Genomic DNA, 141,786 nt, shown 5'->3' with positions numbered 1-141,786 from the left:
AGTAGCTGGGACTACAGGCGTGTGCCACCACGCCCGGCTAATTTTTTGTATTTTTAGTAGAGATGGGGTTTCACCATGTTAGCCAGGCTGGTCTCGATCTCCTGACCTCGTGATCCACCCGCCTTGGCCTCCCAAAGTGCTGGGATTGCAGGTGTGAGCCACCACACTGGCCAGAGTTTTTAGAAATGATTCAAGGCTGGGCTTGGTGGCTCATGCCTGTAATCCCAGCACTTTGGGAGGCCAAGGTGGGAGGATCACTTGAGCTCAGGAGTTGAAGACTAGCCTGGGTAAGACAGTGAGATTGTTGTTTTAGGTAGCTAGTCAGGCATAAGCAGGGCAGGAGAGGGCTCCCTGCTATACCCCTGCCATACATATACCACGAATGTCAGATGACCATCAGGTGATGGTCAGGCAGTTGTTAACTGGCTCTTTAAACAATAATTGGTCACAGCCAGCGCACCAGGAAAAGGCAGAATACCCAAAACCGGTCATTAACAGCTTGTTGATGGTAAGATCCCAGGAGTTGGGCAAGTTGGCTCAAGCACGCGCATTAAGAGGCAAAATGGTGGAGTTTAACTGGTATATGACCTTCCTCTAGGAATGCTAGACTGGCAAGGGAAGAACACCTCAAGTGAGCATGTGTACAACTCCAGTAAACACACTGCGCATGCTCTTCTTCCAAGTGCTAGTAGACCACTGCACATGCGGACAGCTTACCCCAAGGAAAGAATCAGGGGAGAGGTAAACTGCAAGACCCCAGAAATATGCAATGTATAAAACCCCAAGGTGGCCAGGCGCTGTGGCTCATGCATGTAATCCCAGCACTTTGGGAGGCTGAGGTGGGTGGATCACCTGAGGTGAGGAGTTCGAGACCAGCCTGGCTAACATATGAAACCCCATCTCTACTAAAAACACAAAACTTAGTCGGGCGTGGTGGCGGGTGCCTGTAATCCCAGCTACTCAGGAGGCTGAGGCAGGAGAATTGCTTGAACCTGGGAAGCGGAGGTCGCAGTGAGCCGACATTGTGCCATTGCACTCCAGCCTGGGTGACAGAGCAAGACTCCATCTCAAAACAAAACAAAACAAAACCCCAAGTCAAAAGATCAAATGGTGCGCTTGATCTCTTGTCCCCTGCCTGGCCCTCTTCCACGTGTAGTTTACTTCCTTTCATTCCTGCTCTAAAGCTTTTTAATAAACTTTCACTCCTGCTGTGAAACTTGCCTCAGTCTATCCTTCTGCCTTATGCCCCTCAGTAGAATTCTTTCTTTGGAGGAGGCAAGAATTGAGGTTGCTGCTGGTAACAAGACCCCATCTCGATTTAAAAAAAAAAAAAAGCAGAAAAAAAACCAAGCTGGTTCAAGCTGGGCATGGTGGCTCATGACTGTAATCCCAGAACCTTGAGTGGCTGAGGTGGGAGGATTGCTAGAGGCCAGGCGTTTGACACCAGCCAGGACCACATGGCAAGACTCTGTCTCTAAAAAAAGAAAAAAGAATTGACTGGTTATGGAAATCCCAAAAGGTGGTTATGACTGCTTTTGTTGTTTTTTTTTTTTTTTAGACGGAATCTTGCTCTGTCTCCCAGACTGGAGTACAGTGGTGCAGTCTCAGCTCACTGCAACCTCCGCCTCCCGGGTTCAAGTGATTCTCCTGCCTCAGCCTCCTGAGTAGAAGGCGGGTGCCTGCCACCACTCCTGGCTAATTTTTGTATTTTTATTAGAGACGGGGTTTCACCATGTTGGCCAGGCTGGTCTCAAACTCCTGACTTCAGGTGATCCACCCACCTCAGCCTCCCAAAGTGCTGGGATTACAGGTGCAAACCACTGCCCCTGGCCTATGACTGCTTTCAATGCAGTCTCACTTCCACAGTGTGAGCGTTTGCTAGGCTGGCTCTCTTGCAGCAGGTGGAGGTCACTTAAAACATTTCCCGGTACAGCGGAAATTTAGGTGCTTGTTGCAGGGGCTGTGTGTGTGTGTGTGTGTGTAGTAATAAGCAGAATGGTCGATTTTTCACTTCTAGAGGGATGGGGAACCACTCTGCATCCTCATCTTGAGGTTGGGAGCCATCAGGGCTTGGGACAGGGAAAGGAATATGGTCACAATTCCAGCTTTTTTGTTTACAGTTTAAACTCTATTGTAATACATGAGTGATATACACTCCCAAAGCCCCGTCTTCTCTGAATGGGAGGCAGGAAGCCAAGGAAAGGGTTGGGAGAGGGCCAAGGTAACACAAATAACTCTCCTGACCACTGCACAGGGTGCCTCAGCTTCATTGCCCTTTGCTCCGCTTCTGGTCCGTTGGAAGGAATCTCCCTGAAGGCCTGGCAAGCTCTCGCTGTCCCTGCCCATTTTTCTGGTCTTGCGAGATTGTAGGAGAGAGAGGCAGGGTGGAGGAGGGAAGCTGAGGCCGTGGTCATTGTGTCAGCCTCTCCTGCCAGCTGGTGAGCTCCATGAGGACAGGGAAGGTCTTTGTTCATGTCTGTGTCCCAGATATACCCTGGCCTGTTGTAAGTGGGTGATAAATACCAGTTACATTAATTATATATATATATATATTTTTTTTTTTTTGAGACAGAGTTTTGCTCTTGTTGCCCAGGCTGAAGTGCAACGGCGCAATCTCAGCTCACTGAAACCTCCGCCTCCTGGGTTCAAGCGATTCTCCTGCCTCAACTTCCTGAGTAGCTGGGATTACAGGTATGCACCACCATGTCCGGCTAATTTGTATTTTTAGTAGAGATGGGGTTTCGCCATGTTGATCAGGCTGGCCTCCAACTCCTGACCTCGGGTGATCTGCCTGCCTTAGCCGCCCAAAGTGCTGGGATTACAGGCATGAGCCTCTGTGCCTGACCTAGTAATATGAATTAATTATTATATATGAGTGAGGCTAACTAGAGGAAAGGTCTGGGCAGGGGAGATGAGTGTCTGGGAAGATGGAGTCTCTGAGAGAAAGAGATAGGGAGGTCTGCTTTGCTCTATTATCCCAAGACTGGTCCTCAGGCATTGACGTTGAGGAGAGAATTATTAATTCAGGGTCCTGGGGCTTGGTGGGTGGGATCTTCTAGGTTTTTGTTTTTTTTTCTTTCCCTTAAAGGCCATTCTCCTGCCCAATCCCCAGACACTTCTTTCTTATTTCTACTTCCTCCTACTAACTTCCCAACATGGAGGAAAAAGCAGCTCAAAGGTGCACCCTCGAGAGCTTCGGGTCTGGATGGGGTGGGGGTAGAAGGGACTGGAGTCAGTGAGAGGGCTGTACTCAGAGGCCACAACACAAGGACTTAAAAACACTTGGACTTCACAGAGTTTGCAACTCGGAAACTTGGGTGTTGGTGGTCATCTAATCCCACACACCTCACTGAGAGGGATTCATCCTGGGGCATCCCTGGTATTGAACCCTGTTAGAAGACTCTTGGTTTGGCGGCTTTATAGTTTGAGAAATCCACTTATGTCTCAAGGCCTGATGATGCTCCCATCAATATGTCAGAAGCATTTGAATCAGAGTGACTCTGTCTTGAATAGAGGCTGGGTAAAATAAAGCTGAGATCTACTGGGCTGCATTCCCAGGAGGTTAGACATTCTTAGTCACAGGATGAGATAGGAGGTTGGCATGACTGGTATCACAAGATACAGGTCACAAAAACACTGCTTATAAAAGAGGATGCAGTAAAGACGCCAGCCAAGGCCGGGTGCGATGGCTCATGCCTGTGATCCCAGTACTTTGGGAGGCCGAGGTGAGCAGATCACTTGAGGTCAGGAGTTCAAGATGAGCCTGGCCAACGTGGTGAAGCCCTGTCTCTACTAAAAATACAAAAATTAGCCGGGTGTGGTGGCAGGCACCTGTAATCCCAGCTACTTGAGAGGCTGAGGTGGGGAAATCACTTGAACCCAGGAGGTGGAGGTTGCAGTGAGTCGAGATCACACCACTACACTCTAGCCTGGGCAACAGAGTGAGACTGTCTCAAAAAATATATATAAATAAAAATAAGGAAACAAGAAAAGAAGAAGCCAGCCAAAACCCACTAAGACCAAAGATGGTGATGAAAGTGGCCTCTGGTTGTCCTCACTGCTCATTATAGACCATTTATAATATATTAGCATGCTAAAAGACACTCCCATCAGTGCCATGACAATTTACAAATGCTATGGTAATGTCAGGAAATTACCCTATATGGTCTAAAAGAAATTGCCTGCCCCTTTCCCAGAAAACTTATGAATAATCCACCCCTTGTTTAGCATATAATCAATAAATAACCATGAGTATACTCAGCTGAGCAGCTCATGCTGCTGCTCTGCCTATGGAATAGCCATTCTTTTATTTTTTTAACTTTCCTAATAAACTTGCTTTCACTTTACTCTATGGACTCGCCTGAAATTCTTTCTTGCATGAGGTCTAAGAACCCTCTCTTGGGGTCTGGATCGGGACCGCTTTCTGGTAACATCTTCCTGGCAAACCACGAAGGGACTATACTGAAGAGACCCTTGACACAAAGGAAAACTGTCTGCACAGCACCGATTGTCCGACTTTGGGTGAGTGGTGGGGTTCATTTTACCTGGGTAAAAAATGGGATTGGGTTCGAGGCCCAACTTACGAAGGTTAGAGTTTTTCCTAAGATTTAAGGGGTTAGAGGCCCCCCTCGGTAAAGTCCCTCTCGGTTAAAAATGAATTTGGCACTATGGGATGTTAACCGCTATTCTCATTGAACTAATCTGCCTTGTACTCTTTGCTGACTACTGTGGGTGTCAGAATTCGGCATGTATGGGATCACCGGACATGGGGAGCTTTTTTCTCCCCAAAGAGGGACAGTTGACAACTGAAACGACTGCTGGTAAAGGTCCCTTCATGATGTGTCGCTGCAATGGGTGAGTCTTTCTCTGCTCTCCCTGATGTTCTTGCCTTCCCCACCCCACCACAGGCAATGCTTTTCTGTCTCTCTCTCCTTTCTCTTTCTTCCCACCTTTTCTGTCACCCAGGGCAACTGTCCACTCTTCCATCTTGCGCAGAGACCACATGTTGAAATTCCTCGTTGGAGGTCATTCCACCCCACTTTGAGTGGATCAAATATGACAGGGCCCAACCTGGGGCAAGTTTGAGCCTTGCCAGTTTGATATTGGGCACTAAGCAGAGTGGCTAATGTCTAGGTTTTATCACACGTATTTTTCTTTTTCTTTCTTTTTTTTTGAGATGGAGTTTCACTCTTGTCACTCAGGCTGGAGTGCAATGGCACGATCTTGGCTCACCGCAACCTCTGCCTCCTGGGTTCAGGTGATTCTCCTGCCTCAGCCCCCATGATCCACCTACTTTGGCCTCCCAAAGTGCTGGGATTACAGACATGAGCCACTGTGCCGGGCCTGTCACATGTATTTTTCTCTGGCTGGAATAGAAAATGTAAATTGGTTACCCCATGCAACCCCTTGAGCAGCGTCTTACAAAATCAAGAGGCTTTTTGCCTGTGATTCCATAAAATGGTAAAAGATGATTCTCCTTTGTAAGGTGGCTTGGCCCCCATAGCTATGGCGCAGCAAGCTGGGCCATCAACGTCACTTACAGAAAAAGGGAACCCAGAAACCTGGCATCCTGGCAAAAGGGTAAGAATTTCTTACCAGTCAGACTTCTAGCCTCTCTGTGCAAACCTACTGAATAAATGATAAAATCACTGTTTGTCTCTCTTGCAAGGGAATTGATTAATAAGAAAATGGATATCTGAGGCTAGTCTTAAGCTGTAGTGAATCTGGTGTACTTTGTGCTATGAATTTGTCTTTGCCATCCTGTCATGAAAAGGTGTGCCATAGAATAGGATGTGGGCTTAAGACCGCTATAAACCTGCTACCCTAGCTGGCCCAACAAACTAGTCAGATAGAAGCTTTGCTGCAAGTCCTTGAAACAAACAAACAAAAAAGTGGGATAAGGTTTCCTTGTTATCTTGTTTTATGTCCTTGGGAGCTTGACCTTGTAACCATGTGGTAATACTTTATCTTGTTCTCTGCCATCAAGGAGATAGGAATTTTGGAGTTCATATCATAGTTTGCTCTAAAAATTATCTCAAGCACTTAAAAGCCTTCGCAAGCTCAAGACTGACTGCTCTAGGTTCCTTCTGGGAAAAGCAATGGAAACAGCTCAATGCTGTATTTAGTAGCTAAGGCTTTGTCTTTTCACAATGGCAGCCTGGGTTCAATTCCTGGCTGAGAGAATGAATCCTTTCTGGTTTGATATCTGTGTGACCTTTGCCACTTATTGATTCTCACGAACAACTTCTGACTTCCCTTATTGAATCTTCCTTTCTCTGAGTTACCTTTGGAGATTCTACATTTTGTAAAAACTACTAACCACCTCTTTGAAAATAGCTTCTACACTCGTGGTTAAGTTGTAACCTTAGTTAAGGCTTATGGGAGGTTACCTTTGGTAAAATTCAAAAGCCAGAAATATTGGCTGTTTGTCCTGGCTAGAGTCTGCTAATAAGAGATTTGGTTAAGTCAGTTTAATTAAAAGCAGATATCCAAGCTATACATATATTTAAAAGGCCTTTGTGTTTTTCTTCTCTTCTTGGATCTTATCTTCCCGAAGAAAAGAAAATTTTTTTCTTCTCAGTCAACTGAACTGTTTTTCTCCCTTTTGTCTTCTTGCCATTCTTGATGCACACCTGAGAGGAGCTAAGATGGTTTCTAACAGCCTGGGACTCCTTTGGAAAAACAGAGGCCCACATTCCCATGCCTTCTTATAAGCATGTTTTGGGAAAAACCTCTGTTTTCCACATGAAACCCCAGGAACTGAGAATGGAAAAAATCCCTCTCAAAATCCAGGGCTTTGTTCTGTGTTGCATTGTGTAATCTGATGATTTTGATGTTTGGGGGTATCCGAAATTACTTCGCATTATAAGAGAGTTTGGTGTGTAATAACTAGGCGAGAAATATACTTTTAGGGATGGCTCATGGCAGTTATGGGGGAATACTTAGCTATTTGCATGTTTGGATGAGAGAAGCGTGCTCGTGGCTACCAGGAAGGTATGGAAACGTCCCCACTCCTGGACTGAGAAATAAGACTCTCATGGGGGATGGGCTGATTACAGAATGGGCTGATTGGCTTTGGGTTGCCTTGAAATAAAATGCACTGTAAAATCATTGCATTGGCTTATTTTGTAGTGTTTCTTTCTTTTGGAGATCCAGGATCCACTACAGATCCTTGATTTTTGGGATCTGTTTTACCTTCCAGCTGTGTTTGCTTATTACGCCCTAGAAACTGCATGTTTTCCGGGCCCTGTTCCTCCACGGGGTTCACCCTGAAGCCAGCAATCTAATTAAGAAACAAAAACTGACAAATGAAAAACTCTTACAACTACTGAATCTTCTGTCTATGTATTATATACATTGTGTGTGTGATGTTTATATAAAAGAGCTCTGATTTGGCTTAAAAATAGCATTTAAATCAAATATTCTGTCAGAAAAGTAAAAACTGTAATGTCTTAGTTTATGTGGCTTTAGTAATCTTTGGGAAATAAAGACAATTGTAAAGATTATTGGTTAAAAATGTCTTCATAATTCAGACATTTGGTCTAAATTAGGCAGACCAGATATTAGGTTTGCTAAATTCTTTAAGGTTATAAGCTGCTTCTTTGCCATTTGAAAATTGTTCAACTTACCTGCTTTGGAGCCATTAGATTCTAGATAAGGCCTGGGGATATGTGGAGTTAGCCTCGTCCCCTAGCATATGCCGGAAAGAGTCAGACCTTATCTGCATCTCTGTCTAGTGTTCTAGGCTCCACACCTGGTACATAATTAAAATCACCAGTGTTTTCACCAAACATAAAAGTTGCTAAGAGTTCACAGTGTAACATGTACTTGAAACTACTGGAAAAACAGTTTTACATGCAAGGTGTGTATGGAAAGTAGAATGTGCTTTTGGTAAAATATTATAAGAAGGCATGGGAATGTGGATTTTTTTTTTTTTTTTTTTTTGCCTAGTTTAGAGAGTTAAAGGATTGTTTTAAGTTAGATAGGATAAAGCTGAATGTTTAAGCAAATTGTGGAAGGTTTGTGAAAGATTAACCTTGTAAAAAGCTCTGTATGTGAACATATTGGCTAAAGTTAAAGGAGTATTATTCAATTTTTACATAAATCGAACATTGGACTAAAAGCACAACAGGGCTGCACGTGGTGATTCACACCTGTAATCCCAGCACTTTGGGAGGTCGAGGCAGGCAGATCACCTGAGGTCAGGAGTTCGAGACCAGCCTGACCAATATGATGAAACTCCATCTTTACTAAAAATACAAAAATTAGCTGGGCGTGGTGGCATGTGCCTGTAATCTCAGCTACTTGGGAGGCTGAGGCAGGAGAATCGCTTGAACCCAGGAGGCGGAGGTTGCAGTGAGCCGAGATCACACCATTCCACTCCAGCCTGGGCAACAAGAGTTAAACTCCGTCTCAAAAGAAAGAAAAAAAAAGCACAACAGGGTTTTCTTAGAGCAATGATCTACTCTTTAATAGAAAATTAAGAGTTATCAAAAAGATTTATGAGAATCTTACCTTATGGTCAAACTGATTAAGATTGGATATTATTTGTCTACAAGGTTTTATTGAGAACTGGGCTTGGGCCTGGCATAGTGGCTCATGCCTATAATCCCAGCACTTTGGGAGGCTGAGGTGGGTGGATCTCCTGAAGTCAGGAGTTCGAGACCAGCCTGGCCAACATGGTGAAACCCCCGTCTCTACTAAAATACAAAAATTAGCCGAGTGTGGTGGCACACGCCTATAATTCCAGCTGCTCGGGAGGCCGAGGTACGAGAATTGCTTGAACCCAGGAGACGGAGTTTTCAGTGAGCCAAGATTGCGCCACTGTACTCCAGCCTGAGTGACAGAGCGAGACTCTGTCTCAATTAAAAAAAAAAAAAAAAAGGATCCAGGCGTGGTGGCTCACATCTGTAATCTCAGCACTTTGGGAGGTGGAGGCGGGTGAATCATGAGGTCAGGAGTTTGAGACCATCCTGGCCAACATGACGAAACCCCTTCTCTACTAAAGATACAAAAAATTAGCTGGGTGTGGTGGTGCCTGCCTGTAATCCCAGCTACTCAGGAGGCTGAGGCAGGAGAATTGCTTGAACCTGGGAGTTGGAGGTTGCAGTGAGCTGAGATCATGCCATTGCACTCCAGCCTGGGTGACAGGGTGAGACTGTGTCAAAAAAAAAAAAAAAAAAAAAAAAGAAAGAAAAAAAAGAATTGGGTTTGACATTGATGGTATGCTAATGCAAAGGTGAGATTTGGCTATCTCTTGAACAAGATTTTCATCTAACAGTAAAAGATAATGAAATATTTTTATTTGCTTTTTGAATAAACTACAGGAAAAATAAGGGAAAGAAAAGAAACAGATTGTCTGGAAATCTACGTCTTCCCTCTATCAATGAGTAAAGCTTTTTGCCTTTTTGAGTTACCGTTTTGGCTAAATAAATGACTTAATGGAGACCTAGGATTTGATTTTATAGCATCAGGTGTTTCAAACCTTTGATATTTGACTTTCAAACCTTTGATATTTGACAAAGTTTCCAAAATCAAATGATAAATTATGTCTTTTTCTGACCTAATTAATCCTTCAGATATTAGGTCCCCTAAAGTCCAAAAATGACATATTTGGCTTATTTGGCATATTAAAATCATACAGGAAGCACTGTCAAATATGAAATCGTGTTTTGCTTTCTTTAGACTGCATTTGTATAAATGTTATTGGTATGCATTCCAAAATTACAATAAACTCTTATAATTCTGATACGACTTAGTGTGTGTTATCAGCAACAATTATGATTGTTATGTTAAATTATGGTGTGCCACAAAGATAAGCAAATTTCCTTGTCAGTTGTGTCTTTGACTGTGGCTCGCCTAAGACTTTTTGTTGTCCACAGATAATTGTTGTCTTGTTTTGATTCTCTTTAAAAGGTGGCTTATTTATTATTATTGTCATTTTTTTTTTGAGACAGGGTCTCACTCTGTTACCCAGGCTGGAGTGCAGTGGTGTGATCTCAGCTTACTGCAACCTCTGCCTCCTGGGTTCAAGCGATTCTCCTGCCTCAGCCTCCTGAGTAGCTGGAACTATAGGCACATGCCACCATACCCAGCTAATTTTTGGATTTTTAGTAGAGACGGGGTTGCATCATGTTAGCCAGGGTGGTCTTGAACCCCTGACCTCAAGTGATCCACCTGCCTTGGCCTCCCAAAGTGCTGGCATTACAGGTGTAAGCCACCACACCCGGCCTAAAAGGCGTTATATAATCAGCTATAGGACTATGACAGATGCTCTTGAATGCAGGTCTCTGATAACTGTGGAAAATGGACCATTAAAATAGAGAGGAAGAAACTTCCAAGACTCTCTTGAAAAACTAATGTTAGGGCCGGGCGCAGTGGCTCATGCTTGTAATCCCAGCACTTTGGGAGGCCGAGGCAGACAGATCACGAGGTCAGGAGATCGAGACCACGGTGAAACCCCGTCTCTACTAAAAATACAAAAAAATTAGCTGGGCGTGGTGGCAGGTACCTGTAGTCCCAGCTACTCGGAGATGCTGAGGCAGGAGAATGGCGTGAACCCGGGAGGCGGAGCTTGCAGTGAGCCGAGATTGTGCCACTGCACTCCAGCCTGGGCGACAGAGAGAGACTCTGTCTCAAAAAAAAAAAAAAAAGAAAAACTAATGTGTACATAAATATTGAGCAAAGCAGGGGTTAGTTGCATAGACTGAACTAATACAAGAACAAAAGAATCTTTTTATGACTTTTTTGCTTAACATTTCTGATCCTTTCTGTTTTGTTTTTCAGAGTCAAGAAAACTTTTATTTTGAGCTATTTGTAGCTTTTAACAAAAATATACTCTTGTGAGGAAAATTTGGAGCATACCTCTTTCTCTCTACTTGATTGCTCCAGAATTTGAAAACTATTTGTGATAATTCTTAACTTATGGCAATATAGTTACTTGCGTAAGTGCAATAGGAATCTGCTTTCTTTTATAACAGGACACAGTTGGAGACACTGGTTATTTTACCAAGGCTTTGACTGGAATGGCATACTTTCTGATACAAGCAGACTCCTTTCAGGAATCAAACTTGACTTACAGAGCCAATAAAAGCCCCTTGGGAAAACTGGCCTCATACCTTGTATACACAGTCCCTGTACAGGCTTCCTGACTTGTGGCAAGTAAAGAATGTCACTTTCTGACTGGCCAAGTAGCTCCAAGTTGTCTTGGGACCTCAAGAGGTATGAAATTTATCCAACTCATGGAGCTATTTCATGGTACAAACCCATGGCTGGGCTCAAGGCTTTAAAAACTGAGATTCCTTATGGAACAAAGTTCCATCAAAGCCAATTTAAAAAAAAAAGGCTATGTGGGCCAGGCGCGGTGGCTCACGCCTGTAATCCCAGCACTTTGGGAGGCCGAGATGGGTGGATCACGAGGTCAGGAGATCGAGACCATCCTGGCTAACATGGTGAAACCCCGTCTCTACTAAAAATACCAAAAAACTAGCCGGGCGTGGTGGCGGGTGCCTGTAGTCCCAGCTACTTGGGAAGCTGAGGCAGGAGAATGGCATGAACCTGGGAGGCGGAGCTTGCAGTGAGCCGAGATCCCGCCACTGCACTCCAGCCTGAGGGACGGAGCGAGACTCTGCCTCAAAAAAAAAAAAAAAAAAAAAAAAGAGCCTATGTGGTAAATAATTACTCTTGCTGTGCTTTATGCAAATAATCAGGCCAAGTATAATCAAGGAAATTGGTCCCATTATGATTTGTTTTTAATAAAAATGGGAGACTAGAGAGAGAAAAAATATGTTTCCACAACTACGGTACACCTGTTATTTTTATTTATTTATTTTTGAGATGGAGTCTTGCTCTGTCGCCAGGCTGGAGTAAAGTGGTGCAGTCTCAGCTCACTGCAACCTCCGCCTCCTGAGTTCAAGCAATTCTCCTGCCTCAGCCTCCCGAGTAGCTGGGACTACAGGTGCGTGCCACCACACCCGGCTAATTTTTGTACTTTTAGTAGAGATGGGGTTTCACCATGTTGACCAGGATGGTATCTATCTCTTGACCTTGTGATCCACCTGCCTCAGCCTCCCAAAGTTCTGGGATTACAGGCATGAGCCACTACACCTGGCCAGTACACCTGTTATTAAATTCTCATCTCATCAGTTGTTTTTGAGTGTTTTCTGCAATTTAGACTGACCCTGCTTATTCCTGTGAACAAACCAGTGATCTCTGACTGCAGCTCAGAAGAAACAAGAGGGGTCTGGGTACAGTGGCTCACGCCTGTAATCCCAGCACTTTGGGAGGCCGAGGCAGGCAGACCATGAGGTTAGGAGTTTGAGACCAGCCTGGCCAACATAGTGAAACCCCGTCTCTACGAAAAATACAAAAATTAGCCAGGTGTGGTGGCCCGCACCTGTAGTCCCAGCTACTCAGGAGGCTGAGGCAGGAGAATCACTTGAACCTGGGAGGCGGAGGTTGCAGTGAGCCGAGATTGTGCCACTGTACTCCAGCCTGGGTGACAGAGTGAGAGTCCATCTCAAAAAAAAAAAAAAAAAAAGAAACAAGAGGGATGGGTAATGTCAATCTCTGGATCTAATTCTGGCACGAATCTAATTCTGACTAGAATTAGCTAGCAACTCCATATCAGCTTGGTTCCAACAGTTGCCCAGTTCATGGAAAGCCTTCTTATTTAGTTTACTTGGGATAGTTTTACTTATTTTGCTTTACTATTGTGGAATATATAAGCTTAGTCAACATTTTCTTAAATTGAGTACTTATTAATCTTTCAGATTTCACCTTTTGTCAGAACTCAGAGTTATGAATGGCCCTCAGCATACCAATGCTTTCTGACTGAGCTCCTCTCTACCCTGGATACAAAAGATCCTAATAGTAATGCAGGAATATCGTCACCCTTATTCAGCCTGAAGAAGTTGCAAAAGATGGATCTTTGTCCCTCTACAACCCTTAGAATTAAGGGTCCCCTTGTAAAGGGGAGGGGAGAAATATGTCAGGTATTAGAACGAGAGTGACTCAGGCCAAGCACAGTGGCTCACACTTGTAATCACAGCACTTTGGGAGGCCGAGGCAGGTGGATCACTTGAGGTCAGGAGTTTGAAACCAGCCTGGCCAGCATGGTGAAACCCCATCTCTACTACAAATATAAAAATTAGCTGGGCGTTGTGGTAGGTGCTTGTAATCCCAGCTACTCAGGAGGCTGAGGCAGGAGAATCACTTGAGCCCAGGAGGCGGAGGTTGTAGTGAGCCAAGATTGTGCCATTGCACTCCAGCCTGGGTGACAAGAGCCTCAAAAAAAACAAAAACAAAAACAAAAAAAAACACCACCAGAGCGACTCCATCTTGATTAGGGACAGGGTAAAATAAGGCTGAGACCTACTGGGCTGCATTCCCAGGAGGTCAGACATTCTTAGTCACAGGATGGGATAGGATGTTGACAGGACTGGTATCACAAGATACAGGTCACAAAGACGCTGCTGATAAAACACGATGCAGTAAAGAAGAAAGCCAAAACCCACTGAAACCAAGAGGGCGACAAAAGTGATCTCTGGTTGTCCTCAATGCTCATTATATGCTAATTATAATACATTAGCATGCTAAAAGACATTCCTACCAGGGCCATGACAGTTTACAAATAAATGCCATAGCAATGTCAGGAAGTTACTATATATGGTCTAAAAGGGGGAGGAACCCTTAGTTCTGGGAAGTGCGTGCCACTTTCCCAAAAACCCATGAATAATTCCTCCCTTGTTTAATATGTAATCAATAAATAACTATGAGTATACTCAGTTGAGCGGCCCTTGTCACTGCTCTGCCTATGGGGTAGCCATTCTTTTATTCCTTTACTTTCTTTCTTTTTCTTTTTTTTTTTTTTTGAGACGGAGTCTCGCTCTGTCACCCAAGCTGGAGTGCAGTGGCGGGATCTCTGCTCATTGCAACCTCTGCCTCCCGGGTTCAAGCGATTCTCCTGCCTCAGCCTCCCGAGTAGCTGGGACTACAGGCATGTGCCATCGCGGCCGGCTAATTTTTGTATGTTTAGAAGAGACAGGGTTTCACCGTGTTAGCCAGAATGGTCTCGATCTCCTGACCTCGTGATCCTCCTGCCTTGGCCTCCCAAAGTGCTAGGATTACAGGCGTGAGCCACCATGCCTGGCTTTTTTTTTTTTTGAGATGAAGTCTCACTTTGTTGCCCTGGCTGGAGTGCAGTGGTCTGATCTTAGCTCACTGCAATCTCTGCCTCCAAGGTTCAAGTGATTCTCCTGCCTCAACCTCCCAAGTAGCTGGGACTATAGGCATGCACCACCAAGCCCGGCTAATTTTTTGTATTTTTAGTAGAGACGTGGTTTCACCATGTTGGCCAGGCTAGTCTCCAACTCCCAACCTCAAGGGATCTGCCCGCCTTGGCCTCCCAAAGTGCTGGGATTACAGGCATGTAATCCTATGCTTGGTCTATTCCTTTACTTTTACTTTCTTAATAAACTTGCTTTCACTTTGTTCTATGGACTCGCCCAGAATTCTTTCTTTCATGAGGTCCATGAACCCTTTTTGGGGGTCTGGATCAAGATCCTTTTCCAGTAACAAATAGGCAAAGGAAAGGAAAGAAGAGTAAGTATCTTGTGGGTAAGGGGCTATGCTGGATATGGTACATGCATCAGCAAACTTCCTTTCACACCACCCCTGCCAGGTTTGCTATTTTATAGAAAAGGAAATTGAAACTCAGAGGGTTAAACAATTTGCCAAAGCCACATGGTAGATGAAGAGCCTTAAACCCATGTTTGCCTGGCCCCAAGCCCAGAGGCTAACCGGATAGGCCGGAATGTCCTTAGGGACACTGCCCCACACATTATCTCAGGACAGCATCAATATTTAACCCTCACCAAGGGTCTGGAAGAGAAGTTCTGCTAAAATCTTTGTCCTTTTCTTAAGTGCCTCCAGGAGCAGACTCTGTGTCACTGACCACGTCGGCCACTCCAGGGTTCGCCTCCCCGACCCAAGTGGGCTCCAGCATGACAGAGGCCTTCTAGAATGGATTCTAGGCTGCTGATAACTGTAAGCAGAAAGGGCAGGAGGGACCTGGAGGAATGCCTGGTCTGGGATTGGGTACATGGAGCCTCCCACAGACCCTGGGCCATGGGGCGCACAGTCAGTAATGGTGATGGGTCATGGTCATTTATCTTCAAAGCTTCTGGCCCACCACAATGGGGAAGCAGAACCAGCACCTGCGATCTGTTCCAGAGGGAGGGAACGAAACCACAAAACCCACAGATCATCTGTGAACATACACTTCTCTGGGTGTGTCTGTTTCTTTCCCCGTGAGTATACTTGGGACTAGGTATATCTGGGTGTGCCAGATACGTTCTCAGCATATCTATTTATCTGTGTGTTTGTCTTCTTCCTTCTTTTCCTTTTTTCCACCATTCTCTTAAATGTTTGTCCCCAGAGTGCTTGTTCTAGTCCTCTTCTCTGCTCCCTCAAGGCTCCTCTCTGGTTCATCACATCCACAGACTTTCAGTATGGTTGAGACTTCCAAATCTTCCCTGTGAGCCTGAGCCCTAGTTTTGTATCCAGTTCCACTCAAACATTCTCCACTTGGCTGACACACATTCAGCTCACTCCTTACAGCTCAACAACTGACGCCCTCACACTGTTATCAGAACATCTGACCTTGTCACACCCTCCTTAACATCTCTGATTTCTTCACCATATCTGCAGGTGGGGTGGGGGTAGAATCGGGTATGGGTGGTGACCCTGAGAGTTGGTTAAAAGTGCTCCGGAGGCCGGGTGCAGTGGCTCACGCCTGTAATCCCAGCACTTTGGGAGGCCGAGGCAGGCAGATCACGAGGCCAGGAGATCGAGACCATCCTGGCTAACATGGTGAAACCCCGTCTCTACTAAGAACACAAAAAGTTAGCCAGGTGTGGTGGCAGGCGCCTGTAGTCCCAGCTACTCGGGAGGCTGAGGCAGGAGAATGGTGTGAACCGGGGAGGCAGGGCTTTCAGTGAGCCGAGATTGCGCCACTACACTCTAGCTTGGGCGACAGAGTGAGATTCTGTTTCAAAAAAAAAAAAAAAGTGCTCTGGAGGCCTGGAACAGAAAAGAAATTAGTTGAGATCCAGCATCAGGTCGGGAATAAGATAACCAGTTTAGGGCTGGATTATTATTTCAAGCAGGACAAACTAAGTGAGGAAAAATATCCTGTGGCAAAACAACAGGGGTCAGAGATGAAGGAGGCCACTGGGTGAGAAGAAGCCCCATGGGGGAAGCGAGGCAAGCTTAGAATGATGATAGGTCATCATTTCTGTGCATTGCCCATGTGGCTGGTGGGTGACAGTGGGCACAATTAGAGATGCTAAGGAACAGAGGACAATTGGTTTAGTGTCATCTATTATGTCAAGTCAAAACTTCGTAGTAGAACCTTCATTTTTATTTTTATTTATTTATTTATTTTGAGACAGAGTTTTGCTCTTGTTGCCCAGGCTGGAGTGCAGTGGCACAATCTCGGCTCACCGCAACCTCTGCCTCCTGGGTTCAAGCGATTCTCCAAGTAGCTGGGATTAAAGGTGCCCACCACCACACCCAGCTAATTTTTTTTTTATTTTTAGTAGAGACGGGGTTTCATCATGTTGGCCAGACTGGTCTCGAACTCCTGACCTCAGGTGATCTGCCCACCTTGGCCTCCGAAAGTGCTGGGATTACAGGCATGAGCCACCGCGCCTGGCTGAGTAGAACCTTCAAGATCTGAGTTGGCTCATGCTTCTTCAGTTTCACCTTCTCACTCCCCAGCTCGAATCAGTACTACAGATATTTCCCTGAATTCAGTGTGTCTCTTGTGCTCTTATGTACACATGCAATTCTCTCTGCCTAGAATGGCATATCCATTGGTGTCTGTTCAATAAAGACTAACTCGTTCTTCTAGATTTAACTCTAGCTTCTCCAATTGCTCCAGGTGCAATGTATAATTCTGATGTCTTTTTTAATGCCACCTGTGACAGCTTCATACTTCATTAGGTCAGCTGCCACATTGCATAATTGTTTACTTACCTGTCTGAAATGAACTGTGAGCTCCATAAGGATAGAGAATATATTTTACTCAATATTTTACACCCCAGCACCTAATACAGTGGCTAGCACATATTAGGTGCACTGTAAACACTTGTTGGATGAATGAGTGAGTGAATGGGCTCACAAGCACAGGGAAAATTACAAAGCTGTGTGAAAAGCGCCATGATAATAGGTTGGAAAGGAAGAAATGCCAGGTCCTACCAAAAGGAAGAAATGCCCATTTTCAGGAATCCTTATCCCACTTTCTGCCTCCTGCAATATGCAATTCAAAATAAAAACACTAGTAAATAGTAAACACTAGTAAATAGTAAATGAAAATTTATTTTTGAAACAACAAATCTCAACCATGTGAATGAAGTCAGAATAAGCTCTTTCTCTTTGAGAAGAAGGTGGTGCCCCTGCTTTGTGGGTGCCTATATCAGCCAGGGTGCTGGCACATTCAATAATTTAACTGAAGAGAATTTAATGACTATTTGCAGAGATGAAACTAGCCATGGGTGAGGCGGCACCTAAAGACTAGCAACAGCACTGGGCACAGTAGCTCATGCCTGTAATCCCAGCACTTTGGGAGGCTGAGGCGGGTGGATCACCTGAGGTCAGGAGTTCGAGACCAGCCTGACCAACATGGTGAAACCCCATCTCTACTAAAAATACAAAATTAGCCAGGCATGGTGGCACATGCCTGTAATCCCAGCTACCAGGGAAGCTGAGGCAGGAGAATCGCTTGAACCCAGGAGGCAGAGGTTGCAGTGAGCATAGATCACACCACTGCATGGCAGCCTGGGCGACAGAGCGAGACCCTGTCTCAAAAAAAAAAAAAGACTAGCAACAGCAGGAAACTGTTGCCAACCCTGGCCTGAAGGTATAGGGAGGGAGCCTGGGGCTGTAGTCATGGAGAAGCAGGCCACAGCCAGAATCTCAGCCTGGGCCATCAGGCCTCGTCCATCCTCTCCTCTCCTGCCTCTGAATTTCACTGGCTGAACTCAACCAGAAGCCACAGCCCTGGTGATCCCTGCAGATACAGTCCATAGAGCTCAGGCTCCCAGGACAGGGTAGAGAAGAGCCAAGAATGGATCTAGGTGGTGGGAGGGCAAATGGAGAAAAACCGGCATTAGGGGGGATGCCTCCGCTTTGTAGGCGACCTGTGTATATGATTAGTTTGCCTACTGGGTAATTAAGCACTGAGTGGAACCCTGTAGATGGGAGTTCTAAGTCTCATGTTTTGTATTGTTAGGTATTTGTATGTTCAAACTTCTTAAAACTGGTGCCACTAATTAGTAGGCCTTGGGTGGGGCAAGGGCATCTACGTTTTTAAAAGCTTTCCAAGTAATTTTGATAGGTACTACTTGTTGAGAACCACGGATATAGTCCACCTTCTCATTTTTATAGAGAGGCAAACTAAGGTCTAGAGAAATGAAAAATGCCCTGACTTGGCAAATTTCTGTTTGAGAACTATCCCTCAGGTGATGTTAGAGGGTTTGGCTGGAAAACTGGAATATTTGCACCTTCTACTAGCCCATTTCCTCCATTTTATTCATGAGAAAACTGAAGCTCCAAAGATGGAATGATGTGCTCAATTATACAACCACAGTAGTGAGTCATGGAGAAGGAAGCACTAGGACTAAGAATGGCGTTTCTAACTCTCAAGCCAGTGTTCTCTCTAGGCAGCACACTTTGTAGAAGTGTGTTTGTGTGTGTGTGTGTGTGTGTGTGAGTGACAAAGCCCTGGGGCAGCAGTTCTAGTCCTTCATTCTGGTAAGGTGCTCTCCCCGAAGCCCCTAACTGGAAAGAAAGCGGAGTAGGCAGAGGTCATTGACCCTTAGAACTCTATGCTGGAGGGGACTGGAGGGGATTGGGGGAAGATCTGGGTGACCCCTGTCCCAAGCCTTGACTCTCACTCTTGTACTGGTCTCTGAATCTCTCGTTGCCAATTCTGTCACCAGAAGAGGACTATCACCCCTCTGAATGGGTGTTGGGACTTTAGGCAAAACTGGGTAGGATCCAGAAGAAAAAGGAAGAGACCCATTGTGGGAGGGGCTTACAGGAGACTTCAGCCTGTGGGTCTCTGCCCAAACAGCACAAGGCTCAGGACCAGCACAAGGGCCTGTGTCACCATGCCAGGATGTTTGAAACTCCTTTATGGCTGCTAATTAGGGTTGGTCACCCCTTTCCCATCAATTCCCAAAGCCTGACACACAGCTACTGCCCTTCTACAGCAGATTACAGACTACTTGCCCATCCTTTGAGATACAGCTGAAATCTCCATCTCCAGGACTGCTCAACTTAAATTTCCTAAAACCAGCAGCCCTTCCTCTTCCCCATCCTATACATGTCAGAATTGGGTGGAACCTTAGAACTCACCCGCTCATCTTCTAAGTGAGGAAATCAAGACCAGAGAGGGGAAGTGATTCACCCAATCTAACAGCATGGAAGTGGCAAAACTGGGACTAGATTTCAGTCCATCTGGCCACCTACCTCTCCATCCATGTAATTCCAATGATTCTGAACATGCACGGCTCTGAATGAGCTTGTGTTCCTTTAGTCTACGTAAAATCAACATTAAATCCACTTGGGACATATTTTTGGCAAATTTAGCTCACGCTTCTTTGGGTCCTTAAGTATACTCAGGTCTGCCTCTCTGTCATTCTTGGGGTGCTCTTGTATGTGTGGCAGTGGTCTCTGAGTTGTAAGAGGTGTGTGCCTACGGCCAATTATCTGTGTTTGTTTCTATATTAGGGCCATGGGTCTAGGAGCTGCTGTGGAGTCCCTGTATATGTCTCTTTTCTTACGTGGAGAATATATGTCAATTTGTGGTTGTTGGTTTTGGATCTGTGTACTTGTTGAGTGCTTAAGGGTAACTGTGATTCCGTATGTGGGATGTATATGCTACGATTATGGGTCCATGGCTGCTGCATACCTATATACCTGCCGCTTTTCAAGTCGAAGGTTGTGTGTTTGCTGATGATTTGGATGTGTGTTTGTACACAGTGAAGGTTGTGGGTCCAATTGCAATTGTATCGGTGTGGACTGCATGTTTAAAGGCTTCAGGGAATCTGTCTTTGCCTTTTGCTCCTGGGTTATGAGAAAATGTATGTGGTTGTGCGTCCAGGACAGCAATGTGTTTGTCTCTGAGCCAAGCTCAGTCCTCACCCAGCCACCGGGGTCACGGTCACGTTCACGTTCCGTGGACGCCTTGGCACGGCCTCCCAAGGGGGCGGGGCCTGGGGGGTCCCCGCCTTCTGACCCCTGGGAGATGCCTCCTTTCTCCGAGCAGCAGCCGGGGGCCTGGCCGGCGCCGCCAGCCGGGCCCCGCCCCCCCGGCTCCCGCCCGCTCATTGGCCCTGGCCGCGGTGACGTCACGGGGCTAGCTGACAGAACCCGGGCGCCGGGCGCTGGGGAGGTATTGTCCGTCCCTCCCGACTTTGTAGAATCGTCGCCGGCTCACCTGGCCGTGGGCGCGTCCTGGCCGCTGCAGCCCGGAGCGGGGTACCAGCCGCCGCCGCCGCCGCCATGGTGTCCCCGGTCACTGTGGTGAGTGAGCGAGCGAGCGAGTCAGTGCCCGGCGCGGCTGGAGCCCACCGGCCTGGCCACCGGACTTCGGCGAGCTGCTAGCGGCCGAGGCGGGGCGGGGGGTCCCGCGGCGGCCGGATTCCCCCGGCGGGAGGTGGGCGCTGTCACGGCCCCTGGCTCCTCAGACTCGCGGCGCCCCTCCTCGCGCGCCCCCAGCCCGCCCGCGGAGGGAGGAAAACACTGGCCACGTGACTCGGAAGCGTGACTTTGTTGATCTCCATGTATTTGGCGCGGGTCGGCGGGGTCGGGGCCCGGGAGAGGGAGTGGACCGCTGCCGGCCGCCGAGTTCCGCGTAGGCGGACCACAGGGAGGCGTGGGGGCGGGGGGTGCTGGGAGGATGACAGGGACCTCCTGGGAAAGCCGTCCCAAGTTTGTTTCCTAACCTTCCTCATTTTGTAAACAAGTTGGCGGATGCCCCTGAGTCTAAGGAGCGCTGATAACGCGCTGGGGGAAAAGGGGGCATTCTCTATGACATCCCCTGCTTTTCAGCCTTTCTCAACTCGAACCTTTTGTTTCGTCTCCCCATCCTCCTTATTCTACTACTGGGTTCCCTATAACTGTCAGGGTCTCTCTAGCTACTGCTGGTATCTCCTTCTAGAAAATATGAGGCTGGGAGAGGCCATGGAGCGGAGGTCAATGCTCCCAGGGGCTGGCAGGTGGTTACTGGGCATTGTGGGCCTGGGCATCCCCTCCAGCCTCCTCCTCTGACCATGCCCCTACCCTGACCAGCCTTAATTTCCATGGAAAGTGGAAGTCATTTCTTCTCACTGCTCTTACCTCTGGCAGAACAAGGAAAGGCTTGGACCCTGGAACCACCCATCTGCCTCTTCCCAATCCTCTTCATCACAGTGTCTGATCAGTCCTTAGGTACCTGGTCGTCTGGGAGTGAGTGTTTCCCAAGTCCTGTGCTGGACAGCTCACCTAGCTAGAGACAAATCACTTTGGGCAGAGTGTGGGTGTACAGGGAACCCCAGCTGCTCCATATCACCCTCAAGGGATCTGTTAGCAGCCCAAGGAAAGGAGTTTCAAGGATCACAGATTCAGAACATCGCTGCAGCCCCCTCCCCCAGCTTGGACTCTGCCTGCAGTGGCCTTGGGTACAACCTTTCTTTAGCTGCCCTCTGCTAATCCGGCTGAGACCAAGTCAGCTGCTCTAACTTCCCCCTCTTAGTTCCCCATCTCCCAGCCTGTCTGCTGGCTCCAGATCAGAAGCTGGGAGAACCCCTCCCCCCCTTCCTGCCTCTCTCTGGTGTGGCTTGAGTTGCTCTTGTTCTCTGGGAAATGAGGCTGACTGACACACACCCTCCCTTCCCCCCATTCTTGAAATCTTTGGTGTTTGAAGGACAGTTTTCTTGCTCCCAACTCACGGGTCCATTTGTCTAGCCAGCATCCCTAGCATAGCTCTCCTTGCCCTTGATGCCACCTTCAGGCTGGGGCAGGTGGAGTGGAGGCTGAGGAACAGACTGGTTGAGGAGGAGAGAGGCTGTGGTGGCTGAGGTGGTTGGCATTGCCTGCCTTCCCACATTCCTGGCACACACCTGGTGTTGCCAGGGCCCTAAGGCTGCGCCCTGGCCCCATGCTGAGGATCACGAGTTGGCCAGTCAGGGCGTCTCTGTGGTTTCCCACTGACTTCACTCCATTCCAGACAGCTGGGGGCTGTTGCTGGCAGAGAGGGGGGCTAAAGGGGCCCTGAGGAGGGAGAAGGAGGGGGCAGGAAGGGAGAAGCACACTAGGCTGCAGAAGGGACCTTATTCCAAAGTCTGTTTGCTGCCCAGTGAGTGACGATTCCGGCCCAGCCCCAGGGCCAAGAGTGGAGGCAGATAGCAAGGACAGTGGAGCCCTTCCCCCTCCTAATGTATTGAGCCTCAGGGCAGTAATGGGTTTGGCCACAACCTGCTGGCTGGTAGAGGCAGGCCAGGCTGGGTTTCTCTGTGTCAGTCTTCTCAGGTTGCGGGTGGAAGTGAGGTGGGGGTATGGGTGGGAGTGTCTCTGGGGTGGATGCCTAGGCTGAGGGTGCTGACTTTAAGCCCCCAAGTTCTGAGTGCTGCCCTTGTCCTGTGTCCTCCAGGTGAAGAGTGAAGGACCCAAACTGGTGCCATTCTTCAAGGCCACCTGCGTGTATTTTGTGCTCTGGCTGCCTTCATCTAGCCCATCGTGGGTCAGCACCCTCATCAAGTGCCTGCCCATCTTCTGCCTCTGGCTCTTCCTTCTGGCCCATGGCCTGGGATTCCTGCTGGCCCACCCTAGTGCCACCCGCATCTTTGTGGGGCTTGTCTTCTCTGCTGTAGGTGACGCCTTCCTCATCTGGCAGGATCAAGGATACTTCGTGCATGGTCAGTGGCCATAGTAGTTGCCTGGGAGGAGTCCTGAGGCTAGGGGATAGAGGGTCCTGGGCTGTAGGCAAAGATTTGGAAGAGGGAGTTCTTGAACCAGAGTATGGGGAGCCTGAGGGTTTCTGAGGCCAGGGACTGTGAGGGTACTTGTTAGGGGATGACCTCGCAGGGGAACTAGTGATCAGTTCCAGAGTCCTTCAGGGGACTGGGGTGGTGGTCTTTAACTTTAGATCTTCCTACCCCTGTTATCCCAAAGCAAAGCTGCTGGGTTATCCCAAACACTCCACTCCATCCCCACCTCCATCCCTACCCCCATCCTGTTACTCATTCTTCATCAAGCTTGCCCTCAGCTGCCTTTGCCCCTCTTACCCCCAGGTCTGCTGATGTTTGCTGTGACCCACATGTTCTACGCCTCAGCCTTTGGCATGCGGCCACTGGCTCTTCGGACAGGTCTGGTGATGGCAGTGCTGTCGGGCCTGTGCTATGCCCTCCTCTACCCATGCCTCTCAGGTGCCTTCATCTACCTGGTGGGGGTCTATGTGGCCCTTATCGGCTTCATGGGCTGGCGAGCTATGGCAGGGCTGCGGCTGGCCAGGGCAGACTGGCGCTGGACAGAGCTGGCAGCTGGCAGTGGTGCGCTCTTCTTTATCATCTCAGACCTGACCATTGCCCTCAACAAATTCTGTTTTCCTGTGCCCTACTCTCGGGCGCTTATCATGTCCACCTACTATGCGGCCCAGATGCTCGTCGCCCTGTCAGCTGTCGAAAGCCGGGAGCCTGTGGAACACTACAGACTGACCAAGGCCAACTGAGGTGCCAGGGTCTGGTCACCCCTCTCTCCTCCTGGGGCTGGGGCCCAGATCCTGGGAACCTGCAGGAGCTGGATCAGGATGGCTGCAGTGCCAGCCTGGGGCAGCAGGCACTGCCTGAGGAATTTGCAAGTTCGAGTAGGGAGGCTGGAAAAGGATCTCCCTAGCAGAACTCGTGGTCCAGGACAATGCTGAGAGCTAAAAGAGCCAGCCTAATACCTGACTGGAGCCAGAAGTAGCCATCTCCCCACCTCTACCCTATCAGGACTTTCAAAACCCCCCTGGAAGGTGATGGTGCTCAGCTTCTTGACGTCCCCCCTCCCCCTACCAGGTGGAAGAGTCTGACTCCATGTGTTATGCCTAGGACCAATGGCAGTGCTGAGTTTACCCACTCCTCCCCTTTTTCATCTGCACAAAGTTGAGGGAAACGGGAGAATCTGTGCTGAGAAGACTCAGACCCAGGAGTCCCTTTCGCAGGCCCCTAGTTGGGAAGACTGGATGAGAGTGGAGCCTCCCTTTCTTTTCCCTCTTCTATCCTTGTTACTTGAACAATCTCAGTCTCTAAGTGGTGGGTGGGGATGTGAAGAGGTGTGGGTCCAGGTTAGGCAGGAGAGAGAACTTCTTTGGTCTCGGAGCTTGGGGTCTCAAGAATTCAAGTGGCCCCATCTCTCTCTCAGGCAAGCCCAAAGCTCAGGTCCCATACACCACCTTTAGATCCTATCCCCAGGGCTAGGGTGAACCATGCCAAAGGAAGGGGCCAGCTTGTGTGTGTGTGTGTGTGTGTGTGTGTGTGTGTAGCCTGTCTCCTAGTCTGCCTATGTCTTTCTCTGCTATATGTTTCTGTCCTGCTGTCTGTCAAAGGTCTCAGAGAGGGCCCCAGGGAGCTGCTGAGGGGTGCTGAGCCTGGCTCAGGGAGCTGGGACCCCTCCCCTCCAACACACATACTCACAGTGCTTTCCTCCTTGCCCCTCCTACACTAGGAGCAAGAGGAGGGGGCTCCAATGACACTCTGGGGTTTTAAGACCTAAGGCACATTCAATGCAAGGAGAGCAAGGATGGGACAACTCCATCTTCTGCTGCCCATGTGAAAAAAAATAAAAATCAAGAGCCACTGGCTGCCCTGCTTGTGGGCCTGTGTGGCACATGCCTATCTTGGAGAGGGTGTGAGGGCATGGTGCCAGAGGCTCTGGCTGTCCTCACAGCCTAGTCACAGTCCTGGGCAATGCATCTTGGTGCTAAGCTGGCTACCTGGCTCTGGTGACACTGTGCTGGTTGGAGTGTGTCTCACTTCCCTGGTGTGGGTGAGGATGTGGTTTAGGAGGATGGGGGATGAGTGGTATTTGCCACTGTCCAAATTTGTCCTTGATGTACTCCCCTGTGCACAGGTGCCCAGCACCCTTGGTGACCTTTAGTTACCCAGTGTCATCTATTGCTGCCCACCTCCTCCCCTCCCCACTTGAGACCTGCTTCTTCCTTCGAAATGATCTAGATTCCCTTCAAGCATCTCCCTCATCTTGGACTCTGGGCTTAGTTGAACAGCTGGGAGCAATGGGATTAGATTGGCTGATTCATTCATTAGTTGTAAAGCCCTGGCAGAATAATGCATCACTCTGCTCCAGGAGCATTTGTAACTTAACAGACAATGCCCTAACCCACAAGTAGAAAGGGAAGCCTTGGGTGGTGGTGGATATGCCATCAGTAGAGGTGTTGCACATTTGTGGGGATGTGATTTAGGAGACTCAAGTCTCATGGGTGGTTGGATGAATCAGTGATTTCCAAATTAGTTTTTACAGAGATTCCTGGTAAGGGGCTAGTGAAGGAATAATGAGAGAAGGTAGGCTCAAAGACCTCCTCTCCTTATTTCAAGTCCAGTGGCTTCTTAGGTTGTGTTTTTTTGTTTTGTTTTGTTTTGTTTTGGAAGGATTCCACTGAAAACTGTAAGTTTGAAACTTAGTGAGCTGGCTGATCAATCCCTTCTAGCTCTGAACCCTGGACACTAAAGAGGGAAGATCTTGATCCTTTCAAACTTCAGAACTCTGAACACAGACCTACCTAGTGTGGAGAAATGGGAGGAAGCAGGATGGGGAGAAGGATGAAGTCAGCAGGACTTGCCCCCAAGCTCTGAGGGGAGGGGGAAGGTGCCATGTGGATGTAGAGGAGTGGAAGGGAAGACCAGGCCCAGTCACAAGGAGGCTGGTCACTGCCTTGTGGGTGGGTTTGGACTAGGCTTTCAGGGGTCCAGGTCTGGGATTCCCTATCATGCAGTCACATGCATCCCCTTGGTCCCTGCTGTATACCACCCTCAGGAACAGGAAAGGATGAGTTTAGTTTATTGCCCCATCCCTTCACTGAATGTTTACACTGACAAACACCAGAGAGCAAACTGGGCTTCCTACACCGGGCCATGCAGGCCAAGAAACTCCACATCATAACAGTCGCCTCATGCCTGGGCTTGGCTGGAGCTCACATAAGGTGCTTTGATTTCTTCTGCAGACTCTCGGTGATGGATGCTACAATTGACTTATCATCTTTGTCTGAAAGAGCAAAGGAAGTATTCGTTATATTAATGATGCTGGGGACCAGGGAAATTCCAAACTGCTAGACTTCCTATGCAGGAAACCAGGAGCTGGACCCTGGGACCCTTAATCTTGGGTTGGCAGAGTGTGAAGGGGCAAAAGCTGCCATTTATCTAGCACTTAATATTTGCCAGACATTGTGCCAGGCAGTTCTGTACTGTCTCATTTAAGCCTCATAGTCCTATAAAGAAGATGAGAAAATAGGCCCAATGAGGTAGCTTGCTAAGGTCACATGGCTGGTCAGTGGCAGAGCCAGGGCCCTGGGTCCACATGCTGTGCTTACAACCAGAGTTGAGTTATCAGGGATCTCTTTAGCTGTGGAATGAAAGCTGGATAGCACCCACAGTGCCATCCCTGGCCTAGTTCTTTTACACAGCTCAGCGGCCTCTCTGGAGATATTGTCTCAGTGCCAGACACTTAGCTAAGCACTCGAGAGACAAAGCAACAGGACAAGGTCCTTTACCCAAAGAAAGGTATCTATAACTGGATAAAAAAGGTCTGTAACCATGGAGACCACAGCAATGGAGTGTCATGGAAGGTTCAGGAGTAGCAGAAGGTGAGATGAGAGGTGGGGGAGGGGGAAACCTTGTTGGTTTGGGATTTTATCATGAGAGGAAAGCTGGGGGAAATTTAAGCAACAGAAAGCAAGGCAGGCCAGCTTTGCATTTAGAGTTCACGCTGCTAGCTGTGTGCCTATGAAGACAGTAGGCTGGGAAGGAATAAAATGCTTCCCCCATGTGTGCACACGAGTAGAAACATGGCATGCATGTACAAAAGGGAGAGTTCCCTTCGCTCCTCCCCTTGTTTGTGCCCCCCACCTGTCTTTATCCTAGACCAGTTTTAATTTTGATTGCACATCAGAATCACCCGCAAAATTTTGTAAACATATAGGTTATTTCCAGAACCGTGTCAGAGAGATCGTGATTGGTGAGTCTGGCTGAGTCCTGATCACCAGTATCTTTTTTTTTTTGAAGGCAGGTCTAGACTCACCAAGAGTTGCAAACCACATCTTATCTAGGGATTGAGAACTCTCATGTCTGCAGGGGCCAGGCGTATAACAAATGACATCGAAAGGATGGGAGAGTGGTAAGAACTGTGGCCAGTTAAGAATGTTTGCACCACCTGTTGGTAGTCAGATTAAAAAACGGTGCCAGCCAAATAAAGAGTTGACCAGTGGCCCACAAGACCAGCCTTTTGCGCCTCTCCCCCTCCTCGAGGCCGGACCCCGCGGCGCCCTCACCATAGACGGTGAGCGTGCAGCTGCTGCGGTCCTTGCCCAGCTCGTTCTCCACCAGCACGCTGTAATCGCCGCTGTCCTTGAGCGTGCAGGTGGGGATGACGAGGGTGCACACGCCGCTGGTGGAGTTGTACCAGAACTTGGAGTTGGCCGTGATGTTGACGTCGCCCTTGTAGAGGGTCACTGTGGGCCGCGGGTTCCCAAGGAAGGCACAGGTCATGGTGCAGTCCTGGCCGCGGAGCACCGTGTGTGGCTTGAGGGGCGTCACGAAGCGCGGCGCGTGGCGCCAGTCCTTCTTCTCGTAGGGCTTGAGCTTGGCGCTCAGGTCCTGGACTGCGCGGGCGGGGCGGGGCGGACCGTGAGCGCGCCCCAAGGCCCCCACCCACCACCCACGTCTTACAGCTCAGCTTACACGGAACCCCGAGGACCTAGGCCAGATTCCCAGCGCCACCAACTCTGGGGGCCCAATGTTACACTGGTTCCTAAGGGCTCCGCACCCGCCCCCAGGCACCCCCCGACCCCCCAGCCCCGTCCCCAGCCACTCCAGGGTTCTGCCACCCAAATCACGCTTTCCCGCACCCCTGGGGCCGAGATGTCATTCCAGCGCCAGCTTCCTGGACCCGGTTATTCCCAGCCTTTAACCCCGCCTCCAAGCTTCCCCTACGTCATATCAGCGTCCACAGTCTCCCCTCTTACCCCTTTAGCTCCTCAGTTCGAGTTTCCCGACGCGGCCCCCACCCTTAACCCCTAGCCTCCAGGGATCCCAGACATCCTCCCGGCTCCCTAGAGCCCTCCCCTGTTCTCAGCCCCGTTAGACCCTCCCCTCAGAGCAGAACGCGTCTGCGCTCTCAGTCCCTCCGCAGCCCCTCCACCGTCGTCTCCGCCCCCAAAGGTACCTCCCCACCTCCACTTTAGTCTCACTCCTAAGTACCCCGAAGAAAGCCAATATTTCCTTCTCTCCGCAGCGTCCCAGGTATTAACCGTTCTATCTCAATGGTTTTCAGATTTTATCTTGCCTCTTGGGTACCCTTTGGGACCCTTATGTCATCCCCACCATCAGGGCACCCAGACTTAACCCTAACTGCAAGTCCCAGACTCACTCTGGTCCTTATTGATGAGCCAGGTGTCCTTGGAGTCAAGTGGCTCACTGTCACCGATTTCATTCCGAGCCACGACTCTGAAGTAGTACTTTCTGCCTGGGAGCAGCCCCGTCACTGTGTACTTGTTGCTGAAGACACGCTCGGCTGCCGTGTACCAGGTGGCGGTGCTTGCATCCCGCTTCATGATGACGTAGTGAGCCTCACCGTCCTCTTGCACATCTGGGCTGTGGTTCCAGGTCAGAGTCACTGTGTTGGGGACTTCCTCAAACAACCGTAGGTTTGTGGGGGGCCGAGGGAAATCTGGAAGAGTCAGAAGATCTGTCAGCGACCTCGGGGGACCTGAAGTATTGTGTCCCCACCCCAGCCATCTGCCAAGTCCGATGGACGATAAGATGGGACAAGTCTCAGGCAGCTGGTGTCTTGGAGTCGGAAAACTATTTCTGAAGTCTGCTCTGCCATTTACTAGCCTTGTGACCTGGGGTAAGTCACTTATCTGAGACTTCTTTCCTCGATTGCAAAATAGAGCTAACGATGACTATTTCATAGAAATAGTGGGTAAAGAGGCTGGCATGTAGCCAGTAAAAATGAATCCATTCCTTCCTTGGGGGTTTAGAGCTTTATTTTAAAGCTTCCAGCTCTCTTTAAGCGGTCACCCCAATTTTTAATGGATTCATCTCCATTTGTCCCTCCTGCCCCTCCACCCATTTCTACTGTCTCTGCCGACCATACTCTGTATGATAAAGTCTTGCTCTGTGGTGTCAAAGAAATCTTCATGGCCCTAAGGCATGACTTTTCTGTGGTAGGAACTCAAGCAGCACCGGGGAGCTGTACTTTGGAAAGTGTACAGGGATAAGTCCTGGAGGCCTCTGCCTTCTCTCCATACCTGCCACGCGCACATGGATGTCATAGTGTGCTTCTCCAAACTCATTCTGAAGCAAGATTCGGTACACCCCTGAGTCAGAGCGCTTGGTGCTATTAATGAGGAACTGGGAGTGGTTTTTGCTCTTGGTAATTGTTTCTCGGCCCTTGGTGGGAACGCCATCTTTCTGCCAGATCACGTCAGGTGGTGGTGAGCCCTGAGTAGTGACAGGAGATGGCACAATTGGTCACGCAGATGATATTTGGGGGCAGGCCTTCCTCCGTTGTCGAGGAGTTTCCTGCCAGGCTGTCGCTCTAGGGGTCTGGTGAGGGGCAGAGTCACAGTCAGAGTCAGAGACTGTGATGGCTACAATAGCCATCTTGGTTATGTGGAGAGCGTATGGGGGTCAGGGTCAGGGCCAACTCACGGAGAAGGCTGCATGGATGCAGAGGGCTGTCCCAGCGCGAACCACCATGTGACTCTTCAGCCGGGCACTGAGGTCAAACTTGGGTGCAGCTGAGATGGAGGAGACAGAGGTGGAGGCATGGATCTCTCTTTCAAGAAGACTCGGCTTAAAGCCTCCTCATGAGAGCCTTCCCAACCTCTCCTCTTTTATGCCCCCACTACAGGCCATACAGACATCTAGCTGCCCTGCAACACTGTGAAGCATTTATTTGTTTTCTCATCTGTCTCGTTCTACTAGTATGCAAGACGCTGGAAGGCAAGTCCTGTGTCTTGTTTCTATATCCCTAACACCTTCTTTTGAAATTGCCATTGCAACAATTATAACAGCGAGAAAATTATGACAGTGAACGAGATCTGATCTAACCAACCCGCATCTTGCCTTTAACCTCCAAACTGCCCTTAATCATTCCTGGTTTCAGACCAAGCTAATGTTGGGAGAGACAGTTTATAGTTTAGATGATAAGAGTCCTTCCCCCAAACTAGATCACCTTTGCGAAGCTAATGAAAGGCCACCAGGTTAGGAGGATGTGAGGAGCCTGAATTCTGCTAAGGTGTAGACATAAAAGATTATCAGTCATTATTCCAGAGGTCACAAGATTTGCAACTCCCCAGCTGCTCCTGCAAATAACATCACTATTGTAGAACCTAAGATTGGTCGTTGAGATGTCTTTTCAGGTTTTTGCATTTCTGATGACTGATGGCTCCACCTGGACCTGCTGACCCTCCACCCCACAAGTCCTGTGGCCCCACTCAGAAGCAGGCTTCCTGGGCTCTGAATTTTCGGGGAGTTGATTTGGGTAATAACTCCGTCTCCCATACAGCATGGCTGGCCTTGTGTCCATTAAACTCTTTGTTGCAATGCTGTGGTCTCAGTGAACTGGTTTTGCGTGTACAACGCGCAAGAAGAACCCATTGGGTGGTTACACTTTGACACACAGTGGATGCTATTTGGCACACAATGATTGCTTTAGTGGAGGTGCCCCTGAAGTTACCCCTAACTTTGTCCAGGCACAACAACTATGGATGACTTTGTCATAATCATAGCATCATCCAATTTTCCTGTGGGATGAGGCCCCAGAGGAGAAGGTTTGGAGGTACGATGTTGGGCATGAATCCCCAGCCCCCTCTGTGTCCTCACCTGGTGGTGGCATGGCACGGACCCCCTCGTCTAGCTCCACAGGCTCCCCAACCCCAGCCTCATTCACAGCCCGGATTCGGAAGAAGTATTTCTGCCTCTCGGTGAGTCCTCCCACTGTGTAGCAGGTGCCTGAGATGGGGATCTTTGTGCACTTGGACCACTCCTTTGTGTCTTCAGCCCTCATCTCAAGGATGTAGCCAGAGGGTGGGTCTCCCTCTGCAGGCTCCCGCCAGGCCAGGGAAATGCTGGAGTTGGAGGAATCAGATACATGCAGGTCCTGGACCAGGCCTGGGGGTTCTGGGGTAGAACAGACATGTAGTCAGCCCCTCCAACTCATCTCCACTAAATGCTGTGCCCACTTTCCATACTCAATACTCCTGAACCCCATCTTTCACTATTTCTAGCTCCAGATCCCTTAGTTAACACCCTCAGTACCTAACCTTATACACTCAACCTCCAAATAAAATTCAGTTATCTTACTGTTTTAACACTTTCATCCTTAAACTCAATATCCGTTAAATTCAACATACCCCACATATTCAAAGCTTCCATATTCAAAACCCCAGCCTTTAACCCAACCACCTCCACCACATCCACTTCCAGGCAGTACCTTCACCTTGCTTCCTAAATGCAACACCCTCCAACCATCTACCTCACACCTTACTCAACCCTCAGCATGCCCCTCCTACCTCACCTAACTAGAAATACATGAAATTTAAAAAACGTTTTTGCACCCCACCTCCTCACTGTCCCTGACTCTCAATCTTTATTTGCTGGCTTTCTCTGGCGTGTGAATCTTGTCCCTCTATGAGGCTGGCAGTTTGCAGAGTGTAGAGACTGTGATACCTCGTGTCATACTTTCCCAGGGAAGAAATTCTTTCTCTACTTTGAATGGGCTAATTCCATTATGTGTCAGGACCTGGCAGCCCCATACTCACTAACAGGATCCTTGGCCACTACTGAGCTGGATGGCACACTGGGCTGTCCAGGGCCTGCCTTATTTACAGCTATAACTCGGAATTCATATTCTGTGTCCTCCAGGAGACCATCCACAGTGCACTTGGTGCCTGAAATGGGAAGATGAGGGGTCGTGAGGCCAGAGGCATCCATGGGGTGAGAACAAGAATGAGAGACGTAGAAGAGGAGGTCAAGGGATGTTAAAACTTCCAGAAGAGTTGGAGGAGGGACTGTGTCAGTGGTTAATGGGTCCACTCAGCAAGACTTCCTTTGGTCACTCCTGGGCCTCTGTTCCAAGGACCTCACCCTGGATGGGGTCCTTGTTGACTGGCACCCACAGGTTACTGCCTTTCTTCCTTCGTTCTACAATGTAGCCGAGCACTGGGGCTCCCCCATCCTGGGTAGGGGCATTCCACGTGATGGTCACGGCCTCTTTAGTCACATCAGTCACTTGAGGCTGGGAGGCAAAACCAGGAGGCTCTGTGGGGGACAGAGAGAGTGCAAAGGTTAGGAGCGGGAGCATGTAGATAGTTGCCTACCTCATGCTGACTTCTGCCTTGCCTGCTTAAATAAACTCAAACCATGATTCTTTTTTCTTTTTCCTTTTTTAGAGACAAGGTCTCACTCTGTTGCCCAGGATGATCTTGAACTCTTGGGCTCACGTGATCCTCCTGTCTCGGCCTTCCAAAGTGCTGAGATTACAGGCATGAGCCACAAGGCCTGGCACAAATGATTCTTAACTTTGCTTGCACATTAACATCAAGTGGGAAGTAAAAACAAGAATGAAAACAAAACAAAAAAAGACCCACTAACAACAACTAGTGTCTGGGTCCTGCCTACCCATATTCTATGCCTGGTGTGAATGGCAAGTATTATTAGCATTATTAAAGAAACCAAGTGATTCTAATGTAGCCAACGTTGAGAATCAGTGACTTAAACTTTCCCACAGTGTGACCCCCAATCCCATCATTCGCAATCTACTGTCCTGACATGGAGATTTGGAGATCAGTTGGGAAAGGTATAGCAAGTAATTAATTTGCAGTAATAATAATATTATTATTTTTGAGACGAAGTCTCACTCTATTGCCCAGGCTGGAGTGCAGTGGCCTGATCTCGGCTCACTGCAACCTCTGCCTCCCGGGTTCAAGCAATTCTCTTGCCTCACCCTCCCGAGTAGCCAGGATTACAGGAGCCCGCCACCACACCCAGTTAATTTTTGTATTTTTAGTAGAGATAGGGTTTCACCATGTTGGCCAGGCTGGTCTTGAACTCCTGACCTCAGGTCATCCGCCCACCTTGGCCTCCCAAAGTGCTAGGATTAGAGGTGTGCACCACTGTGCCCAGCCTGCAATTATAATTAAAATGCCAATGTTGTCAAGGATTTTCTGTGGGGAAAAAGTCAGAGTGGTTCCAAGGTTATCCCTAAAGCAACATCATGCTCACTTGGATTCTGGGATGACTTCTGAGATGGAGAAAGAAGTGGAGTCAGTTCCCCGAAGTTGTGCACGTCCTGGGTATACCCATGGGAGTGTGTTGTGCATGTGATATGACTGGACAAAGTTGACAATTCCTGCCCAAAATGATGTTCTGTTTTTACTCTGGAATCAGTCTGTCTCATAAGACAGCTAGAGAGATGTTCCTGTGGAATTCCCCACAGATCAGTGTTCCTCCCTGGCTTAAGGTCCCCATGCTGACCCTCGGGTTCCCCACTGAGCACCAGGCTATCTCACCGACCTATGGGATTTCCTGCAAACACTTCTTCCGTCTCCAGTGGGTCACTCACACCTTCTGAATTGACTGCCAGGATACGGAACTGGTAGGCTTTTCCCTCTTCCACCTTGTTGGTGGAGAAGTTGGTGACTTTGCCGTCCACCTCGCCTATCTTAATCCAGGACTTCTTGCCAACTGCCCTCCGTTCCACTATGAACTGTGTCACAGGTCGTCCACCGTTGTCCTTTGGGGCCTTCCACTTCATGTGCACGCAACTACCTGAGAGCTCCAGGAACTCCACCTGGCCCTGTGGAGGCTTCGGACGGTCTGGGGACAGAGAACAGCTTCAGAATGGGGCTTTGGAACAAAGGATCAGAAGAGCCTCCTCCCACTCACCAAAGGTCTGCCCAGACTAGGGTATAGCTGGATTTGGAGCTTTTTGGATCCTTTGCCCCTCCCTGTGTCCATCATCCCTCCTTCTAAGACTTGCCCAGAGTTTGATCCTTGCCCCCCTGAGTTTCCCATCTGCCTAGCAATGGGTAGACTAGAGACCTTAGGGGCCCCTGCCCTTAGCTGATCTCCCTGTCCTCTTCCAAACACGTTCTCCCCCTCTTCTGAGCTTTGAGAACACCAGTACTTTCTAGTACCACTGTTTACCTTATGTTATAATTACAGTCTGTCTACCAGTTTCACCCCTTTTGGATTGAGGAACTGCTGGGCATACTTCATCTCTGTGTACCCAGCAGTGAGAACACAGAGGAGGTGCTCAGACTTGCTGCTGAATTGAATTGAAACTCAAACTTTCCCATCCCACAGCTTGATGGAAATGCAGGTAGAGGAGGTGGTGATGGTGTGTATGTGGCGTGTTGAATATAAGTACATTCAGGCCAGCTCCTCATCTCTTTCCTTATATCCTCATGTTCAGACAAATCCCAAATCCCATTCCCAATCCCCATTCCATCTTTCCCACCTTATTTTATCTCCAGCTCTATCTGACCTCCCACCTCACCCTGTTTCACTTTCAAACTCACTACTCTTTCCAATCAACCTCGCCTCCATCCCTAAATCCCACCTCTTTTTTGTTGTTGTTTCTTTTTTTTTTCTTTTTTTGGTAACAGAGTCTTGCTCTGTTGCCCAGGCTGGAGTGCAGTGGTCTGATCCTGGCTCACTGCAACCTCTGCCTCCCAGGTTCAAGCGATTCCTGTGCCTTAGTCTCCCAAGTAGCTGGAATTACAGGTGTGTGCCACTATGCTCGGCTAATTTTTGTATTTTTAGTAGAGACCAGGTTTCGCCATGTTGGCCAGGCTAGTCTCGAACTCCTGACCTTAAGTGATCCACCTGCCTTGGACCCCCAAAGTGCTGGGATTATAGGTGTGAGCCACCATGTTTGGCCAATTCCACCTCTCTTTCACCTCATTCCCACCTTACTTCCTATTAAGTTTTCCTCTTCAAGTCAATAACAATACTTAAGTAACATCTGAAAGTATATTATGTCCTGCGTTCTTAGCTGTGCACTTTAAATTCACTAGAAATGGATACTAGAAAAAAAATCACCCTGTTCCAGGTAAGAAGCTGAGGCTTAGGGAAGTTCACTCAGCCAAGAGCTAGCTGGGAAGTTAGAAAGCGGGCTTCTGGCTGAAAAGCCAGCCTTCTAGGCCCATTCCCAGCCCAAACTTCAACTCTGACCTCTTCCTCAGTCTGCCTTCTGCCCTGAGTCTGGGCAGCAGATGCCCTCAGCTCAGCCCAGCCCAGACCGGCCCTGCCCTTACCCAGCACACTAAGGTGCAGAGTGGCCGTGGCTGAGCCGTAGTCATTCTTGAGCTTGAGCAGGATGAGGCCGCTGTCTTCACGCACACAGTTGGAGATGGTGAGCAGTGCCTGGTCTTCCCCACGCTCCATGGACACGCGTTCCTCCTCCGTCACTTCCATGCCATCCTTGTACCATGTCACTTTGGGCAGCGGTTTTCCCCGGAAGGGGACCTTGATATGGGCCGTGTGGCCTACCTTCACGGTGATGGGGTGTGCGGCCAGTGCCTCCAGTACTGACGGGTCGATGGTAGGAGGATCTGTGGGGCGGGGCGGCAGGGAAGGCTTGAGCATTGGCATGGAGGAGCCCATGAGGTGGGGGAGAAGCCATGAGCTTGTAGGTGGGCCAGGCATTGTTGAGCTTTGCCTACCTTGGGCAGATCCATACCTGCGATGAATACAGAGGCTTCACTTTCCGCGCCCTTGGCCCGGAATGTGTACTTGCCCTCGTGCTCAGGGCCCATACTGGGAAAGATGAGCTTGTGCACTGCACCCTGCTTCACAATCTGCACGCCCGGCAAGTCCGTGATCTGGGGGCCAGGGGTGGGTGTGAGTGTGAGCATAGGCTAGGTCTACCTCCTTCACCCCCTTCCCTGGCCCCTCCTTCAGACCTCCTTGCCATCCTTCAGCCACACACCCTCCACCTTCTCGTCATTCAGCACTACACACAACTCTGCCGGGCTCCCAGTGGCTGCGTGCACGTCGGACATCCCACTCTTCACTGTGGCCAGACGCTCTGGGGAGAAAGGTGGGCAAGGGACTGGCTCAGGATGTTGGGGTGGGAGGGACTTCCGGGAAAAGGCCTGGTGGCGATGGTCATGGGACTGGTCAGGGGTGCTGCATCAATCAAAATAATTTATGATGAGCAGGTGGCTTGCCAATGTGGTCAATAGGTGATTGGGGGGTGCTCAGTAGGGGGAACTGGAGCAACAGGTGGGAGGGGGATGGGGAAAGGTCAGTGGCTTGGGAAATGGTGACCAGGAAAACTGGGAGATGGCTAATGGGGATTGATTAATGGAGGGTGGTCAGCAGGGACTTAGGATGCTGGGTTGAAGAGGGAAATAGATGGTGAAGATGCAGGTGGTTACTGGAGTTGGGATGTTTAGTTGTGGTTATGCTAGACTGTGGGATACATAAGGTCATTGGGGGTTGAGGGTAGCCAGGGTCTGTGGAAAGTCGTTTATGGTTAGGTAGTAGGAGATGGCCAGGATCAAGACGTCTGGGATATCAGGGTTGCTGGGGATGGTTAGAGTCTCAAAGTGAAGGATGAAGTCAGGAAATTTGGGATAGAGTCTGGAAGATGGGGAGTGATCAGTGTCTAGGAGGTATAAATGTTCAGGGCATGAGAGATCGGAGATGGTCAGAATTTAGGAAGTGAGGGTCATCAGAGCGGGGAGACACAAGTTGGTCATGGTCTATGGGAGGGTTGGAGTTAGTGGGAGGGGGGCAATTGATGTCCACTGTAAGGGAATACCAGTGTCAGGGGGATTGGTCAGTGGGGATTGATAGGGCGGGTAATACCCTCCACAGTGACGATGGCAGTACTGTAGTATTCAGTAGGGTCTCCATCCTGCATGGCCACCACAGTGTACTCGCCGCCATCACTGAGCTGTGCATCCTCAATGATCAGCTCTGCTCGCTTGCCCTCATGGTTCATGCTGTACTTAGTGCCATGCATCAGCAGCTGCCCATCCTTCTTCCAGCGCAGTGTCACATCCTTGGATGTCAGCTCACACTCCAGGCATGCGCGACTCCTCTCTTTCACACGTACATTTTTGAGGTTGCTCACAAACTTGATGGGGATGCCTATGGACAGACAGACACTTGGGCCTGCTCCCAAACCACGACATCTTTTTTCTGCAGCTATAGAGCCATAAGCCCTGTCCCTCTTTCTGGCCCCAGAAAACACAAGAACTTGTGATGTTGAATGTGTTTGTGTGCAATATGTGACTCACAGAAGTACCTGACAGGGAGAGTCTCAGCTCTGGCCTTGACTTGCTAGTTGACTATATACAACTCATTTAGCTCTCTGAGCCTCAGTTTCCTCGTATGTAAAATGGGGTGAGAACTTTTACAGAGCTCAATATTTCTAATGCCCCCTTGGAGCTCCAACCACACCTGCATTGTCTTTCTAACGTCTGGACGTTTATACATGCTATTACCTCTGCTGGGGATGTTCTCTACTCTGCCTCATTCTTTGAAAGTGGAACTCCTTTTAGTTCTTGGTAAAGCTCGGACATCATTTCATTATATCATTTCTGATGTTGCCAGGTGATGCCTTTTCTTTGGTCTTCTACAGCCCCTGTGTCTCCCTCCGTCACAGCAATGATGATTCCATGTGATATAGATTCCAGGTGCGGTTCAGATATGTGACATGCTCATTGGTGTACCTACATTACTTGCGAATTCCCAAAGTAGTTGTGATAGCAGAATGTAAGTAGACAAGGGTGACACAGATGTGCTGTAATATATGACATTAGAGACATAGACTAATACTTTCTTGGTCCACGATCTCACAGCCGATAATAAGACCCCAGTGTGTCTTCACTCTTGGAATAATAACTGCTATTCTAATTTCATTTTCATACCTGCCTCTGCTACTAGACTAGGGGTTAACAGAGAGGAGATCCCCCTATCTTTCCAGTAGCTATCACAGGGCTTTGCAAAGAGGAGATGGATGGATAGATGGATATATAAATGATGACTACCTGCATGGAGGTTGCTGTGCCATAAAGCCCACCCCTTAGGCTCTTGCCCAACCACTCACGGTCAATAGTGAGCTGGGCCTTTTGCGCCAGGTTCCCCGCCTCAGCAGAGAACTCGCCGCTGTCACTGAGTCTGGCATCCTTAATCTTAAGCGTGTGCGTCAGACCATCTTCAGACACCGTGATTTCATACTTGTCATCCCTCTTCAGCTCTTTCCCATTGAATTTCCACACAAAGTTGGGCTCTCTCTTAGAGAGGCGGATCTCAAACACAGCTGTCTGGCGCTCTGTCACCTTCACAGGCTTCATCTCTCCCAGGAACTTCAGTGGCTCATCTGCAGCAAACAGTAGGAGTGGTAGTCATTGGGCTGGTCCCTCCTGAGGGGTGGAATGGTGAAGAGGGCACTCACATGTCACTGGCCTCCTGTAGCCCATGCCTGGGGGAAAGCACCCTTCCTTTGGTTTTGTTTTCGAGCCCTTCTCGCCTGGAGTCCCCTCCTATGATGTTCATGTGGTCTTCTCCCCAGTAATGGTAAAAGCAATTTTAAAAGCACTAATGTGGTTTTAGATATGTTCCAGGCACCATTCTAGCCATATTAATTCATCCAACTATCACATAGGTAGATTCTATTATTCCCCATTTTGTAGATGGGGAAACTGAATCAAAGAGAAGTTAAATAACTTGACCTAAATCACATAGCTCCTAAGTGGCAGAAAGTGGGATTTGAACTCTAGTCGTTTAGCTCCAGAGTCTGTGTTCTTTTTTTTAACTTATTTTTTGAGACAGGGTCTTGCTTCATCACCCAGGCTAAAGTGCAGTGCAGGATCATGGCTCACTACAGCCTCAGCCTGCCGGGTAGCTAGGACTACAGGTGTGTGCCACCGTACCTGGCCAATTATTTATTTATTTTTGCAGAGACGGGGTTTCACTATATTGCCCAGGTTGGTCTTGAACTTTTGGTGTCAAGCGGTTCTCCCGCCTCAGCCTCCCAAAGTGCTGGGATTACAGGTATGAGCCACCACGCCTGGCCTAGAGTCTATGTTCTTAATCACTATGCTACACAGCCCCAAGGCACTTATTATCTCATAGTCCTCTCCCTTACATCTGATGCTTCCTCCCTCCATTGACTCCCATCCCCACACAATCCTTTCTTGCATAGTCCCATAGTCCTCTCTTCAATATCCCCACAGACCCCAACCCTGGCCATTCCTCTCTTCCAACCCGACATGTCCTCCTTGTGCCCTTGCATGCCCCCACTCATACCCAGCACTGTGAGCTCTGCACTCATCCGCTTATCGCCCACGGACAGGCTGTAGATGCCAGCATCGTTCATGTTCACGTTGCTAATGACCAGCATGTACTTGGTGCCCATCTGCTTCACATCGTACTTGCCCAGGGAGTACTGGATCCTCAGTGGCTCAGTACCCTGCCTCATGGAACAGGTAGGAAAGCTGATGAAGGGCTTTAGGAGGAGTCTTCCAGAGGTCTCCATTCCCCAGCACCAGCCTAAGCTGGAGGGTGCATGTCCAACCCTCTAAAGACACACAGAGGTCCCTATGATCTCTATAGCCTCATCATCTGGTTTGGTGGGCTCCAAGATCCCTGCCTCCCCACAGGCCTCCTCACAGGCCCGAGCTCTTAATATGCATGAGTTCATTAGATGCTTTTCCTTAGAGGCACAGATCTTCAGTGACCTTCAAGACTGTCTAATCTAGCCTTTCAATTTAAAGATGGGTAGACTGAGGCATAGAGAGAGGAATGTGACTGTCTTACTTCACACAACAAAGTGGTGAAACAGTTAAGAGTAGAGCCCAATTCCAGCCTCTTTCAACCATACCAGGAGGCATCCTCTTGATGGGATGGAAGACAGGCTATGGCTTATGGATAGTGAGAGAAGGGGATAGAGAGGAAGAGATATTGCCAAGGTGGACCCTGGCTAGGCATCCCCCACCTTGATCCATATCATCTTGACATTGGGGTCTTTTAGTTCCATTATGCAGTCAAAGACCACTGTGGTGTCAACCTTGGTCTCTTTGTCTTCCAGGGGCTTCAGAATCCGGATGGCCTGAGAGATTATGATAATAAAATGACGAGTGTCAGTGGTACCCAAAGCCTGCCCAGACTGTGTCCTCAATCCTGGAGAAACTCTTAAGCATGTGGGGAGAAATGACTAGGCTCATTAGATAACAACCTGCAGTGCTCCACTGACCAATTGAAAGATTTAGGAGGAGAGGAATATTAATGGGAGATGAGTAAAAAACCATCATTCATGGAATAGTCACTATGTACCTGGGCCCATTATATAGATTCCCTAATTCCAGTGTAGAGGCTTAATGAGTTGGTTGAGTGAACCAATGAATGACAGCAACAACACAAAAACAAATGAAAGAAGGAAGTATAATTTTCATTTTGTAGATGAGGAAACTGAAGCTCAGAGAGATGCCCAAGTTCACACAGCTAATAAGGCAGTACAACTGGGATTTGTTTGTTTTTTTTGAGACGGAGTCTTGCTCTGTCACCCAGGCTGGAATGCAATGGCGTGATCTTGGCTCACAGCAACCTCCACCTCCTGGGTTCAAGCAATTCTCCTGTTTCAGCCTCCCAAGTAGCTGGCATTACAGTTGTGTGCCACCACACCCAGCGTTTTTCTTTTTTTTTTAGTAGAGACAGGGTTTCATCATGTTGGCCAGGCTGGTCTCAAACTCCTGACCTCAGGTGATCCACCCACCTTGGCCTCCCAGAGTGCTGGGATTACAGGTGTGAGCCACTGCACCCAGCCTAGAACTGGGATTTGAATCTAGGTCTATCTGACTCCAAAGTCCATGCAAGTATGTTTGGGAGTGGTGAAGACAGAAGTAGAAGGAAGGTGACTTGTGCTCCCTTGCTGCTTTCACAGTAGAAAGTACGCCTCTGAGTATGTGTGTGCAGAATTGGGGAGACCTTCTTGCTGAGAAATACACAGGCACTAGCACTTTGGGTGAGGCCCTGCCCCTAGTCTGCAGGCGCCTGCTCTCTGCAGGGTACTTACCTCTACCTCTACTTTCTTCTTCATCTCTTTGAGCTTCCTGAGCAGCCCCCGAAAGTCAGTGAAACCATACTCCATGCAGACCTTCTCAAAGTCTTTCTTGGGCACTTTGGACAAAATCTCCAGCATCTCTTTCTCATTTGCCACCTTCTTCTGCTTCTTCTTGGGAACAGGGGGTGCCCTAGGAGAAGGAGGAAGGGACTAAGCTTGTACACAAGGCCTCTCCCAACCTTGAGAAACCCCTCCCTACTCCATGGATTCTTGGGACTCAGGCCCTGTTGAGAGGCCTTTGAGAGGCTTCAGCCTGGATGAGGAGACAGTATCTTGGGCAGAAGGACCTGCCAGCCTCACCTCTTCTTCAGCATCTTTTTGAAGTCCATTTTCTCTTGACCTAAGGATAGACAGAGGGACAGGTTCAGACAGGGGGAGTCTGGTCCCTAAGAAGAACGGCCAAGAGGAAGGGGCCAACTCACCTTCTGTTACCTGCAGAGATACGGTATAGATGGCATCTGCATGGTCATTGCTTGCAATGCACTTGTAGTTGTCAGAGTCATCCAAGGTCAGTGGCTCCATCTGGATCAAAGTCCGGCCATTAGTGGGGGAAGGAAAAGGAACCACAGGGAGACTTTCTGTGAGATAAGGAAGGAGGCCTTTTTTTTTTTTTAGGGGACAATAGGAGCTGACTGTTGGGTATATGTGTGGAGGATTAAGCAGCTTGTATGATTTGGAGGTACCAGCTAGTAGGCAGTGTGAGTATGCATGTTTGTAGCCTGATTCCATAGCAATAAAACCGCCTGCTTCTCCATCAGACTTTCCCCCTTGGCTGTGAGCTTCCAGAAGGCAGGACTTCCCCTGCCTTGTAACTCTATCTGCAGTTTCTGGCATCATCTGGCTGAGACTTCATTTAATACAATTTACTCCTCTGTACCAGGCACTGGGCTGAGCCCCAGAAGGAACAGTGGTGAGTAAGGCTGACTTGGTGCCCTCTGCATGGTGCTTGCAGAAGCCTGCTAGGCTCTCAGAAGCCAAGGCTCTCAGAAAGTGTCTGCTGAATGAATGAGCTTGTGTAAGAGGTGGCCAGTAGGGGGACCTGGGGCAGCTCGTGTGTGCTGTGGGGGGCTTAGGGTCCAGTGATGATGGGCGTTTGGGAGGAGACTACTTCTGTCTGTGGGGAAAAAAGGAGGCCCTTTGCCTTTCACAACTGGAAATCGGGTCAGGACCCGAGTGATTATAGGACCAGAAGTAATTATAGGCCTAGATCTCCCAGTGACCCATCCCTCCCTTTCCTCGAAGGGCCTGGAGCCAGGGTTTGCAGCTGGGTAGGCCCAGCTCTCAGAAAGTGATCCAGAAGCTGGTTAGACCTAAGGATGGTCGGTCCTTGGGGAGGGTTCAGCTGAAGAGCCCAGAGCCCCTGACCCTCACCCCTACTCTACGACCAGTCCCTCCGGCACCTCCCCACCCACAATGGCCCCGCCCTCCATGGCTACGCCCACTGTCTTGGTCCCGCATTCCTTTTGGCTCACTCGCCTTGTGGACACGCCCCTTCGCTTCCATTGGGCCCCGCCCCGCCACGTTCTGGCTCTGCCCCTGCTCTGCTCTGCCCCGGGGGTACTTTGGGTCCTCTGCTCTTTCTGGCAATATCCCGGTTCCTGACTCGGCCTCTTTTATCCTGCCGCCCCTCTTGGGCAATGACAGCTGCTTTTTCCACTGCCCAGTTCTCGGGCCGCCGTTAAGGCTCTCATCGGTGAGAAGACTGGCGGCCCGCCCTGGGGGTCCCTGCCTCTGGCCTTCTCGGTAACTGGACTCGGGCTCGGCCCCCGCACCTTCAGCACGTGTTCCTTGTTAATGCTGTCGTAGAATATCTTGGCGGACTCCTTGATGGGGATGCCGCTCTCCCTCTTCCAGGAGATGTGGGGTTTGGGGTTCCCCTGCACCCGGGCTCGGAACACGGCTTTGTCCCCTGCGATGAGCACAGGACGCGTTTTCGCCTCTTAGCCACCAGGCTAGAGCCTCTGCCGGCTCTCTGCCTCCTCCCAGACTCCTGGGCCTGGCCCCGGGCAGGGGAGGAACCCTCGGCCAGGCTCTGCCAGGGTTTAGCATTGGAGGTCGTTGGGGTGGGACGGAGGGTGGGGGCACTCGATTAGAAAGCGAAGCATTGGGGACCCAGGGAGCCACAAGCAGCAACACACCCTCGGGCGCGGTGACCGGTTGAGGCTTCTCCACGAACTCAGGGACGCTGTCGCCCGCAGGAATGTTTGAGCTCCGGGTCACTAAGCTGAAGAACTCCACTATGCTCGAGGACTTCCTCCTCACGACCTCCTCTGTGGGGGCAGGCGAGAGGTCAGAATGGGCTCCAGGTAGAAGCCCAGCTCGCGATGGGAGGACTGAGCTTTCTTGAGGGGACGCTGGAGCATGGGAACCAAGGGCATTTAGGGAAGTGGGAGCAGGACCAGCTACATGGGGAGAAACGGTGGGTCGATGGGCCTTTGTGTTATGGCAAGTTTCAACCACTAGGGGAGGCGAACTCCTTTCCCACACCTCAGTGGTCCATTACCTTTATGGGGCCACAGCCCTGAGTCCTAATTTTTGTTTTTAAAGGAGGCTTCCCTTTTGGAATTTTCTTGGTCTCTTAGCCTTCTCTCCTGGAAGTCCTGGTCCCCCAGTAGCATTAAGAGGGGCTAGGCCTGCTTCTGCCTGGGAGGTCTGTAGCTTGGCTGAGCTCTGCTCTAGATTTTCTCCCTGCCATTCTGTGGATTCAGCATTCATTGCCTTGGGAGTAGTGGTTCTTGAGTGAGGGACAGGACACATTCCCACTCCAGTGGAGCTATATGTGGGAATATCCTTATCTGAAAGCACATCTTCAATGTGGAAATATAATTTTATATTTGGAAAACAAAAAAAAAACTTTTTGCAGTATAAAACTACAGACAGTCTTCTTGGCTGGTGAGTTATCAATTCACAACAATTGCTCTGAATCATGGAACACTTTCCTTGAGTCAGGAACTGTGCTAGGCACATATCAGAGATGATTTTATTCCATCTTCACAGCATCCCACTGAAGTAGGTGCCTTTATTATCCCACTAATCTGACAGAGGAGGAAAAGTGTGTTAAGAAGCTCTCATGGCCTGCTTTTAAATAGTAACAAGAGGTCTCAAACAGGCAGAGTGCAGTGGACACCTGGCCTGCAGATGTCTTTTATGTGACCTCCAAAATGTTTAAACAAAAAAGTAGCCCTACATCTGAAATAGAAAGATTTCACATAAAAATTCAGATTTCTGGATTCTCAACGCTAAACTTGTATTCCCATATGGCAACAGTCAGTGGGAGGTGACTAGTGGCTGCCCCTTTAGCTGGGATATACAGTCTCTAGTTTACCCCAGTCTTTTCCCCACATGTATGTTCCCTGCCGGGGCCCTGTTGATCAGTGGTCTACAGCTTTGGCTGCACATGTATAATCCGTGGAGAACTTTATAAGAAATACCTGATTGAATGGTCTGGGGTGAGACTCAGGTACTGCCATATTTTTGCCCTCCTCACACCCCCTGCACTAAGGTGACTCATGTGCAGCCAGAGCAGAGAATCACTGCTGTAAATCACTTGAGTTTGGAACTTCTGGTCTAGACCATAGGCCTTGAGTCCCAGCTGTTCCGCTTGCTCTGCCTCACTGGCCAGGAGGTATTGGTTGGTATAGAGTGTTTATCTGGCCTTGACCTCTGTGCACAGAGGACTTTGAGGGACTCTATCCCTTTGAGGCTTTGAGGGAGGGGCAATGACTGTGAGAAGGGGTATCCAATGTCTTGGCTCCTGGCCATCTTTTAATCTCTTTCCACTAGAGACATGACTAAAACACTTTGTTCAGCTCTGAGACTATTTCTCAGCTTTCCCTTGGATCTGCCCTCCTCCAAGTCTGGCCCCCAGAGGGCTAAAAGCCTGGAAGCTAAGGTCACCTTCTTGTTTATGTGTTCACCTTCTTTCTCCACTGGTAGCCCCAAGTCTCCTATTTCTTAAGTGGAGCAGGGTCAGCATTACTGATATGTAGATAAGGTGGCTACCTTCCTAATTTCCCCTATGCCTAAAATTCTACCTTTGGAGATAGAATCTGTTCACCTATGGCTGTGATCTCCTTCAGCAATTCACACACATCCACATGATTGATCTTTTCTAAGCTGTTTTCCTGGAGATCTGATCTGTGTTGAACATCCAGCTGGCTGAAGCTTTAACGAAGCCCAGATTAGAAGCACACGTTGAATGGGGGTTGCTGTTGGTATTGTGGGCTCCTGAGGGACCCATTAGTGGCAAAACTGGGGCTACCCAAGGGATGGGTGTGGAGGAAGAATAGCTGCCCTTCCTGATCCCTTCCCTGCCCCCATTCCACTTGCCTCCCACGATCTTGGTTGTCTGGGAGAAGGTCTGCACGTGGGTGGTGGAGCTGGAGAACTCCATGGACACGTGCTCCTGCAGCATCTGCTGGCTGTGAATGGTTGTCATGGTGACAGCAGGCGTGGGCACTCACCTGTGAGACTGGGGAGAGGATGAGGCCATGAAGGACAAGACAGGGAGTAGGAGGGAGATTCAGAGATGTTATGTGTCTGTTCAGACATAAGAGGAGATGGAAGCACACAGGAGAGGGCCAGGAGAGCAGTCAAGCTCTCTTTTCTTCATTTCCTAGCTTCCTTTTCCTGGTTAGTTACCAGACCCAATAGGCCTGTCCTCTCACTGAGTAACTCCAAACTATTCCAAGGTCTCAGAGGGAGAGGTTATAGGGCTTAGACTTACCAGCCAACCAAGTAAGGCCTGGAGGGAGTTGAGGATACCTATTGATAGCTACATGGCACTAAGGAGGCAGTGCTGGATGTTTCATCAGGAGGGAATGCAGTCAGACCTAAGAAAGAACTTCCTGACTAAGCCATATTGGAGTGGGCCTTAGAAGGAAGCTGTGGCTCTTATTCCTGGGCCCTGGGGACCCCGGCACTGGTGGAATGCTAAAACAGATGACAAAACATCACTACAGTTCTGCTTGTGTTTGCGACATGGTAAAGGCAAAGGTTTAGTTTTTCTTACATTTTTCTTTGAACTGGTAATTCAATCACAGTTAAAGAATAAAACAATATAAAAATCCATATGGAAAGGCTCCCTCCCACTCCTGCGTCTATCTTACAACCTTCCCCATTGCAATAGGTAGCCAGTCTCTAGGTTCCTTCTAGACTTCCATCATGCAAATAGGGAAACTCATATGTTCTTGTTATCTTCTCTTTTTTTTTTAATTAAAAAAGCACATAAGGTAGCCCATTATACACACTATTCTGACCCTTTCTTTTTTCATTTAATGTGTCTTGGAGATTTTTTCCATACCAGATGATAGTGTTTCCTCATTCCTGTTCAGAGCACCATGTTTTCTCAACGAATGGATGTCCCTCCATGTTTTATTTAATGAGCATCGCAGTTTTTTTGTGCGATCTCAGCTCACTGCAACCTCCTCCTCCCAAATTCAAGCAATTCTCCTGCCTCAGTGTCCCCAGCAGCTGGGTTTACAGGCGCATGCCCCCATGCCCAGCTAATTTTTGTGTTTTCAGTAGAGACAGAGTTTCATCTTGTTGGCCAGGCTGGTCTCGAACTCCTAGCCTCAATTGATCCGCCTCCCTTGGCCTCCCAAAGTGCCGGGATTATAGGTGTGAGCCACCGCATCTGGCCAGCATTGCAGGTTTTTTTTGTTTTGTTTTTTTGAGACAGAGTCTTGCTCTGTTGCCCAGGCTGGAGTGCAGTGGCACGATCTTGGCTCACCATAACCTCTGCCTCCCAGGTTCAAGCAATTCTCCTGCCTCAGCCTCCCGAGTAGCTGGGACTGCAGGCGCCCACCACCACACCTGGCTAGTTTTTTGTATTTTTAGTACAGATGGGGTTTCACTATGTTGGCCAGGCTAGTCTCAAATACCTGACCTCGTGATCCGCCCACCTCAGCCTCCCAAAGTGCTAGGATTACAGGCATGAGCCACTGTGCCCAGCCCAGCACTGCAGTTTTTAAAGTCCTATTTCGTTGAGGAAACTGATGTCTGAAAGAAATGACCTGTCCAAGGTCACTCAGACTAGACTCCTAGTTCTTGACTCCAGTCCAGTGGCATCCCAGAGGGCTCCAAAGCCTTCTTTAAACCAGGTAGTTAGGGGTTAAACTCTATTCCCTCCCTCCACCCCCTAATATATCTCTGCCTGGGTTGCTTCTACCTTTGGGTTCTGAGACTACTCCCCTGTTCCTGTTCCTGCCCTCTACCCGAGTCCCCTCTGGGTTCAGAAGGTGGTCAGCTTTGTCCCCTTCCTGAGGGAGGAGGGGAGCCTTACCTTCAGCACTGACCAGTCGCTCCCAACACTCGAATGCTGTGTCCACGGCTTTAGAGGCTCAGCTAGTGCCTGGACTGTAGGGTGGCCCGTCTCCTTCTTCCTTTGCCCCAACAGTGAGGCTACCAGTGTCATCCGCTCCTTAAATGTCTGGCCCCCTGGGGGCGATTCCTTACTCTGGCTCTGCAGCTGTCTCAGCTGGATGACACACTGCTTGGTTGTGGGGGGAGGGGGAGGGCAGTGGAGAGGGGAGGCAGGAAGCAAGGCTGGATTCAGGCTGGGGGAAACACCGAAGGCCAGGCAGGAAGGAGGCTGAGGGTGGCGGTCCAGGGGTACTTTTTCTGTTCCCTTGTGGAACAGGTTTTGGCTCTCACTGCTGCTGGGGGGGACCTCTCTGAGCTGAGCGGCTCAGGGTAGTGTGTGTGCATGGGCATACACTCAGGTACATGTGCATGCATAGTCCAGCAGGGCTCAGGGAGCAAAGCAACAGGTCTGTATTTTCCAGGGACTGGGACAGGGTGAACTGGGGAGGGCCTCTGGGATCTGCTGCGTTGCTACACAAATCCAGGGGTTCCCATTCATGTTGCACTCCTATGTGTGGTTCATACACAGCCTGAGTATCTTTACAAGGCCACCCTGGGAAAGGACAGGGAAATGTTAGCACTCCTTCCTCTTCCCACTTCAACAGCCCAATCTCCCTAACCTGGGTAGAAGAGTAGGAGGGCCCATCCTCTGGGGGTTGTGGGGAGGTCTCTGCTTGAGGGTGACTGGAGAGTATGGCCGCCTCTTCTCAAGGACTTCCATCTGGGCTGCTTCAGCCACCTGTTGTTTTCTTCTTCTTCTTCTTTTTTTTTTTTGAGATGGAGTCTCTCTGTCACCCAGGCTGGATGCAGTGGCACGATCTCGGCTCACTGCAACCTCCGCCTCCCAGGTTCAATCGATTCTCCTGCCTCAGCCTCCTGAGTATCTGGGATTACAGGCGTGCACCACCACACCCGGCTAATTTTTGTATTTTTAGTAGAGATGGGGTTTCACCATGTTGGTCAGGCTGGTCTCGAACTCCTGACCTCATGATCTGCCCCGCTTGGCCTCCCAAAGTGTTGGGATTACAAGCATGAGCCACCGTGTCCAGCCCACCCTCTTATTTTCTCATCATCTGTAGCACACCCCGCATGCCTGGACCCTGGATTCCACCCAAGGTTCTGGCATCTTGTAAGGACTTGTTGGTCAGCACTCTTGCCCTGGACCCTTCCTTCTGCCCTGGGGTGACCCCCATCTGCCAGCAGTGGCATCATGGCTACTTTTGCTTCATCCCAGGGGGCCAGGGGACAAGAATAGAGCAGGAGTGTCCAGGATGGCTCAGGATCTCAGCCCACATGCAGATTCCCTGGGCCCCTTGGGAGGAGCTACTCTGAGCCCAGGCCTTACAAGGGAAATTACTGGGCTGCAGCTGCTGTTGGGATCTGTGGAGCTAACATGGGATAAGTGTTTGGCCAACAGGGAGGGGCCTGGGTGTGACCTGAATGTCTCCTTGCCCTAGCCTTGGCTTCTCTGGCACATCTGTTGGAAATGGTGATCTGTCAGCCACTGTGCCTTCCTTGGAAGCCTTCCACACCTGTCCTTGAGGCTCCCCATGGCCCAGAGCATCTGTCAGGGCCAGGGCTGAGGCTGTGTGAGAATCCTGCAGAACGTTCCCAGTTTGGCTTTACAAATTTGGACTCACTCCATACTCCCAGTCTCCACAAGGGGCTCCAGTGAGCAGAAGGGCCAAGCTCTCTGTGTGCTCATGCTGGGGAGGGGCACAAAGACCCAGATCCCAGGTACAGGAAGGAAGGCAGTGGAGGGGAGAGGCAAATCACACAGACCTAGGAGGTTAGTTTTGCTCAAAATGCTCCGTTTATTGCTCTATTCAATGACCACGAGCGAATTATAAAAAGACACCAAATGTCTCTGTCTGCCGTGGGATAAATATTTAAAGTCAGCAATAAAAACACGTGGCTCCAAGATAACACATGTTGCCAAAGAGTCATGCATGCCCTCGTGATGGGCTCTCAACACACACGGACATGGGAACACACGCAGAGCGACACGCAGTGAGACTTCTGGGAAGGCTTTCCCACAGTGACACAGAAAAATGCCTCACACAGATCTGGGGCTGAGTCCCCACCCAAACCTTGAGCTCCCCTCCCCTCCCCAACAGGGTCTAGATCCTCTGGGTTCTCCATGCCCCATCTGCCCCCTACCTTGCCAGTGCCTCACAGGCTGGGCACCCTCCTGAGGACATCTGACACCCAGAGGCCACCCTGGCTGTGACGCCCACTCCAACCTAGAGAACTCTCCCTCAGCTGAAAGCTCTCTGGTAACCCTCCGGAGCTCCCCATGCCTAACTCCCGGTCATCTGCCTTTTGGGAGAAGTACGGGTGAGGCCGAGGCAGACAAGTCCGGTTGCTTAAGGGGCTGGAGCTCATTACCCCTTCCTGGCCGAGGAGACACAGTGTCCGGTACAGAGAGCAGAGATGGATGGACAGACAGAACACACTGCAGCAGGACACAGAGTGTAGCACGGAAACATTCTGGATCAGGTATTGATGGAACCATCGTTAAAAACTGGGGCCCGGGATCTGCGTGGTGTGGGTCAGGCCCTGGGGCCCCAGGCCTGGCCTGGCATGTCCCTCCCCGACCCTGCCCCCCACTCCCCAATATGTACAGTAGGAAGAGCAATGCTGGAGGGTAGGGGCCAGGCCAGGCTGACAGAGGACAGAGGGAGCTGACTGAAGGGGAGGAAGCGGGGAGCAGGCCTAGGACCCGAGGCGGGGCCCTGGCTGAGGGCCGAGACTCAGGCTGGGCAGTGCCCAGAGAACCTTGTAGGAGAAGCGCAGTCATTCTGGGGACCGGTGGGACAGCTGCTTTTCGTAGAGGCTCATGACGTGGTGCACAAACTGGTACTGCTCGCATGTCTGGATCATGCCGCCCCTGCCCGGCAGAGATGCACAGTGGGGGCAGGGTCGTGGAGGGATGGGCTGTGGGAGGGTGCCTCAAAAGCCATGGAGTAGCAATCACTTGCCAGGCCTTGTCCCTGCGCATCTTGGAGAGACCAACCCTTGCCAACCATTACCCTCTGCCCCTTCCTATCAGGGACACAGATGACATGTCCTACCGCTTTCAGCCTCTGTCCTTTTGTCCACCAGCTCTGCTTTTCTTCCCTCTTCATCCGCCCCCCCACTGTCTGGATCCTGCCCCCTACCCAACTGTCCTCGCTACTCCTTGTCTGCCCATCAGTCCATGCCAGTGTTTTCCATCTGCCCCTCGCCCCCTCCCCCGCCCTGCCCCATGCACATGTGGGTCTCTCCCTCTACCCCCTCGGGGCTCTAGCTCCCCTGACTGTCCCCACCCCCGCCCGTGGGCTGACCTGTCCTGACGGAGCTGGCACGTGGTCTTCAGGATGTCCACCACACCCTCGTGCCGCAGCTGCTGGCAGCAGATGCTGGTGGCAATGAAGCAGCCGGTCCTCCCAATCCCTGCACTGAGGGCCGAGGGGACCGGTGGGATGAGGGGCAGGGCAGCCCAGCGGGTAGGGGGCTGCCCCGCTCCAGTGGCTGGCTGGGAGGACCCACCTGCAGTGGACGATGATGGGGGCACAGTGGGGCCCCTCCTGCTGGGCTGCCTCCTCCACCTCCCGCACCAGGTGCAGGAGTGGGGGGGCCCGGTCTGGGGTCTTCTGGTCGGGCCAGGATGTGAACCAGTAATGCTTCAGGCCTCGCTCCTCAGTCCCACTCTGTCGAGGAGACAGAGGCCCACCCCAGGTACGTGTGAACTCTTTCAGCTCACAAACCACCCAGAGATAGAGATGGGATGGGAGGAGGAAGAACACAGGAAGCACACAGAGAGTGGGACCCCTTCACCCTTCCATCTAGGCCACATTGCCCAGTGGCATCAGACAGACACAGACCCAAAGCCAGCTCGGTTTTGGGGGTTGGTCGGCAGCGTTGGCATGGATCTTGTCTTTGGTCCTGCCCCAACAACTTCAGGATCATCCAAGAGGGGCCAAAAGCCCCTTCTCCGATTTATTAGTATCTCCAGGGTTCCTTATCTTAACAAATGGTCCCCCAGTCATCCCTTTGTCACATAACCCAGCCCCGGGACTCTTCTTCGCCTCTTGCTGTGCCTCACCTGCACCTGCATCTGCGTGACTCGCCTCTATCTTAGTGCTGCAATTAGTGCTGCAAGTTTTGCCACCTCTTCACACTCCCCGCTTCACTGCCACCTTGACCTTTATCATTGCTCGAGTGTAGGAGATTTCTGCCTCATCCCCAACTGTCTCAGATCCACAGAGTCCAAATAGTCTGTGTACAACACACATCTGGACATGCTGCTCTCCTGCTGAAAACCCATGGCTTTGGACTGAATGTGTGTGTCCCCTTAAGTTTACATGTTGAAACCAAATCCCAACATGGTGGTATTTGAAGGGAGGGCCTTTGTGAGGTGATTAAGTCATGAGAACGGAGCCCTCACAAATGGGATCAGTGCTCTTACAAAAGGAGCTTTCACTCCTTCTGCGATGTGAGGACATGACCCTGGAAGCGGGTCCTCACCAGGGTCATGGTGCCTTGATCTTGGACTTCCCAGCCTCCAGAACTGTGAAAAATAAACCTGTTGCTTACAAGCTACCTGGTCTATGGTATTTTGTTAGAGCAGCCTGAGCAGACCACAACATCCTTCAATGTCTCTCACTGCTCTCAGAATAAGACCCACTCTCCTCAGTCCTTCGCCTGGCTAGGAAGACAACTGCTACCGGGCCTGCCCTTCCAGACACACCTCCTGCCCCTGCATACTTGTACTCAATGCTCCCACACTCCAAAAGGTTTGTAGTTAAAAATCTCAGCAGCACACACAAACACATGCACACACACACACGCACACAAGTGTTCCATCTTCCATGTCCTTACTTTTATTTTTTTCTCGCTGGGAATGTTCTCCTGACTTGTTTGCCCCTGGTCAACTCTTACTTATCCTTCAAGACCCCATTCAGCACCACCACTTACAGGAAGCCCTCCCTGAGCACATTAGCTGGCAGAGTGTCCTTTTATACATATATATATATATATATATACACACCTATATATATATTTGTATTATATATATATTACATTTTATATATTATTTATTTATATATTTTATATATAGGTATATATAGGATATGTATATCATATATACATACATATATACATACATATGATATACATATCCTATATTCATCCACTATAACATCATATAATATACATATCCTATATTCTATATACCTATCTCTAGCTTAGTACTTACCATCTTATACATGCTTCTCAAGAAAAAAGTCCAAGCTTTGGGAAGCTCTGTGTTCATAGTACCCAACCCAGAACCAAGCTCAGGCCAGGTGCTTGTAATGTCTTATAGACAAAAGTAAATTCCATCAAACTCCAAGATGCCCTGGTTCTTCCCTCATCATCTCCATGGCATTGAGAAGGTGAGCAGCCCTGCCTCATCTCAGCCTGTCTTTCTGGGGAATTTCTACTCAGGAAGCCATTTTCTCAAGTCCCGGGTTACCTGGCTGTGACAGCAACCACTACCTCTGCTCTTCACTTCCTGGCCCTTCATGCCCCCCAACAAGACCTGGATCTTAGAGCTGCTTGTGGGGACACTGCTCTTGGGGGCTGAGATGCTCCTGACACCCTACCTAGCCCCTATCCAGTGGGAGAGGGAGCAGCTCAGAGGGCCAAGTCTCTGGTCTTGTGCTCAGTAACCCCTGTGGCTGTCAGTATCAATGAACTTCCTTGGCTGCTCCTGGATAGGGCATCAGCTTCCTGATGCCTAGTTCACCTCTTCCAGCCTTTGGGGTTATTACAGCCTTCCCTAAACATGGGTCTTATTTCTCACAAACAGAATCCACTAATCCCGATTTCAAAGGAACACTCTCCTCTATTATGCTGATCTTGGAAGAAGCACAACTTCAGGGTGGGAGGATACCTTCCCCCACTCTTCTGGGCTGTTTTGTATTGCTCATATTTTGTGTGTCTTCCTTTTTCTTGCTGTTTTCTGTAACCACAGCCTCCCTGTACAACCCCAAAGCAGCAAAGAGTGCCTGCCCTCTTGTGGACAGATTGGGCACTACAGGCCAGAAGCCCAGGATCCCAGGTGAAGAGATGTTTCTAGGGAGGATCTCAAAGTCATGATGAACCCTCAATTATAAGCACAGTGCTGGAGGCTGCTGGAGTCCCCTCATCCAGACAGTCCTGGCCTTGGGTACATTTGAAGCATAGCTCGTATGCATTATGAATGACAGAGTAGATAGACAGACAGAGCCCAACAGCATGAAATGTAACTGAGGACTGGGAAATGCAAGGGGTTTGATTCTACCTCTGGCCCCCAAGTCCATTCACCTCTCACTCATCCGTAATTATCAGAAAATCTGGGAGTGACACTGGCTTTTATGTCAGTTACAGCGGACTTTGGGGACCTGTTCTCTGTGGAGTCCCCAGTTAAGCCCCTACACTCATCCTCAGCTTCACCCAGCCCTGCCCCAGGCCTCACCTTGAGGGAGATGAGTCGCAGCCGGTAATCCTCCGTGTGAATGACTTTCTGCACAGTGATCTCAACACCGTCGTACACCACCTGCTCCTCCGGCCAATACTCGGTGCATTTCTGCAGGGGCCCAGATCAGGCTGCCATACAATCCTGTTCCCTTCCCACACTCTCCACAACACTCTTCAGGGCCAGCGGAGAGACACACAAGGGCAACAGGGTTGCCGCTACAGAGTGTCGGGTTCAAATCTCAGCTGCAAACTCTATAAGCTACTTCCCTTTCCTGAGACTCAGTTTCTTCCTCAGGAAAACAGAAGTGCTACCCATCTGAAGGACTTTTATGGAGATTCAGTTAAATGGGCCCTTACGGGTACAGGAGTAGCCAACATCTGTCCTGGCAGGCTGGGAGGCAGCAGAGTGCTGTGTTTAAGGTCACGGGCACCGGAAGTGGAGAGGCCACCTCCAGGCATGCCTCTACCTGGGAGGCCCGGGGCAAATGACTTAACCTCACCAAGCCTCGCATCTCCTCATCTTGGCAGCGGAGTGAACACCGCCGACCTCGTGAGATTGTCATAAAGATTAATTTGAGAACAAGACACTTAGTGTAGGGCGCGATGTAGCAGACACTCAGAATGGGGACGGGGGTCCCTACCTCATTCATCTCCTCGATGTTGGTGATCATGACAATGATGGGCGTGTGCTCCTGCCACACCATGCGCCAGAAGTCGGCGACCGTGCTGACGATGGGTCCCTGAGTGGCGATGTACACCTTCTCCTCCCCACCATAGCCCTGCGGCCAGCCAAGTCCAGGCTGTCAGGGTCAGAGGCAGTGCTCCCAGGACCCCATCCCCATACTCAGGCTCTTCCCAGGAGCTGGCAGGAGCCAGACTGGTGTAGGGACAAGGCTGGAGGATGGATCCCATCGACTCAGGCCTCCCCTTCAGCAAGAGGCTGTCAAGGTGGGAATACGTACCCGGATGTAGTTGGCATTGATGTAGGAACTCAGAGGGTCGTCAGGGTCTGGTGAGGTCAGACACACTCTGCTGTGAGGGTCTGGGGTGGTGGGAGACAAGTAAGGCTGGAAGCTGGGCCCTCTGGTGCAGGGCCCACCTTCTCTGGCCTATTCCAGGATACCCACATTTCTTCTGCGACCTTAGCAGTTCTTCCTTCCCTTGCCCAGCAGCAAAACACTGACCCATTCATGCTTCATTTTGCAGGTGAGGACTCAGGATGAGGAGGAGGGTGGAGAGAGAGGGGGATCCCCGGGTCTCTACCTGTGTCTCTATCCTTAGCCTATGCCTCTTAAGTTGCCCTATACTCACTGCGTCTTAGCTCCTGGAGAGGAGACAGCTAAGTCAAGAATGGAATTACCTAGGGAAATTCCTGTACAGATCTTGTTCAGCAAGAGACAGCCAGCTTGAGTACACACTGTCATTGACTTGCTGTGTAGGCTTGTAAAACACATGGCCTTTCTAAGCCTCGGTTTTCCTATCTGTCAAATGGAGGCAAAGATGCCTACTTGCTTGGGCTGTTGGGAAGATGAATGAGAAAAGAGATGAGAAAGCTCTGTATAAACTGTAAAGTGCTTTATAAATATAAAGGGCTGTTAAGATTCGGCAGTAGAAGGTTGAGGAAGGCTATTAACATGAAAACGATAGTCTCCTCTATCTGGATTAAGACTGTAGGGTCTTAGCCTCATGTCCACATATGCAAAAGGTTTTTTTCCTTTCAGTTTATTCACATGTCAAATCCTACAGTAAAAGGGTCTCTGTCACTCAGGCTGGAGTGCAGTGGCACGATTATGGCTCGCTGCCATCTCAAACTCCTGGGCCCAAGTGATCCTCCTGCTTCAACCTCCTGAGTAAGCAGGACTACAGCCATGTGCCACTGCACCTGGCTAAATTTATTTTTTTATTTTTATTTTGGTAGAGATGAGGTCTTGCTATGTTGACTAGGCTGGTCTCCAATTCCTGGCTCAAGTGATCCTCCTACCTCGGCCTCTCAATGTGCTGGGGTTATAGGCATGAGCCACTGTGCCCAGCCCCCACCCTGCTCTTCTTCCTGGAGTAGGTTTTGTTTTGTTCCAGCTAGAGCCTCCCTGCATTGACTATTCTGTCAGCCTGCAGAGGCCGAGACTGAGGTTGTATGGGGTAAGGGGGAAGCTGGCTGGGGCCCCAGATTCCTGGGTTCTGGTTTAGTTTTGTCATCAGCCCACTTGTCCAGGACCCAGTTTCTTTCCTATAATAGGGAGGACTGGACTAAAGGCACTTCCAGTGTGCACATTAGGAGGCTCTCACAGGCAGTATAGGGGAGTCATTAAGAGTCTACCCTGCTAAGCCAGAGAGGCTAGGTTCAAATCCTGATTCTGACTTACTAGCAGTGTCAACATGGACAATTTACTTTATCTCCCTGTGCCTTATCTGTAACCTGGGGATGGTCATTCCACAATGACCTTGCTTATCTTGTAAAGGAGTCAACTTTAACAACTAGAGTCCTTATACCAGTAACTAGGACCAACACAAAGTATCAGTTGCTGTTATTACTGACATTATTACAAGTTCCACAAGTTAAAGGATAAAAAGAAGGATCCTAAACCCGGTAGGAGAAGCTGGGGAGGTAAAGGGCACAAGCTTCGCCTCTTTAGCCCAACCCCACTGTCTACGGTTTTGGCAGGTGATTTGGGGCAGTTCTTGTGAAGAGGGGGTGTAGAGGGTGGCAGGGATGGACAGGAGCGAGGGTAAGCGGGAAGGGGGATTTTGGGGGACCTGCAGCAGAGAGGGGCAGGAAGCTCTGTATGGGCCATCTCCCTTCTCCTCGTCTGCAGGCAATGCTGTTCTGTCAGATTCACATGCACAGTGCAAGGTAGGGAGTGGTGAGTAGTGAGGCTGGAGAGGAACCAGGTGCAAAGGGTCTTATAAACCAGCTGGATTTAGGCCGGGAGTGGTGGCTCAAGCCTGTAAGCCCAGCACTTTGGGAGGCTGAGGTGGGCGGATCACTTGAGATCAGGAGTTGGCGACCAGCCTGGCCAAACATGGTCAAACCCTCTTTCTACTAAAAATACAAAAATTAGCCAGAAATTGCCTGAACCCAGGAGGCAGAGGTTGCAGTGCGCCGAGACTGTGCCACTGCACTCCAGCCTGGGCAACAGAGTGAGACTCTGTCTCAAAAACAAAAAAAAAAAAGAAAGCTGTACTTAAACCTGAGGATTACAAGGGTGACAACAATGATGGCATTTAAGGAAGAGAATGACACAATCAGATTTCTGTTTTGCCTCATTTTGGTGGCAATGGTAGAAGATGGAGAGGAGAGTGTGGGAGCCAGAAGACCAGTTAGAGGTTTACTGCAATGATCCAAGTAAGAAGTGTCAAGGATCACAGGGCTGTCCAGCCTGGCATGGCTCCGGGGGGCACTTATGTCAGTGTAGTCTATGTAAATGGTGTCCCCTGGAATTGGGCAACATGAAAGCCCTAACCTCAAAAACGTCACTTGGCGGTGAGGCTGGAGAAGAGGATGTAGATTTGAGAGATATTATTCATTCATTCATTCAAATAGGTGCAGACCCTGGCATGGTGGCTCATGCCTATAATCCCAGCACTTTGGGAGGCCGAAGCAGGCAAGGATAGCTTGAGGCCAGAAGTTCGAGACCAGCCTGGTCAACAGAGCAAGACCTCCACCTCTACAAAAATTAAAACAATCCAAATAGGTGCAGAATGTCTACCATGTGCCAGGCAGCACTGCTTTGATGCTTGGGACACAGCGGAGAAGGGGACAGAAATTGCTCCCAGCATCTTGTTCTCAATGCTGCCTGTGGGTTACTGGTCACTCTGACTGTAACTGTGCATGGACCTCTCTCCCCCACTAGGCTGGAAGCTCCTTGTGCACAGAGTCTCTGTCCTATTTACATCTAAATCCTCAGCCCCTGGGGCAGGAGCTGAGGAAGTGTGTGCCCAGTGAATGAGAGAACAAACCTCAGCATGTCCTGGATCTGAGAGGCAGCCTCTGCTCAGCCTCACCTGCCCTCTGCACCCGCCAACCCAGTCTCTGAGGGCACAGGGTCCATTCTTGCCGGACACAGACAAGATTCTTCATTGGGCTGGGGGCCTGGAGGCTCAGGGCATGGTTGGAGGCAGCTCCAGCCTCTTGGAATGCAGCGGGGACTGCATGGCATCCTGGTCTGCTCCCACCTTCCCCCAGTGGCCATTCTGAGTGGCCAGCAAAGTCCAAGGTTCTAGGATACTCGAGTCCCTCCCTCCAGGCAGGGCTGGGATCGGGGAGGGCAAGACGGGGGAAGAGGTGAGCATCCCTGAATAATGCATCCTGGCCTTAAATGGCGCTTTGTTTAACCGGAACTACCTAGAGACTGTGTAACCATAGCAACTACAAGTCGATATTTTAAAAGTTAAAAATAAGTCATGACATCTTACATGTTGTTGGAGATGCTGATGGCAAAACTGCTTTTTAAAAGCCTTGCTACTCCACAAACTGAATGGTGTGGTTTACGGGGATTCACTTTCAACAAGTCAACGCCCAGGCTAGCCCTGGGGCCTGGGGTCAGAACTTGGCGAGGGTGGCAGGCTCATCGAGGCTTGATAAAAGTTATCTGAAAATGATACCCCAGGGCTGAAAGAGGAGCATCAGGTCACCTGGTCTAACTGCTCCCAAAGGAGGAAAACCCCTTTCAGACCTTCTAGGGGACTGCTCATGACGCCTCACTTGAATACACCGAGTAACAGGGAGCTCACTTCCTGACAGAGACAACTCATTTGCCTGTGGGAGTGGATGTCCCTGTTAGAGGGCTCACAACCCGACCACACTCCACACAGTGTAGACAGAGAGCCTGACTCCGGAATCACAGAGGCCCAGGTCTGAAATTCAGCTCTGCACTTCCTAGCTGTGGGACTGCGGGTGAGCCACTTAACCTCTCTAAGCCTTAACTTCCTTTCCTTAAAATCTGCCCACTCGGAAAAGATAGAGGATGTGAAAGGTGACCTTTCGGTTACCACAGTGTGGCTAGGAGCTGCTGTCATTACCACCCTTTCTCTCTGGGTTTCTAGAGGGCCCAGCACGACACGTGGCCAGGCAGGGCAAAGGACCACAGAGTGCTGTGTGAGGAAATGAACTCGCCTCTGGCCTCACCGGGGTGGTGCTTCCCTTCAGCCAGCAACCCCCAGCCCTCTGTCCCACCTCCTCCAGTGATGAGTGTCCCGTCACCGCTGGAGGCCCAGCTGTGGGCTTACGGTCCTCCTTAGGGTGAGGGGGTCCCCAGGTGAAGCTGAGCCTGCCCCCATCCCTCTGGGGCAGCGAGTACTCACTGGGAAGTATGGTTTTGTACCGGTTCTTCCGCACCAGCCCAGGGATGTCGTACTCTTTCGGATCCACAAAGTTCATGGGGATTTCCTGTGGAAGGAGGACACGAGGTGTGAGCAGCTATGGGCCCTCACAGATGTTTGAATCCAGGGGATGCTGTGCCCCCAACTCCTAGCCCAGGGACTGGCTTGAGTGCACGCATTCATTCAACAAACATTTACTATTAAGAGAGTTAGTGCTCACGAAGCATTCAGAACAGTGCCTGGCACATGCCGAGTGCGTAACAAATATCATAATGACTATTGTTTATGGAGAGCCAGCCTGGCATATATAGACAGTCAATAAATAGCTGATGAATGAAGAAAAAGACAAAAAGTGACCCGGCCAATGGCTGCCTCCTTCCACGCTCCCTGGGCAGCATTCCTCCGCGGGCATCCCTATGTCGGGACCTGGGTTCGTGCTACTTGTTCCGTGGTAACACACACCCCATCCTCATCTCATGTCCTGCCTCCTCTGAGAAGCCTTCCCTGATTCTCCAGAAGGAGAGAAGCCTCTTTCTGAGATCCCAGGAGTATCTGCACCTCCCAACCACTGTCTGTGTCCAGAGCTCTGAGTCTGAACTTCTCTCCTGGCATGTGAGGGCTTCTCAAATCTGGCCTCCCTTTACTTCCAGTTAGGCCTGTTTCTCCCGTTGTTAATCTGCTGTTCTCAGTCCTGCCTCTGAGTCTGGCTTGTGATGTTCTGCCTCCTGAGTGCACTGGTCCCCCCACCCCCATCTCTCCAAGTTGCTCCCACCCTTTAAAGTTCACCTCTGCCCAGGCGCGGTGGCTCACGCCTGTAATCTCAGCACTTTGGGAGGCCGAGGCAGGCGGATCATGAAGTCAGGAGTTTGAGACCACCCTGGCCAACATGTTGAAACCCCGTCTCTAATAAAAATACAAAAATTAGCTGATGTGGTGGCAGGCCCCTGTAATCCCAGCTACTAGGGAGCCTGAGGCAGGAGAATCGCTTGGAAATGGAAGGCAGAGGTTGCAGTGAGACAACATCACACCACTGCACTCCAGCCTGGGCAACAAGAGTGAAACTCTGTCTCAAAAAAAAAAAAAAAAAAGTTCACCTAGGAGTCTGTCTCCTTCTGACATCCTCCAGGATGACTCTCCATGCCTCTTGCCTCTGCATTTCCTTCCAGTGTGTCCACCAGCTTAGCCCTTGACTGCACCTAGCTTCACACTGTTCACTGTTTTTGGACACACTAAGTATGGGCTTTGTAAAATGAGGATCATAACACTTTCCAGGATCGTGAAAATCAAAATAAAAATACAACACATGCAAAACTGCCCCCAGAGTGGGTGCTCAGGCCACGCTCCTTCCTCAACGGTGACCCACCGAACAGGAAATGAGGTAGAGGATGTGATTCTTTCTCGAAGGGGAGATGACGGCAGTGGGAGCTCAGAGGAGGAGCTGAGGCTGGGGTGGTTGAGGAAGGCTTTCTAGAGGCATCTGGAGTGTGTGATGATGTGAGCAAAGTCACGGCAGGAGGAAGGCACAGGCGAGGCTGGCCCAGTTTGAAGTGGACAGTCCCTGCAGGGGTGGGGCATGGGGGCATAAGGCTGGAAAAGGAGGCTGGGGCCACACCAGGTGAGGTGTGCTGATGGTGTATGCAGGTGGTACCAAGTTCTGGGGAACTTGGAGCACCAGATCAGATGGTGATGGAGGTCTTCTCACAGGGGAGAGCTACCCGGTCCAGACAGGCCCAGGGCGGAGGCCAAAGGAAGGGAACTATGAGGTAGGAGGCACCTGCTTCCGTACCCCTCTGGCTTCTACCAGGAGGAACTCGCCCCAGATACTCTTGGCCTCTCGCCTTTTCCTGCTCACAGAAGCGAGGAGTTACCTGTTTGGTGAATTTGGTTGAGGAATGGAGCTTTGGAGCCTCAGCCCCTTCCTTCCTCCTCCTCTCAGGGTCCTCCTGCCAGGAAAGAATTATAGGGGTGCCCCCATGGGGCAAGGTCCAAGATATGCCGGCACCCCTGCGGAGGGTGGAAAGTGCATCTAATTCTGGGTGTCAGTATTGGGAGGCTCACTCTTGCTATACCCTGCTAAGCTCATTTCCAACCTGTATTTTATTGACAACAAAGGTGACATTGTGATCTCCTATGCCTTAGCTCTTAACTGGCTGAGCACTCAAGCAGGGAAACAGGGCTGCCATTTATTGAGCCCCTCGAAGTCCAATAGGAGGCAGCTGGAGGCTGCTGCAGAAGCCAGGGTGGAGGTGATTAGGACCTAAGCTAGGGCCCCAGGGGTGGTAAGGAGGGGAGGCCACTAGAGAGATTTCAAAGGCAGAAGAACAACGCTCGGCAGGAGGAAAGTGGGAAAACACAAGAGTTAGAAGTGAAGGTTCTCTGTGGCTTTCAGAGCACAGCACTGGACAATAAAGACTTAGCATTGTCACTGTACCTCCATCACCCGGCTGGGTGCTCTGCACATATTAGTCTCTTTAATCTTTGCAACAATTCTATTATTTTCATCCCCATTTTCCAGATGAGGAAACTGAAGCTCAGAGGGAAAGCAGCTTGCCCAAGATGGTGGGAGAGCTGATAATAAAGCGATACTAATCTACTGCAGATGCTGAGTTCCAGGGACCATGCTCCACCACATGGGTAGGTGGATGATTGACATGGGTCTACACACAGTGGGGCGACCGGCTCAAGGGAACTCACAAAGAATTCCGCCTGCAGCAGGAAAGGGTCCAGGGCCTTTTCGTGAAGCTCTTCTGCTTGGAGGACACGGGAGGCGCTGAGCAGGTACTCGCGGGCGGACTCCTCACGTGGGGACATGAGATAGCCAAAGCCCTCCTCGTTGCAGCCCGGAGTGCACATGTCCAGGGTCAGGGAGACATTGGAACCCCTCCTGGAAGGACCAGGAAAGGGAGTGTGAGCCTCTGGGGCAGAGGGACGGGCATGAGCTGGGGTCTCCAGGGGTGGGAAATTGAGGGACGGAGAGATCAGCTGGGAACAGAGTGGGGTTGAGGAAGAGGAGTGGGAGTATGACAAGACCCCCTGTCAAAGAAGCGTGAATCTCAGCCCTGAGGCATTGGCCTGACTCCCTATCTCCTGCCTCCTGCAGTGGAGATGTTAACTTAGCGGGGATTTGGGGCTCCAGTTCTAAAAGTTCCATCCAAAGCTACCCCAACATGGCCTTACCCTGGACTCTCCTCCATCACCGTTGGAGGAAGTTCTACCCTGTGATCCCCAGGAAGCTCAGAGAGGGGACACCTGCCCGAAGCACAGAAACAGGGCTTGGGCCTGAGAGGATGGCTCCAGACCCTCCCCACTGCAGTCCTGGGCCCAACAGCCCTGGGATGAGGCTGCTGGTGAGTCAAGGACGTATTGTCCAGGAGAGGCCAGGACCCCAGCTGTCAGGAAGGAGGGAGTCCCAGGAGAAGCATGGTGGCCGCAAGGATGTCTACAATGGGCAAACTCTACTATACTCTGAGTCTCAGACCACAGGACAGGATGGGGCTTCATTACATAGAGGGGGAAACTGAGTCCCCATGAAGGGCCAAGAGTTGTCCAGGCTCTCCCAGTAAGGCGGTGGCAGAGCTGAAACAAAAAGCTAGGTTTCCTGACTCCACACCCAGTGTTCTTTCCATGACATCACACGGGTAACTCAAATTTGGTGTGATCTGGCTTACCCACCTAGACTCTGAAAAGAGGGTGTCTACACTTCTCAAAGTGTGCTCTGTGGAACACTATGAGCTACCCTATAAAAACAGGTTCTAATTGGGTACCCAGGTACATAAAGATGGCAACAATAGGAACTGGGGACTACTAGAGGAGGGAGGGAGAGAGGCGGGCAAGGGTTGAAAAACTAACTGCTGGGTACTATGCTCAGTACCTGGGTGATGGGATCATTTGTACCCCAAACCTCGGCATTATGCAATAGGCTCAGGTAACAACACTGCACATGTATCCCCTCAATCCAAAATAAAAGTAAAAAAAAAAAATAGAGTTCTGTGGTCAAGTGACTTTGGGAAATGCCACATACTGCCCCCTTGCTGGTTTACAATGAACACAAGCATTTTAAAGGCCCTGACAAGTCCTGCAGCAAAGAAACCCACCTGAACTTACTTGAGCATGGGAGAGTGTGTGTGAACATGTGTACACCTATGTGTGCATGTGCAGTAACAGTATTTCTCAGCATTGATCTTGGGGCACTTTGATCTCTATGAATGACCTGGATAGCACGTATCTACACTGGCTACGCTACGAGGCCAGCTCTGCCCTGGGCACCGAGAGTCAGAGTCAGGCATCCACTCTTCTGATCAGGAGCTAAGAGCTCGAGGGCCCGTGGAGCCCACCCCTCCTCCACCCCTCCCACCTCTCCTGCAGACCCATGGACTTGACGGTGAGCGAGGTGGGGTCGGCCTCAGGCTTGATGTCCATCACACAATCAAACACAGGAGTCTCGGGCACTGGGTCGAGGTCCAGGAAGTCATCCTCGATTTTCTCCTCCATCCACTCTGAGTAGGTGAAGGAGGGCTGGCGGCTCACTGACTGGCGCCTGTCCTCAGGGGGCAGTGAGGTGGGTGGCTCTGGGGGTGTCCTCAGGAGGTGCCACACCTGGTTGGGGTGTACAGCATCACGGATCTGGGACCATGCTGGCTGCCCCCCGTGCTCCTGGAGTGCCCATGGGATTGACGCCCCGCCACTCCCTCAGTGTGTCTAGAGCAGCCCTGCTCTCCTGGGAGTTGTCCACAAGGCACTGCCCGGGCCTCGACGGAAGGCTCCATGCTCACTCTCCCTCCCTGCCCCTCCCTCTCCCAGCTCTCTGTTTCTTGTGGCTTCAGGCCTTCTCAGCGGGGCTTGGGAGTTCCTACACCAGTCTTCTCCCTGTCTCATCCCCTTTCCTTAGCCCAGATCACTGCAAACCAATTTTCGGAAAGGAGGAGGCTCTTGCCCCAGGCTGGCACACTTATGCAAAGAGATAGGTATCCCTCCTTGCCCCACCCAGAACGTCCAGCCTGTAAGTCAGATGGGAGCTGGTAGAAATCCAGGCCTCAAGGTCACAGGAGGACAACTTTGAGGTTGGGGTCAGGAGGCGCCTTACCAGGGTGGTAACGAGGACCAGGCCCACGGACAGAAAGACCAGCAGCAGACTGGGGACTCCCCACGTCCCAGAGTCAAGCCAGGCCTGGGGAACATCAGATAAACAGGTCAGGGTGGTGGTGGGGGCACAGTTCTCAGCTCTTGCAATGACGACAAAACCAAGACTCTGAAAAATCACGTCCCAGGTCTGGGGTGGGGAGCAGGCAGAAGAACTTCAGGGGCTTGGAAGTATCTTCTGAACTCAGAGAAGCCCAATCTGGAGGTTGGGGAGGGTGGGACTAGAGGCCCCCAACAGATCCCTGCTACCCCAGGACTCCCCAAAGCTTACTCACCGTGGGTTCCAGCTGTTTCAGGAGCGTCAGCAAAGAGGAGACGAGGTTTGTGGCGTTCTGTGACCAGACGTGGCCATAGCCGCTGAACCAGAGCACCCCGCAGGCAAGCTGTGGCACAGGGGAGCAGGATGAGCATGGAGCCGGCCCCTTCCCCCGTGTTCCCCCGGCAGAGCTCACCCTGCGGCCTCAACCTGGCCCTGCATGGAGGCTCCTGAACCTCTAAGGTCCAGACTGGGCAGCTGAGAGCAGGGCCCCGGTGCTGCGTGCCCAGGGGAGGCCTCAGGACTCTCCTTGGAGAAAAGCTGACTGAAGGGAACCAAGAGAAAGCCCTTTCCAGAGAGGACCTCACAAATATGTACATCAAAAGGGTAGTCTCCCAGAAAGGCCTCCACAGACAGGAGTTCTCAGGAGAACGCTGCAGGGCTGGGAGGTCAGGGGTTGGGGAGGCCCTGTGTTCCGGATTCTTAGGTTAGGGAGGCAGGGTGTGAGGTCTCAGCTGCTGATGCGGTAGCTCAGAATTCCAGCCTTCCCCTCATCCCAGCCTTAAGGGCTTGGAGCTCCTGAGGAACACCAGGGAGGTCCCTTATCCTCCTGCCTTCCAGGTGGCCATCCTGGGGAGGAAGTGGGAGGCTGGCCCTCCGCCCACCCTCTCTCCAGACCCTTGTGAGGCCTGTGCCATCCTTACCAGGAACTGTGAGGCAGCGAACAGGCACAGGCTGCTCCTGACAGTGAGGGAGTGGCTCCCAGCGCCTCGAGGTGGTGGCTTCTGAGCTGGATCTGAGGGCGGCGAGGGAGGAGGGGGTGGCGGCATCTCTCTCTGTGAGTCCTGGAGCCCTTCAGCCTCGTCCAGTGCCTCCATCACTATCGGCTGGGGGAGACCTGTGGAAGACGGGCCATGCGGGCCGATGACTCCGGCCCTGGCCACAGGCAGAGCTCTGCCACCCCTTCTGGGGTGGCTGTGGCTGCCTCTCAATCTAGGATCAGTCAGCGTGGCTCCACTTCCAGCAGTCACCCTCGATTAGCAAAGCAATATTCACCTACCTTCGTCAGAAAGAGCTAAGTGTGGGTGGACAAATTATTTCTCTTTTATTTCTCCAGTAACAGAGTTAAAATGGCAGGAGGTTTTCCAGGGAGTTAATATAGTTGTATTTACGCAGCTTCATTCTTTTCCATCTCTTAAGGAAACAAAAAACAACCACCTCAAACTCAATTAAAAAAGCAGCAGCAGCAGAAAAAAAAAAAAAGACATGGCATAACCAGGCTATGACCCTGAGCAACCCACCCACGCCTGCCCTGTGGATTTTTGTCTCATGTGGGCCATGCCCCAACTGGGGCTGGAGGCCGGACTCTTGACAGACCACAGCCATGTGCCCCCACCCCATCTCAAGACTCCCTGCACACTGAGAGGCTGGGGGCAGTTAGGGCGAAGTGTAGGAAAATCCTGGTGTAGCAGAATTGATACCAGATGTCTGGGGCCACTTCTGGGTCTGTCCCTAGTGATTCCGGAGAGTCACTCCCTCTCTGGATCTTGTTTCCCCACCTGGAAGATGGGGTTTGGGTTCAACCCTAGTTTTTCTAACTGTGCTTTACAGAGCCCTAGTGTTTTTTCAGGTGCACAGGGGCTGAGGCTCTATAGAAGCTCTGCCTGTCCCTGTACCATATACTGGATTTCTGCTAAGATTATTTCAAGGCAGAGTTCTGCTACTAAAGAGTCTGAATACGATTGGCTTAGATCTGAGCCCCTGGCTATAGCACGGGGATTCTAGCTGCGGCCATCTCGGTGAGTCCTAGATATTGGAGGTCTGCACCCAAACTCACAGGATTTAGGGACCTAAACATGGATGTCCCTAAATGGGGACATGTTCTTGATGTTCCCTGCCGAGAGGGACCAAAACATGGATGTATACAGTTTGACAGCTGGGAAGGGGCTGTCTACATATCATGTTGTATATGGGACAATGGACTTGGGTGACAACAGAACCATGTGGGCCCAACATAGCTGTTTGTCCATGAGCTGCTCGCTCACTTGATAAACATTTACTGAGCATCTCCCATGGTCTGGATCAAGACTCTGGTGCAGAGAACCCGATCCTGGAGCTGTGTTTGTTGCACAGGCTCCCGCTTCCCAGCCGGGCCCATTTCAGCTGCACTCCTTGCAGTTCCTCAGGTAAGCCCGCCCCCTGTGCTTTGACATGCTGTTCTCTCTGCCTGGAACATCCCTCCAACACCCTGCTCCCCTCCCCTGCCTCCCACACACTTTGCCAAGGTAACAATCTTGTAGACCTCAATCAGATGTCCCCTGAAGTAGGTCCTGCTCTATCACCTATGAGCACCCCATGCCTCTCCTTCATATCATCATCATCATCAGCAGCAGCAGCAGCAATATGCCTGGAATGTGCAGGGGCCCTTCTCTGTGTGCCTTACATGGGTTAACTCCTTTATTCTTCACAGCACCCCTATGGAGTTGCTACTACTATTATCCCCATTTTACAGAAGACGAAGATGAGGTGCAGAGAGGTTAACAGAGCTGCCCAAGGTTGCCTAGCTGGTAAGGGTGGAGGTGGCTTCAATCCAGGGCAGTCAGATAGGCTTCAGGCTACATTACACTTGCCATGGGTTGTAAAATAATTTTTGAATATCATCTCCTCTACCCACCAAGAAGTTCCATGAAGGCAGAGTGGTATCAGCTTTGTTCATCCCGATGTCTACAGCATGTAGCATAAGTCCTGGTGTGTAAGGCTACAATAAATGTTTACTAAATGAGTGAATGATGATGGGCAAAGGACACTCTTTTACTCAGTTTTTTTTGCCTGATAAACGGAGATAATAATACATACTTTGAAAAGCTGATATATATATATATATATATATATATATATATTTATATATATATATATTTTTTTTTTGAGATGGAGTCTTGTTCTGTCACCCAGGCTGGAGTGCAGTGGCGCGATCTCGGCTCACTGCAACCTCCGCCTCCTGGGTTCAAACAATTCTCCTGCCTCAGCCTCCTGAGTAGCTGGTATTGCAGGCGTGTGCCACCACGCCTGGCTAATTTTTGTATTTTTAGTAGAGACAGGGTTTCACCATGTTGGCCAGGCTGGTCTTGAACACCTGACCTCAAGTGATCCACCCACCTTGGCCTCCCCAAGTGCTGGGATTACAGGCGTGAGCCACTGCGCCTGGCAGCTGTTATAAATATTTTAGATACTACAGATGAAACACCTAGCATAGTGTTCAGCATTTAGTAAGTACCCAATAAATGGCAGATTATAATGCTAACACATAATTCTTGCCTTCAAAAGGCTCCAGTCTCGTGGCTAAAACAGACCAGTAAAGACATGTTTACAATACAGTGCATTAAGCAATAAATCTAAGAGCCAGTGGAGTCTAAGAGGGTCACGGGAGGGCATCTACCTTTGTCCATGGAGGTTATAGTTCCTGACCACCTGAGCAGTCAGCTCAGATCCTGAGAGCAAGGTGAAAAAGGAAAAGCTGCTGCTAAAAGAAGGATCTTGTGGGAAGGGAAGAGTTGCTACTATTGATAAGCAGGGGTTTGATTTATCAAGGGGCAAGATCTCTGTCCACACACAGTTGACAGGTGATGCCAAATATGGAACAGTGGGAAGGGACAGACCCAGGGGTTACCTGGCTTCTGTGCCTTGGTTCTGCAGAGCACATACTTGGACCTTGGGCAATCCCTTCTTCTCCCTGGATCTCAGTTTCCTTATCTGTAAAAAGAAGGGCTTGAACTAGAATTCAGCGCTTCTTAGATGTTTCTGCAAACCTCAGAGAAGAGGGAACATGGGACTATGGGGAATAACATGATCTTGGACTTGGCTGCATTTTTTTTTTTTTTTTTTTTTGAGACAGAGTCTTGCTCTGTCACCCAGGCTGGAGTGTAGTGGCGTGATCTTGGCTCACTGCAACTTCCACCTCCTGGGTTCAAGCAATTCTCCTGCCTCAACCTCCTGCGTAGCTGGGACTACAGGAACAAGCCACTGCGCCTGGCTAATTTTTGTATTTTCAGTAGAGACGGGGTTTCACCATGTTGGCCAGGCTGGTCTTGAACTCCTGACCTCAGGTGATCTGCCTGCCTTGGCCTCCCAAAGTGCTGGGATTACAGGCGTGAGCCACTGTGCCTGGCCTGTATTAAGACATATGGGTGTTCTGTATTCTACACTATGATATATTTGTACTCGTTTTGATATGAAAATAATGTGTTTTATTTCCCTCTCCTAAAGCTCTGAATCACAAATTTTGCTTCAGGAAGATGTGTGACATTTATCCTATGGCTTTGCCCTCAGGGATACATGCACCCCAGTCTGAGAAGCACGGAATTTACCTGCAATAAAACATTATGCAGCCATTATAAATGACTCTGCTGATGAATATTTGACAAACATGGGAAAAAATTTTGATGGTATGGACTAAGAAAGGCAAGGTTACAAAACAGTATAATCTCACTGACCTTAAAAATTAAGAAAGTATAAATATGTCTATAAAAAGATAGCAAATACCTGATGTGAGATTAGAGGTTAACATGAGATAGAGATCATACAGCATGGAGCAGTGAACTCTTGGCACACAGTAAGTGCTTAATAAATGTTGTACACAGTAAATGGGAAGACTAAAGCCAGGTAGTAACACCAGGTCTTTGGGGTGGGGTGAGATTAGAGGTGATTTCATTTACATATCCTAAATTTCCTCTAATAGATAAATATATATGTGTGTGTATACATATACAGACACATGCACACATGTATTTGTAGTGAGAAAAATATTTTTTTCAAAAAGATCAAAGTTCTGAGTTGATATCATGAAGCCTAGTCAGGATTCTCAGGTTTCAGGCCTCGACTCCCACCTGTCACATCTAAATGCATACACTGGGATGTAAGAGATTGACAGAGTATGCGTGGCTCTGTGAGACCCACCCAGCAGCAGAACAGCCACTCCGGAGGCAGGTCCCTCGGAATATGTGTGATCATTACTTTTGTATATGAAAGATAGGTTAACTGTCTTGCACATTATGGAGGTGGTAGGAAAAACTGCAGGCTCGTAGAGCCCTAGATGTGTAGCTCAGAGAGGGGGTGGCTTACAATTTTTTTAAGACTACTGGTCACCTGGCAGCCCTGGGGACCAGATGCATCCAACTGATGGGTATTTACTGGGCAACTGGTAGATGTACATCTTTCAGAGCAGGATTTATTTAGATATTTTTCTGGGTAGAAGTCTGACTTTTTTTTAATCCAGCAAGATATGTTTCAAACACACACTATATTCTGCACATAATTTTTGGGGAGATGCATGGACCTCAGGTTAAGAACCCCTGATCTCAGGGGTGAGCAGTGGATGTCTGTGATGGAAATTGGTGTTAGTTTCAAAGACGGAGAACTGGGCTAGGGGCCTGCCACTCTGGTTTTAGTCTCTGCTGATTTGTGCATGAGTCCAACACACATTTATTGAACACCGATTATATGTCAAGCACTGGGAACACAAAGATTCAATGTCACGCAATTCAGAAAAGTATTTACTGGGTGCCTACTTTGTCAAGCATGGGGCTAGGCTCTGGGGTTATAGCAGTGAAGGAAACAGCCTCCACTTGCACAGACCACTGTGGTCCTAGGCCCGTTTATTCTTTTGGGCTCTGTCCTGCTCCTAGAAATGATGTCAGCTCTTATTCTTTCCCTGCCCTCTCCTTTACTCACTTTCTTGTTCTGGGAATAATACCACCTCACTGGGCTGGCTCTCTGCAGTTCCCAAAGTGCCTCTGCACACGCAATTGCATTTGCTTCTTTCGACAGCCCTATGAGGTAGACACGATCATCGTCAGCCCTGTTTTGTCACTGAGAGGCAGCTGCTTGTGTCAAGGGCTGGCTTTTCAATAGTTCACAGCGAGGTGGCTGCTTTGCCACGCATGAAACCCTGACTCAGAGGCAGCTTGCTGACAAGTGATTTAACATCAGGCTCCTCATGGGCTCACCTCTTGCACAGGATGATGGGATTTTCCAGGCAAGAAAAATCAAGGCTTAGAGAGGTTAAGTGTCTTGCCCAAGTAAGTGCAGACCTGAGATTCAAACCCAGGGCTTTCCAGCATCAAGTGATGTTTCCATTTTGCCATGCCGCTTCTCAATAAAGGGTCACTGCAGCAAGGCAGGGAGGTCCTGTGTCTGGGGTCGGAGGGGAGGCGGGTGGAACCTTGAACCTTAATAAGTTGCATGGGGGCCACAACGCAGATTTTGTGCCTGGTCCCCAGCTGATGGAGCCTCAAAGTATACATATGGTATGGAGGGAAGGAAACAAGCCCTGGAAGGCAAAGCTCAGTATCCCAGGCCAAAGCTGTAGGATCCTGGGTAAGGCATGCAGGCAAATGGCCTTCAGATTTCACCTGGGTCACAGGGAAACACTATGATCCCTCTCCTGTCACCCAGCTCCCAAATCCCACCATTGAACTCTGCAGCTACTCTGTGCCCTGGAGCTGGTGCCGCCTGAGCTCCAGAACTGTGGCTGCTCCTGTCAGTGACTCATTCTTTGAGCTCCCAGGCTGCCAGCCCACCGGAACTGGAGTGGAAGGCTGGCTCAGCCTGTTCCTGTTTACATGAGAAAGCAAGCTCTGCCCCAGTTAGCTTTTCTTCCCTTCCCAATGTGGCCAGCAGTCACAGGCAGCCCTACCCAAAAGAACATGACACTCAGACCTGCCCGGACTTCATGAACTACTGGCTGTCAGAGCCTGATGGCTACTGAGGGATATCTGGTTCAGCTGGTTAATTTCTCAGATGGAAAAACAGGCCCAGAGAGGGGAAGTGGCTTGCCCAAGGTCCACAGCCAGCCAAGGGCAGAGCCTGAACGTTGAAGACTTACTGTGTGCTGGGTGCTGTTCCAAGTGCTTACATGTATTAACACATTTAATCCTCACAACAATCCCAGAAGGTAGGCGTTGCTCTTACCTCCATTTTACACATGAGGAAACTGAGTCACAGAGACGTTAAGTCACTTGGCTGAGGTCTGCTAATAAATAGGTAGAAGCTAAGACTAGAACCCAGGCAGACTGCTTCCAGAGCCCATGATATTAGCCACACACGAGATGAGACTAACTCCCTAGGCCTAGGACCAGGCATTCTGCCTCCCACATCACTTCATTGTCAACAAGTCTCCAGCAGTCCCACCCCTCAACCATCTGGGTAATGATGCTGGGCTCCATGGCCTGTCACTGTGTCCAAAATGCCACCAGTAGACACTGACTTCTTGTTCATAGGATTGTTGCTCCTATCTCATTGTGGGGACGGAGGGTGATACAGGAGCGGTAGGGGTGACCTTGGGCAATTTCCCAATAGCTCTCTCCTGTGAAGAGATGAATCCACAGGGAGGATTTGCCTTCCCTTATCCTCCTATCCTGCCAGCTTGGAGCCAGGCACATTGTCAGTCTTATGCTGTTCAACATTCACAACTGTGCTGCAGGTTGACATGATTGTCCACGTCTTACATGGGAAGCCACTGAGGCACAGAGAGGTTAAGTGACTTGCCTGGGATTACAGAGCCAGACGGTGACAAAACTGGACTTGAACCCAGGTTGGTGGGTCTCCACAGTCTATGATTTTTCTCTTATTCCACAGAAAGGTCTGGAAACCCACAAGGGGGATGGGTGGAGCAGGTTTGCCTACCCGGCCTATTTTGAAGTTTTGCTTGGATAGGTCCAGAATTGAAGGAGGTACTGCTAGAGGAACTGAGAAGGGCAGAGTGGTGGAAGAGTCTAGAAGGAATAGGCCCAATCAGCCAATTCTACCACTGCAATATCACACCCTCAGCACTCCCGTGGGCTCTGAGAGGAAGAGCCTGGCCTCGCTGGGCACTGCTGTCGTCTCTGTACTCACTGGGAGAGGCTGGAGGTGGCTCCCTATTTTCTGCTGCCATTTGCGGGTGTGTAGCAGGCAAAGTAGGTGTTAGAGGATATACGGTGCTGAAGAGCAGAGTCCCTGCAACAAGGCAAACACTAACCAAGCACTTGCTCTATGCCTGGCCCTTCACTAAGATTATCTCCTGCCTTAAAGATGTTCTATGTTTCAACCTCAACACTGACCAACAGGACTCCTAGTGAGAGAAGCCCTGGAGGAAAAAATTTCTAGCTTCTCTCAGCAAAGGCAAACGCAAACAGGTGGTGGATTTGGAATTCTGGGAATTTGTACTGGCTCTCTGCAACCCCTCCACCCTGTTAGTCCTGCTGATCAGTGAGCAACACGACCAAGAGATCAACAGGAGGAGGTAGGAAGATGATAAGGGTTTGGGACAGCAGCAAGTCCATCTCGGATGGTAAGCTGGCTGAAGACAGGGCCCAAGTCTTGTTCATCTCCACACTCTCCAGGCAGGCGGGATGGGGGTGGGAAAAGGAATCAAATTTTGACATAAAAAGATTCTGGACTAAAACATGGGTGCTCACCACTTATCAGCTACATGACTTAGGCCAGTTGTTTAACCTCTCTGTAACGTAACTCCTGTGGTGGTCTTAAAATATGTCTGTAATTCTTCATTATTTCTCCCATCAATAGGTGGCATCTATGTCCCCTCTCTGGCTGATTGCCCTGATGGAGTGAAGGCGGCAGAAGTGATGTTATAGGACTGTAAGGCTAGGTCATAAGAGTCCATGTAGTCACCGGGCATGGTGGCTCACCCTGTAATCCCAGGACTTTAGGAGGCCGAGGCAGGCGGATCACATGAGGACAGGAGTTCGAGACCAGCCTGGCCAATATGGTAAAACCTCGTCTCTACTAAAAATACAAAAATTAGTCAGGTGTGGTGGTGTGCGTCTATAGTCCCAGCTACTCAGGAGGCTGAGGCAGGAGAATCGCTTGAACTTGGGGGGCAGAGTTTGCAGTGAGCCAGAGAGCACGCCACTGCACTCCAGCCTGGGAGACAAGAGCGAAACTCCGTCTTAAAAGAGCAAATAAACTTGCCTCATAGGACTTAGAGGATGCCATGAATGAAAACATGCCAAATGCTTAGCCTGCTGCCTGGCACATGGTGAGTACTCAATAAATGGTAGCCAGAATCTAGAGATGATGGGGAAAGGGGAGAGTGAGAGAGAGGCAGCAGTAAGGATTTCCCTTTCATCTGCCAGATGAGCCTCCCAGGAGGACAATGGGTGCCCCACCTGGACATGGGCAGGGGCTTTGAGGCTGCTGGTTGGCAACTGGGGTCGGTGGATGGAGTGGGCATGGACTGGGGGTGGAGGAGTTTTGTCTCTGCCAGCTAATTAAGTCCAGAATGTTAACGAGCTTTCAAAACAAAATACAACTCAAGTACTCTTTGGATGGGATATAATAAAATGGTTCTATCTGAAATTGCAAACAGCTTTGTTGCTGCAAACAAAGGCTCAGTTCTTTGTGTCTCTTTGGCGTGGAGGCCCAGAAGTACGAGGGTGAAAAGGGTCAATGAAACTCTGAGGGTGTTGCTTCCCCCAGCAGCTGCCCATGCTGAGAACTAAAAGAGCTGACAGCAGAGGCCCTGCGGCAGTGAGGTACCAGAGGTCCCCAGTGCCTGAGACTTAAGCACAAATGCTTGGGGAGGAAGGGACAGACTTGAGAGAGCATCTTGCTCCATCCTCTCATTTCAAAGATGAGAAAACTGATGAGATCCAGAGAATAAGAGGCAAAACCAGGACTGCCATGCTCATCTTTAAGCCTCTAGTTCAGCTCTCTCATTAAGCTAGCATATGAAGTTCAACAGGGATTGCCTGTGGATATCTGGAAAGTCTAAGGCTTGAGGCCCCATGGCAGTGGAAGGCTGGGTCCTGGCTTGGGGTTCTTTGAAGGGTCCTGTTAAATGCCCTCAGAGGTCTAGGAAAGTCCAGGTGACAGGAAGTGAACTCTTCAGCCCAAGGTCCCCCCAGGACAGCAGGGCAAATCCCAAGCCTCCAGAGGCTGCCACCATCAGATGGTCTTTGCAGCCTGGGAGGCTCACACCACGTTCTCAAGGTGTCAGGGGGCCTGGACTCTCTGGCTGTGGATCTTCGGCATCCATCTCACTACCTCAGGGGGCCTTCCAAGTGTCCTGTAAATTCAAAGAGTGGGACTACGGGTCTTTCAGGGTCCTTCTATCTCTAAAGATCCACTGTTACTTAAAAATAAATCTGAACCTCTGCTTTAGTTTAATTCAATGGCTTCCCTTTGTTCTTAGGATAAAGACCAAAATCTTTGCCCTTGCCATGGCTAACAACAAAGGACCACCATGCTCTGGCCCCTGCTTACCTCCCCAGACTCTACCCACACCTTCTCCTAGTTTTCTCTGCTCTGGCTTCTTCCAGATCCTCTGTTGGAACCAGTATGGGAAGCAGAAAAGTCTGGAAACTGGTGGTTCTGCTCTAGGATGTTAATGTCAAGGAAATCCTCACACAGTCCCCAAGGGTGCATGTAAGCCAATGTTCTCTCCTGTGCTACCTGTGGTGGGGGTGGGGGTGTAGAGACATCTGCAAGCATGGCTGGGAAGCTGGTGGGCCAAGTGTTCGGGGACATCTTGGGGAGTCCTGTGCAGCCCTTAGGAGCAAAGGATCAGAGTACCATGGCACCATGGCGGAACTTAGAAACACTGTATTCAGTAAAAAGAGCAAGATTTAACACAGTACAACATGCACAATTAAAAATATAGACACAAAAAACATCACCCATTCTGCAAGGGCACATAGCAACAAAAAACGCACATTAAACACATTACCTATCGAGAGAGGGGACACAGCAGTGGGACATGAAAGGAAGTAAATAAGTGAATAAAACTAAAGAGAGAGCCTGTATGGCCCACTGGAGATAACAGGACCGTGCACTGAGGAGTATGATGGACGATGCTCTAGAAATTCTCGAAAACCACCTTTTCCTCTCCAAGTAAACCCAAAACAAAACCACCGAGTTGGAAGTTGAGCCAAGGTCCAATGGGGGAAACAATGAACGGAAATTGAGGGCCCTTCACCCTGTCTGCATCCTGGAACTGACAGAGCTGGAGAGAGAGAAACCCTGGCTGTTTGGGAATCAACAACTCTGAAGGGAGAAAGACTCATGGACTGAGCTGCAGCACAGCCGACTGTCAAGGAGACCCCTGAATCTCGTTTCTTCTGAGCTGGTTCACCAACATGACCTCTGAGTCATTTTCTGGGCTTTCTACAGGGAGAGGGGAATTCCATGCCTTGGTGGCTGTCTCCAAGAATAACCAGCCCCATTAAGATCCCCAGGGTTGGGTCAGCCCCAGGTTTCCACCTGCCAAGCTGAATCAATCAACCCAAAGGGTGGTGACTCAACTCAGAGGGCCCCCTCTCTCACTAGCTATCACTCTTGCTTGGCAAGGATTAATTAGTATTTTGGAGTGGCCAATCATTTTTTCTTAATGATTTTAGAAAATATGAAGACCTCCCCCTACAATAAAAGCATAAAGCAAAACCAAGTCATCCATACTCTTGCCTCACTGAGAAAGGCGTTGTTTTCCTTTTGATGTGTTTTTCTCTCATTGTAGGTGCACTTTTACCATGTGCATCGTTTTGTACGTAGGCATATCCTGAGACTATGCCTCTTTGGATTACAAGGGTTCAACTTTTAAGCAATATGGCAGACAGCCTCCAAGGTGGCCCTCAGTGAACCCTGCCTCCTGGTCTTCACATCCTTGTGCAGTCCCTCCTACGTGGTCCCAGGGTTAGTCTTCGTGACCAATAGCACACAGCAGAAGTGAAGGCATGTCACTCTAGGATTAGGTCCTAAGAGACTGTGACTTCCATCTTGGACACGCTCTTGCTCCCTCGTGTGCTTTCTCCTGGATCACTCACTCTGTGGGGAACCAGCTGCCCTGCAGTGTGGCCGCTGAGGCAGCCCGTAGAGTGTCCTGTGTAGCAACGTACTGAGACCTCTGGCCCAGAGGCTGCAAGGAACTGGAGCCTGCCAATCACCTGTGAGTGAGCTTAGAAGTGGATTCTTCAGCTACAGTCGAGTTTTGGGATTATTGCAGCCCTGGTCAACATCTTGAGATGTTGTGAGAGATCCAGCCAGATTGACTTAGGCCATGCGGCTAAGTCATTCCTGGTTTCCTGACTTAGAAACTGTGGGGGATAAGAAATGTTGTTTTAAATTGCAAAATTTTGGGGGTAATTTGTTATATAGCAAAATATAACTAATGCAAGCAGTTTTATCCCTCCCTCAGGTAATATGGACTTTCATAGCAGGCTGTATTCCCATTGAGGAGAGACAGGCCTAAGAGGATGGGGGTTGCCCTGCTGCCGGATACCAGGACCCACTGGGAGGCTACTCAAGACTGGCAGAGGGTGGCACTGGGCTGGGTAGAGGACTAATGCACAATTTCAAATGGTCTTCTTTGTGATTGATAAGGGGTTTGTCTCAAGCTAGGTGATGTTCAACAGGGATGTGGGAAAAAAGATGATCTTTTTCGGGCCTGACGCGGTGGCTCACTCCCATAATCCCAGCACTTTGGGAGGCCGAGGCAGGCAGATCACAAGGTCAGGAGTTCGACACCAGCCTGGCCAACATGGTGAAATCCTGTCTCTACTAAAAACACAAAAACTAGCCAGGCATGGTAGCATGTGCCTGTAATCCCAGCTACTTGGGAGGCTGAGGCAGGAGAATTGCTTGAACCCGGGAGGTGGACGTTGCAGTGAGCCGAGATCGCGCCACTGCCCTCCAGCCTGGGTGACAGAGTGAGACTCTCTATCAAAAAAAAAAAAAAAAGATGATCTTTTTCAATATCTAATAGTCACATCAGACACAGCTCAAATAGGGCTGAGAGGGGGTAGGCTAGTGACTGGTCCTCAGAAGAAGGATGCTCTATGCAAAGCCTTGCCTTGTTTAGGAAAATGGTGTGCAATGGGAAATTCTGGGCAGGCTTCTCATCTGTATTTTAAAAGGCAACATTATCCCAGCTGACATCTGGCTTATGTCTGGTTCAGACAGCCTAGTTCCCTCTTTGCTGATAACTCTTCTTGGTCCCTTACATCCTTCACTGTTTTTTTTTTTTTTTTTGAGACAGATTTTCACTCCGTCACCCAGGCTGGAGTGCAGTGGCATGATCTCTGCTCACTGCAACCTCTGCTTCCCGGGTTCAAGCGATTCTTGTGCCTTAGCCTCCTGAGTAGCTGGGATTACAGGCACAAGCCACCATGCCTGGATAGTTTTTGTATTTTTAGTAGAGACAGGGTTTCACCATGTTGGCCAGGCTGGTCTTGAACTCCTGACCTCATGTGACCCACCCGTCTCAGCCTCCCAAAATGTTGGGATTACAGGCTGAGCCACTGCAACCAGCCCATCCTTCAGGTTTTAACCACTTGGAATTAAAAAGAAACAGCATCAAGGTCCTAATAAACATCCCCACCTGTCCCACACATCATTTTCGTATGTGTGTGTGTGAAATTCCAAAGTTTAGAGACGTAAAGTGATTCACGCAAGATCCAAGCTCAAAAAGGGCAGAGTCCAAATTCATTCACATCCAGGGCTTCTGAATCCAACAATAAGAAACCATAAAAAAATGAGCTGTGAATAAGACTTTATGGTTTACAAACCCCCATTCACATCCATTGTCTCACTGAATTCTTATAACTACCATGAAAAAAATTGCTTTTCTCATTTCACAGTAGAAATGCCTCATGGGAGGGATGGAGCAGTACAGGGCTTGTCCAAGCCCATCAGTGAAAGGCAATGCCCAATACAAGGGCAGACACACTCAGCACTGTCCTTACACCCAGGAAAATGTCCCTCGTCCTGATCTCACACTTTGAAGGGCACTGCTCCAATCCTCCACCAGGTATGCTCCTCCTCACAGGTAAGGAGTCCAGGGAACCAAAGGGACATTCTCCCTGTAAGGCCACATATTCAAAACCCCAGATTCCCTGGTCCAACGCTCCTCAGCCTGATTCCTGGACCTGGTGGCCCTCTTTTTTGACTGCTTCATAAGAGTACACTGTGTTGTGTGTATTCCTAGAACTGGCTAAGGTGACTGTTTGCAGAAGGTGTGTTTGGAGCTCAGATGTGTGGGCTGGGGTACCCATCTACCCAAGTGCTCATGAGTGTCCTTGTGGTGCTGGACAGAGCAGGGGTGGACTGGAGACTGGCTTTCCCTAGACCCCATATTTTGGTGCAGAACTCAGAATTCTCTATTTGAACCTGGCTTTTAAACTCCCTACAAATGAATATTTGTCAGGGTGGAAGGACAACATATTTCCTTTCAAAGCTTATCAGCCTGCTTTCGAACAGTTAGCTATCTAGACATAACATATACAGCCTTACAAATGTTAGGGGTGGGACTACACACAGCTGTGCTCTTTGAAGTGGCAGGGAGGAGAGCCAAAGAAAAGAGAAGAGCAAAAGAGCCGAAGATTTAAGCAACAAAGGGTCAGTAGTTCAAATAGTGGAAGGTTGGGGAAAAGAATGAGACATGGGATGAAGGCCAAGGGGAGGAAGTTTTAGGAGAGGATGAAGCTAGTGTTAGGAGGAATGCGAAAGCTTATAAAGAGGATGTGCTGGTGGATGAAGGATGGCCACGGATTCTCTACACTCCTCCTATCAAGAGGTGGCATTTACTTCCCATCCCTTGGATCTAGGCTGACCCTGTGACTGGCTTTGATCAACAAAATGTAGTGGAGTGACACTGTGTAACTTCTGGAGCTGGGCCTTAAGAGATCTGAAGCTTCTTTTTTGCCCCTCTTAGAGTGCTCCTTCTTGGTAATCACATAAGAAGTCCAACTACCATGAGACCCACCATGCTGTGAGGAAGCCTGAGGTAGGAGCACTGAGGTGCCAGATGTATAATAAAAGCTTTCTTGGACATTCTATCCCAGCACAGAATGAGGTGTGTACAGCTGAATGAGTGACCTCAGCTGATGCCACATGGAATGCAAGAACCACCCAGCTAAACCCTGCATGACCCTCCAAGTCATGAGCAAATAAAATGGTTTTTGTTTCAAGCCACTACGTGTTGAGATCATCAGGCAGCAACAGACAACCAAAACAAGTGCTGAGATCTGAAATGAAGAAATGAGCTTCAACGGAAGGATGAGTTTTTTTTTTTTTTTTTTCCCCAGATATAAAGAACTTCCTGAGAGCTGGGGTGATTTGTCCCTGAGCCAGACCAAAGAGAAAGGTAATTGCATCTGTCACTGCATATGTTAGGAGTATGATGGATGCCCATTTGTCTAAAAGGGCTTTGGCATCAACCTTTGAAGATGCGGGGGACTGGACCAGATGCATTCCTTCTTTCAGTTGCAAAGACTCTCTTTAAGTGTCATCACACATCCAGGCAACTCCCTAGAATATGAGAACTGTTTCTATCCTGGTGAAGGAAAATGGAGGATCATTCTCCCCACCAACCCTGGCCCCTTGACTATGCAAGCAGAAAACACTCCTGCCTGTGGCTGTGCTGGTTCAGTGAAGTCTCAGACCTGTGGTGGGGAGTTAAGAAAGGACCACCGGCTACACCACCCCACTCTGCTGCTGTAGAACTGGCCTGGACCTGACGCCCGAGTCCCGGGCACAGGAACACAAAGATGCGAAAGTTTTTTTCTGTTCACATTCCATATCCTGGAACAATCATCACCGTCACTATTAGCTACCATTTATAGAGCACTGTGTAATAAGCACTTTACGTCCATGAACTCATTTAATCCTCACAAAATCTCTGTGAAGATCTCATCATATTACTACCCTTATTTTAGAGTGAGGAATTTGGAACTTACAGCAGTTAGATAATTTACCTCAGGTCATGCTGTTGGTCAACAGCAGAGCTGGGATTTGAACCCAGGTCTGTTTGCCTGGCCATAGCACCCCAAGGCCTAGCTAGATGGGCTCCATCGTGGTGTCTGAGAATAGTTAGCCTCTACTATTGCTGACCAGTGGGCATCTGGGATGGTACTTCTTTTCTCAATACAATGGCATTGTTACAGAATACTGCCCAATTAGTGTTTTTAGCACATCCAAATGGTGTTTCATTTTACTTCAATTATCCATTCTGAAGACTCAAGTAAAAAACTCATTGTACCATCAATGACAATAAATATCTCTAAATGCATGTAAAGTCTTGAATGAAAACAGAACCATCAATTCAACAAAGAAATAAAAATCAACAGAACCTCTACCACTGAGTGTTGACAGCTACCAGTGACATCTCAGCAGTACTACTACAACCAGGTCCATCTTCTGGAGATTTGTCCATCTGGGCTCCTGCACCTGCCCACAGACCAGCTTGAACCAGTACTAAGCACCACTCTGGGGGGCTTTGTGAAAACAGCGGCTAGCTGATCAGGGATGAGGCCCATTATGAGGTAAACCTGCTCCTTAAAATGCTCGACACAGCAGGTTCCTGAAGACATGAACCGAGACCCTATTCATGTTCTAGGTCACTTCTTAGAGGAAGCCTTCCCTGACCCCCCAAGATAGGGTTGCAAAATGGCTGTACCCTTCCATGGCACGCTAAACTCTTTAGGAGCAGGGACCATGTCTGTCTTGCTTGTCACTGTATCACCAGTGCCTGGCAAGCATGGAGAATGGAGTAGGTGTTCAATAAAATTGAGTGGATAAAAGAATCGGCTGCCTTTTCAACTGCCCTTGTTGGCTACTGGTCCAAGACCTCATCTGTGGCATGGTAGGAAGGCTATGTAGGCTATGACTTGTTTCTTCCTGCTGGTCAGAGATAGGTGCTGCAGGATTAGGGTGACAAAGCTTTCCTTGGTTCAGGCCTCCAGTTCCTTTACTTTAAAAAGTGGCACTTGGGATGGGCAGTGTCCTCTTGCTGAGACCTAGACCTTGTCCTTGGTCCAAAGGGAGGGTCCACTTAATACCCACAATGACACAGAGAGGAGTGCCTAGGGCTGGGTTGGGGGACAGGTTGTAAGACATCAGGATCTAAGGTGGAGAGTAGGTCTCAGAACCACCAGCCCAAGAGGCCAGTTGTTTCTACCAAAAGTGCAATGGCCTACTCAGGCCTTCGGCATACTCATGACCTTGCATAAAGCCAGCTAATCATGACACACTGAAATCTCAGGTTGGTAGGGATTGTCATGGCTCCAGCCAGCTGCCCACAGGAAGGCTCCAGGAGTACTTTGTTCCCAAGAGCAGCGTTGTCCTTAGACCTGGGCCCTGTGCCCCGTCTCTTCTGTCCATGGCACTCCACATGAGCAGAGAAATCCATAGGGCTCAGGAGATGTACTCAACTAGAGTCTCTTACCAGCTGCTGTCCATGCTACCCTTTCCAGGATGTACTCTAACTACTAGGACTTCAGGATTTCCTGCCCAAATGGCTTGAAGTCTGCATGGGTCTCTTGCTCAGGTACATCCCTGTGAGGGTAGACACTGCCTCCTGCTTATGCATCCTCAGGTTTGAGGGGTGGCCAAGGGGTAGCTATTAGGGTGGAGTGTGGACCAAGCCTGGACATACAGACTGACCTGCCCACATGCATGCACGCAAGCAACTGCCCTTGCAGTGCAGGACCGAGCAGGGGTGGTATACTGCGAGGGTCTTTATTGGCAGTGTGACCTTGGTCCCTGCAGGCCTGCCCACAAGTCTACATGATGAAGATGCTGAGAGCAATGCCTGGTGATGCTGCTCTGTTCCATGTGCTGGCCCCCACTGGCACCTACTGTTGCTGTATCTACCTCCTTCTACCTTGTACCTCCGCGGCAGCTGCTGGGAACTAGGATTATGCTGGGCTAGGCCTGTACTGGTGCTGGTTGGGGGAAGGAGTGGAGGCCCCAGCATCAGCAGTGCTGCCTGGTATCTTGCAAATGTGAACACCTACACATAGAAGGGAGAGTGTGAGTTTGAATGTACCAAAGTGTTTGGGTGACTGTGAGCAAATGAAGTGAGCAAGAAAGGAAGAGTGAAAGAGAAAAGGAGGGTGACCACATGAAAAAGGGCGTGTGCATGAGGGAGAAGAAAAATACATGTGTGTGCATGTGCACGGGGTTGGGGAAGGCAGTGAGGTACACTCAGTGCCCCCACAGTACCGGGGAGCTGGGCATGACTGAGAGCCTGGGAAGAGGACAGAGAATGGAGAGGGAGAAAAGGAGTCTGCCTAGTCATTTTCAAGAGTGTGCGTGAAGAAGGGGTACAGTAGCGGGAGAAAGAGAAAGACACCTAAGGAGGGAATGAGAGAGTAAGCACATCTCCAGGAAGCACGCAGAGTGGAAGCCGCGGGATGGAGGGATGGAGCTGAGAGAGGTGAGCATGCAAGAGGAAGGTATGCAGGTGTGTGAGCCTGGAGGTGTGCACCCGCCCCTGCAGGGCTGTGTGAGACAGAGGCAGGCCACGTGCCCGGGTGACTGTGCGTGGGAACATGCATGTGCATCAGGGAGCATGCGGCTGTGACAAATGAGCACAAACACGAGTGTGCGAGAGCACATGTGGGGGTGTCCCAGGGGCTATGAGGCAGCATGCCTGGCCCTGGGGCATTGTTGGGGGGCTGTCAGGGGGTGTTGGTGATGTTGAAGACGTTTCCACCCCAGAAAGCTCTAGGGGGACTGTATGACTTGCTCCGTGTTGGCTCAGATCTGGGTGACTGTGGTGGCTGGGAGTGTTGGCCATGTTGCCCCCATCCGAAGGTGGGTGTGGGAACGAATGAGCCACCAGGCATGGCTGGCCCTCACTCTGCCTTGCCTCTGGGCAAGACAGCCACGAGTGGAGAGAGTACTCGAGGGCTGGATTTTTATACCATCATTACGCAATTGCCTGCAGCGCTCATGGGCTCCTTCTAAAGGCCTAACACTCCAACTCTCCTGGCCTACAAACCCCCATTTCCTTTGATGTCCAAGTTGCAGTACAGGTCAGTGTCCGTGACAAACATTTGTGGAAGTCTACTCTACACCAGCCTCTGGTGTAGACTTCCACAAATTCAATGTGAATTTACCCCATTCACAATGCCAAACCATTCCCTAGTTCTTTCCCATCCCCCTCTTCATGGCTTTAATTGTCTTCACAGCACTTACCACTATTAACCATACTATGTGGCGTGACTTACTTATTTGTTGTCTATTTTTCCTTAATAGCAAATGTCTGTACAGCATTTGCTACATGCCAGGCATTGTTCTAAGCTTTCTGTTAATTCACTGAATCCTCTAACAACTCTGCACAGCAGTGAATATTGTTCTTGCTATATTGTGAATGGGAGGCCCAGAAAGATTCAGTAGCTTGTCCGTGATCATCCCACTGGTAAGTGGTGGGGCCAAGCTGAGGTCCAGAGTCCCTGTTCTTGACTAGCACATAATACTGTCCTGGGAGGGTAGGAAATTTTTTCAGTTTGGATTTCTGTTCAATCTCTAGTGCTTACAACAGTGCCCAGCACATGTAGGTGCTCTATCAGTAGTGACAGAATGAAGAAATGAGTGAATACATGCTGGACATGGAGGATGCGGAGACGATATAGAGAGGTACTTGCCTTCAGAGAGCTCATGACCCCATGGAGGAGGCAAATAATTACTGCAATCCCCTATCAGGATGGCATCATGGGAGTCTAGAGGGTCACACAACTTGCTCGGCCTCTGCAACCAGGACTTCCCAGGGGAAGGACACAGATAGGGACAGGCACAGTGACATTGTCTACCTCCTCCAAACTCCTATCTGGCACAAACACACCTAAACTCTTTCTGCCTCAGTCCACAGGGTGCCAGAAGATGACAGTGGCTCCATGGGGACAACAGAGGCAGAACAAGGTAGTGGTGATGACATGGGCTACTGAGAGAGACTGCCTGGAGTGAATCCTCCCTCTACCAGCTAAGTGACCTTGGACAGACTGCCTAAGCTCCCAGGGCCTTGGTCCTCTCATCTGTAAGAAGGGAGTAGCAAATGACACTGATTTCCTGGGATATTACATGACCAAAACTCTTCTATTCTACACTGGTTGCTGGCTTTTGGGGAGAAATGGGAGAGAACACTGGGATTCAACCTATTAGGCTTATTACTGCAGCCTCTCTGCTGTGGCTTCATCCCATTTTGCAGAAGCAGCTCGGAGCAGAAATTGTCCATGAACTTTCCTTAGGGAAGGGACTATGTCTGTTTTATTTACCACTATATCTCTAGCGCCTAGTACCTGAGACCTAGTAGGTGCTCAATAAGTACTTGAGTGAAATGGCTGAGTGGTTACATTTATTTATTCCCCCAGGACCCTTGTGAAGATAAATATTCATATTGCTATTGTTTCTATTCACAGATGAGGGACTGGAGCTCCAGCAAGGTTAAGTGACTTGTGCATAAACACACAGCCGGAAGCAGAACAGGCGGACTCAAACGCCAAATCCCATGCTCTTTCTTCCTCCACACCGTGCTACTCTCTGGACTCCTATTCATCCTGTCCTATTTTCTGCGGATTTCTTCTAGTCAGTGGGGCCATCCCTGATTGTAGAGTCATCTCCGAATTCTATGACTCATATCTGAATCACAGAACTGTTTAATAGTTGAAGGGGACTTCTGATGTCATCTGGACCTCCCACCCATTGTGGAAATTTCCTCTCCATTGTCTATCTATCTAGTACTTGAATGCCTCCTGTGATGGAACACTCATTTCTTCTTCTGGAATTATCGAGTTCTATGACTGGACCACTTTTAGAGTCAGAGAGTTCTGCGTCTATAGGCCAACAGGCCTGTTTTTAATTTCAATGCCTTGGGCTTATGTCATCCTAAGATACACAGAATAGAACTGCTGCCCCTTCCGCAAGACAGCCATTCAGATATTCAGGAAGTTCTCACATCTTTTCAGAGAACTCTCCCCTTCTAGACAGATGGTTCCATCTTAGACCATTTCAACAGGCTGTCCCAAGTGTTTTGAGCAATGGCACCCCCTACTGGTTCAGGTATGAACTGCACCAAAGGGCTTCCTCAGGAGCTGGGGCACTGAGTGTGGTGTGAATAAAATACCACTTATTTTGAAGAGTCATCGCTTTAGACTCATACCTGGTTGTTTCCAATGTCTATCTTAAAGAGTGTCACGTGAAGACTCCATTCTAAGGTTCCTTGCCAATCATGAGGTCTCTGACAAGCTACAGGTTTGGAATTTCAAAGTTAGAGTTCAAAAGACTTGTCTCTCTTTTTCTTTTTTTGGAGACGGAGTCTTAACTCTGTCGCCCAGGCTAGGGTGCAGTGGCGCAATCTTGGCTCACTGCAAGCTCTGCCTTCTGGGTTCAAGCCATTCTCCCGCCTCAGCCTCCCAAGTAGCTGGGACTACAGGCGCCCGCCACCACGCCTGGCTAATTTGTTGTATTTTTAGTAGAGACGGAGTTTGACCATGTTAGCCAGGATGGTCTCGATCTCCTGACCTTGTGATCCGCCCGCCTCGGCCTCCCAAAGTGCTGGGATTACAGGTGTGAGCCACCGCGCCTGGCCCAAAAGACTTGTCTTCTAACAAAATGTTCAGAAGGAGAGATATGAAAATATATGCTATGTTACAGGATTATGGCAATTTTTCTTTTTTTATTTGTACTTATTTTCTAATATTTTGACAGTTAACCTTTTGTTATAAGAAGGAAAATAACAATAAAAATCTATAAAAAATATAAAACTCTCCCCCCACCCCTTCTTTTTCTTCCTTCTGAGGTCATGGGGCTACAACTGGGACAAGCTGCCACCCTGTGGGCAAGAGTGCCTTGGTAATATCTCCATGGTGGCTGCAATGGCCTGGCTCCCTGCAAGTGTGGTCAACTGGACTCAAGCAGCACAGTTTCACCCTCAAGCCGGGCTTCTCAACAGGGAGATCAGGTAGCTCTCCACATCCCCCACCGCATCCTTGGCTCATGCTGCCTTCAGGTTTTGTTTTCTACCCTTACCTCTTGAAGTCAGCCCAGCACTGAACGGTCAGTGGTCATTCCCTAGGAACCCTGTACTCCTCAGCTCTTCGTCCTTCTTTTCACTTCCTAGCACACCCTCAATTGCCTGCTCTTCCCTCCATGTGAGCCTAGAGCAGCTCCAAATGATAACAGGTCAGAAGGCATCAGGGATTAGAAAAACAAGTCCCCATTTAAACCAAGAGCTATGGAGCAGCTGCATGGTTCTTCTCGTGCAAGTTCATAGCTAGCTAGGCTTTACTCCAGCCCCAGCGTCAGCTGGGGCATTCTCTCTCCACTCTGAGGTCTGGGAGGACCTGGGTGCTGGGAAGACTCACCCGGTAGCCTCTCACTGCAGCACATGTCCAGGGCCCCTCCCTCGGAGTCATCAGCAGCGTGGTTCTCTCTCTCACTCCTGCAGCAGGATGGAAAAGGTAAGAAGATGCTGTTGAGCCAGGATCAAGACAAAAACCCTGAGCAAAGATAAGAAGGCTCCCTCTCCTGTATTCTGTATCCCTTTGAATAACCCCACCCCATCAAAGGGACCTGAGGAAAATACCAGCCTATTGAGGGGTCAAGCTGCAGAGGCAGGAGCAGAATTTTGCAGGGTCTTCCTTGTGGAATCAGTGGCAGCAGTATCATCACAACCATCATCATCTCTACCACAGTAGGAGGATTTACTATATGCAAGCACTTTGCAAACTTTATCACATTAAATCCTCACCATGACCTCATGAATGAGGGATCATTAAACAGGCTCAGAGAGGTTAAGTAACTTGCCCAAGGTCTGTTTAATGTTCTTTAAATGTTCTGTTGAGCTGTGGCTCAACAGAATAGAGATGAGTTTGAAATTATGGCCTAGGACTCCAGGCTCATGCTCTTGCTGCTATGCCATTCTGTCTCCTAGTTCCAGTGGTTTTGAACCATGGGTGGACAAGAAGAGGGCTCTAAGTAACCCACAATCCTGTGTCCAGCTCTCCAGGATAAGCAAGTCCCCTCTGCCGCAGGCAGTAAAAAGTGGCATGCAGAACTCTTCTCCAGAAATAGCTAGAAAAAACAGTTAGATACATGTTTTGTATAGTCTAAATATTTCCTTGCTGAAATCAGAGAACCCTCTTTCTAGCTTATCAGGGTACCTTACAGGAGAGTATGGGGGTCTAGTTTTTCTCCTTTACCTGATAAGCTGGAAAAAGGTTGCTGGAGATCAGCTAGATCCCATGAAGCATCTTGAGAGTAGACATATCTTGAGGGCAACCACTTGACTCACAGGGGTTCCCCTACCCTGGGAATGGCCTGAAATGCAGTGTGGGTTCCAATGGCCTTGTCTGCCTTTCATGTCTCTGACCCTTGGCAGTAGCTGATGACTGATCCAAGGCTGGACACACAAACCAGGCTGGGTCAATCAGATCCTCTCCCTTGCACATTGAAAATGCATTCTGGTGCATTTCGCTGGTGCTGAATCATGGTAGCCACAGTGCCCTGGAGAGAAGACCTGCTGCTGAGGGCCTGAGAGCTACCTTGTTCCCATCTGTACTGAGTCTTGGACAATATGTCCATCAAGACCATAAGATGGCTATGGATCCTTCCAATAAATCCCCACATTTTAGCTTACGCCAGTGGGATGTGATTTCTGAAACTGGCAACCAAAAGAACCTTTGACATAGCCTTGCTAGCATACTTCCAGGAATTCCAGAAGCTCAGCTGCTTCTCTGCCCCCAAGTCCTGCTATCCTGCTTCTTGAACTGGCCCTAGGGCCTGTTTCAGGCCCAACTCCAGATTTTAAATAATTAAGGGCAGAGAGGCCAGGTTCAGGGCGGCCCTTCTCTCTCTGATATCTTCTTTTTCAACTGGCATTATATCATTTTATTTTTTTCCTCAACCCAATTGCCAGGGTCTCTGAGAATCACAAGTCCTAGAGCCCAGCACTCCTGCAGAGAGGAGGTCACCTCCTTCAAGGTAACTTTAAGTGCATTCTTTAAATGTCTCTGGAGTCCCTCCACATTTCTCCCTCCCCATCTTGGTCCCAGCCGCCATCATCTCTTGCCTAGATTGCTGTGGCAATATTTTAACTGGTTGCTGGCATCCACTCAGGCTGGCCTCCAAAACATTCTCCACATGGCTCTAATGCTTATGGCATAGAAAATCTGTGCAGTTTACAAACTGCACAATTGGATGTGGAAGTCCCCTTTGTCCCAGGCAATGGAAAGTGGCATGGTGAACTCTTCTCCAGAAGAGATGAGCTAGAATCAATTCCTCAAAGCTCAATGTTTATCACATAACCTTTCTTGAAAAAATATTTTCATGGCATCCTTATTGTATTTAGAACAAAGAAAAATCCTTTGACATAGTTCACTAGATGTTGGGTGGTCTGGTCCCTGTTGATCCCTCCAGCCTTACCCCATGTCCCTCTCCCCCTTGACCTCTGCACTCCAGCCACACTGAGAAGGCTCTTTCCTCACAGTGCCTTCCACATGCTTTTCTCTCACATGGTATGCACTTGACATGGTTAGAAATGTCACTGTAATATATGCCATTACTCAACATCTGTCTCCATCATTAGACTGTGGCTTTCATGAAGGCAGGGTTCACTATTTCTGTTTTATTTACTTTGTATCTTCAAAGCCTCGCACAGTGCCTGGTTCGTAGTAGGATGTGCAATAAATAAACACTTATAAAATAAGTAAATGTTGACCTGACGTTCTTGAGAAAACATTAGGAACCTCAAACACAGCCATCATCTGAGCTGCTTTGTGGACGGGTCTTTGCTAAGTAGCTGGGAGCTCTCCTCCACAGCTGTTGTCCACAGAAGTCAGAGAATCACAGATCTGGAAGGCCTCTCATTTTACAGAGGAGAAACTGAGGCAGAGGATGGGGTCTGACTTGCCCCACATTTTATATTGAGCTGGTGGTGGCCACAGGGATTGTTTGAGAGCACCCACCCCCAACCTTCCAATCCTAAACTTGTTCTTTCCTTACCCTAAAGAGCGCCCAGCTGGATGGCAGCCCATGAGGGCTGACCCCTGGCTGGGTACTGAAAGGCACAGTATCCAGATATCTCTGGAAGGGGACCCATGTGTGACTCACACCTGCTTTCACACCTTAAGCCTCTCAGGCCCCAAGCTGTGTTCAGAATAGATCAGTGCTGCATGTGTGCGGTGGACTCTATAAATAAGCTTCCTAGAAAATGACTAATTTCATAACCAGAAAAGCAGAACGAGTAGCACCTCTTGACTGCAAAGGAAAATGGAGCAAGAGCCTCTGCTGCTCTTCCCTGCAGTCGAAGGACTCCAGGCAACCCCAGCCACAGCCTGCATGTCTAGGCTGTCCAGAGGAGGGTTTAATTAGCTTTCCAAAGAAAATAGATGGCCCATTCAGGCTGGATGGGGAACCCAGTCTCTGGGCGCTGCCTTCCTCCCTCCCCACCAAGAGCAGAAATAGCTACTTTTATTGGATTGCTAAGGCTCCTGCTCTCTCCTTCCCCACTTCTATCAGCCTGGCAACAGGAACAGAACACTGGCCTGTGACAACAGCAGCCACTTGCTGGGCTGCCCCCACCACTGCTTCCCTTATAACCAGAGAACACCAGGGATGAAGGGACTTGGAAATCACCCAGCCTGCCCCCACTTCACTGATGGAGGATGTCCCGGAGTGAAAGCAGCTTCCCAAAGCCATCATCGCATTCAACAGGCGTGTGCCGAGCACCTCCTGTGAGCAAGGCCTGGAGCTGCCCTAGGAATACAGTGATGAATAATCCAGGTCCCTCCCTGCAGGCTCCCAGTCTCCTCAGGGAGACAGACATGCAGACACGACTGTACCCTGATACCTGCTTTAATTGATGTATGCATGTGACCACCCTGGGGAAGGCTCTGCTCATTTGTGGGAGGGGCAAGGGGAAGAGGAAGTCTTCTCCAAGGGGGAGACAAGAGCTGGTTTTAATTTTTTTTTAATTAATTAATTAATTTTTGAGATGGAGTCTCACTCTGTTGCCCAGGCTGGAGTGCAGTGGCACTATCTCAGCTCACTGCAACCTCTGCCTCCCTGGTTCAAGTGATTTTCCTGCCTTGGCCTCCCAGTAGCTGGGATTACAGGCGCCTGCCACTATGCCCGGCTAATTTTTGTATTTTTAGTAGAGATGGGGTTTCACCGTATTAGTCAGGCTGGTCTCAAACTCCTGACCTCAGGTGATCCTGCTTGCATCGGCCTCCCAAAGTATTGGGATTACAGGCGTGAGCCACTGCGCCTGGCCAGGAGCTGGTTTTTAAAATATGCTTTTAGGTGAATGAGGGGTTGGGAAAAGGATTTCTTGGGTAGAGCAAATACAAAGAGCAAGGCATGGAGGCCCAAGATGTATGGAACATCTGGTGCAATCAGAAGTAGGCTGGTCAGTGGGATGGAGCAGCAGATGGGGGCTAGGCCTCAGCAGAGGCACGTGGGCAAGAAGCAGCCTAGAAGACAGGACTCCTGCCTCCTGGCGGGGGGTGGGGGAAGCCCTCTTCCACTTGATCATGTGGCTTCCCTGCACTGAGAGTGATGCTGGCTCTCTCACACCTGGTCTGGCTGGGTAGGTCTATAACAGGACATGGAGGCAGCAGCTTATGTTTAAGAAATGGACTTTAGACCCAGCTGGTAGCGTCCGATCTGGTCTGAAACTACTTTTTTTACTGTGCTAAAATTCCCATAGCATAAAACTCAACATTTTGACCATTTTAAAGAGTACAATTCCGTGGCATTTAATACATTCATAATGTTGTGCAACCATCATAATGATCTGCTTCCAGAATATTTTTATCACCCCAAAAGGAAATCCTGTACTCAATAGGGAGTCAATCCCTGTCCTCCTCCCCCCAGCCCCTGGCAACTGCTTATCTGCTTTCTGTCTCTATGGGTTTGCCTATTCTGGATATTTCATATAAATAGAATCATAAAATATGTAGCCTTTTGTGTTTGGCTTCTTGCACTTAGCAAGTCCGTAGAATGCATCAGTACTTCATTCCTTTTCATGGATTCCTTTTCACGGCTGAATAATATTCTACTGTAGGATAGATGACGTTTTATTTATCTATTCATCAGTTGAACGTTTGGGTTGTTTCCACCTTTTGGCTATTTGTGAGTAGTGCTCCTATGAACCAAACTGCTCTGTCTCCACTCTCCTCCCATCACGCTTGTGGTTTTGGGCAATCCTTTCTGCGCTCTGGGTCTGAGGCCTCACTTATGAAAATATGGTGGTCAGACTCTAAGCCCGTTGTAACTTGAATGTCACCACCTTCCTCTGCTCGTTCGTATGTGTGAAGGTAATGCGTTGTGCAGCTACGCCATCAGTGCTGGGTGCTGGAGATCCAGACTAGACTACCCATCCCATTTTCTAGAAGCTCACGGCCAGTGCAGATGATACAGAACAGACGCTGCCGTGGGCTGGGTGAAGTGTTCTAACAAAGGCACCGCCCCTCTGCCTGGGGGGTAGAGTGGGGGATGGGGGATGCTATTAGGAGACGTCCTGGAGTCTCCTAACATGAAGTCCTAGCTTTGCCCAGGACTTCTGCAGAGAAAGAGCTGGCTGGTTTGCTGAGCCAGTCAGGGAGCCTGAGCCTGCTTCCAAGGTGGGTGAGGAGCAAGGGAGAACTGGGATGCTGAAGCCAGGATTCCTGGGTGTGAGGCTGAGCCAAGCCCAGGCAGACATGCCCTCTATCCTGGGCTTTGTGCCCCTGGTACCCCGTAAACACCCCTCACTGTCAACGTGGAGCTCCTACCACCCTCTTAAAGCTCCAACCCCACCTGACATCTCTATTCACTGAATTAAACCTCTCCATTCCTCCTTTCGAGCCTTGTTTGTGCTGTTCCCTCAGCCTGGAAGATCCTTTTCCCCTTTTGTCAAATCTTACTCATTCTCCAAGGTGCGACTCAGGTGGTGCGTCTTCCACGGAGCACTCCCTGATCTCTCAGGAAGAACTGCGTCCTCCCACTTCTGGGCTCCCCCACACACCTGGTTCATATGTCCCTTTGTCTCTTACTTTGTTCTGCTGCTATAGTTAGCTGTTTATGCACCTGCCTCCCCCACCAACTTCCGACTTTGGTGCATCCTCACCCCCTCAACCACCTCTGCATCCCAGGTGTTTAGCACAGAGCCTGAGCCTGTTGATGTACACCTTAAAGGCCAAATGCAGGGTAGTGGCAGGGTCTCAGGGTTGGTAGCTTTAGGGGCTCTAGGAAGGCAGACTCCAGCTAGGAGCCTCCCAATTAAAGATGGCCAAACCATAGCCACGAAGAGGCCCATAATGCCATCCAGATTTTCATCAGCATGTTCAGCAGGCAGGGGCAGAGGACACGCTGGTTTCATGGAAAAGGAATGATCAGGCTGAACACCTCATGAGAATGAGTCATGTGCCCCACAGCATCCAGATGGAGAAGGCTTGGCCTCCTCAGTGGGCGGGCTGCAGGGGGACGGCATAAACGCTCACTCACCTGGCTCCCTCATAATTCATTCCCAAGGTGTCTGGATGGGAAAGGGTGCCATCTTCCAGGGCAGGAAGCTTTCTCTGCAAAAAGCAAGCTGGAGATATAAATGAAGGAGAGAGGGCAGCTTCAGATCATCCAGATGGGAAAACGGGGCAAAGAGAGATGAGTGACTAGTCTCAGCTCACACAGTGTGCCAACAATTTCTTTTCAGGTAGTTAAAATCCTGATTTCCTTTTGGGAGTCACCTTTCTCCTCCGCTGGTGCCCTGCTTGCCCCTTGCTACACAGACAGCCCAGAATCAGAACTCAGTTACCTGTTATTTATATCATACCCCAAAGCCTTCTAATAAATATCTTTTCTGCCTAAGTTACTCAGAGTCCTCTTCTGTTGCTGGCAACCACAGAACCCAGACTGATGCGTGCAGCAAACTCGTGGAATGAATAGGCTCTGAGCCCAGGACTCCCAATGCTTAGTTCACTGCTATTTCCGTCCTGCCAAGCTGCCTACCCTCCTTGCCCAGCTGTCCACTGTCCAGCCATCTGTCCTCACGTCTGAGCAGACTGCAAACTTGAGTGTTCTGGATCCCAAACACAGGGTCTGAGTGTTCTCTGCTTGGGATGTGCCCAGACAAATGACTTCCCTTCTGTCCCTGCTCTTCTCTGAGTGGGAGAAGTGGGTGCGGGCATGGCAGGGACCCCAGGTAAGGGAAGATGAAAAGTGCAGGGTAGGCCCAGCCTGCTGAGGGGCTCGGGCAACAGTTGTCCATTTTTCATTTAAATCTGACTCAGGGATTGGACCATTCATTTGTTCAACCTGTTTACTAAACACCTGCTATGTTCAGGCTACGTGTGGGACCCTGGGAATACAATGAACGACAAGTATCTCATGGGGGATGTAGGTAAGAAGAAAAGGCAACGGCGACACAGGTGACCCGTGTGTGGGGAGATGAGCAGGGTGCCCTGGGAGTGCCAGCCAGACCCCTAGGGAGGCAGAGGACTCAGGAGACGTTTGGTTCCCAGGAAGGGCCGTCTCTGGTGAGATGTGAAAGAGGAGTGGGGGTGAGAGGCCGTGGGATGAGACAGGAGAGGGTGGGGTGCTCCAGGTAGAAGGAGGGCATGCAGACGGGCCTGGAATTGACACAAAGCAGGGCACATTCAAGGACTAGAAAGAAATGTAGTCTAAAAGGGGAGTGTGGAAAGGGGGTGTGGTGTGGGATGGGACAATCTACTGAGCCGCTCACTTGGAATTTTTTTCCTTATCCCTCCCCTTCTTTCCAGAGAGGTAAGACAGACCTATACTCCCTTGGGAGAGGCAGCTTGGCTGCAGGACCAAAGGCCAAGTTCCTGGAGGAGCTATCCTTCCAGTCTTTGTGAAAGCTGGAGCACCTGGGAGCGGGTGTCTCTTGGTCATGGAGGTGGGGGTGTGAGGAAGGGGAGGGGGTCTCCGGGCCTGGGAAGGTGACAGAGCCCAGAGCCCATCAGTTCCATGACTGGTGCCTGGTGTGTGGGTGGGTGGCACTGAGTGCATAGAGAGGACTGGATCTCAGCCTCCAGGGCTTCCGCTGCACCCCAACACGGTGCCCTCCCTACAGAAGGCACAGAGTCTGCAGACCCAGAGGGGCTCTTCAGTGGGGCTGGGGCATCTCAGCTATAATCAGTGTGGTCTCCTTGAAACATCCCTGGCATAGGGGTCACAGCAGTGGGTCAGAGTCACTCCAGTGATGACTGGGATTGAATTTCCTACCAAATAGGAATGCTGGGGAGCTCTGAGTCTGGGCTAATTTCATTTAAGGAGCATAATGAGACATTTCTTCCATACCTGATATTAAGGATTAAAAAAACCAACCAGTTCTAAGAATAGATTCTTGGCTTGGGAGGCAGAAGACCAGCTAAAAGGTGGGTGTGTCAATCAGGTAAGAGATGGGGCATCCTAGCCTGGGACTGCAGCTGGGGACTGCCCCCTTGCTGGGCCACCTGCTCCAGTCACTCTGATTTCAGACCATAACTGCCTTCTCATCACCCCTGTGACCATGAAGGACATCCTTCCCTTCACCCCTTTGCTTAGGCTGTCTCTCCTGCCTGGAAGGCCATCACCTCTTTGCACCCCTCCTTAAAATCAAACTCAGACTTTAAGCTCCAGCTTAATCTTGAATTGCTCTAGGAAGCCTTCCCTGGGGACAGGTCTTCACTCTGCTCTAGTCAAACTGCGTGGCTCTGGGAAGGTGTCTTTATCACTCCGAGCCTTAAATTTTTCTCATATGTCTAACACGGATGACAATACCTTCCACACAGGATTGCGGTGAAGATCACCAGTGAATGAGAAAGGTGAATGTTGACTATCGTGGTGACTGGTGCACAGCAGGTGCTCAGGATCTGTGCAAACAACCAACAAAGGCACAGCAGAGAAATGAGGGTGGTGGTGGTGGGGAAGCAGGTGTAGACAATGTATAAACTCCCAGGAAAGGGCTGGGAACCTAGCTTCTAGAAAGGGCAAAAGGCTCTGAACAATGCCAAGTTGTCTGGAGCAGCCTCTGGACAAGAGAGGCATCCCAGGACCATGTGCCCTCCCTCGCTGACAACAGAAAGGCGTTGCTGGGCCTGCAAGTGGCTGCGGTCTGGACCAAAGGTCCAGTATGAACTGAATTTACCAGCTTCCCCCTGTACTCTGAGGAGGAGGCGGCTGGAGGGGACTTGAGGAGCCCCCATCCTTCCAAATTCCTAGATTGGGTGGTATGGGAGCAGGAAAAACACACACAGATTCTTTGCTGGCTTTGGCCACCCTGCTGGGACCAAAGGAGCAGGGGCTAGCTGCGTAGGCAGCATTGAGAGAGACCAGGGTCTCATGGTTGAAGCCAACACATTGTCCTAAATACACCTTTTGGGGGGAGGGTCAGAAATTCATGATGATTCAGCTCAGACTCTGTAGACCCTCCCAGCCTCTTCTCAGGGCCACTCTGGCTTTCTTTTAAAATCTACACTTTTTAAATTTCATGGTCAGGTTGGTGAGGATGGAAGGGAACAGGAGGAAGTGATCAGAGAGAGGAAGGAAGAAGGAAAAAGGGCAGAAGCAATCTTAGGGCCACCTGTTCAGTAACATCTTAGCTCCTGACTGAAGAGGATAACGATGACGGTATCTTCACAACAGAAATGGCAGCTATCACTACTGCACCTGGACCACACAGGCCAGGCCCTGCTCCAGTGCCTTGCATGTGTTAGCAAATTCAGTCCTCACAGCAGCCCCTAGAGGAACGTACTAACATTCCCTGCATTTTCTAGAGGAGGAAATGGAAATTCAGAGAAGTAAAGTGACCTGCCTAAGGCCACACAGCTAGTCATCACAGAGCTTCCCCCACTGCCCACATTCCTAACCTCTCTTTCACTTTTTAGCTTTTGGTATGAAAAAATATTCTGCAAATACAATAGGAAGAGACTGCACATCATAGCAGTTGCTTTCTGTATGTTCTTTTAAAAAATCCTCAACATAAATCTATGTGAGTAGCATGTGATGATCCCTATTTTTACAGATGAGAAAACTAAGGCTCAGGGGGTGAAGTGACCCAAGTGAACGAGTGAAGGAGCAAGAGGGAGATCCCTGTGCCTGTGTCCCTGCTTGGGCTCACTGCTGTTCTCCCCAGAAGAACGACTGGAAGTCCTGCGCTGGACCATGACCTCGGGTTTCTCCACTTGAAGCAGTAGCTCAGGGAGCAGGCCTTGGGAGGCTAGCTTGCATGGGGAGTTTGGGAGGCTGGCTTGGGTGGGGAGCCTGTGATGGTGGCAGCTGTGTTCCATCAGTGCCGTGACGAATACACTCACTGGCCCAGGGCCCAGAAGCCTTGGGCTCTAGTCCCAGGCTACTGTGTGACCTCGGGCTAGTCATTTCCCTTATCTGAATCTCAGTAGCCCCAAATGAAAACCAAAGCACCTGAATGAGATGACCTCTAAGGGCCTTTCCTTAGAGGTCAAGCTTCAATTCCGGGCCTGTCAGGTTCAACGAGGCAGAGGGTGGAACGGCAGTGAACCAGCAGAGGGCGCTCACAGCATCAGGGAAACTGGCCTTGGTCCACGGAGCCCAAACTTCAAGTGTGTCCGGCCTGAGCCAATTATTGAGAGTCCAGGTTCAGCTGTGATTTGATGCTGTGGATGGTCCTACCTGATTATAAATGATGCGGCGGTCACGGACCCAAAAGATAGAAAGGCAGAATTTTGGAGTTCAAAGGTGATCTGGTCTGATCCTCTGTTCTCCAAGACTCTGAAAACATTGCATTCTGCTCCCTCTCCCTGCACCTGCCCCCAGGTATGCAGTTTAATTTACAGGGAGAAAACAGGCAATCGTAAATGCAAAGGTGTGATCACACCTCTTGTGGGCGTCTTCTGGTATTTCCGTTCAGTTACATGCTTGCTCCAACCTATAATGCTTTAGGATGCGCTTTTCCCTCCACTGGAAAGCCCCCTTTTCCCTTCTCTGCTTGGAAAATTCTTATTTGCCTTTTAAGACTGTTCAAATGTTACCTCCTCAATAGAACCCTCCCCGACTCCCTTAGGAAGAACTGGGTACTCCGTCTTCTGTTCTTACCCCTCCATACGGTCATTATCTGTTGATGCCAGTCTCCCTGCCTCACACAGAGCTACCTGGGCATAAACCTGTGGTCTATGATTACCGCAGCTTCCTTTTATTGCAGGCTTATTGTGTGCTAGATGTCATGCCAAGCACCGCACATGTATGACATCATTCACTTCTCTCTATAACCATATGAGGTAAACAGTCATCCTCCACCTACACGTGGAGATTGGGACTTGGAGAGACTAAGTCACCTGCTCAAGGTCATATAGTTGGTATGTGGCAGAGCCAGGCTTCAAACTGAGTTTATCTCAACCCCAGGCTTTATTTAAATCACTAGGTTTACAGCATCTGATACAGACTTTTCTGTTTCCCATGTCCAATACTGTATCTGGCACCAGGCAAATGTTAAAAAAAAAAGAAAAGTGGGGTAATGTTTGAGCATTTACAAATGGCTCATTAAAAACACTATAAAGGGCCAGGCATGGTGGCTCACGCCTGTAATCCCAGCACTTTGGGAGGCTGAGGTGGGAAGATCACCTGAGGTCAGAAGTTTGAGACCAGCCTGACTAACATAGTGAAACCTCGTCTCTACTAAAAATACAAAATTGGCCGGGTGTGGCGGTGGGCGCCTTTAATCCCAGCTACTTGGGAGGCTGAGGCAGGAGAATCACTTGAACCAGGGAGGCAGAAGTTGCAGTGAGCCAAGATCGCGCCACTGCACTGCAGCCTGGGCGACAGACTGAGACTCCATCTCAAAAACAAACAAACAACACCATAAAAGTAGTAAACACATAGGCTTTGGCTCTGGACTGCCCGAGTATGAATCAAGGCTCCCCCACTGGCTGCCTGATCTTGGGCAAGACTTTGAGTTCTCTGTGCCTCAGTTTCTTCATCTGTGAAGCAAGGATAAGTGTGTCTACAATTCAGAGGGTTATAAAGGAGATTAAATGAATGTTGATCTTCACACAAAGTTTTTACATGAGATGTATGGAAAATGTGTAGAACAGGGCCAGGAAGCTTCTAAAAATGTTAATTGTCATCATCTTGTGTTTCAGGCTTTGCCTGTTTCCCAGTTAATGTAACTTTTCTCCTCCCACGGATAAGGTCCATGAAGGCTCTGGGATGAATCTTGTGGTGTGCTGATAAACTGGTCCTTAACTTTCTCTCTACTGGACCTGAACTGCTGTATCACTGGGAGCAAGATGAAGTAAACTAGAATATTATGCAGGAATTAAAAAAAGAAGAATGTAGGCCAGGCATGGTGGCTCACACCTGTAATTCCAGCATTTTAGGAGGCCGAAGCAAGAGGATCGCTTGGGGCCATGAGTTCAAGACCAGCCTGGGCAACACAGTGAGCCCCTAACTCACCAAAAAATAATATGTGAGCGGGGCATGGTGATACACACCTGTAGTCCCAGCTACTCAGCAGGCTGAGGCAGGAGGATCGCTTGAGCCCAAGACTTCAAGGTTGCAGTGAGCTATGATCGCACCACTCCATTTCAGCCCAGGTGACAGGGCGAGACCCTGTCTCTGAAAGAAAGGAAAAGAAAAGAGCCCTGATTTGTGCCCTCTGCCAATTTCATGGTGTAAATGCTCCCACCGTGGCTGATTTCAAGCTATGACTGTGAAGAGTCATGCTGCCAGTCGTAGCAGAGGTCCAGAGTTTTGCTCAATCTGTGCCTCAGTTTCATCTTTAAAATAGATCAGCAATAGGACCTAACTCAAAATACTGTTGTGAAGAGTAAACCTGAAGCTCTTAGACGAGCACATGGCACGTTGTATGCTCTGTTAGCCAATATTACTGTTAAGAGTTTTAACTCAGTCTCACTGTTGCTCATCTGGCTTGGACACTGACCCAACCCCAGCAACTGGCCTTCTGCTCTGATGGGCAGTCTCTGCCTTCTGGGAGTAGGCCTTGTCCACCTTGCAGCTCTCCCTTCTCCCTCTGTGATTTGTCCCCACCCAAATCTCATGTTGAATTGTAATACCCAGTGTTGGAGGTGGGGCCTGGTGGGTCACAGAGGCGGATCCCGCATGGCTTGTGCTGTCCTGACAAGAGTTCTCACAAGATCTGGTCTTTTAAAAGCGTGTGGCACCTCCCTCAACTCACTCTCTTGTTCCTGCTTTCGCTGTGTGATGTGCCTGCACCCTCTTTGCCTTCTGATTGTCAGCTTCATGCGGCCTCCCTAGAAGCCAGGCAGACGCCAGTGCCCTGCTTCCTGTACAGCCTGGCCATGGGCCAATTAAACCTCTTTTCTTTATAAATTACTCAGTCTCTTGCATTGCTGTAACGAAATTGCTGTATTTCTTTATAGTAATGCAAGAATGGTCTAATACACCCCGGAACTAGAATTCTGGCCTAGCCTGTGTTGGTTACACACCCACCCTGATCACACATTATTTCATGCCTCTGGTTTCATCCCTAGACTTTCCTCATGCTGCCCCGGGCCTGGGCTGCCCATGCAGCTGTGCCTTGCTCCGGATGGTCCATGATGATCCTTCTGGCATCTGCTCTGCTCCTCATTGCGTACAAGGCTCCTTCTCACAGGGCTGGGATGTACTTACAGAGGGGAAAGCTGAAGTTCAGAGCTCAGTTTGCTCCCACCTGCAACTAGAGGGGCCCCTAGCTCCTGCCACACCCTGCTGTGAATTCCAGCTTCTCATCAGGGCCCCTGCCCCCAGCCTGATTCAACCCTTCTGTGCTCAGGCCTGGCTCAGGTCATGGCAACCTGGGAAGATCTCGGCATCTTTGAGTTTGGTAGAAGAGTCTAGCTGAGTCAGAAGCAGGGCCTGGAGGGGAAGACACAGACAGGCTGGGTTTCGAAACATTAGCTGGATTTGAGGCTCTTTTGCCAGGAAAAAGAAAAAATAGAGTGTAAACTAGGAAAAAATACCCAGGTGGGACCAAGAGTCAAGGTTGAAAGGAACCTGACCTCTTGAATTCAAATTTAATAAATAGCAGCTGCATACCTACCGTGTGCCACATGCTTCTCAGTACCTTATTTCATTAGCTCTTTGAGACAACCCCATGAAAACATCATTATCTCACTCTGCAGGAGCTATAGGCACTTAGAGAGGTTAGGGACTGACATGAGAGCAGGTACGTGGTCTCCCTGGTCCTGCTCAGGTGGCCAATGGAGAATACAGGAAGGGGCCTGGTCCTGGGCCAAGGATGGCTGATTCTCTCCTTGCCCTGTGCCAGTGGATAGCTGGAAACCTGGGCCCAGGGCAGGCTGTCAACAGAGGTCCTCGGTCACGGGCTGAATTCCTCAAAGCATGACAGACTGACCATTCTGAGGTCACATATTGTAAGGCAACCATGGTCCTCCGGGAAAAGGATGAATTCAGAGGCAGAGAGACCTGGCTAAAATGCTGTGCTCTGCCACTTTCTCCACATGGGGCCTTAGGCCGGTGTCCTAACCTCTCTGAGCCTCAATTTCCTCCCATTTAACATGGCAGCGATGAGAGCTGCAGGGTTGTGATGACGCCTGGGAAGCGAGGGCTGTACATAGGGAGAGCTTGGCAGTCCTGGGCAGGCCTCCTTCTCCATATTCCTGCTGACCTGGCTCGAAGCTTCACTTCCTGTCTCCCTCCAAGTCAGCCTCACGCAGGAGACACTCCTGCTCTTTGTACCAGGCAGTGCCATCAGCTACAAAGGTCTGCTTCCTATTTCCTCAGGCTCTGTCAGGTGTTCCTGGAGCTAATGAGAACAATGCAGGTGACAGCAGCGGGAGGATGAGAGGGGTCTTCCCAGCAGAACCTCCTCTGCCCTCTGGAGAGCTCCAGGCTGTTTCCAGGTCCCCAAGTCAGACCCAGAGCCCTAGGGAAAGGGCGGGTAAAAGAACTGGAAACTCCACTTCGCAGGATTTTCCAAATCCTCCTCTGCCATGACATCTGCCTGCCCCAGCCATGCTCCCTCCTGCTTTTCTGCCTTAGTCTCTCAGCTCCTAGAGCGGCCCCTAGCTCCTGCCACACCCTGCTGTGGGCTCCAGCGTCTCATCAGGGCCCCTGCCCCCCGCCTAATTTAACCCTTCTGTACTCAGGCCTGGCCAGGAAAGGCCTTCCTGCTCCTCCTCTTTGTGCTGTGGTTTCCTGCCCTTCCAAGGCCCACCTCAGCCCAGGTCTCCTCCAGGAAACCTCCCTAGTGAGTCTAGGGTGTGTTGACCTCTCCTCTGGCTGAATCCTTCCCCCAGCACTTTTTGTGACTTGGAAACTCGTAATGAGCCACACCCTGTCCCGGGCTGCTTGTCCATAACTAACTTTGGCTTCTGTAAACTTCCCAGGCTGAGAAGGGGCAAGGGATAAAACTCCCTCTTTATCCCCCACGACAGAAAGCCCAGTGCAGAGGAGGAAAAAAATGGAAGGCAGGTCCAGCTCTTTCCTTTACACTCAGATTTGGAAGGAAGATGGGAAGGAAAGACCAAGTGGGAGAAAAAGCAGACAGACATGAGTGGAAAGGAGTGACGGAGGAGGGAAGGGCTGCTGCGTGACACTCAGTACCAGGGTCATGAGAGGACAGATCAGGCCCATGATCCAGGTGGCCTTGAATCATGCTTTAGGGCTCTCACACTCTGATTATGAAACTCCTAGGCTCGACACAGAGACCTCTTTGAAAACCTTTGGAAGTCACCTCCTCCAGGCAGCCTTCCGTGATTGATGCTGATCTTTGCCCCCGCCCCTCCCCTTGACTCCCTGAGCTGCACTACTTTGCACTCATCCATGCCACTTCCCATGATGCTAGGTCCTCTGGGGAAGGGATGGAGGTCTCTGCCTCACTGGCAGGAAGTCAGTTTACATTTATCATCTGTAGCCAGAGATCAGATTGTCTTTTTTTGACCACTTTTTTTTTTGAGATGGAGTCTTCCTCTGTCACCCAGGCTGGAGTGCAGTGGCGTGATCTAGGCTCACTGCAGCCTCCGGCTCCCGGGTTTAATCAATTCTCCTGCCTCAGCCTCCCAAGTAGCTGCGACTACAGGCGCCTGCCACCACGCCTAGCTAGTTTTTGTATTTTTAGTAGAGATGGGGTTTCACCATATTGGCCAGGATGGTCTCAAACTCTTGACCTCAAGTGATCCACCCGCCTCGCCCTGGTGCTAGAATTACAGGCATAAGCCACCGTGCCCAGCCCCACCTTTATTAGCTCCAGAGGGTGGTTCAGAATACATTTTGCATTTTAAACCCAGTTTGTCTCTAAGATAATCTTACTACAATCTTATATCAATTTCTTTAATATTAGGTTTTGTACTGAGCCTTGGGGGACACACAGATAACTAAGAGCCAGTCCCTGCCCTCCACCCAGCATTCAGCCTAGTGAGTTGAGTGAGAAATGCATTAAAGGCCCACTGAGGCTGTCTTATGGGAGCACTCAGGAGAGCACAAAAATAGAGTCTGGGAAGCTGCACAGAAGAGACCTGAAGGACAAGCAGGAGTTCACCAGATACAGGGAGGACATTCCAGGCAGGGAACACTGCAGGACAAAGGCCCAGAGAGGTGAAAGCACAAGGTATGCCAGGCAGATGGGCACCTCAGTGTAGCCACAGAGTAGACATAAGAGGGACTCTTGTCACACAGCAGAGGGCTTTTCATGCATCAGCCTAAGACACACTAACTTTGACTCACAGACCATTTTTTTCTCAGGGGGACAGAGGCAGGTATTGCCATGCTAGTTGGCATTTATAAATCTGTGTGTGTATCGGGGGTTAGTGGGGAAAACGTGACAACATGGATGGATCTCAGAAACTGTCTTTTTTCTTTTTTCTTTTTTTTGGAGATGGAGCCTCGTTCTGTCACCCAGGCTTGAGTGCAGTGGTACAATCTCGGCTCACTGTAACCTCCACCTCCCAGGTTCCAGGGATTCTCCTGCCTCAGCCTCCCAAGTAGCTGGGGCTACAGGTGTGTGCCACCAGGCTCAGCTAATTTTTGTATTTTTAGTAGAGACGGGATTTCACCATGTTGGCCAGGCTGGTCTCGAACTCCTGACCTCAGGTGATCTGCCCATCTCGGCCTCCCAAAGTGCTGGGGTTCCAGGTATGAGCCACTGTGTCTGGCTTCTTAAAAACTATTTCATGACACAAAATCATACTATATGATTCCACTTATATGACGATTAGGAACAGACAAAATCCATCTACAATGATAGAAATGGGAATAATCGTTATCTCTGAACTTTTGGGGGTGATGGAAATCTCCTGAGTCTTGCTCTTGGTGATGATTATATGAGCTCATGCAGTTGTCAAAATGCACTGAACAGAATACTTAAGAGCTATACACTGGACTGCTTGTAAAGTAAACCTGAAGAACATGTGTGAGCATTTTTGGTTGTCATAATAACTGAAGGGTGCTACAGGCAAATATATAGGAGATGGGGCCAGGGATGCTTTTACATCAAATAACTCTCCCACCCAAAGGCCAGTAGGCCTCTGTTGAGAAATACGGCTGCAAGCCATGGGGAGCCACAGAAGGATGGAAACACCAGAGACTTAGCCACATCTGTATTTTGGTAAGACAGGGCTCTGTGGTGGTGGGAGTATCTTGGGACAGTGATGTGGCACAGAGGGTGGACATATGATCTGCACTGCCACTCGTAGGCCTCATATTTGCCTAACTCTTAGCCCACTGGCCTGATGCTGCCCCGGAGGTCCCTCCGAGGCACCTCAGATGCTGACCAGCTAGGGAAGTAGCAGAGGCAGCAGATGGCAGTGGGAAATGGCAATGCCTCACCCCCAGCCTCCCTGCCTCATGATAAGCAGCAAGGATGATAAAAGTGATCATCTTATCCTCTGAAGTGGAGTCTCAGTGAAGGGGGGTCTCCCTGAGTGTCTGGAGTCCCTGGAAGCAGGGCTGAACGCTACTGCTGCTACTATAGAAAAGCACTGTTTTACATCATGGGCTGAAGAAGAATACAGCTGACTTGCATGAAAATACTCACCTGACCCCTGCCTTCGGAAAGCCTTCTCTGACCTCCATCCTGGGCAGGTGTCTCTCCTGTGTTCCCACAGCCCTACAGAGCACAGTTACTGCCTAGGTTTGAATTCTGGCTCTCTTACTTGCTGTGCGTACCCGAAACAGAGTTACTCAAGCTCTCTGTTTCCTCACCTGCAAATTGAGGATAACAGAAACCGTCTTCACTGAACTGTTACCAAGATTGAGATACTGTAGTAAGCACTCAGTAAGAGTGAGTGCTTATGATGAGCCTAGAATGCATCAATACAGACCACTGTTGCCAGGTGACTCCTCTGGCACCTCCACTAGACATTAAGCTCCTTGCGGGCAGGGTCCTTGTGGTCATGTTGGTTGCTGAGGGCCTTGTGTCCACCACAGTGCCTGGTACAGTAAATACTTGCATGCTTGAATCAATTCCACCCACTAAGATCTCTCCTGAGAGCTTTCTTTTTCCACCCACAATGCCTCTAAATCACAACAATTCTTCAGAAATGGAGTCAGACTTATTTGTATTCTGTTCCCTCTTCTCTCTTCTCTGTTACCTCCATGGCCATGCAGAACCCAAACAACATTTAGTTTTTAAATTAACAGCTTCTTCCTGGACTCTCTAGTCCTAAGACTTCACTCAGTAGTCTTCATACTGGGCACACAAAAATCCTTTTTAAAAAATGCACCCTGCACCTCTCAAAAAGTTAAACACAGAATGACCATACAATCCAGCAATTCCACTGCTAGGTATATACCCCAAAGAGTTGAAAGCGGGGGCTCAAACAGATCCTTGCACACCAATGTTCATAGCCGTATTATTCACAATAGCCAAAAGGTGGAAACAGATGAATGGCTAAACAATGTGGTATATCCATACAATGGAATATATTCAGCTTTGAAAATAAATGAGATTCTGATATATGATACAACAGAGACGACCCTTGAAAACATTAGGCTAAGTGAAAGAAGCCAGACAAAACAAGACAAACATGATGCCACTTACACGAGGTACCTAGAATAGGTGAATTTATGGAGACAGAAAGCAGAACGGTCACCAAGGGCTGGGGGAGATGGGAATGATGAATTAGTATTTAATGGGTACAGCGATTCAGTCTGGGAAGATAAAAAGATTCTGGAGATGGACAGTGGTGATGGTTGTATAACACTGTAAATGTACTTAACGCCACAAAATTATACACTTAAAATTGGTTAAAATAGTAAATGTGTATTTTACCACAATTTAATAAAAGCCTCCCACACCAAACAAACAAAACACTGGAAGGACAGACTTCCCTCTGAAATCTGACAGAGCTGCACGCCCCTCTGCCACCCCTAGGGCTCTGTGACCTTGACCCCTGGCCCATGATCTATCTTCCTCTCCATCCTCTCCTTGGTTCCAACTCTTGGGTTCCCTGTTCTTTTTTTTTTTTCTTTTTGAGACAGGGTCTTGCTCTGTCACCCAGGCCAGAGTGCAGCAGTGCTATCTTGGCTCACTGCAACCTCTGCCTCCTGGGTTCAAGCAATTCTCATGCCTCAGCCTCCTGAGTAGGAGGGGCTACAGGTGTGCGCCACCATGCCTGGCTAATTTTTATATTTTTACTAGAGATAGAGTTTCACCATGTCGGCCAGGCTGGTCTCAAACTCCTGACCTCAAATGATCCCCTGCCTCAGCCTCCCAAAGTGCTGGGATTACAGGCGTGAGCCACCGCGCCAAGCTCCCTGTTCTTTTTCTACTCCGGACGCCAGGGCCACGACATGTTCTTTTCCTTGCACCCCTCTTTAACCACCTTGATCCCATAATATCTCTTGAGGGTGCTTCAGATGGATGCTTTGAGACTCTGAGATGGGAAAGCTATGTGCCTGGAGATGCTCATTATTGACTATGTGCAACAATAAAGACATAGTTAAATAAAGTAGGGGTCAGCCAACCAAGTATAAACAGAGAAGTCATGACAAAATGTCAAGTGAAAAATGCAGGCTATAAACCTATATGTGGACTAATTTCAACTATTACAAAATACAGATCTACAGAAAACACAGAATAGGGTATATAAAATGATGGTTCATCTTACGTTTGTTCTCTAGCATGGAGTATGGCTATTTTCACAACTGTAATTTATAATTTATACCAGACAACACCTTTAAGCAGATGATGAAATATACACATTGTTAGTTTTGCAAGAATCTTCAGAATTGATTCCAGATGCCCATATGCTGCCACCACTGAGGGCCACAAATCCCTCCTGAAAGGCTTGCAGAGGAATGGGAGGCGAGGGGGTGTTTCATGTTGACTCTTCGGAAAGACACTTCGGGACTTGGTGTCTCTCTCTAATGACTCCAACCAACTATCTCACCACAAAAAGGAGGGCAATTTAGGGTCTTTATTTTGCTATTGGACTAACCAGGAAATTTGGCTGTGAACAGTTTATCCCTTACATTAGCCCAAAGTTAGGAATTCCCATGATGCTTGTTCCCTTACAAATCTGCAAACAGTGGATCTCCCGCATCTGGTGTGAGGGGATCCCCTCCCCATCCAACATGCTACACCCAAGGTATAGAAACTTGAGTCACGCTTGCTTGAACGGGGACAAAGGAAGGAGGGTGGCTTCTGTTCTACGTGCTGCAACACAGTGGGAAAAGCTTTTCTCAGTCTGAGAGTTTGGAAATTTCTGAGTTTTGCCAGACACCAGTGGCCACAATGCTCGTTCCACATCTCACCAGATGCAGAAAAGATGGAGATGATGTTAAAGAATGGGGGGAATTTTTTTTTTTTTTTTTTTTTTGAGAAAGAGTCTCGCTCTTTCACCCAGGCCAGACTGCAGTGGCTCTATCTCGGCTCACTGCAAGCTACGCCTCCCGGGTTCACGCCATTCTCCTGCCTCAGCCTCCTGAGTAGCTGGGACTACAGGCGCCCGCCACGGCGCCCAGCTAATTTTTTGTATTTTTAGTAGAGACGGGGTTTCACCATGTTAGCCAGGATGGTCTCGATCTCCTGACCTCGTGATCCACCGGCCTCGGCCTCCCAAAGTGCTGGGATTACAGGCGTGAGCCACCTCGCCCAGCCTAGAATGGGGAGAATCTTATTTTCCATAATCCCCTAAGATGAGGAAGAGCCTTTTGGTGATAACACTGCTTAAAAGAGAAAAGACTTTCTAGTTTTTTTTTTTTCCCCCTTGAGATGACCTGAGTTTCTACCTTCTACAGGTGACAGGTGACAGACCTGTGGCTTCAGATGGAATCTGGACCAGAGGGTCCAGAGATCCTGTGATTCTAAGACTGAGCCTGCATGTCACCTAGCCCCTCGCATGGTCCAGCCAGTTTTCCCATCTCTACCTGTAGATCCATTTCAACAATTGATTAGGTGCCTGAAGCATTTATTTGTCTATAAATAATTTCTCCCGCCCCACTGCCTTCTCTTTTTGGGAATCTGTCAATTTACTGGAGATGATAGCATCTTGTCCTGCAAATATGGGTCTTTGTGTTAGAGATGAGTTTCTTTAAAACCTCTATGAAGGAAACGGTTGAGAGCGCAAGAGAAAATTTGAAATGAAGCCAGAAAGATGTATATTTGTGCTGGGAGGAGGATGAAGAAAGACCAAAAATGTTATTTTCATTGTTTTACAGTCATTTCAGGTATGTTTTACTATTTTGTCTTAGTCAACAGCAGTGTTTATAATATCAAGCCATATTGAATAAAATATGCAGACTTCACTTAAATTTTCATACTTGAGCGACAACACAGAATTCAAGTTGTCTGAGCTTTATTATTTTGATCATAATACAGCTTTCTATACCCTTACTATGGTATAATATCTTTATTTATTGGTTCATATAAGTCTAAGATATGCAGTCTCATACGTAAATGGTCATTTCCAACATTCATTCATTCATTCACTCATTCAACAATTATTTACTGTGAAGGGCCAGGCTTGGTTTGCTAGGCACAAAGAATATAAGGTGAATAGGATATGTGTTCTCTTAGATTCATTAACATCATGCAGCTTCTCATTCTTAGGTCTATAGGCCCTTAAATGATTGGCTCTGCCCACTCTCTCACCTTGTTTCTTATCACTTTCCCCCTTTGTCTATCTCTTACAGCTACACTTCAGGCTCCTTGAAGACACCAAGCTACTGTTACCCCAGGGCCTTTGCACCTGTGGTCTCCTCTTTTTAGAATGCTATTCCCCAGGTCTCCTCTTCATTCAGGTCTTTGTTCAAATATCACCTCCCCAAAGACAATTCTATTTAAAGGCAGATCTCTTTCTCCATTCTTTCTCCCAGTCATCCCTCATCTTACTTTATTTTTCTCCAAAGCACTGCTCACCACCTGAACAATTTTATCTTTGCTTATGTTTTATTTTCTGTCTCCCCTGGTAGAGCTTAGGGAGGAAGTTCATCTTTTTAGCAATGTATCCCTAGGGGCTAGAACAACCTGGTATGTAACAGATGTTTATATGTATTTGGAGAATAAATGAATGAATGAACTGATTCTTGATAGTTTAGGGAGCTTGATGAACCAGCTTTGCAGGAGGGATCATTACGGTCCCTGGTAGATTCATAGCCCCTACTCCTAAGCCTCCCACTCCTCCTATTGGGCTGTGTCTGTGAATGACATCCTTGGCTATTCAGTCTCAAAGCCTTGCCATCACTTATTCCTCCCTCCTGCTACTGCCTACATCCAATCAGTTACCAATTTTAGTGACACTGTGGCCTCTTGCATCAACTCCTTTTTCTAACCATTCTTACAACCACCCCCAGTCCATACTCTCTTTATCTCTCACCTAAACCATTGTCATCATTTCCTACCTGGGCTTCCAGCCAGCAGGCTCTCCTCATCCAATCTGTTCTCCAAGGGGTAGCCAGAGTGAGTTTCATCATGTTACGGTTTGATTATGTTTCTCCCCCACTCAAAAACTAAAGACTCCCAACTCCTTGGCTTGGCAGTCAACGTCCCCCCAATAACCTCCATCCTCTTACACAACCTTCCTTCTCAAGTCCCTTCTTTTATTCTTTTTGTGCCAGTTGGAATGAACCGCTTTCCAGTTTCTGTATATATCCTAGAAGTCCCCATTGCCTGTCCACCCTCTGCTCATGCTGTTTCCACTCCTTGAAATAGTTTTCTTCCTTTCTTCTAATGTACAAATCATTCACCTAGTTTAAATGCTACTTGGGTTCTCCAAGAAGCCGCTACTGACCTGTGAGGAGAATAAAATTCCTCTTTCAACTGTTTTTAAGGGGATATCTGCCTCTCTTTTAGGGCAAGTCTTGGGAAAGGACAGGCAATACGACACAGAAGAAAGAGTTCAGAATCTGGAGTCAGATCATCTGAGCTGGAGGCCTAGCTCTCTGGATCTAAGACTTTTGAGGTATGCACCCTTAGATAAGTGAAAATTCAAGCCTTAATTTCCCTATCTGTAAAATGGGGATGATAACACTATTGATGTCATGGATGTGTTATGAGAAGTAAGTGACAAGAGTATAGGAAGAGCTTTTGACACTACATACAAATTATGAAATTCTATCATGCTAATGTACAAAACGTTGAATAAACAAAAGTGTTGCTCCTCCCAGGGAGTTTTCATGGATGTTTTATGCTGGCTGAGCCTGAAGTCCAGGAATAGGTCAGGCGGAAAGGAATTTTTTGAGGGAGGAAGACTTTGAGGCCTTAAGAATCCCATGTCCTTGGATGATCTGAAGAAAGGAAGAAGTATAGGGTATATCCACAAAGCTGGGGTCCTAGTGGAATTACTAGCTACCAATTCCTGAGCATTTTCTATGTGCTAGGGACTGTACTAAGTACTCTACAAACATCATTCTTGTGTCAGAAATTATTCCTTCATAGAGCAAAAGAAGCCCATAGCAGTTATATAAATATGTGCTCCCACCCCACCGCCAAATAGTTCACAACATCATCAATCCAATGATTGGATGGAGAAATTGAGACCCAGAAGGGTTATATACTGACATTGTATAGCCAGTGAGGAAGAGACTGGGCCTGGAATCCAGATCCCTTCATTCTCAAGGCAGAAATCCCTACATGGCAAAAACCCGGAAGCCACCATTCATTATCAAGTCTGTGTAAACTTCATAGCCAATGCCATCTACATGGACTACATTGTCAGTGGCAGCCCCTGAAGTTCTGCCACTTGGCCACCCACCCTGGCTCAGCTCCATGATGAGCTGCTCACCCCCCTCAAAAAGGAAGTTCTCGATGGAACTGGAGACTATGATTCTCAGTGAAGTAACTCAGGAATGGAAAACCAAACATTGTATGTTCTCACTCGTAAATGAGAGCTAAGCTATGAGGATGCAAAGGCATGAGAATGATACAATGGACTTTGGGGACTTGGGGGAAAGGTGGGAGGTGGATGAGGGATAAAAGACTACACATTGGGTTCAGTGCATACTCTGGGTGATGGGTGCACCAAATTCTCCCAAATCACTGTTAAAGAACTTACTCATGAAACCAAATACCACCTGTTCCCCAAAAATCTATGGAAATAAAATAAAAAAAGGAAGTTCTTGAGACCAGAACCTCAGCTCCCTGGAGACTGAACACTGCCCTCCTTGCCAACTATTCCATCCAGAATCTCCTCCAAGGTGACTGACTCCATCCCTTCACCATCCATCTATGCTTGTACTCCAACACACCTCTCGGGGCACCCTCTCTGCACCAGGCATCAGGCTCAGGTCTGGGGACACCTGGATGCCCTTGAGGGAGCCGTGTGCTGAGAAACCACCCGAGCCTGGTGTGACTGTAACTCAAGCTTCCCCAGCAGCTTTGTCAGCAGCACCAAGAGGCTGCCCTTAACAAGCCCCAAGGAGAAAGAAGTGGGGACCTCGGCAAAGGGATGACTAAAGGGGCCTGGTTGGAGTAGAAGATCTGGCCCTCAAGGGGGAGGGAACGGTGACTGGGAGGGCATGCAGTCAGAACACAGTGGAGAAGAGGACGAATCCTGGGATGCCACATCACCTGGTCCAACTGAGGACACTCAGGCTCAGTGTGTCCTGGGTGGATCAGGACTAACGCCAGGGAATCTGATCTCAGGTCCGGGCTTCTTCATTCTCCCAAACGAATCCCAAACCCGGAGTGTTTGAGTGTTTGCATAAGAGACATGAGAGCTCTCCTTTGAGGTTGAAGGAAGCAAATTAAAGCCCCCTCTCTCCTTTTTTTTGGTACAACAGGTAGGGAAGGTAGCAAATGAATGGCACCTGCCCCTCCAAGTGGGGCAGGGCTGGAATTACACACTTTCGTGGTACACTCAGGTGAATTTGGGGTTCTGGGGCTTCAATGTGGGTGGGATCTAGTTGTATAGGAGGGGAGCATGAGTATGAAAACCAGGAACCCTAGATTCTAATGAAAGCTTTACCACTAACTCTCCGGTGACCTTGGTCCAGCCACCGTACTGGGCCTCAGTTTCCCCATCTGTAAAATGAGAAGGTTGAATAAGTTCCCAGGATTCGTCTGGCCCTGATCTTCTAAGTCCTGTGATCCTTGATAAGGTAAGCCTCCCAAGGCTCTGACCCGGGCAATCTCCGGTTTTGCAGGAGCCTGGGCCTCATCCAGAAACAAGCAGCACGCTGGGGGAGGGGAGCGCGCTAAGCTTTTATTCTAGGGGAGGGTGGGACACGGGAGGCTAAAGCTAAAGGGTCGGCGGAGGCGAAGCGATGGGAATGCTGGGAGCCGCGTGTTAGAGGCCAGAAGGCTAGCAGCGATTTCCAAACTCCCTCAGGGGCTTCAGGCTCTGGAGAGGCGATGCAGCCCAGAGCCGCGCACCAGCCTCCGCCGGCCGCAGAGGCTCAGACCCCAAACCACTATCCCGATTCCTCCCCGGAACCGCGCACGGGCTTCGTGGGGAGTGGCTGCCGCTCCCTCCCGGCTACCAAGCGCCAAGCCCCCTCCTCTGCGTGGGGGACCCCTCCCCCAGCATGGGGCGCCCAGAGCCCCACGGGGGCGTGGCGGGGGCGGGCGCCGGCTCCTCGGCCCGGAGGGCTGGAGGTGTCAGCTGCGGGGCCGCCCGAAGGAGGGACCCGCGCCCTCCACCTTCCGGCTCCGCACACAAAGGCGCAGACTGAGGCGCCGCACTTACCGGCCAGAGCGGGCTCCGGGCGCCGGCGAGCAGGCGGGCAGGCTGGCGGGGGGATGTGCGCGCGCGAGTGTGCGTGTGTCTGCGTGTGTCCCTGCTTGTGTCTGTGCCAGTGTGTGTGCGACGGGGGCCGCGCCGAGCTCTGTGCGTCTGCGTGTGCGGGGGCGTCCGTCCTTCGGTGCGTCCGTCCTTCGGTCCGTCCGCCTGGCGCTCAGTCCCGCGCTCCGTGCGCGCTCCCTCGCCCGACCGCCTCACCAAATGCGCTTCAGCTGCAGAGTCGCCGGCGCAGCCGCCGGGTGGGTTTGGCACCCCCCAGCCCCGGCTCCGCCCCGCTCCCGGGCGGGCTTGTGCCGCTCGCCGGGAATTGCGCAGGGCTGGCGGGGCGGGGGACCGGGAGATCGGGCTGCTCCCGGGGCATGAAGGGGGCCGGATCACAGACCCTTAACCCCTGACCTCATCTCAGGTGCCTCCCTCTCCCAAGCAACTCTGCGCGGAGTCTCCGCAGTCGTCGCCCCCACTCCAAGGTTGCCTGGACAGGGAGGGCGAAGGAGTGGGAGCAGCGCATCCATTTCATTCATGATTTTTTCTCCTCTTGGGAGCCCCGGGTCGGGCCGCGCCGCTACGGCAACCGCCAGAGGGACCCCGGCAGGGCAGTGCGCGCTGAACCTGGGACGGGACAGACAGGCGGACAGAGGGAGTAGGGGCCAGCGAGAGAAAGGGGGCAGAGTTGGGGGAGGGGGTCGGCTCACTGGGGGCATACTGTGGCGCTCCCCGCATGTTACCAACACCTGCGCAAGTGGAGCGGCCCCATACTAGGGTGCAGGCAATACCGGGTGCCGAGGACCCGTTCTAGGACGCTGAAGAGGCGTCCCTTTTCCCAGTTCTTCCTGTTCAGCCTCTGGGGAGCTAGAGCGAGTGGACAGCCCCTCCCTCCACTGAGTCTTGCCCTCCTGACGTGCGGCGCGGGGCACGCACCTGTCTTGGTTTTCTCGTGGGCACCAGGGGCCCGGACGCGCAGGGAGCTGCCCATGCGCCCCACAATCCTCCCACAATCTTCCGTATTCTCCAGGCTGCTACTGCGCTGGCCAGAGGTTTCCGGCATTCCATCCCCATGGGGGCTTGAGGCTGTGGGCTGCACACAGGGCAGGGATCCTAAACTCCATTTTTTACACGGGAAATCAGAGGCGAGTCACCACATAGCTACCACCTTGGTTCCAGCCACCATCCCCCCTCCTCTGGGATTTCCATTATAGCCTCTTTACTGGTATCCCAGCTACCACCCTGGGCCCCCTACAGCTGATTCTCTACACAGCAGTCAGGGCAATCCTTTAAAATTTAAGTCAGAGCACGTCGTTCCTTTACTGGAAATCCTACACTAGCACTCCATTTCATCCAAGGGAAAGTTAAAGGCCCCTCATGACCTGCAAAGCCCTTCAGGAGCTAGCTGCCTTTTAGCTCTTTAACCTCTCTTTCTACCACCCTCCCCATTCTCCCACGCTCCAGTCACATTGGCCTTTTTATTTATTTATTTATTTATTTTTTATTTTTTTCTTAGTTTTAGATGACTTTATTTTGCATTTAGAAAATCCCATGAATCCACAAAAAAACCATTAGAGCTATTAAAAAAATTTAGCAAGATTGCAGCATAAAATGTAAGTACACTAAAATTAATTGTATTTCTATATACTAATGAGCCATCTGAAAATGATATTAAAACAATTTCATTTATACTGGCATCCAAAATAATGAAATACTTAGGGATTAATTTAACAAAAGAAGTCCAATTTTATCTTGAAAACCGTTACACGTTATTAAAATACATTAAGAAATATCTTAAGTGAAAATGCATCTGCATACGTGGATTGGAAGAGTTAATACTGCTTTTTATTTTTATTTTTATTTATTTATTTATTATTATTATACTTTAAGTTTTAGGGTACATGTGCACAATGTGAAGGTTTGTTACATATGTATCCATGTGCCATGTTGGTGTGCTGCACCCATTAACTCGTCATTTAGCATTAGGTATATCTCCTAATGCTGTCCCTCCCCCCTCCCCCCACCCCACAACAGTGTGATGTTCCCCTTCCTGTGTCCATGAGTTCTCATTGTTCAGTTCCCACCTATGAGTGAGAACATGCAGTGTTTGGTTTTTTTGTCCTTGCGATAGTTTACTGAGAATGATGGTTTCCACTTTCATCCATGTCCCTACAAAGGACATGAACTCATCATTTTTTATGGCTGCATAGCATTCTATGGTGTACATGTGCCACATTTTCTTAATCCAGTCTATCGTTGTTGGACATTTGGGTTGGTTCCAAGTCTTTGCTATTGTGAATAGTGCCGCAGTAAACATACGTATGCATGTGTCTTTATAGCAGCATGATTTATAGTCCTTTGGGTATATACCCAGTAATGGGATGGCTGGGTCAAATGGTATTTCTAGTTCTAGATCCCTGAGGAATCGCCACACTGACTTCCTCAATGGTTGAACTAGTTTACAGTCTCATCAACAGTGTGAAAGTGTTCCTATTTCTCCACATCCTCTCCAGCACCTGTTGTTTCCTGACTTTTTAATGATGGCCATTCTAACTGGTGTGAGATGGTATCTCATTGTGGTTTTGATTTGCATTTCTCTGATGGCCAGTGATGATGAGCATTTTTTCATGTGTTTTTTGGCTGCATAAACGTCTTCTTTTGAGAAGTGTCTGTTCATGTCCTTCGCCCACTTTTTGATGGGGTTGTTTGTTTTTTTCTTGTAAATTTGTTGGAGTTCATTGTAGATTCTGGATATTAGCCCTTTGTCAGATGAGTAGGTTGCAAAAATTTTCTCCCATTCTGTAGGTTGCCTGTTCACTCTGATGGTAGTTTCTTTTGCTGTGCAGAGGCTCTTTAGTTTAATTAGATCCCATTTGTCAATTTTGGCTTTAGTTGCCATTGCTTTTGGTGTTTTAGACATGAAGTCCTTGCCCACGCCTATGTCCTGAATGGTATTGCCTAGGTTTTCTTCTAGGGTTTTTATGGTTTTAGGTCTAAAATGTAAGTCTTTAATCCATCTTGAATTAATTTTTGTATAAGGTGTAAGGAAGGGATCCAGTTTCAGCTTTCTACATATGGCTAGCCAGTTTTCCCAGCACCATTTATTAAATAGGGAATCCTTTCCCCATTTCTTGTTTTTGTCAGGTTTGTCAAAGATCAGATAGTTGTAGATATGTGGCATTATTTCTGAGGGCTCTGTTCTGTTCCATTGATCTATGTCTCTGTTTTGGTACCAGTACCATGCTGTTTTGGTTACTGTAGCCTTGTAGTAGAGTTTGAAGTCAGGTAGCGTGATGCCTCCAGCTTTGTTCTTTTGGCTTAGGATTGACTTGTCAATGCGGGCTCTTTTTTGGTTCCATATGAACTTTAAAGTAGTTTCTTCCAATTCTGTGAAGAAAGTCATTGGTAGCTTGATGGGGATGGCATTGAATCTATAAATTACCTTGGGCAGTATGGCCATTTTCACGATATTGATTCTTCCAACCCATGAGCATGGAATGTTCTTCCATTTGTTTGTATCCTCTTTTATTTCATTGAGCAGCGGTTTGTAGTTCTCCTTGAAGAGGTCCTTCACGTCCCTTGTAAGTTGGATTCCTAGGTATTTTATTCTCTTTGAAGCAATTGTGAATGGGAGTTCACTCATGATTTGGCTCTCTGTTTGTCTGTTATTGGTGTATAAGAATGCTTGTGATTTTTGTACATTGATTTTGTATCCTGAGACTTTGCTGAAGTTGCTAATTAGCTTAAGGAGATTTTGGGCTGAGACAATGGGGTTTTCTAGATATACAATCATGTCATCTGCAAACAGGGACAGTTTGACTTCCTCTTTTCCTAATTGAATACCCTTTATTTCCTCCTCCTGCCTGATTGCCCTGGTCAGAACTTCCAACACTATATTGAATAGGAGCGGTGAGAGAGGGCATCCCTGTCTTGTGCCAGTTTTCAAAGGGAATGCTTCCAGTTTTTGCCCATTCAGTATGATATTGGCTGTGGGTTTGTCATAGATAGCTCTTACTGTTTTGAGATATGTCCCATCAATACCTAATTTATTGGGAGTTTTTAGCATGAAGCGTTGTTGAATTTTGTCAAAGGCCTCTTCTGCATCTATTGAGATAATCATGTGGTTTTTGTCTTTGGTTCTGTTTATATGCTGGATTACATTTATTGATTTGTTCATGTTGAACCAGCCTTGCATCCCAGGGATGAAGCCCACTTGATCATGGTGTATAAGCTTTTTGATGTGCTGCTGGATTCGGTTTGCCAGTGTTTTATTGAGGATTTTTGCATCAATGTTCATCAAGGATATTGGTCTGAAATTCTCTTTTTTGGTTGTGTCTCTGCCAGGCTTTGGTATCAGGATGATGCTGGCCTCATAAAATGTGTTAGGGAGGATTCCCTCTTTTTCTATTGATTGGAATAGTTTCAGAAGGAATGGTACCAGTTCCTCCTTGTACCTCTGGTAGAATTCGGCTGTGAATCCATCAGGTCCTGGACTCTTTTTGGTTGGTAAGCTATTGATTATTGCCACAATTTCAGAGCCTGTTACTGGTCTATTCAGAGATTCAACTTCTTCCTGGTTTAGTCTTGGGAGGGTGTATTTGTTGAGGAATTTATCCATTTCTTCTAGATTTTCTAGTTTATTTGCATAGAGGTGTTTGTAGTATTCTCTGATGGTAGATTGTATTTCTGTGGGATCGGTGGTGATATCCCCTTTATCATTTTTTATTGCATCTATTTGATTCTTCTCTCTTTTCTTCTCTATTAGTCTTGCCAGCGGTCTATCAGTTTTGTTGATCTTTTCAAAAAACCAGCTCCTGGATTCATTAATTTTTTGAAGGGTTTTTTTGTGTCTCTATTTCCTTCAGTTCTGCTCTGATTCTAGTTATTTCTTGCCTTCTGCTAGCTTTTGAATGTGTTTGCTCTTGCTTTTCTAGTTCTTTTAATTGTGATGTTAGGGTGTCAATTTTGGATCTTTCCTGCTTTCTCTTGTGGGCATTTAGTGCTATAAATTTCCCTCTACACACTGCTTTGAATGTGCCCCAGAGATTCTGGTATGTTGTGTCTTTGTTCTCATTGGTTTCAAAGAACATCTTTATTTCTGCCTTCATTTCGTTATGTACCCAGTAGTCATTCAGGAGCAGGTTGTTCAGTTTCCATGTAGTTGAGCGGTTTTGAGTGAGTTTCTTAATCCTGAGTTCTAGTTTGATTGCACTGTGGTCTGAGAGACAGTTTGTTATAATTTCTGTTCTTTTACATTTGCTGAGGAGAGCTTTACTTCCAACTATGTGGTCAATTTTGGAATAGGTGTGGTGTGGTGCTGAAAAAAATGTATATTCTGTTGATTTGGGGTGGAGAGTTCTGTAGATGTCTATTAGGTCCGCTTGGTGCGGAGCTGAGTTCAATTCCTGGGTATCCTTGTTAATTTTCTGTCTCATTGATCTGTCTAATGTTGACAGTGGGGTGTTAAAATCTCCCATTATTATTGTGTGGGAGTCTAAGTCTCTTTGTAGGTCACTCAGGACTTGCTTTATGAATCTGGATGCTCCTGTATTGGGTGCATATATATTTAGGATAGTTAGCTCTTCTTGTTGAATTGATCCCTTTACCATTATGTAATGGCCTTCTTTGTCTCTTTTGATCTTTGTTGGTTTAAAGTCTATTTTATCAGAGACTAGGATTGCGACCCCTGCCTTTTTTTGTTTTCCATTTGCTTGATAGATCTTCCTCCATCCCTTTGAGTCTATGCATGTCTCTGCACGTGAGGTGGGTTTCCTGAATACAGCACACTGATGGGTCTTGACTCTTTATCCGATTTGCCAGTCTGTGTCTTTTAATTGGAGCATTTAGCCCATTTACATTTAGAGTTAATATTGTTATGTGTGAATTTGATCCTATCATTATGATGTTAGCTGGTTATTTTGCTCATTAGTTGATGTAGTTTCTTCCTAGCCTCCATGGTCTTTACAATTTGGCATGTTTTTGCAGTGGCTGGTACCAGTTGTTCCTTTCCATGTTTAGTGCTTCCTTCAGGAGCTCTTTTAGGGCAGGCCTGGTGGTGACAAAATCACTCAGCATTTGCTTGTCTGTAAAGTATTCTCCTTCACTTATGCAGCTTAGTTTGGCTGGATATGAAATTCTGGGTTGAAAATTCTTTTCTTTAAGAATGTTGAATATCCGTCCCCACTCTCTTCTGGCTTGTAGAGTTTCTGCCGAGAGATCAGCTGTTAGTCTGATGGGCTTCCCTTTGTGGGTAACCCGACCTTTCTCTCTGGCTGCCCTTAACATTTGTTCCTTCATTTCAGCTTTGGTGAATCTGACAATTATGTGTCTTGGAGTTGCTCTTCTCGAGGAGTATCTTTGTGGCGTTCTCTGTATTTCCTGAATCTGAATGTTGGCCTGCCTTGCTAGATTGGGGAAGTTCTCCTGGATAATATCTTGCAGAGTGTTTTCCAACTTGGTTCCATACTCCCCGTCACTTTCAGGTACACCAATCAGACGTAGGTTTGGTCTTTTCACGTAGTCCCATATTTCTTGGAGGCTTTGTTCATTTCTTTTTATTCTTTTTTCTCTAAACTTCCCTTCTCGCTTCATTTCATTCATTTCATCTTCTATCACTGATACCCTTTGTTCCAGTTGATCGCATCGGCTACTGAGGCTTCTGCAGTCTTCATGTAGTTCTCGAAACTTGGCTTTCAGCTCCATCAGCTCTTTTAAGCACTTCTCTGCATTGGTTATTTTAGTTAAACATTCATCTAATTTTTTTTCAAAGTTTTTAATTTCTTTGCCATTGGTTTGAATTTCCTCCTGTAGCTCGGAGTAGTTTGATCGTCTGAAGCCTTCTTCTCTCAACTTGTCAAAGTCATTCTCTGTCCAACTTTGTTCCGTTGCTGGTGAGGAACTGCGTTCCTTTGGAGGAGGAGAAGCGCACTGCTTTTTAGAGTTTCCAGTTTTTCTACTCTGTTTTCTCCCCATCTTTGTAGTTTTTTCTACTTTTGGTCTTTGATGATGGTGATGTACAGATGGGTTTTTGGTGTAGGTGTCCTTTCTGTTTGTTAGTTTTCCTTCTAACAGACAGGACCCTCAGCTGCAGGTCTGTTGGAGTTTGCTAGAGGTCCACTCCAGACCGTTTGGCTGGGTGACAGCAGCGGTGGCTGCAGAACAGTGGATTTTCGTGAACCGCAAATTCAGCTGTCTAATCGTTCCTCTGGAGGTTTTGTCTCAGAGGAGTACCCGGCCGAGTGAGGTGTCAGTTTGTCCCTACTGGGGGGTGCCTCCCAGTTAGGCTGCTCGGGGGTCAGGGTCCCACTTTAGGAGGCAGTCTGCCCGTTCTCAGATCTCCATCTGCATGCTGGGAGAATCACTACTCTCTTCAAAGCTGTCAGACAGGGACATTTAAGTCTGCAGAGATTACTGCTTACTTTTTGTTTGTCTGTGCCCTGCCCCCAGAGTTGGAGCCTACAGAGGCAGGCAGGCCTCCTTGAGCTTTGGTGGGCTCCACCCAGTTCGAGCTTGCTGGCTGCTTTGTTTACTTAAGCAAGCCTGGGCAACGGTGGGCGCCCCTCCCCCAGCCTCGCTGCCGCCTTGCAGTTTGATCTCAGACTGCTGTGCTATCAATCAGCGAGACTCTGTGGGCGTAGGACCCTCCGAGCCAGGTGCAGGACAAAATCTCCTGGTGCGCCATTTTCCAAGCCCATTGGAAAAGCACAGTATTAGGGTGGGAGTGACCCGATTTTCCAGGTGCCGTCTGTCACCCCTTTCTTTGACTAGGAAAGGGAACTCCCTGGCCCCTTGCGCTTCCCGAGTGAGGCAATGCCTCGCCCTGCCTCGGCTTGCGCATGGTGCGCTGCACCGACTGTCCTGCACCCACTGTTTGGCACTCCCTAGTGAGATGAACCTGGTACCTCAGATGGAATGCAGAAATCACCCGTCTTATGTGTCGCTCACGCTGGGAGCTGTAGACCAGAGCTGTTCCTATTCGGCCATCTTGGCTCCACCCCTCCACATTGGCCTTTTTAATGCATCATCGGCATGGCAGCCCTGTGGCCTCAGGACCTTTGCACTGCTGGTCTGTCTGCTGGAAATTCTTCCCTCTGATAGTCACATGGCTACTCCTTTACCTCTTCAACATGTCACTCCCCCCTCCTCCCACCCCCGAGATGGAGTCTTGCTCTGTCGCTCAGGCTGGAGTGCAGTGGCTCCATCTCAGCTCACTGCAACCTCTGCCTCCTCCTGGGTTCAAGTGATTCTCCTGTCTCAGCCTTCCAAGTAGCTGGGACTACAGGTGCCCACCGCCATGCCCAGCTAATTTTTGTATTTTTAGTTAAGATGGGGTTTCACCATGTTGGCCGGGCTGGTCTCGAACTCCTGACCTCATGATCCGCCCGCCTTGACCTCCCAAAGTGCTGGGATTACAGGTGTGAGCCACCCTGCCCGGGCTCAACGTGTCACTTCTAAGATAATTGCTGTAACTATCCTGTTTAAAGTTGCTGGCCCTCCCTCCTCATTTTCTCCATGCAGCTATGACTTTTATTTCTGTTCCCTGCGCCTGAGGCTCACTGGCCTCATTGCCAGCTCCCACCTCAATCCCCTCCCATCCCAATCCTTCAGCCTCACCTCACAAATCTGTTCTTTAAACAAATCCTGTGTTTTCCTGTCTCTAGGCCTTTGTTCACGTTCTCCCTGTTCAGTCTGGACTAATTTTTAAGGGCCAGCTTAAATACCACCTCCTTCTCCCCACATTCCCAGGGACACTCGGCCCTCATTACTTTCTGTCTGCTGTGATGGTGGTTCCTTGTCTTTTTTCCCCAGGTGCACTATGAACTCCTGGAAAGTAGGGCGGGGTGTCTTCCCTTTCCCCAGTTCCCAGCACAGAAGGGCCCATCAGTACATGTTTGTGGAGCAAGGGCACTGATCGGGAGGCCCTAGGCTGGGCCTTGATTGGTCTTTTTTGCCCCCCTGGGAAAAGACCTAGAGACCTAGACCTAATTAGGTCCCTGTGTTGCCCTCAAGGAGTTTCCTGTGGGGTTGGGGAGGATTATACATTGGATAAAAAGGCCATACTGCTTGAGTTGTATGGAAGTGTGAGTAGACGTGTCAGCCTGTGTGCCAGGAAGGACCTGCTCCCCACCCCCTGAGAGCATCATCACCATGGTTCAGCATGAGGCTGATTTCTCCAGGCTGCATCAGTTGAACAATAGCAGCTACTATACATGGGCACTTTAGTATATGCCAGGTAGTGTTTTGTTTTTTCTCAAGGCACTGCTCTGTTGAATCTTCATGACGTCTGTGGGAGGTAGGCCTTTTGACATCCCCAATTTCAGTAGAGGAAGCAGAAGGAATAAGTGAGTTACTTAAGGTCACTTAAGAGGTGTGTGTTTCAAATTCAGATCTAGCCAGTTCCATAGCCTGTGGTCACAGAAGCAGGGATGCCTTAACATGAAAGCCCTTTGGGCTGATGGAAGGAAGGGTAGAAAGTAGGGCTTAGAGAGCTTCAGTGGCATCAGACTGGCCCAGATTCTTGATGTCCCCAGCTCAGGGGTCACAGAGTCGTGGTACTCCAGGTGTGCTGGGGCCTCACAGGTTCCTGTCAGTGCTGCCTCTGATGTCCTGTGGTGGAGGCTAATGGCTGCCCTTATAAAGGCAACTTCGGAAAGTTAGAGGTGCCTTGCAAACATTCCTAGCTGTGTGCTCTGGGTTCAAAGCCCAGCCCCAGCTGTCACATGTGGATAATAATGCCCATCTTAAAGGGATATGGGAAGGAAGAATTATGATAATACCTCTAGAAAGTAGTAAGGCAACAACAACAACAAAAATCTTTCTCCTTTTGTTTCTTGTATTGAGTTTCTGTCAGATAGGGATATACCTAAACTAGTCTCCTCACCTTGTTTCCACCCTATACACCCTCTTATTGAAGAGCATTACCCCAGGGTGCGGTTCGGGAAGGAAATCTAGCATTTGTTGAGGGCTTTAAAAATAAGCTATCCATGTTGCTTCCCTGCATTCTCTCCTTTGATCTGCCAAAACACCTTAGGACGGACTGCTATTACCAAGGAGGAATAGGAGGCACAGAAAGGTCCAGGGGCTTTCCCAAGGCCACAGAGCTCACTAGATGAGATTCTAGCTTATGTCTGACTCTGTTCACTTAACCAGCACCCTGCCAACACATGGAAAGTGACTGCTTTGATTTCCTTTCTCTTCTCTGATGAGGAAGAGTCCTGTGAGGCCCATGGCAATGAAATAGTTGTGAGGTTGTGACGACTTAGGAGTCTTGAGCCATTTTGTGTAACTCATTTACCCTTTCATGATGGAGGGAAGAAGAGGGATTTAAGAAAGAGGAGATGGGGAGAAAAAGATGGTCTGAGAAACCAGATAATGTTTTACTGGTGGTTCTTGGTGGACTGTTAGAGATTAGAGTCCATCTTTCTTGCTTTTGGCCCACTTGCAATTCACTGTCTTGGTAATGAAATGCTTTGCTTCAGTGAAAATGTCCCCCTATCCAGATTTTTATTTATTTATTTATTTACTTACTTATAACTTACCCCAATCCACAAAGGATTTGAAGTAGCTTACCAAAGGAGCAGGATCCATAAAACAATGTTAAAATATCAATGAGGATAAAGAATCAGGACCGAGGAAAATATAAATAAACGTTGAGTGACATGACCAAAGCTCAATAATCACAGCTGTTTTTTATTCAGTTTACGCAAAGGAATTTGTTCAGTTTACGCAAAGGAATTTATTCAGTTTACGCAAAGGAATAATGTACGCAAAGGAATTTGTGTACATTATTTCATTTAATCCTTAAAAGAGCCATGTGAGGTAAGTACTATTATTATCTTCATTTTGAAGCATAGGGAGGCATTTCTCTCAGGCTTGGAGAAATGAAATATGATGCCCTAAGTCATGTAGCTGGTAAGTGGTAGAGGCAATATTTGAATCCAGGTTGACAGTGGAACCGATACCCTTAACCACTGCCCTATCCTGCCTCTCCAAAGGACAAAAGATTACAAATGTACAGACCACAGGGGCCTCTAGAGTACTGTGCTCGAACCTCAAATTTGATTCTGATCATCTTGGGATGCCAAAAAGAAACAATCTGTTACATAGAACTAATGCCTTTATATCCTTCAAGTTTTTGCTCCAGTGTCATTTTCTCAGTGAGGCCTCCCCTGACCTCTCTACCTAATACGTCAGAGCCTGCCTTTTCCTGCTCCCTTCAGGAGTCCCAATCTCTTCTTATCTTTTCTTTTATAATGACACATTTTACTTTCTAATGTACTGGATAATTTCTTTATAAACTATGTTATAATATCTATCTCATATTTTATATATTTCTTGTGACATATTCTATATTAATAAATTTATTTACGAGCTATAGATTAGGTAGTTTATCTATTTAGTATGTTCACCCTTTAATATCTGTTAAATATCTGCTTTTTTTCTTACTGGAATACAAGGTCCACAGGGCAGGCATCTTCATCTGTTAGGCTCATTGATATATCTTAAGTGTCCAGGACAATGCCTGGTACATAGTAGGTACTCAATAAATTTTTGTTGAATGCTGAAATAATTATCTCAGAGGGGAAGAAATAGACTAGTGTATCTGAAGTAGCAAAGTATATCACTTTTTTTTTTTTGCAAGCTCATACTACTTTCTTTCCCTTCCCTCCTTCTTTTCTCCTTTTTTTTTTTTTTTTTTTTTTTTTTTTGAGACAGTCTTGCCCTGTCGCCCAGGCTGGAGTGCAATGGTGTGATCTCAGCTCACTGCAACCTCAGCCCCCTGGGCTCAAATGATTCTCCTGCCCCAGCCTCCCGAGTAGCTGGGATTACAGGTGCACGCCACCACACTCAGCTAATTTTTTTGTATTTTTAGTAGAGGTGGGGTGTCTCCTTGTTGGCCAGGCTGGTCTTGAACTCCTGACCTTGTGATCTGCCCACCTTGGCTTCCCAAAGTGCTGGGATTACAGGCATGAGCCACTGCACCCGGCCCTTTTCTCCTTTTTCACTATTCACTTCCATAAAAAATGTGAGGTAGTTCTAGCACTTAGCTCTAAGAGCAAGTCTTCAGGAGGTTTTCCTGATGTTAGACCTTTAGGGTTTATGCAGCCAGGGACCTTAGTCTCATCGTTAGAGCAAATGAGCAAATGGGAATTCATGAACCTAATTGTGGTGGAACCTCTCAACAAAAGCTGGATATTATCCCTTTACCTAAATCAGATATTGATTTAGGTAATATCTAAATTGATTTAGGTAATATCTAAATCAATATCATAGATATTGATATGGATATTATCAGACCCCCTTTTAGGGGTCTAGGAATAGTGCCCAAGTGCCATATCTCAAAGATTTGGGATTTAGAGCAGATGCTATTGGGATGGATATGGGAAAATAAAGAACAGAGCTTTTTTTGTGAAACAATTGATTTAAGGAGAGATGACATCCTGGTGCTCCTAAGAGCTCATCTCCAGGGTTGTATTTCCTGGCTGCAAGCCTGAAGAGTAAAAAGCCAAGGACATCAGCGAGGTTTCTCAGAGAACCTTAGCTGAGACCATTTGCTGGTGTGTGTGTGTGTGTGTGTGTGTGTTGGTTGCAGTGTGGTGTGATCTTCCTGTAGGGGCTGGACACAGAGCTGGGACAAGCCCCTGGGATCTACAGATACCAGTCTGTCAGCTCAAGGTGAAGGGCAAGGTCACCTGGCTGCTGATCCCAGGAATAAACATCAGAAACACTTGGTCAGGAGGAGTGAGCATCACAGCTTTGTCTCCTCCGTGGTCGTGGTTCTGAACTCTTGCAAAGCAAATTATTTAACAAATATTTTATTGAGGGCCTACTCCGAGCCAGCTACTGTCTCAAAAACTGGATACATAGTAGAGAACAAGACAATCGGCTTCCCTGCTATCATGGAACTCGCATTCTGGTGGGGACATGCTGACAATAAGCCAGGTTAAAATAACAGATAAAAGGATAATTTCAGACAATGAAAAGCGCAATGAAGAAAAAGAAAAGAAGGTGAGTGATGGAGAGTGAAGGTGGAGAGCCACCATTTTCAACTGGGTGTTTGGAGAAGGTTTTTTGGAGGAGATACCATTTGAACAGAGACTTGAGTTGCAAGAAGGAATGAGCCACTCAGAGTAGGGCAAGGATTTCCTGGGCAGAATGTTCTCTTCTAGGCACAGCAGGAGAACAGAGTGAAAGATGGGGTAGGAGAGGAGCCCGGTGCGTCCCAGCTGTATCTCAGAAGCATCTCGGTGAACTATTAAAAGGTATGGATTCTGAGCCATGCGCAGTGGCTCAGGCCTGTAATCCCAGCACTTTGGGAGGCCAAAGCGGGTGGATCACTTGAGGTCAGGAGTTCCAGACCAGCCTGGCTAACATGGTAAAACCCCATCTCTACTAAAAATACAAAAAAATTAGACGGGTGTGGTGGCAGGTGCCTGTAATCCCAGCTACTGGAGAGGCTGAGGCACGAGAATCGCTTGAGCCCAGGAGGTGGAGGTTGCAGTGCACCGAGATTGCACCACTGCACTCCAGCATGGGCGATAGAGGGAGACTCAGTCTCAAAAAAGAAAAAAAAAAAGTATGGATTCTGAAGCTCCTGCCCCTGGAAAATTTAATTCAGTGGGATCGAGGTGAGGCTCAATGTTAAATGAAAATAAGTTCTCCAGATGATTCTGTTGACTGGCGATTGGCCAGGGTTGGAAACAACTAGCCTGGCCAAGGACCCCAACTTTTGGAGGAGGATACTGAGGCACAGGGAGAGGAAATCTCTTGTCTGGGGTCACATAGTGAGTTAATGGCTGAAAAGTCTCCTGACTCTGGAGCAGACATGGTCAGGGGTCTCTGGCAACAGGCCACAGAAATGATCATTGGCTGATTTAGGTGAAGGGGAATTTACTGGAAGGCCGTAAGGAGGCTCATGAATGGAAGAGGAGGCTGAAGAACCAGGCTTGGAAAGGTGGATGTCGGGAAGCTCCAGAAGTTTGCAGGGTTAGGAACGTCTCCACAGTCACATCCAGATGTTACCACAAGGATGTGTGAGCAACTAACTTTTCTTCTTCCTTCCTACCACTCCGAATTTTGGCTGAGTTCCAACTGTGGCCTCACACCACTGGCTAGAGGAGGGCACATCCTAGTTGATGTCATATCAAAACTTCATCCAAGGCTTCATCCAAAAGGAAATCAGGAGGCTGTTACCAAAAAAGCAGCCCCAAAGGAGCAAATGTGCACTACACCTGGCACCTCAGAGGGTTGAAAGGATCAGTCATCACTGTCATCATTATCATCATTACAAATAAACACACACCTATTTGTTTAGTAACTACTTACTATATGCCAGATACTGTTCAAAGCATGTACATATATTGACTCATTTCATTCTTCCTTTATGACAATGAGGCAGATACTGAGGTAGGTACTGAGTCAAGAAACTGAAGCACAGAGAGGGTATGTAGCAAGTAATGTTCAATTCTGCTTCTACAGGTTCTAAAGCTCATAACACCTCTTGTCTAAGTTGCTCCTTACAACGGCCTGTAAGGCATTATACCTTAAGAGGTATAATAAGCTTTGTCTACCTGTAAATACTACAGCTAGAGAAAGTGAGCATGCACATTCCAGGGTCACATACCTAGTAAATGGTAGAGTCCTTAGATTCATAGATTCACTCACTTATTCATTCATTCATTCGTCAAATGGCATGTGGCTTTCAGGGGCCAGATACTGTGCTAGGTTCTGGGAACTTGCTGGTGAATAAGCTGTATTTCTTCTCTCTAGAAGTTCACCAACTCCAGGGGAGTGGCAAGAGAAAAGGCTAGAGTGTGAGCAAAGGCCAGAAAAAACCAAGGGTTCATACTAAGGAGTCTGGATTTCATCTTGAGGGCAACCACAGAAAGATAGTAAGCTGGAAACTTGTGTTTTGTAAAGGCAGCTCTTTGCCCAGACCAATGTCCAGAAGAGAGAGTTTTCCTAGGTTTTCTTTGAGTATTTTAATAGTTTCAGGTCTTACATTTAAGTCTTTAATTCTTTTTTTAAGACAGGGTCTCACTCTGTCATTCAGGCTGGAATGCAGTGGCAATCATAGCTCACTGCAGTCTCAGACTCCTGAGCTCAAGCAATCCTCCTGTCTCAGCCTCTCAAGTATCTAGGATGCAGGTGTGCACCACCATACCCAGCTAATTTTTATTTGATGGGATTTTTTGTAGAGATGGAGTCTTGCTATGTTGTTCAGGCTGGTCTTGAACTCCTAGCCTCAAGTGATCCTGTTGCCATGGCCTCCCAAAGCACTGGGATTACAGGTTTTAATCCATTTTGAGTTAATGTTTAAATATGGTGAGAGATAGGGGTCCACTTTAATTATTTTGCAGCAAAATGGATAGAACTGGATGGGGGCCATTGTCTTAAGTGAAACAATTCAGAAACAGAAAGACAAATACTACATGTTCTCATTTGTAAGTGGGAACTAAATAATGTGTACACATGGACGTAGAGTGTGGAGGGATAGACATTGGAGACTTGGAAGGGTGAAGGGGGTGGGAGAAGGTGGAGGATGTGAAATTACTTAATGAGTAGAATGTATATTATTAGGGCGATGGATACTCTAGAAGCCCAGACTTCACCACCACTACGCCATAGAGCCATGTGACAAAATTGCCCTTGCACCCCTTACATTTATACAAATAAAAAAAGGAGACCTCCACATGAAGATAAATTTTTATCACAATTTTTAAAAGGCAACTTTGACTGCAACATGAAGAATGGACTGGAGGGGGCTAAGAATGAAGAGAGGGAGACAGTCAGGTGCTGATGCAGTGATTCCAGTGAAGACCTGGTTGCCTGGATTACGAGGATGGTGCTGCAGATGAAAGAAAGTGAACAGAGTAGAGAGGAAATAAATGGAATTGACAGAATTTACTGATTAGATGAGGGTAGAAGGGGAGGGAGAAGTTAAGGATGAAAGCGAGATTTTTGAGTTTGGCAACTGGGTGAGGGGTAGTGCCATCCACTGTGAGGAAGACTAGCAGAGGAGCCATTTGGGAAGAGGATAAGATAAGCTCAGTTTTGGAAATGTGGAGTTTGAAGTTCCAGTGGGATAGGGACATGGAGAGATATGGGAGTTTGCTGGACCTTTGTCTCCAGATCCCATTATTTTCCTACAATGCCTGGCTAATTTAGAGTCTCCATCTGCAGAGGCTGTCAGAAACCCAGAGACTGTCAGATCAAACCGTTCAGATCGCCTGCTTCATCTCTCTCACAGTTCAGGTGAGAAAACAGAAGCCTGAGAGAAGTGGCTTCTGGAGGTCACAAGCCAAGTGGATGACTGAGCTGAAACCCAAGCCCAGGGATTCCCAGAGGGCTTCTTCCCTGTCACCCCACAGTACCCTGAGCCAGAGGGTGCAGACTACAAACCTGAGGCTGAATCCAGACTCTAGTAGGGCCCTGTTTGGCCTGCAATGAATTCAGATTGGTGGCCACCATAGAAAAAATTGGAGCATTTCAAATATAAATCCATATTTTTAAAAATAACAGAAAGTGTGGGAACTTCAGGCTCACATCTCTACATGACAGTGACCACATGGAGCTGGATAACAGTTGCTCCTCTGAGGCAGAGCAAGTCTAGATTGCCACAGTGCCCATTCTTGCCTCCATCACTGAGGGCATGTGCTATTTGCCATTTATCAAATGTTTGCTCTGTTGTTTTTCTTAAAGGGGAAAGTCACACATTTCCTGTAATATATCTAAAGTATCTCTTATCTGACCCCAGCTTGCTTAATTTCCTTGGCCCCTGCAAGCATTTGAGTTATGATCTTGCCCCTTCTACTCTGAACCATGCATTCTTCATTTGCAAAGTGAGTAATTTTAATGTGATGATTCCAAGGCTCTCTCTAGTTCTGGCTTCCGGGGCTCTCCAAGTCTGCACTTCAGAAATGAGTTGTGCTATTGACAATGCTTAATTGTTCTGCAGATGGTTTTTGAGGGATTGCTCACCCTTGACTCTTTTGTCCTTGATGTATAATTTATCTCAGCCCTTGGAAAAAATGTCTTTTGTTTTGGGAGTTTATCCTTCATCTTTGAACAAAATGAATACTTCAAACAATGCAGCATAGCTGCAGTTGCTAGGAAGACAGAGCAGCAACAGAAGCTGCCTGGATACAAGGCCATCAGAAAACTCATTTTTTCCCTCCCTCCCTCCCTTGCTTCCTTCCTTCCTTCTTCTCCTCTTCCCACCCTCTTTCCCCTCTTTTCAGTGAAGATATCACACTAAGTAAACAACCCTTTCTACAAAGACCAGTCTTAGTCATCAATAGAGTTTAGGTTGTCCTGAATCCAAAGGTTTATTTCTACAGAGAAATTCCAACAAGCCAAACAATTAAATAGTCAGTGAAATAATCTCCTGGGTTTTATTCCAGGCTTTGCGACTAGATAGTCATTTGACTTTGGGCAAGTAATTATTAGTTTTCTCTGGGCCTCAGTTTCCCCACGTGTAAAATAGAAGAGTGGAGGAATGGCTGACGCCCTTGCAGCTTCTTCTAGCCCTGACAGTTTACAAGGAGACTGCCAGAGATTTAGAGAGCGAGATAGTGCCTACAGTTAACTTCTCTATAACTCTAAATCCAGGTGAGTGAGGCCCTGGGACCCCTTCACCTAGAAGCCATAATACCCAGCTCCATGTCTGTGGGCTCTGGCTCTCTGCTGGCTCCCTAGTAAGTGGTAAAGGAGGGCTTTCTCTCCACCTTTCTCACTAGATGGGATGTTCTCCAATAATCAACTTTGCTCTGTAATATTTCTTTTGATATCATAACTTTGTTGTAGGAAGGGCCAGTGACAGGACCTAAATGTCTCTGATTATTTATTCTTCAAGTCCTGCATTTCAGATTCTGCAGGTCCCCGGCAGCAGGAATGTGATGATTTAAGCAACAAGTGCGCCCTCTGGTGCCATATGTAAAACTTGCAAAAAGGATCTGCCATTACGTAACTGAATTTAATAAATCCCGCTTCTGTCTAACCCACAGAAGGATAAAAATGGACCTAAATATACTGTAAGGTAAAATACTGCCTACAGATTGGAAGGCTATTGTTTCTGAATCTTGCATTTTCCCTTTCAGAGATGACTTTTGCTCATTTGGCATGCCACCCTTGCCCCTCAGTTCTTGACTTTCTAGCTGGGGTAGAGGATATATCGAGTACAACACTGCCCTCCTCTAGTCATACCTGCGTCTCAGTGAAACAATGGAATGGATTATTTTAGGAGCAATCAGCTCTCAATTGCTAGACTTGTAGAAGCAGATTCTGCATGAGTCCTTTTTGAGAATGCTATAAAATGGAGGGGTAAGGTTGTTCAAACAAGCAGATATTTGTTGAGTACTTACTATGTTCCAGAAACTTTCCAGAGTGACAAGTATACAGTTGTGAACAAAACAAACTCCTTGTTTTAGGAGCATACCTTTTATCGGGAGAAACGGCCTCCAATATTCTTTTCTAACCAGAGATTCTAAGATTCATCAATTCACAGTAATGGTACTGTGGTTTGGCAAGAATAGGTAACAATGATTTTGGCCAGAGACTCAGGGCCCTAAGGGGGTTTGCAGATCACAGTGAAAGCAACTGAGGTTTCTGGACATCACCTTGACAGACAGGAGCCACAACACTAGGAGCTGTTCTGGATCCTGAAAGTGGACTCAAAGAGAATCTGGTTCAAGGATTTTATTCTTGAAGTACAAATTCCTGAGCGTGGCCTATGGGAAAGAGGAAAGGAGACAGAAGAACATGTACAAGCATCAGAAGTGGCATATATACACAATCACCAGAGCTGGAAGGCGTTTTAGAGATGATCTTTTCTAACATACCTATTTTAGTGACGGAGAAACTGAGACCCAGAGAGAAGTGCCTTGCCCGAAATCATAATCAATGGTCATTAGCAAATAGGAATTAAAAATTGAATTTGTATTTATTGATAAGGAGACCAAGCATAGTACAAATAAATGTAAATATTGTGATTCTAACTTTGATTAAAAATAATGTGTGGTTGTCTTTTGGAGGTGAGATTGCAAGGGTTTTAAATTTTCTTTGGTATATATTGATGTATTTTAAAAAACATTCTACAATGAGAATGGATAATTGTAAAATAAAAATAATTTTATTCAAAAGATTTTTTTTTTTTTTGAGACAGATTCTCACTCTCTTCCCCTAGCTGGAGTGCAGTGGCACAATCTCGGATCACTGCAACCTACATCCTGGGTTCAAGCAATTCTCATGTCTCAGCCTCCCAAGTAGCTGGGACTACAGGCATGCACTGCACCACCATGCCTGGCTAATTTTTGTATTTTTAGTAGAGAAGGGGGTTTCACCATGTTGGCCAGGCTGGTCTCGAACTCCTGGCCTCAAATGATCTGCCTGCCTTGGCCTCCCAAAGTGCTGGGATTATAGACATGAGCCACCACCCTCAGCCACGAATTTGTATTTTCAATGACTCAAAGAAAATAAACCAGAAACCAACAGCAGTGGGGGCATCTGTGTGTGTATGTATGTATGTATACACGTTTGTGCACACACATGCACACACACAGATAAAATTGATATTTTGATTTTCATGAATCTTCCACATTTTATTTAATAACTGTTGACATTGCTAATCTCCCCAGTATGCAGTCTTCTTGCTCTGGACATAGAGCAGAATTACCCTTCCTTGGTCTTGCAGTTATTGTAGGATAATATGACTAATTCTGGTCAATGAGCAGTGACCCATGTGATCAATGGAGATGATCCGGGTTGCCTCAGAGCTGCAGCATTTAATTTCCAGTGTGAATTTTTTTTTCACGATGAACTTTAAACCTCCTATCAAAATGGAGGTGCCTCAGAATGGAAGCTGCCTGCACTGCCGAGTGGTGAATGTGGAGGACAGCTGCCCTGGGGAGTTGTCCAGACATGCTGTAAACTTTGCATGAACAGGAGTTTAACCTCTACTGTGTTAAATCACTGAAATTTTGGTATCATTTGTTGCAACAGTGTAACCTACTCTACTCCAACTGTTTTAAGAGTGTAACCTAGTCTATTCCGACTAATATAGTAATGTTTACCTTAGTAATAAAAAGAATTGTTACCATTTTATAAAATGTAATCAATTAAACAAGTACCATATTCAAAAATTTTCGTGTCAGAATTTCAGAAAGTCACATTAAATTACATTTGTAATAAATGATCATCCTATGCCTGGTTTAAAATCAAGATCACTTTTTCAATTAAGAGTTATTGATTTGTGATGAATTGTTAACCGAACCATAGACTTGTAATATTGGCAGGGACCTCAAAATTTCATTTTGCCTATCCCACCCACAAGTTCATATACAGGTATATCTAAACCATCCAATACAACTGAGTTGTCTAAACCAATGGGTTCCAAAACTTCCATCGTCAGAAATATTATAACTTAAATAAAAGAGGAGACTCCTAAGTCAGACTTCTGGAATTTTGGTTAAGGAGATCTAGGACAGGAAGTGGGAAATGGCATTTTAAAAACTGTACCATGTGATTTCAGTCACAGGGAGGATTGGGAATCCCTGGTCCAGAACATAACTTTCAAATGATCATTATTTCAATTTAAGCTTCACTTAAACTTTGTGCCCATGTTGAAATTGAGATCACTTTTGTAATTTCAGGCCACGTTCTCCAGAAGCGGAATCTGAGGTGGGGATTCATGTGCATGTGATTTATTAAGGAGTGCTCTCAGGGGAAGCCTGTAAGGGAACACATCCTATGATTCAATGATTTGAAAACAAAACAAACATTTTATTAAATACAGAAATGATGGTATGGTGGAAAAAACATGGGCTTCAGAATTAGATAGACCTGACATTAAAAAGTTTAAATTAATTAATACTATGTTAGATTGACAAATCATAACTGTACACATTAATTATGTAAAATGTGAAGTTTTAATATATGTATACAATGTGGCATTAATAAATTAAGCTAATTAACATATCGATCACCTTTCTTGCCTATCATTTTTTAAGTTGAGACATTTGAAATGTACTTATTATGAAATATATTATATAATACATTGTTATTGATTATAGTCAGCCTTCTGTGCAATAGATCTCAAAATCCTTTCCTCTTATCTAATCTGGGTCTTGGTACTCTTTCATCAGCAACTCTTCATTTCCTCCCTCCCCTCTCCCTCAACATCTGGTAACCATTATTCTATTCTCTACTTCTATGAGTCCACATTTTCACATTTCACTTATAAGGAAATCGTGAGGTATTTGTCTTTCTGTGCCTGGCTTTTTCACTTCGCACAATGTCTTCCAGATTAATCCGTGTTGTTGCAAATGACAATATTTCCCCCACTTTAAAGGCTGAATAGTAGTCCATTGAGTATGTACACCGTATTTCTCTTTATCTGTTTATCTGTTGATGGAGACTTAAGATTGTTCTCATATCTTAGCCATTGTGAATAATGCTACAATGAATGTGAGTGGAGATAACCCTTCAACATACTGATTTCAGTTTCTTTTTTTGAGATGGAGTCCCGCTCTGTCACCAGCTTGGAGTGCAGTGGAGCGATCTCAACTCACTGCAACCTCCGACTCCCAGGTTCAAGAGATTCTTTTCCCTCAGCCTCCCGAGTAGCTGGACTTACAGGCACCCACCACCATGCCAGGCTAATTTTTTTGTATTTTTAGTAGAGACAGGGTTTCGCCATATTGGCCAGGCTGGTCTCAAGCTTCTGACCTCAGGTGATCTGGCTGCTTCGGCCTCCCAAAGTGTAATTTCAGTTTCTTATTAATATATACCCAGAAAGGAGATTACTGAGTCATGTGGTATTTCTATTTGTAATACTTGGAGAAAACTCCATACTGTTTTTCATAACAGTTGTACTAATTTACATTCCCATCAACAGTATATAAGAGTTCCATTTTTCTCTGAATCCTCTCTAACACTTGATATCTTATCTCTTTGATAAAAGCCATTCTAACAGGTATGGGGGATAGTTCATTGTGGTTTTAATTTGCATTTGCCTAATGATTAGTGATACTGACCTTTTTTCATGTACCTATTGGTCACTTACATGTTTTTTTTTTTTTTGAGAAATATCTGTTCAGGCCCTTTGCCCATTTAAAAATTGGTTTATTTATTTTTTTCTTGCTCTTGAATTGAATTCCTTACATGTTTTATAAATTAACCCCTTATCAGATGTATGGTTTGCAAATATTTCTCCCATTCTATGGGTTGTCTCTTCATTTTGTTAATTGTTTCCTTTGCTATGCAGAAGTTTTTTACTTTGATGCCATCTCATTTGCCTATTTTTCTTTTTGTTTCCTGTGCTCTTGGGATCCTATCCAAGAAATCCTTGCCCAGAAAATTGTCACAAAGCTTTCCCCCTACGTTTTCTTCTAGTAGCTTTTCAGTTTCAGCTTTATAGTTAAGTCTTTTGCCCATTTTGAGTTGATTTTTGTGTATGGTGTAAGATAAAGGTCTAATTTCTTTCTTCTGTGTATGGATGTGCAGTTTTTCTAATACCATTTATTGAGGAGATGTTCTTTCCGCATTGTGTATTCTTGGCATGCTTGTCAAAAATCAGTTGACTGTAAATGCAAGGGTTATTTCTGGGTTTTCTAGCCTGTCCTACAGGTCAGTGTGTCTGTTTGTATGCCAGTACCATGCTGTTTTGATTGCATTGCTTTACATGTTTTGAAATCAGAGAGTGTGATGCCTCCAGCCTTGTTCTTTTTTTTAAATTAATTAATTAATTTTTTTTGAGATGGAATCTCACTCTGTCGCCCAGGCTGGAGTGCAGTGGCGTGATCTTGGCTCACTGCAACCTTTGCCTCCCTGCAACCTTTGCCTCCCAGGTTCAAGTGATTCTTCTGCCTCAGCCTCCCGAGTAGCTGGGACTACAAGTGTGCACCACCACACCTGGCTAATTTTTGTATTTTAATAGAGACAGGGTTTCACCATGTTGGCCCAGGCTGTTTTTGAACTCCTGACCTCGTGATATGCCTGCCTTGGCCTCCCAAAGTGCTGGGATTACAGGCATGAGCCACTGCACCCGGCCCAGCCTTGTTCTTTTTGCTCAAGATTGTTTTGGCTATTTGGGGTCTTTTGTGGTTCCATACAAACTTAAGGATTTTTTTCCATTTTATAAAAAATGACACTGGGGCTGGGTGCAGTGGCTCACGCCTGTAATCCCAGCACTTTGGGAGGCTGAGGTGGGCAGATCACGAGGTCAGGAGTTGGAGACCACTCTGGCCAATATGGTGAAACCCCGTCTCTACCAAAAAATACAAAAATTAGTTGGGTGTGGTGGTGTGTGCCTGTAATCCCAGCTACTTGGGAGGCTGAGGCAGGAAAATCGCTGGAACCCAGGAGGCGGAGGTTGCAGTGAGCTGAGACTGTGCCACTTCACTCCAGCCTGGGCAACAGAGCGAGATTCCATCTCAGAAAAAAAGAAAAAGACATTGGATTTTTGATAGGGATTGCATTGAACCCTTAGATCGCCTTGGATACTATGGACATATTCACAATCTTAATTTTTCACACCCATCAACATTAGGTATCTTTTCATTTATTTGTGTCGTCTTCAATTCTTTATTTTTTAGAAACAGGAATCTCACTATGTTGCCTACACTGTACTTGAACTCCTGGCCTCAAGTGATCCTCCTGCCTCGGCTTCCCAAGTAGCTGCGACTAAAGGTGCTTACCACTGCACCTGACTTTCAATTTATCTCATCAGTGTTTTATAGTTTTCAGTATACAGGTATTTTACCTCCTTGGTTAAATTTATACCTAAGCATTTAAATTATTTTGTTATTGTAAATGGGATTGTTTTCTTAATTTCCTTTTCAGGTAGTTTGTTATCAGTACATAGAAACACTAATGATCTTCGTATGGTTCTTTTGTAGCCTGCAACTTTACTGAATTTATCAGTTCTAACAGTTTTTTGGTGGAGCCTTTAGATTTTCTATATATAAGATCATGTTGTCAGCAAATAGAGACAATTCTACTCTTTCCTTTCCTGTTAGGATGTCTTTTTTTTTTTCTCTTGCCTGATTTCTCTGGCTTGGATTTCCAGTACTGTGTTGAAAATAAGTGGTGAAAATGGGCATCCTTGTCTTGTCCCAGATCTTAGAGGAAAAGTTGTCAATTTTTAGCATTGAGAATGATGTTAGCAATGGGTTGTCATATATAATCTTTATTGTGTTGAGGTACAGTCCCTCTGTAGCTAACCTGTTGAAAGTTTTATCCTGACAGGCTGGTTTCTTTGCCCGCCCGCCCGCCCGCCCGCCCGCCTCCCTCCCTCCCTCCCTCCCTCCCTCCTTCCCTCCCTCCCTCCCTCCCTCCCTGCCTGCCTGCCTGCCTGCCTGCCTGCCTGCCTCCCTGCCTGCCTCCCTGCCTCCCTGCCTGCCTCCCTGCCTGCCTCCCTGCCTCCCTGCCTGCCTCCCTGCCTGCCTCTCTGCCTGCCTTTCTGCCTGCCTTCCTGCCTTCCTGCCTTCCTGCCTTCCTGCCTGCCTCTCTGCCTGCCTCTCTGCCTGCCTTCCTGCCTTCCTGCCTGCCTTTCTGCCTGCCTGCTTTCCTGCCTTCCTGCCTTCCTTCCTCTTCCTTCCTCTTTCTTTCTTCTGATGGGGTCCCAGTTTGTTGCCCGGGCTGGTATCAAACCCCTAGCCTCAAGCAATCCTCCTGCCTCAGCCTCTAAAACTGGTGGAATTACAGGTGTAAGCCACCATGCCCAGCTTGTGATATTTTTAATGCCTGCAAATCTTTGCCTCTAGCAATACTGTGCTCTATTATCTATCTCTGTAGATTCTTCCCAGTCAGGAGCCACTGGCTGATACTCCGACCTTGCTGCCCATGGTGGTAACTATGTTCTTCTGATTATTAATGCTGCTGTTTGGCCCCTTCAACTCCAGAATCCTATTATTTCCATGAAACCAAGGATCCCAGCATCTCCTACTGTCACTCCAGCCTTCAGAGGACAGCTACCACTCAGCTCTTCAGCTGTACTGACACCACCCTCATTGTTAATTCCTTATCATCTTGGTAATGGTTCATTTCCCTGGGCTGTTCTGAGGAGCAGAGCCTGAAATGTGTATTGTGCAAGTGATAATTAATGGACTGTTCTCAGGAGAAACCTGTAAGAGGGTGAGGGAAGCAGAATAGGGAAGAGGCAGAGCTAAGCACGGAAATAGTTTCAGGTAAAGTCAAGTCTCGTCTTGATCTTGAGTATAAACTGGGATATGGAATCTGTCTCATCTTTTTTGTTTTTTTTTTGAGACAGAGTCTTGCTGTCGCCCAGGCTGGAGTGCAGTGGCACGATCTCGGCTCACTGCAGGCTCCGCCCCCAAGGAATCACGACGCCATTCTCCTGCCTCAGCCTCCCGAGTAGCTGGGACTACAGGCACCCGCCACCTCGCCCGGCTAATTTTTTTTTTGTATTTTTAGTAGAGACGGGGTTTCACTGTGTTAGCCAGGATGGTCTTGATCTCCTGACCTCGTGATCCACCCGCCTCGGCCTCCCAAAGTGCTGGGATTACAGGTGTGAGCCACTGCACCCGGCCTCGTTTCTTTTTTTGTTTGTTTTGAGATGGTGTCTCATTCTGTCACCAGGCTGGAGTGCAGTGGTGCTATCTTGGCTCACTACAACCTCCACCTCCTGGGTTCAAGTGATTCCCCTGCCTCAGCCTCCCGAGTAGCTGGGACCACAAGTGCATGCCACCACGCCCAGCTAATTTTTGTATTTTTTAGTAGAGACAGGTTTCACCATGTTGGCCAGGATGGTCTCGATCTCCTGACCTCGTGATCCACCCGCCTCGGCCTCCCAAAGTGCTGGGATTACAGGTGTGAGCCACCGCACCTGGCCTCGTTTCTTTTTTTGTTTGTTTTGAGATGGTGTCTCATTCTGTCACCAGGCTGGAGTGCAGTGGTGCTATCTTGGCTCACTACAACCTCCACCTCCTGGGTTCAAGTGATTCCCCTGCCTCAGCCTCCCGAGTAGCTGGGACCACAAGTGTGTGCCACCACGCCCAGCTAATTTTTGTATTTTTTAGTAGAGACAGGGTTTCACCATGTTGGCCAGGATGGTCTCGATCTCCTGACCTTGTGATCCACCCACCTCGGCCTCCCAAAGTGCTGGGATTACAGGCATGAGCCACTGCGCCCTGCCTGCAAAACGACATGATCTCATTCTTTTTTTTTTTTTTTTTTGTATGGCCGTGTAGTATTCCATGGTGTATATGTACCACATTTTATCTAGTCTACCACTGATGGGCATTTAGGTTGATTCCATGTCTTTACTATTGTGAATTGTGCTGCAATGAACGTATGGTTGTTGGGGTGATCAGACCCAACATCAGGTTGTGGGGGTGACAAAATCCGGTGGAGTCAAAGGACTGAGAAAAAAGACAGTTTGAGAGAGAAATGTGGGACACCAGGGGTCCATCGTTAGTGTACAGAGGCTGCGAAGGGCCTGAGCTCTGGGAGCCCATGCTATTTATTGGTAATCCAACAGAGAAACAGGTGGTGAGAATGTGGAGGTCAAAAGGGCAGGTGCATGATCTACAGCTGTGATGGTTTAGCATTTATAAGGAACATGTTCTGCTACTTGAGATAATGGGAATAGAAGCCTAGGAGGGCTAGAAGCAAGGAGCCAGCAAGTCTAGACACATTCCAGAGGACATTATGCAAGCCCTGCCTTGGTTTCCCTCCCAACACTCAGCTTTTTCCCCAACATGCCCCCACTTCTCTTTCTTGTAAAAGAGAAGGTGTTATTATTACTATCATTATTACTAGCATAAGAGGTGACCTTTTTTAATTGAGCAAGGCAATTGCAGGCTGTGCAGTCCTTAATTGCTGGTTGGTGATCTAGCTTCATTTTTCTTAGCCCTTATTCAAACTGGAGTCACTCTGGTTTGAATGCTTCCCACATATCTCCCCTTTCCCTTTCATAAGAGGACCCTTAATCCTAGGTGTTGCAGAAGAATGAAGGTCCGTCTTCTGTAACTTCTTCATGCTGAATAGGGGCGATGATACTCCTGCCTAAGTATTAGCGGTCTCTTGTATTCAGAGTAAAGAGGAGCTGAGTCAGAAAGCATTGGTCCATTAAACATGATGACTCTGGTTGGTCTTCGTTCCATCTTCGCATTCAGATTGAAATGGATCATGGCTTGTACTAGGGGAACCCTGTCCATGGTTGGGATCCATGGATCCCTCCAGTCTCCCGTTTCATGGTTGTACACATCTTGAGGGCATCCACGCGGTTCATTCATCTCCTGCAAAAACACAAGCCTACCCTCACCCCCACGTTAGTAAATCTACTGAAACAGAAGTGAAAACTTTTGTGGCTGTAGCCAGGAGGCCACTGATAATGAGAAACAGGCCCCTTCTAACAGAAGGCACGGAGAAAGCAAATTGAGGCTTTTCAAACCTTTGATTCACACTGTACAGGTGGGTCCACTAGATGCTGTGGCTCATGATAGATCTTCAGATGTTTGGTAGGCACCTGATTGTCACCTGGAGAGACACAAGCAAATCCTCTTCCCCATAACATTATCTTTAGGCAGGGATCGGAGGACGTAGATTCAGAGGTAAGGAGAATTTTGGGGCCTAATGGCTTCCTGATGTTTGATAAGTGTTCCTTCAGAAGTTAGGAATTCCTTTTCTCTGCGTATTGCTGTGTGGGCATGGAGGACTAGGTAAGCATACTTAGAGTCTGTATATATATTTATCCTTTTCCTTCTCCTAATTCTGGTGTATAATGGCCCTGCTTTTGCTAGGATGTCTCTCCCTAACAAAGGAGTGGGGCTTTCAGGCATAATTAGAAAAGCATGTGAAAAGAGTAAAGTTCCCCAGTCACAACTTAGTGGCTGGGAGAAGTATCTAGTGACTGGCTGTCCTAGGAGCCCTCGGATAGTGACAAATCTGGAGGGCAGTTGTCCGGGACAGGAGAGTAAGACTGAGAAGGCTGTACTAGTGTTCAGGAGACAGTTAACCTCCTGGCCCTCAATGGTCAAGCATACCTGGGGAGGGTGATGGCATGGGCTGGCACTTGCCCCGGGCACCCTCAGTCCTGCTGCTGGATCATCTGGTTAGGGGCTTCTGATTCAGAGGAACTTCTTCCCCTGGGGCAGTGGGCCTTCCAGTGATTCACTTGACATAAGGGGCATGGACGAGGTGGCGGCTTATTTCTATTCGGATCTCTCCGTGTCAGATCAAAGAATTGTCCTAACTCTTGCGAAACATCAATATAGCCATCAGGGTTATCTGAGAATTTACCTAGGTCTATTTTAATTTGTTTCGAGTCTGAGAGGGAAAAAGGTACATACACTCTGACTGGGCCAAATTCTCCAGAATATATCTTAGGGGCATTTTTGCCTTGGGGGATCATTTCCCATCTGAAAAAAAGAACACAGGGATGCCAGCATCCCTAGTCATTTTCCAATGAGCATTAGTCTTAGAGTATCCTCTATGGTCCTAATGCTTATTCCTTTCCAGGGTGCATAACCACTCATGGACCTCTGCTTATTGGATTAATTATGCTCACCAATGTAGCAGCCCTGCACCTGTTTTCCCACCTTTCTTGACCGCAAAGAAAGGGGTCCAGGCTGCTGGATTCTAGTGGTCCTTTACCAGCGTGCCCAATATGCCTTTGTGCTCAGAGGTGATTTCTAGAGCTGGGCTGGGTTCCTATTTCATAACAACCCAACTGCCCCATCAAGATGCATTCCCATAAACAGTTCTTACGCAAATTCGTTTCAGAGAGGGTTTAGGTAACCTTTTGAGTCAGGATTGAGATAGAGTTTGATTCTGTGAGTACTTTAAGGCTTGGCTGAGTGCAAACAGCTCACACATTTGAGCAGACCGATTATTAAGCAACTTTTCTAACTCTGCTTCTACAAGTCTCCCTATCAATTACTGAATACCCATTGTGTGTGTGTGTGTGTGTTCCCCTCAATCACCCGGGAGGAACAATCTATC

General features: G+C 48.4%; 3 protein-coding genes and 1 long non-coding RNA gene across 13 annotated transcripts; 2 read left to right on the top strand and 2 right to left on the bottom strand.

Annotated features, from left to right (window-relative positions):
- Positions 1-20,418: 20,418 nt before the first annotated feature.
- On the top strand, positions 20,419-28,841 carry TMEM86A (transmembrane protein 86A). 2 transcript variants are annotated; one of them, XR_010121294.1, is made up of 4 exons: positions 20,454-20,589; positions 22,697-22,961; positions 23,337-24,058; positions 28,790-28,841. XR_010121294.1 is itself a non-coding variant. In XM_055282221.2 (3 exons), the coding sequence occupies exons 1-3, from the start codon at positions 20,569-20,571 to the stop codon at positions 23,771-23,773; spliced, it is 723 nt and encodes a 240-aa protein (XP_055138196.1). In that variant the 5' UTR covers positions 20,419-20,568; the 3' UTR covers positions 23,774-24,062. The 2 variants fall into 2 exon arrangements, 1 of the variants encoding a protein (XP_055138196.1); XM_055282221.2 differs by lacking the exon at positions 28,790-28,841 and having other exon boundaries at positions 20,419-20,589; positions 23,337-24,062.
- Positions 26,199-47,900, bottom strand: IGSF22 (immunoglobulin superfamily member 22). Its single transcript, XM_055282167.2, has 23 exons — positions 47,684-47,900; positions 45,730-45,871; positions 43,539-43,670; positions 43,173-43,309; positions 41,823-41,922; positions 41,701-41,740; positions 41,353-41,530; positions 40,276-40,389; positions 39,588-39,750; positions 38,386-38,658; positions 37,140-37,424; positions 36,230-36,354; positions 36,007-36,148; positions 35,582-35,878; positions 33,837-34,139; positions 32,409-32,582; positions 32,084-32,212; positions 31,146-31,442; positions 29,970-30,058; positions 29,567-29,759; positions 28,684-28,983; positions 27,587-27,916; positions 26,199-26,304 (listed from the first exon to the last, which is right to left on the bottom strand). The coding sequence occupies exons 2-23, from the start codon at positions 45,836-45,838 to the stop codon at positions 26,234-26,236; spliced, it is 3,981 nt and encodes a 1,326-aa protein (XP_055138142.1). The 5' UTR covers positions 45,839-45,871; positions 47,684-47,900; the 3' UTR covers positions 26,199-26,233.
- Positions 28,971-30,866, top strand: LOC134736875 (uncharacterized). The gene is made up of 2 exons (XR_010121297.1): positions 28,971-29,163; positions 29,487-30,866. It is a non-coding gene; the product is annotated as an uncharacterized lncRNA (long non-coding RNA).
- Positions 47,901-49,553: 1,653 nt separating the features above from the next.
- On the bottom strand, positions 49,554-113,033 carry PTPN5 (protein tyrosine phosphatase non-receptor type 5). Of its 9 annotated transcripts, none has more exons than XM_055282178.2 (16): positions 112,789-112,889; positions 99,175-99,298; positions 93,215-93,302; positions 87,094-87,170; positions 65,665-65,858; positions 64,980-65,087; positions 64,649-64,732; positions 63,920-64,161; positions 62,260-62,449; positions 59,548-59,632; positions 55,209-55,288; positions 54,888-55,025; positions 54,245-54,355; positions 51,295-51,455; positions 51,090-51,203; positions 49,554-50,653 (listed from the first exon to the last, which is right to left on the bottom strand). In XM_055282178.2, the coding sequence occupies exons 3-16, from the start codon at positions 93,232-93,234 to the stop codon at positions 50,560-50,562; spliced, it is 1,698 nt and encodes a 565-aa protein (XP_055138153.1). In that variant the 5' UTR covers positions 93,235-93,302; positions 99,175-99,298; positions 112,789-112,889; the 3' UTR covers positions 49,554-50,559. The 9 variants fall into 9 exon arrangements, with proteins under 9 accessions (XP_055138153.1, XP_055138159.1, XP_055138158.1 ...); XM_055282184.2 differs by having other exon boundaries at positions 93,215-93,288; XM_055282183.2 differs by lacking the exon at positions 99,175-99,298 and having other exon boundaries at positions 93,215-93,288; positions 112,789-112,872.
- Between the last annotated feature and the right edge of the window lie 28,753 nt (positions 113,034-141,786).

Source organism: Symphalangus syndactylus, chromosome 6 (genome assembly GCF_028878055.3).
Source record: "Symphalangus syndactylus isolate Jambi chromosome 6, NHGRI_mSymSyn1-v2.1_pri, whole genome shotgun sequence".
Taxonomy (NCBI): domain Eukaryota; kingdom Metazoa; phylum Chordata; class Mammalia; order Primates; family Hylobatidae; genus Symphalangus; species Symphalangus syndactylus.
The sequence above is the reverse complement of the archived record's forward strand: the minus strand, read 5'-3'. Positions and strand labels throughout refer to the sequence as shown.

Bases quoted from the DNA above. Each gene is read 5' to 3' on its own strand.
- TMEM86A (XM_055282221.2), top strand. From the start codon at position 20,569: ATGGTGTCCCCGGTCACTGTG. The intron at 20,590-22,696 runs GTGAGTGAGCGA...TGTGTCCTCCAG, and splicing joins TGGTGTCCCCGGTCACTGTG to GTGAAGAGTGAAGGACCCAA. The intron at 22,962-23,336 runs GTCAGTGGCCAT...TCTTACCCCCAG, and splicing joins TCAAGGATACTTCGTGCATG to GTCTGCTGATGTTTGCTGTG.
- IGSF22 (XM_055282167.2), bottom strand. From the start codon at position 45,838: ATGACAACCATTCACAGCCAGCAGATGCTGCAGGAGCACGTGTCCATG. The intron at 36,149-36,229 runs GTCTGAAGGAGG...CCTGGCCCCCAG, and splicing joins GGCTGAAGGATGGCAAGGAG to ATCACGGACTTGCCGGGCGT. The intron at 29,760-29,969 runs GTGAGTTGGCCC...GTCACTACTCAG, and splicing joins GCATCCATGCAGCCTTCTCC to GGCTCACCACCACCTGACGT.
- PTPN5 (XM_063641044.1), bottom strand. From the start codon at position 92,744: ATGAACCAGGTGTGTGGGGGAGCCCAGAAGTGGGAGGACGCAGTTCTT. The intron at 55,289-59,547 runs GTGAGTACTCGC...CCACCACCCCAG, and splicing joins GTACAAAACCATACTTCCCA to ACCCTCACAGCAGAGTGTGT. The intron at 54,356-54,887 runs GTAGGGACCCCC...GGGCCCCTGCAG, and splicing joins ACATCGAGGAGATGAATGAG to AAATGCACCGAGTATTGGCC.